Consider the following 144179-nt stretch of genomic DNA (forward strand, 5'->3'; position numbering starts at 1 on the left):
AAAATGTCAGAATATTTCTGGCAGACAGGCAGAAGTTCTATGGGTTACTTGGTTCCAATCATTTTATGCATATACTCTATTCACATCTTCACCTGGATGAATCTGTATTAAAATAACCGTCCTTATTTCCAGACATTAGCTAAGCCATTTTTAGTTACCTGGTGACAGCACTGAGGAATGATCACACCTGCCCTGGATGGTGAAGTTGGAAGATATGTCCTCAGGAAAGGCAAAGGAGCTAAATGAGGCATGAGGTCTCAGAGTAAGAAGCATCACTGGTGGGCGGAGTCTCAGGTGTGCCTGCTACCTGACTATGGGAGGGCTGTTGAGTGAAGTGGTCACAGCAGACTGTTTGCAGTCTGTATGTCCCTTGGGGCTCAATAGCCAAAGCTCCTCATTAACCACTTTTATTGTCATTCTGATCCCAGGGCAATGCAAATCTGTAAAGACCAAGACAATAGGAGACAGCCAAATTGGAAAAGAAAAGAAACACTACATCTATTCACAAGTGACATGACACTTGTTATAGACTGAACTGTGCCCCACAAAAATGTGTGTATCAGTTTGGCTGGGCCATGATTCCCAGTATTGTGTGATTGTCCACCATTTTGTCAACTTATGTGATTTTCTATGTGTTATAAATCCTGCCTTTATGACGTTAATCAGGGTGGAGGGGCAGCAGTTGTGTTGACAAAGCAGGGCTCAATCCACAGGATTGGATTGTATCTTGAGCCAGTTTCTTTTGGAATACAAAAAAGAGATGCAAGCAGAGAGACAGGGGGACCTTATACCACCAAAAAAGCAGTGCCGTCAGCAGAGTGCGTTCTTTGGATGCAGGGTTCCTGCAAGGAGAAGCTCCTAGACCATGGGAAGATTGATGAGAAGGACTTTTCTCCAAGCCAAGAGAGAGAGAAAGTGTTCCCCTGGGACTAACACCCTGAATTTGGACTTTTAGCCTACTTTACAGCACTGGGTTGGGTTACTGGGTTACTGTGAGGAAATAAATTTCTCTTTGTTAAAGCCATCCACTAGTACTGTTATAGCAGAACTAGATAACAAAGACATCCATATGTATATATATATATATATATATATATATATATATATATATAAAATATGTTGTTGTTGTTAGGTTCTGTCAAGTTGGTTCCAACTCATAGCAACCCTATGTACCATAGAACAAAACACGGCCTGATCTTTCGCCATGCTCACATTCGTTGTTATGCTCGAGCCCATTGTTGCAGCCACTGTGTCACTCCATCTCATTGAGGGTCTTCCTGTTTTTCACTGACCCTGTACTTTACCAAGCATGAAGACCTTCTCCAGGGACTGATCCCTCCTGACAACATGTCCAAAGTATGTAAGACGCAGCTTCGCCATCCTTGCTTCTAAGGAGCATTCTGGTTGTACTTCTTCCAAGACAGATTTTTTTGTTCTTTTGGCAGTCCCTGGCATATTCGATATTTTTCACCAACACCACAATTTAGAGACGTCAATTCTTCAGTCTTCCTTATCCACCGTCTAGCTTTCAGATGTGTATGATGCAATTGAAAGTACCATGGCATGGGTCAGGTGCACCTTAGTCTTCAAGGTGAAAGCTTTGCTTTTCAACACTTTAAAGAGGTCCTTTGCAGCAGATTTGACCAATGCAATGTATTTTTTGATATCTTGACTGTTGCTTCCGTAGGTATTGATTGTGGATCCAAGTAAAATGAGATCCTTGACAGATTCAGTCTTTTCTGTTTGTTGTGATGTTGCTTATTGGTCCAGTTGTGAGGATTTTTGTTTTATATTGAGATGTAATCCATACCGAAAGCTGTGGTCTGTTGATAATTCTGCTGAATTACCTTTCTTTGGAATGGGCACAAATATGATCTCTTCCAGTTGTTTGGCCAGGTAGCTGCCTGTCTTCCAAATTCCTTGGCACAGACAAGTGAGTGGTTCCAGTGTTGCATTCATTTCTTGAAACATCTCAATTGGTATTCTATCAATTTGTGGAACTTTGTTTTTCACCAATGCCTTTGGTTCAGCTTGGTGTTCTATTGACTATGCAAAGGCATTCAACTTTGTGGATCATAACAAGTTATGGATAACATTTAGAAGAATGGAAATTCCAGAACACTTGATTTTGCTCATGAGGAACCTATACATAGATCAAGAGACAGTCTTTTGAGCAGAACAAGGGGACACTTTGTGGTTTAAAGTCAGGAAAGGTGTGCTTCAGGGTTGCATCCTTTCACCATATTTATTCAATCTGTATGCTGAGCAAATAATTTGAGAAGACTGTATCAAGAAGATGGAGGCATCAGAATTGGAGGAAGACTCGTTAACAACCTGCATTATGCAGATGACACAACCTTTGCTTGCAGAAAGTGAAGAGGACTTGAAGTACTTACTGATCAAGTTCAAAGACCACAACCTTCAGTATGGATTACATCTCAATGCAAAGAAAGAAAAAATCCTCACAACTGGACCAATAAGGAACATAATGATAAACAGGGAAAAGACTGAGGTTATCAAGGATTTCATTTTACTTGGATCCACAATCAAGACCCATGGAAGCAGCTGTCAAGAAATCAAAAGACACATTGCATTGGGCAAATCAGCTGCAAAAGATCTCTTTAATGTTTTGAACAGCAAAGATTTCACCTTGTAGACTAAGTTGCGCCTGACCCGATCCATGGTGTTTTCAATCACCTCCTATGCATGTGAAAGCTGGACAATGAATAAAGAAGACCAAAGAAGAACTGACACCTTTAAATTGTGGTGTTGGAGAAGAGTATTGGATATACCATGAACTGCCAAAAGAACGAACAAATCTGTCTTGGAAGAAGTACAACCAGAATGCTCCTTAGAAGCAAGAATGGTGAGACTACATCTCACATACTTTGGACATGTTGTCCAGAGGGATCAGTCTCTGGAAAAGGACATCATGCTTGGTAAAGTAGAGGGTCAGCAAAAAAGGGGAAGACCCTCAATTAGATGGATTGACACAGTGGCTGCAACAATGGGCTTAAGCGTAACAATGATTGTAAGGATGGCACAGGACCAGGCAGTGTTTCGTTCTGTTGTACATAGAGCCACTATGAGTCAGAACTGACTCGATGTCACCTAACAACAGAACATCTGCATTAGAAAAGATATCTGTTATGTAATGTCACCATACATGATGTAAAAAAATACAGCATTTTTTGTCAATGAATTACTGCTATACCCAGCAACACGATTGAATTTCAAAAAGCATAATCAGGATACAAAATTCATACATTAAGATTTATCTATTAACAAGTTTAAAAAGAGACAAATTTGTAAATTCGATAGGGATAAACCTAGAGGTGACTAAAAATAATCATTAATTCCATTGCCAGTTTTATAAAGAAAATATGATCTAATACTGCCAATTTCACATGTTTATTAGCTTCCTAAAGCCCATAAAAAGGTACCACAAAGTAGGTGGCTTAAAATATGGAAAAAATTGTTGTGTCACAATTCTGGAGGTTGGAGGTCTGAAATTCATGGTGTCAGGAGGCTATTGTCTTTCTGAAGGCTCTAGGGAAAGATTCTTTCTTGTTTCTCACAGTTTCTGGTATCCATCCCCAGGCATTCTTTGGCTTGCAGCTGCACCATAACTCTTCCTCTGTGTTCAGATGACCATCCTTCCTCTGTCTCTGTCTCTTTTATAAGGATACCACTTATTGGATTTGAACCCACTCTATTCCATTATGACCTCGTGTTACCTTAACTGATAACAGCTTTGAAGAACCTATTTCTGAACAAGATCCCCTTCAAAGGTACTAGGGAATTAGGGCTTTTTGGAGGATATAATTCAGTCCATAATAAAAAGATTCAACAAATTGAAGAACATCAGAGAAAATGATAAATATGGAATTCAAGATAGTGTTTGCCACCAGGAGGGTAGAAGGCAAGAACACAGGGAGACCTTTCAAATGGTTTGTATGGTGATGTCATTGCTTTATTTTTTAAACTAGGTCACAGGCATATGAGTTTTCATTATATTACTATTCTTTAAGAACTATAGATACGTTTTACACACTGTTTTACATATTGTATTTTAATAAATAAAATTGGAAATATTTTAATGTCCAGATTCTTTCATATTCCAGGTTCTAAATACGTTCTCCCATATTCTTCTAATATTAAAGTCCCTAAGCCTGCCAACTCTCCTTTTCCACTGTCCTATTTTATACAAAATGTCTTCCTCAAAATAAAGTCCATCTCCGCAAAAAAACTTTTCCTCACAAATACACTTCAAAAAGTTTTATATGAGATCCCTAATAGTATGGCCAGCCCACTATGACTTCAATGATTTAATTAATTTTACTCAACTGTATTTCTTTGTATTGGCTCTACTGTATCAAACAATGACTCCACTAGAGATGACAAAGAAAAATTGCAAAATAAGGTAACTAAGGAGAAAACTAAAAGCTTCCATACACTCTTATCAATACATCAATGAGAAGGAATCAAAGCAAATAAGGTTTCAGAAACATTATTTCCCTTTTCCCTGCCTATTCAATAATTTATCATTTCATTATATTACTAAGACAAATAAAAGCTGCTGATAGATATTATGATAAATGTAAACCAGCAAAACTTCTGAGGTAAGGTGTAGAAATATGTGAGAGCAAGAAATAACAAGCCTTATAAATAATGGCAACATATGGAACACATGTGTCTTAGTTAAATTTTATTGAATGTTATATGCCAGGCATTGTATTAAATGCTTGTAATAGTTACAGGGGTTATCCTTCCAACAGGCTAAGGCTCTCATAGTAATTATTTGTTCCCCAAACAGAAATTTGATTAAGAAGGGATATATGATGCTATTCTCAGTGATGAGGTGGGAGGAGACATCTTCTGTATGGAAAGGTCTATTAACAATAGATCTACTATAAACAATAGGTTCAGGGACAAATGGTCAGTTTTGTGGCTCTGAGTATCACGTCTGGATATGATACCTGACTGTTGCAGCCATTTGTCACCATGAGGGGAACCATTGCTAGGTGAGACCATCTCAAGGGGAATGAATGAATCCCTACTGTAATGTTCCAGTACATTTCTTAACTCTGAAGTCTTTGTAATGAAAGATAATGCTCTTTATTGTGGGAGCATATTAAAGTCAGTGTTTATATTTTCTAATTACAACTGATGGCTTCCTCACTGATAAGGTTTAATTATATCACAATCATTAGAAACCACTGAGATAATCTAATTATGCCAATTTTATAGATTATGAAGGGGAACAGCGGTGGTTCAGTGGTAGAATTCTCGCCTTCCATGTGAAAGATCCATGCTTGATTTTTGGCCAGTGCACCTCAGGCATTGTTACTGGAGACTTGTGTGTTGCAGTGATGCTGAAAATTTTTCAGCAAAGCTTCCAACTAAGATAAACAAGGAAGAAAGACCTTGTAATCTGCTCATAAAAAATCGGCCAAAAAAGACACTATGGATAATAATGGTATGATCCTGTTGTGTCATGAGTTGATGGCTAACTTAGCAGCATATAAAATGAACAACAACAATAGACAATAAAATGGAGCATGATGGATGCCGACGTTATCTTAAACACATATAGTTTACCAGTGACGTGTACTGGTAAGAACTATATTGACACAAAAATTCAGCTCCCTTGACTGTCATTGGGATTAACTGGGTTTCCATTCTCATGGCTCTATTCATGGGATCAGGCTGAAGCTAGTCTCTAGCTATGCCTACATTCTTTACTTACCCTATCCACCTTTTCCTGCTTTTTAAATTCTAAGAATGTTCCCCCCAAATCAGTTAATAAAGAATCCTGGCTCAGGCTCTGATTCTATAGACCCTGACTAAAGAAACTGAGTTTAGAGAGTTGAAATTATTTGTCAAGCATCACACAGTACACAAGAAGCAAAGTCAGGCTTAAACACCAAATCAAATTGCAATTAGCCATTATGTTGTCTAGTCCTTTTAGAAAAACGCAGAGATGGAAGAGTCAAGTATCCCACCTCATGAGCATTCTTTTACTTTGACAAAATCTAAAAACCCAAGTCCAAATGAGGTAATATAATCAATGAAAAGCAGATATGCTCCTGAGCAGTTTCCTCAAGGATCCCTTCATGTCCTTGTTTCTCAGGCTATAGATGAAGGGGTTCATCATGGGAGTGACCATAGTGTACATCATTGAAACAACTGCAGTCCTTCTGGATGAGTGGATAAATGCAGCACTAATATATGCACCAAAAGCTGTCCCATAAAATAAGAAAACAACTGACAGGTGAGATCCACAGGTAGAAAAAGCTTTATGCTTTCCACCAGCTGATGGCATTTTCAAAATGGAGGACACAATTTGGGTGTAAGAGAAAATAATCCCAAACACAGGAATGCCACCCAACATGCTAGCTGCAAAATATATGAAGATGTTATTGATGAGGGTATCAGAGCACGCAACCTTGATGACCTGAATAACTTCCCAGAAGACCTAGGGGATTTCCGGGTCTATAAAGAAAGACAGGTGCAACCCCAACAGGCTGTGGATCAGGGCATCCTCAGTGCTAATGAACAGAGAGAGCAGAGTCAGCAGGACACAAAGGCGGGGGTTCATGATGACCGTGTACCTCAGTGGGTGACAAATGGCCACATAGCGGTCATAAGCCATTGCTGCAAGAAGAAAATTTTCCAAAGCAGCAAAAACCAGGACAAAGCAGACCTGGCTGAGGCAGCCTCCATAAGTGATGCTCTGATTCTGTGCTTTGAGGTTCACCAACATCTTTGGGATCGTGGTTGTGCCGAAACAGATGTCAGTGAAGGAGAGATTGGAAAGAAAGAAGTACATGGGAATGTGGAGGTGGGAGTCAGACCCAACAGCCAGGATGATAAGCAGGTTTCCAAAGACAGTGACCAGGTATATGGACAAAAACAGGATAAAGAGGAGGAACTGCAGCTCCAGATCCTCTGTTAGTCCCAAGAGAAGGAATTCGGAACCACTTGTTTGGTTTCTAGTTTCCATATTGTTGATGTATCTGATGGAAAAAAATGGTGTGACAAGACAATCAAATGTATGCGCCCTAGACCAAAAGCAGCAGCACCAGAAACAAATACCATCTGGGGAAAAGGTAAGACAGGAATGGTGGGAAATACAGAGGGGTATCTTCTGTATGTCCATTATTTATTCATTTAATTTTAAAAAAAGGCCAGAAGTTGATGTAGCTGGGTGTAAACATTTATTTAATAAGAAAAGGGTAAGGTGCTGTATTTTTTTTTTTTTTTAATTACACTATCTGTGCTGTTGGAGCCCTGGTTGTGCTGTGGTTAAGACCATGGCCGCTAACCCAAATGTCGGAAGTTTGAATCCACCAGCTTCTCCTTGGAAACCCTATGGAGCCATTCTACTCTGTCCTGTAGGGTCACTATGAGTCAGAACTAACTCAATGGCATATAACAACAACATCTGTGCTGTTATGATCATTTTAAATGTTTGGTAATTTTAAAGAGAAACAAGTAGACTACGGAGGCAGCCTGAAGAATTTGCCTCAGGCTCTACCTCTTCCTCCAGAGACTAGTACCAGGCCACAGAGATACTAAAAATTTGTGTTAAGAACCAGGAATGGAAACTTAAGGGGAAGCTGATAACCCTCATCCTTCACCATCACAAGAATGCAACTAAATGATAGAGAATTTTTAAAGTCATGCTGTATAAGAAGGGGCAGATTTCTGCTCAGGAGGAAAATGGTCCATGCCATTGTAAAGACAATTAAAAGACTGGTAGAATAAAAGTCTCCTGATATTGGTACAAAGATATAAGGAAACATGTAAGGGAGATGGAAGACGGTTAGGTATGAGTTATTGGCAGACTTGGTTCAAATCATTTCATGCATGTACTCTCTTCACAGCTTCCCCTGGACGAACCTGTAGTGAAACACCTGTCTTCATTTTTAAACATTAACTAAGGAACGACAGGTTACCTGGCTGGTATCACTGAGGAATGATGCTTGACATCTTCCCTAAATGTAGAAGATGTGTCCTCAGGAAAGGCGGAGGGACAAGTGAGGGACAAGGCTCCTCCATATGAGGATCAACTGTGGGCGGAGTCTCAGGGGCACTGCTTCCTGACTGGGGGAGGGCTGTTGAGTGAGGTGGTCATAGGCATACTATTTGCGTTCTCTGTCTCTCTGGGGGATAAATAGCCAAAAAAGCTCCTCGTTAATCACTCACTTTTAGTGTCATTCTGATCCCAGGGCAGCGCAAATCCTTAAAGACAAAGACTTCAAAAAGCGAAATTCATGATGGTTGATTTCGTGACCCCGTAAAGGCAGCTACATGCATTCGCCCCTCTTCACCTGTTCCTGTTCACCTCCATGTCACATACCTTGTACTTGTGAATGCATTAACCTTCTCTGTGTTTCAGCCTTCTTTTTCTAATTCCAACTGAAAGCATCTCTGTCTTTCCAAAGACATTAGAAAGCCCGACTCCTATTTTAGGTGTGAAGATATCGTTTACGTATATGGATATGATATTTAGAAATATAGCTAAAAAAAAAAGATACTGTAAATACAAATATTCAGTGCAGTTTCTTTCGAAAAGTCATTGAATGTCCCCTGAACCTTAATCTTCGTTCTGTATATTTTACATAGAGATATTCTAAGCTAGTCTCTGTGATCAATTCTGACTGTGATAACGATAGATAGACTTGTTACTTCTTTTTTAGGGTTCTGCAGCCAGAGTATCCAATTTCATGGCAGTAGTTTCTATGTAAAATTTTATTCACATTAGTGGAAAGAGGTTGATATTTTGGCTCCTGATTTTTAATGGAGTTATGAGAATTCACAGTATAGGCACTAGTATGCAGTTTATCCATAATCTCAGTAGATTTAGACAGATAACAGCCATTATTTAAGAGGTGAAGATGGTGCTCCAATTTAGTATTCACTCAAATACCTTTACCTTTAATGAACTCACTATTTTCATGGGTTCATCAGTTTATTTTAGCACATCTATTTCTATATAAATTTTTTAACCTATAATTTTCTACATATATTACTTAAAAACCCAGCTTGAGACAAGACGGCACTGTGATGTTACCCTTTGCCATCTTAACTCCATTCATTTCAAATGCATGAAATAAGAGATAAAATAGAACAAGATACAGCCGGCCACAAAAAAAATAAATAAATAAACTTTTCCTGGTCTCACAGAAACACCTGAAGTATAAAAAAATACAAGTTAAAGTTTTCTAGGTAGTATAAAAAAGAAAAACAAACAACAACAACAAGATACTCAAACATAAAGTGGTGCATATAACAGCTGCAAGTTTCAGAAAAGCCTCCATGGAGGAAATAACTCAAGTTACCAGCTGTCATGGTGGCTGAATTTGTGATACTCTTAGTACTACCAAGTTGGGGAGTCAGGAAATGGAATTCAGGATTGGAGGAGTGGTGATTGGTGAACCTGTAGGACAAGAAAGAGGGAGCACATAATTGCAAAAGAGAGAGGGGAAAATAACCTCGCCATTCAAATGAAATATGTAAGTTTTAATTTAAATAACCATGAAGAAAAACAACGCAAACAGAATCAACAACAACATCAAAAATAATCAAATCACAGAGGCCAGCAGACGTTGTAATGGAATAAGTGCTGGGAGAATAGAAAAGATGAGATCAAAGACATAGTGTTGGGCAGATTATACAAACTTCACCAAATGGAAAGGGAAGATGAAGAATGACCAGGTACAGAGATTTTTTTTTTTTTTTAATAATCCTAAAAGTATGGTAACAGCAACAACAACACAATGATGGTGCCTTGGATCATGGTGATTAACAGTGAAGGTGGGCAAATCTGATGGGATTCTGAATATATTTGCACTGGATAGACAACATAGTTTCCTGAAGGGGTGGACAGACGGTATAAGAAAAAGAGAGAAATCAAAGATAATGATCAGTGGAGAAAACTGCTCAGCACCTAAAAGAATGGAGTTGACAACCATTGTGACCATGGGCTAATAGTCTCATTATCAGGGCTGTATTTTGGAATATGTTTAGTTTGAGGTGCCTCTTAGGCAGCCACATAGAGATATCAAGTGGACAGATAACTACACAAGTCTTCAATCCAGAGGAGTGTTCCTTTCTGGAGATATAAATTTGGGAGTTCTTAGTGTGTGTTGTTGTGAGGTGGCATCAAGTTTCTCCCTTGCATAGTAGAACGATCCTGTGTATAGTAGAACGAAATACTGCCCAGTCCTGAGCCATCCTCACAATCAATTCCGTTTGAGCCCTTTGTTGCAGCAACTGAGTTAATCCATCTCAACGAGGGCATTCCTCTTTTTCGCTGACCCTCTGCTTTACCAAGCATGATGTCCTTCTCCAGGTAACGTTCCCTCCAGATAACATGTCCAAAGTACATGAGATGAACTCTAGCCATCCTCACTTCTAAGGAGTATTCTGGCTGTTCTGAGACAGATTTGTTTGTACTACCGGCAGTTCATAGCATATTCAGTATTCTTCACCAACACCATAATTCAAAGGCATCAATTCTTCTTTGGTCTTTGTTCATTGCCCAACTTTTTTCTTTTAATATAATTTTTATTGTGCTTTAAGTGAAAGTTTACAAATAAAGTCAGTCTCTCACACAAAAACCCACATACACCTTGCTAAACCCTCCCGATTACTCCCCCTAAAGTAACAGCCCGCTCTCTCTCTCCACTCTCTCTTTTAGTGTCCATTTCGTCAGCTTCTAACCCCCTCCACCCTCTCATCTCCCCTCCAGGCCGGAGACGCCAACATCGTCTTTAGTGTCCTGAATTCCTGTTTTTTAGCCTCCTAGTCAGTGAGAGAATAAATATCTGCTTGTTAAAGCCATCCACTTGTGGTATTTCTGCTATAGCAGCACCAGTTAGCTAAGACACCCAGGTCAGAGGTATATGAATTTGGATTAGATTACTATTCTTTAAGGACTACAGATACATTCCATACACTACTTTTCATATGATATTTTAATGAGTAAAAATGAAAAGATTTCACTTTCCAGATTCTTTCATATTATAGATTCTAAATACATTCCTTCATCTTCTAATGTTAAAGTCATGTTTCTCAAACTTCGGCACACATCAAAATCTCAAAAAAGTAATTATTTTGAATATTAATCCTTCAGATGTTTCCTATATATAAAAGTCAGTAGGTCTTGGGTGAGGTATGGAAACTAGCAGTATGAACAATGCCTCACGTGACTCATCTCTGCAAGTGTTTTATGGGCATAAATGGAGACAGTTTTACACTACGATACACCTGGTGTGCCTGGTGAGGAGCTGGCTCCAGTTTTGATGCTGAACACAATCCCACCACCACCATCAAAGAAGACCACAAGATATGCTTTGTTGTCATCCCAATGCCACAGAGATGTTTCTGACTGATGGCCCTGCTTCTTACCAAAAGAAAGAAGTTTCCTGAATAAACAGAATGCTTCAAAGGCCAGTGTAACAGTGGCAGGGGTTTGGGGACCATGGTTTCAGGAGACATCTAAGTCAATTGGCATAATAAAATCTATTAAGAAAACATTCTGCATCCCATGCATGGAGAGTGGCGTCTGGGGTCTTAAATGCTAGTAAGCGGCCATCTAAGATGCATCAACTGGTCTCAATCCACCTAGAGCAAAGGAGAATGAAGAACACCAAGAACACAAGGTAATTATGAGCCCAGGAGACAGAAAGGGCCACATAAACCAGAGACTACATCACCCTGAGACCAGAAGAACTAGATGGTGTCCAGCTACAACCAGTGACTGCCCTGACAGGGAACTCAACAGAGAATCCCTGATGGAGCAGGAGAGCAGTGGAATGCAGATCTCAAATTCTCATAAGACCAGAATTAATGGTCTGACTGAGACTAGAAGGACCCCGGTGGTCATGGACCCCAGACCTTCTTTTGGCTCAGGACAGGAACCATTCCCAAAGCTAACTCTTCAGACAGAGATTAGACTGGACAATGTGTTGGAGAGGGATGCTGGTGAGGAGTGAGCTTCTTGGATCAGGTGGACACTACGTTGGCATCTCCTGCCTGGAGGGGAGATGAGAGGGTAGATGGAGTTAGAAGTTGGGAAAGTGGACACAAAAAAGAGAGTGGAGGGAGGGAGCAGGCTGTCTCATTTGCAGGAGAGCAATTGGGAGTATGTAGCAAGGTGTATACAAGTTTGTGTGTGAGACTGACTTGATTTGTAAACTTTCACTTAAAGCACAATAAAAATTAAAAAAAATCAATGAATAAGAATCAAAGCAAATATGGCTCCAAAAAAGACTGCCAGCTCTACCCTGCCTACTCGGTAATCATTCCTTTGATTTTCAAACCTGTTAATGGATATTACAATACTGGTAAACTAATAAAACTGCTGAATAAAGTAGTGAAAATATGTGAGAGCAAGGAATAAATAAGCCTTATAAATTTGAAGTCCTGGTGGCACAGTTGTTAAGATCTTGGCTACTAACCAAAAGGCCGACAGTTCATATCCACCAGCTGCTCCTTGGAAACCCTTTGGGGCAATTCTACTCTGTTCTGTAGGGTCACTATGAGTCAGAATTGGCTCTGCAGCAACTGGTTTGTTTTTTTATTTTTTATTAATTGTGGCAACATATAGAAGACAATGGTCCCAGTTAAATTTTTTTTGAGTTATTATGTGCCAGGCATTGTATTAAGTGCTTGTAGTAGGTATAGGAATTAACTTCCCAACAGAAAATATACTCTACATGGTCAGTCTAAGGCTCTCAGAGCAATTATATTATTTTTCCCCAAACAGAACTTTAATATCACTAGTGTTCAACACGTCAAATCTATTCTAGAGATGGTGTCTAAAATCAGGTGGGATACACTCAAGGTTATATTTTGGCTCTTGTAGACTTGCTCTAATTTTCTTCAGTTTCAGCTTGAACTTACATATGAGCAATTGACGGTCTGTTCCACAGTCGGCCCCCTGGCTTTGTTCTGACCGATGATATTGAGTTTTTCCATTGTCTCTTTCCACAGATGTAGTCGATTTGATTCCTGTGTGTTCCATCTGGCGAGGTCCATGTGTATAGTAGCCGTTTATGTTGGTGAAAGAAGGTATCTGCAATGCAGAAGTCATTGATCTTGTAAAATTCTATCCTTCGATCTCTGGCATTTTTCTATCAGCAAGTCCATATTTACCAGCTACCAACCCTTTTTCTTTGTTTCCAACTTTCGCATTCCAATCACCAGTAATTGTCATCCTGATTGCATGTTTGATCAAATTCAGACTGCAGCAGCTGACAAAAATCTTCAACTTCTTCCTGTTTGGCCTTAGTGGTTGGACTGTAGATTTGAATAATAGTCATATTAATTGGTCTTCCTTGTAGGTGTATGGATATTACCCTATCACTGACAGCATTGCACTTCAGGGTAGATCTTGTAATTTTCTTTTTGACGATGAATGCAACACCATCCCTCTTCAAGTTGTCATTCCCAGCATAGTGGACTATATGATTGTCAAATTCAGAATGGCCAATACCAGTCCATTTCAGCTCACTAACGCCTAGGATATCGATGTTTATGCATTCCATTTCATTTTTGAAGATTTCAAATTTTCCTAGATTCATACTTCATACATTCCAGGCCCCAATTTTTAATGGATGTTTGCAGCTGTCTTCTCGTTTTGAGTCATACCACATCAGCAAATGAAGGTCCCACAAGCTTATCTCCATCCACATCATTACGGTCGACTCTACTTTGAGGAGGCAGCTCTTCCCTAGTCTCCTTTTGAGTGTCTTCCAGCCTGGGGGGCTCATCTTCCAGCAGTATATCAGACAATGTTCCGCTGCTATTCTTAAGGTTTTCACTGGCTAATTCTTTTCAGAAGCAGACTGCTTCCTAGTCTGTCTTAGTCTGGAAGCTCAGCTCAAACCTGTCTTCTATGGGTGATTCTGCTGGAACCTGAATACTAGTGGCATAGTTTCCAGCATCACAGCAGCATGCAAGGCCCTACAGTGTGACAAACTGACAGACCTTCAGCATATCCCACCTGAATTTAGAGAACACCTCAAGAATAGACTTGACACGTTGAACACTAGTAACCGGAGACCAGATGACTTGTAGCATGACATCAAGGACATCATACATGAAGAAAGCGAGAGGTCATTGAAAAGACAGGAAAGAAAGAAAAGACCAAGACAGATATCAGAGGAGGCTCTGAAACTTGCTCATGAACGTCGAGCAGCTAAAGCAAAAGGAAGAAATGATGAAGTAAAAGAACTGAGCAGAAGATTTCAACGGGCACCTCGAGAAGACAAAGTATTATAATGATGTGTGCAAAGAGCTAGAGATAGAAAACTAAACGGGAAGAACATCCTCGGCATTTCTCAAGCTGAAAGAACTGAAGAAAAAAATTCAAGCCTTGTGTTGCAATAGTGAAGGATTCTATGCGGAAAATATTAAATGACAGGGGAAGCATCAAAAGAAGATGGAAAGAATACACAGAGTCATTATACCAAAAAGAATTAGTCAACTTGCAACCATTTCAAGAGGTAGCATATGATCAGGAACCGATGGTACTGAAAGAAGTCGACCAAGCTGCTTTGAAGGCACTGGTGAAAAACAAGGCTCCAGGAATTGATGGAATATCAATTGATTTGTTTCAACAAAGAGATGCAGCACTGCAGGTGCTCACTAATCTATGCCAAGAAATATGGAAGATAGCTTCCTGGTCAACTGACTAGAAGAGATCCATATTTATGCATATAAAGGTGATCCAACTGAATGTGGAAATTATAGAACAATATCATTAATATCAAACGCAAGCAAAATTTTGCTGAAGATCATTCAAAAATAGCTGCAGAAGTATATCGACAAGGAACTGCCAGAAATTCAGGCCAGTTTCAGAAGAGCACATAGAAACAGGGATGTCATTGCTGTTGTCAGATGGATCTGGCTGAAAGCAGAGAATACCAGAAGGATGTTTACCTGTGTTTTATTGACTATGCGAAGACATTAGACTGTGTGGATCATAACAAATTATGCATAACATCACGAAGAATGGGAATTCCAGAAGACTTAATTGTGCTCATGAGGGATCTTTACATAGATCAAGAGGCAGTTGTTCGGACAGAACAAGGGGATATTGATTTGTTTAAAGTCAAGAAAGTTGTGGGTCAGGGTTGTATTCTTTCTCCATACCTCTTCAATCTGTATGCTGAGCAAATAATCTGAGAAGCTAGACTATATGAAGAAGAACAGGGCATCAGGATTGGAGGAAGACTCATTAACAACCTGCATTATGCAGATGACACAACCTTCCTTGCTGAAAGTGAAAAGGACTTGAAGCACTTACTAATGAAGATCAAAGACCAGAGCCTTCAGTATGGATTGCACCTAAACATAAAGAAAACAAAAATCCTCACACCTGGACCAACGAGCAACATTGTGATAAACAGACAAAAGACTGAAGTTGTCAAGGATTTCCTTTTACTTGGATCCACAATCAACAGCTATGGAAGCAGCAGTCAGGAAATCAAAAGACGCATTGCATTGGGCAAATCTGCTGCAAAGGGCCTTTTCAAAATGTTGAAAAGTAAAGATATCACCTTGAAGACTAAGGAGTGCCTGACCCAAGCCGTAGTATTTTCAATCGCATCATATGCATGTGAAAGCTGGACAATGAATAAGGAAAACTGAAGAAGAATTTACGCCTTTGAATTATGGTGTTGGTGAAGAATATTGAATATACCATGGACTGCCAAAGAATGAAGAAATCTGTCTTGGAAGAATTAGAGCCAGGATGCTCCTTAGCAGCAAGGATAGTGAAACTGCATCTTAAATACTTCGGAAATGTTGTCAGGAGGGATCGGTCCCTGGAGACGGATGTCATGCTTGGCAAAGTACAGGGTCAGCAGAAAAGAGGAAGACCTTCAATGAGGTGGATTGACCCAATGGCTGCAACAATGAGCTTAAGCGTTACAAAGATTGTAAGGATGGCTCAAGACCAGGCAGTGTTTCATTCTGTTGTTTTCTTAATAGATTTTATTCTGCCAATTGACTTAGATGTCTCCTGAAACCATGGTCCCCAAACTCTGCCCACACTGCACTGGCCTTCAAAGCATTCAGCTTATTCAGTAAACTTCTTTGCTTTTGGTTTGGTCCAGTTGTGCTGCCTTCGCCTGTATTGTGTGTTATCTTTCCCCTCACCTGAAGTAGTTCTTATCTACTAATTAGTGAATATCCCTCTCCCACCCTCCCGCCCTCCCCCATTTCGTACCCCTCAAAGAATATTTTCTTCTCTGTTTAAACTGTTTCTCGACTTCTTATAATATCGGCCTTATGCAATATTTTTCCTTTCGCAAATGACTAATTTCACTCAGCGTAATGCCTTCCAGATTCCTCCATGTTGTGTAATGTTTGACAGTTTCATCACTGTTCTTTATTGATGCCTAGTATTCCATTGTGTGAATGTACCATAATTTATTTATCCATTCAGCCGTTGACGGGCACCTTGGTTGCTTCCACCTTTTTCCTATTGTAAACAGTGCTGCAATGACCATGGGTGTGCATATATCTGTTCATGAAAAGGCTCTTATTTCTCTAGGATATATTCCAAGGAGTGGGATTGCTGGGTCGTATGGTAGTTCTATTTCTGGCTTTTTAAGGAAGCGCCAAATCGATTTCCAAAGGGCTTGTACAATTTTGCATTCCCACCAGCCGTGTATAAGTGTTCCAATCTCTCCACAGCCTCTTCAACGTTTATTGTTTTGTGTTTTTTGGATTAATGCCTGCCTTGTTGGAGTGAGGTGGAATCTCACTGTAGTTTTGATTTGCATTTCTCTAATGGCTAATGATCGTGAGCATTTCCCGTGTATCTGTTAGCTACCTGAATGTCTTCTTTAGTGAAGTGTCTATTCATATCTTTTGCCCATTTTTAAATTGGGTTATTTGTCTTTTTGCAGTTGAGTTTTTGCAGTATCATATACATTTTAGAGATCAGGCACTAACCAGAAATGTCATAGTTAAAAACTTTTTCCCAGTCTGTAGGTAATCTGCATTCTTTTGGTGAAGTCTTTTGATGAGCCTAAGTGTTTGATTTTTAAGAGCTCCCAGCTATCTAGTTTTACTTCTGCATTGTAAGTAATGTTTTGTATACTGTTCATGCCATGTATTAGGGCTCCTAACGTTGTCCCTATTTTTTCTTCCATGATTTTTATCATTTTAGATTTTATATTTAGGACATTGATCCATTTTGAGTTAGTTTTTGTGCATGGAGTGAGGTATGGGTCTTGTTCCATTTTTTTTGCAGATGGATATCCAGGTATGCCAGCACCATTTGTTAAAAAGACTGTCTTAGACAGGACCACATGAGCCAGAGACTTACATCATCCTGAGACCAGAAGAACTAGATGGTGCCCAGCCACAACCGATGACTGCCCTGACAGGGAGCACAACAGAGAACCCCTGAGGAAGCAGCAGATCAGTGGGATGCAGACCCCAAATTCTCATAAAAAGACCAGACTTAATGGTCTGACTGAAACTAGAAGAATCCCGGCGGTCACGGTCCCGAAACCTTCTGTTGGCCCAGGACAGGAACCATTCCCAAAGACAACTCATCAGACATGGAAGGGACTGGACAATGGGTTGGAGAGAGATGCTGATGAAGAGTGAGCTACTTGTATCAGGTGGACACATGAGACTGTGTTGGCATCTCCTGTCTGGAGGGGAAATAGGAGGGTAGAGAGGGTTAGAAACTGGCAAAACCGTCATGAAAGGAGAGACTGGAAGGAGGGAGAGGGCTGACTCAGGGGGAGAGTAAGTGGGAGTATGGAGTAAGGCGTATATAAGCTTATATGTGACAGACTGACTTGATTTGTAAACTTTCACTTAAAGCACAATAAAAATTATTAAAAAAAAAGACTGTCTTTTCTCCATTTAACTGTTTTGGGGCCTTTGTCAAATATCAACTGCTCATATGTGGATGGATTTATGTCTGGATTCCCAATTCTGTTCCATTGGTCTATGTATCTGTTGTTGCACCAGTACCAGGCTGTTTTGACTACTGTGGCGGTACAATAGGTTCTAAAATCAGGTAGAGTGAGGCCTCCACTTTGTTCTTCTTTTTCAGTAATACTTTACTTATCCGGGGCCTCTTTCCCTTTCATATGAAGTTGGTGATTTGTTTTTCCATCTCATTATAGAATGTCTTTGGAATTTGAATCGGAATTGCATTAAATACATAGATCACTTTTGGTAGAATAGATATTTTTATAATGTTAAGTCTTCCTATCCATGAGCAAGGTGTGTTTTTCAACTTATGCAGGTCTCTTGGTTTCTTGCAGAAGTGTATTGTAGTTTTCTTTGTATAAATCTTTTACAATCTGGTAAGGTTTATTCCTAAGTATTTTATCTTCTTCGGGGCTACAGCAAATGGTATTGATTAGGTTTTTTCCTCTTCGATGTTCTTTTTGTTGGTGTAGAGGAATCCAACTGATTTTTGTATGTTTATCTTGTATCCCAATAGTCTGCTGAACTCTTCTATTAGTTTCAATAGTTTTCTGGAGGATTCCTTAGGGTTTTCTGCGTCTAACATCATGTCATCTGCAAATAGAGATAATTTTACTTATTCCTGCCAATCTGGATGCCCTTTATTTCTTTGTCTAGCCTAATTGCTCTGGCTAGGACTTCCAGCACAATGTTGAATAAGAGCGGTGCTAAAGGGCATCCCTGTCTGGTTCCCGTTCTTAAGGGGAATGCATTCAGGCTCTCTACATTTCGGATGATGTTGGCTTTGTATAGATGCCCTTTATTATGTTGAGGAATTTTCCTTCTATTCCAATTTTGCTGAGAGTTTTTATCATGAATGGGTGTTGAACTTTGTCAAATGCCTTTTCTACATCGATTGATAAAATCATGTCATTCTTGTCTTTTGTTTTATATATGTGGTGGATTACATTAATTGTTTTTCTAATGTTGAACTATCCCTGCATACCTGGTGAGACTCCCGCTTGGTCATGGTGAATTATTTTTTTGATATGTTGTTGAATTCTATTGGCTAGAATTTTGTCGAGGATTTTTGCATCTACATTCATGAGGGATATAGGTCTATAATTTTCTTTTCTTGTGGTGTCTTTACCTGGTTTTGGTATCAGGGATACGCTGGCTTCACACAATGAGTTTGGTAGTATTCCGTCGTTTTCTATGCTCTGAAATACCTTTATTTAGTAGTAGTGGTGTTAACTCGTCTGAATGTCTGGTATAACTCTGCAGTGAAGTGGTCTAGGCCAGGGCTTTTTTTTGGTTGGGAGTTTTTTGGTTACCTTTTCAATCTCTTCTTTTGTTGTGGGTCTATTTAGTTGTTCTACTTCTGTTTGTGTTAGTTTAGGTAGGTAGTGTGTTTCTAGGAAATGATCCATTTATTCTAGGTTTTCAAATTTGTTAGGGTACAATTTCTCATACTAATCTGATATGATTCTTTTAATTTCAGTTGGATCTGTTGTAATATCGCCCATCTCACTTCTTATTTGGGTTATTTGCTTCATCTCTTGTTTTTCTTTTGTCAGTTTGGCCAATGGTTTATCAATTTTGTTGATTTTTTCAAAGAACCAGCTTTTGGTCTTGTTAATTCTTTCAATTGTTTTTCTGTTTTCTATTTCATTTAGCTCTGCCCTAATTTTTATTATTTGTTTTCTTCTGGTGCCTGAGGGTTTTTTTTTTGTTGCTCTCTTTCTATTTGTTCAAGTTGTAGGGATAATTCTTTGATTTTGGCCCTTTCTTCTTTTTGGATATGTGCATTTATTGATACAAATTGACCTCTGAGCACTGCTTTCGCTGTGTTCTGAAGGTTCTGAGAGGAAGTGTTTTTGTTCTCACTGGCATCTATGAATTTCTTTATTCCATCCTTCATGTCTTCTACCATCCAGTCTATTTTGAGCAGGGTATTGTTCAGTTTCAAAGTGTTTGATTTCTTTTCCCTGGTTTTTCTGTTATTGTTTCCACTTTTATGGCCTTATGGTCAGAGAAGATGCTTTGTAATATTTCAATGTTTTGGATTCTGCTAAGGGTTCTTTTATGACCTAGTATGTGATCTATTCTACATACTGTCGCATGTGCACTAGAAAAGAAAGTATACTTTGCAGCTGTTGGGTGGAGTGTTCTGTATATGTCTATGAGGTCATGTTGGTTGATTATGGCATTTAGATCTTCTGTGTCTTTATTCAGCTTCTTTCTGGATGTCCTGTCCTTCACTGACAGTGGTGTGTTCCTACTATTATTGTGGAGCTGTCTATCTCACTTTTCAATGCTGATAGAGTTTGTCTTATGTACCTTGCAGTCCTGTCACTGAGTGCATAAATATTTAATATGATTATATCTTGTTGCTATATAGTCCCTTTAATCATTATATAGTGTCCTTCCTTCTCCTTTATGACGGATTTAACTTTAAAGTCTCTTTTGTCAGAAATTAAATATTGCCACTCCTGCTCTTTTTTTCATTGTTGTTTGCTTGATGTATTTTTTTTTCTTTTCATCCTTTGAGTTTTAGTTTGTGTCTTTAAGCCTACGTGTGTCTCTTGGAGGCAGCACATAGACAGATCATGTATTTTAATCCATTCTGCCACTCTCTGTCTCTTTATTGGTGCATTTAGTCCATTTACATTCAGCGCAAGTATGGATAGGTGTGAATTTAGTGCTATCATTTTGATGTCTTTTTTTGCATGTCATTAACAGTTTCTTTTTCCCGCTTAATTTTATGAGCTAAGTAGACTAGCTTTATATATTGTCCTTTCTTCATTTTCATTGTTATTGACTTTGTTTCTGCTGAGTCTGTATTTTTTCTTCTATTTCATTTTCATGTGTAGGATAGTTTGTCTCCTTTGTGGTTACCTTATTATTTACCCCTATTTTCTAAATTTATAACTGACTTTTATTTCTTTGTATTGCTGTATCGTCTTCTCCATATGGAAGATCTTTTAATGTTGCCTTCTTTTACATAATAACATCGTTGTTACCCTGTTTTGAGTGTTATTTAATCTTGAATTATTTTTTTTATTTCCTTGTCTGGGTTGACTTCTGGTTGCTCTGCCCAGTGTTCTAGTCTTGAGTTGATACCTGATATTGTTGATATTCTAACCAAAGAACTCCCTTTGGTATTTCTTGTAGTTTTGGTTTGCCTTTTACAAATTCCCTAAACTTCTGTTTATCTGGAAATGTCCTAATTTTACCTTGCTATTTGAGAGACAGTTTTGCTGGATATATGATTCTTGACTGGCAATTCAATTCCTGCAATGTTTTCAATATGTCATCCCATTGCCTTCTTGCCTGCATGGTTTCAGCCGACTAGTCCGAGCTTATTCTTATTGGCTCTCCTTTGTAGGTGACTTTTCGTTTATCCCTAGCTGCTCTTAAAATTCTCTCTTTATCTTTGGTTTTGGCAAGTTTGATTATAATACGTCTTGGTGATTTTCTTTTAAGATCTACCTTATGTGGAGTTCGATGAGCGTCTCGGATAGATATCTTCTCGTCTTTCACGATATCAGGGAAGTTTTCTGGCAAGGAATCTTCAGCAATTCTCTCTGTATTTTCTGCTGTCCTTCCTGTTCTGGTACTCCAATCACTTGTAGGTTATTTCTCTTGATAGAGTCCCACATGATTCTTAAGGTTTCTTCATTTTTTTAAATTCTTTTATCTGATTTTTCTTCAGATATATCAGTGCCAAGTGCTTTATCTTCAAGTTCAGAAATTCTGCCTTCCACTTGCTCCAATCTGCTTCTCTGAATTTTCTGAATTTCTGATTGCTGTCTGTCTATGGATTTTTCCAACTTATTAAATTTTTCATTGTGTTGCTGAATAATCTTTTTAATTTCTTCAATTGCTTTATCTGTGTTTCTTGGCATCTTCTGTGTATTGCCTCATTTGCTTCCTGATGTCTTGAAGGGTTCTGTATATTAATCTTTTGTACTCTGCCTCTGGAAATTCCAGGAAGGCACTTTCATCTAAAAGATCCCTGGATGCTTTGTTTTGAGAGCTTGTTGAGGTGATCATGGTCTGTTTCTTTATGTGAGTTGATATTGACTGTTGTCTCCGAGCCATCTACAAGTTATTGTTTTAGTTTATTTTATGTTTGCTTACTGTGTTGTAGCTTCATGCTTTGTTTTGTTTTGATATGCCCAAATGGGTTGCTTGAGTGAGCTGGCTTGATTATTTTCACCTTTAGAGCTCGGATGTCCTGTCCCCAAATGGCTAGAGCTATTATCAGGTATATCAGTCTAGAAGTCCATTCATTTTTCTTGCATGAATTCAGCTCAGTTTTTCAGTTAGCTGATCATCAAGTGTGTGGTACAGGCTTTGTCCTATAGTCTTAGAAGGGCAGGGGTAATTGGTGTAGGTACCGGTATCTGGTTGCTGCAGAGGTCACACTCTGAAAAAGGCAGGGGACTGAGAATCATCCCCCACGTGTCTCTGAGGAAGGTGTGTCCCCTGATCCATACAGCGTACAGGTGGGTGGGTTCTGCAGGTGGACCACGGGCACCCAATGTTTTTGATTGTAAGGACTGGGAGGTACCAGTTATCCTTGGACCCCTGTCACAGGTGGCTGGGTGACCTGAGTGGAGCTACCAGTCCTTAGGCCCCTGATATGGGAAGGTGAAGACCGTGTTTAATAGGCAAAGCAGTCTCAAACATCAAACACCAACCTCTCCGCCACACAGCTGAAAGGGTTGCAGTCTGCCAACAAGGGCTTATTCTCCTGAAATAGGTGCACAAAAGCCATGCCGAGGGGAAAGGTACTCAAAGTCCACAGACTGTTTATGCCAGGACAGGATCCACTTCTGTCCTCAGCTCCCCCGGATAGTAGAGCTGGCAAATTGTCTTTTCCCCCAGTGCTAATTTAATCCTTCTCCATGGCTGGAGGATGGCTCTAGGCACTCAACAGGGCCCATCTCAGGCCCAGGGAAGTCAGCCACTGAAGCCGGCTTGTAAGGGGGCTGCAGGGGGTGGGGGAGTCTGGGAAAATATTCACAAGTTCTTAGCTTTTGCTGAGAGCGCCATTCTGCTCTGGTTCCAGAGGTGTGAGTTGGGTGTGTGGGTGGCTGCTTCTCCCTGGGGAAACTGCTGCCGCTCCGGGAAATGCTGCCCGAGGACTCCCAGTGATTCGGTAACTCCTCTCCACTTCTGAACCATCTCTTCCTTCCCCTGCCCCTCAGTTCATTTTCTAAGCTTGCCTTTGATGTTCAGGGCTCCTAGCTTGTCATAAATATACTCGTTTTGTTACTGGAATAAGGTTCTTGCCTGTTACTGGTCAAGAATGAGCAGGTAACGCACATAGTTTTCCACATGAGCATAGCTTTATTGAAGAGGCTTGGGAGCGGAGACAAGGAGGGCCTAGAGCAATACTTACCCTCATCTCACAGAACAAAACAAAGGCCCACATTTTTAAAAGTTCTTGGGTGGGAAAAGATTCATGTTTATTCATAGGCATAGGTGGGGATATGTTAACTAAGGTATGCGCAGCAGCTTTCTAAGATGGCTCCTGTCCTGGAGGCCTGTGGGATTCGTAGCAGGACTTATTATTGGGTGTCACGCCCGCACAGTCTCTTGCTCCCCGGATACAATTCCCTGGCTGGGCCTGCAGCCCCTCATTGCCCCGGTGGAAGGGGTTACACAGCGGTCAGGTGGATGTTCTGTGCATGTCCCTGGGCCTGGTTTTCTCCAGCTGCTTATGAAAGGCAACTTTAAAAGGTATTTTTAGACGCCCTGCCCCATTGTTCTGAGGAATGGCTTTGTTTCTGTGCCTTGGCCCATTTCTTGTTATTTTGTTTGCAGATTTTGGGGGCCCTCTGTTCCTTGTCTTACTAAGTCTCTAGGTTCCACACTCAACCCCCTATTACCTCTCTTATAGTCTCTTTCTCTTGGATTTGTTTCTCCTCTAACCACACCAATCTCTTTGCTATTTTTCAAACAGGCGCCCTCTGATCTCAGGGCCTTTGCTCCCTGTCTTAGTTTCACTTGTTTTTTCAGCTCTTTGTTGTAAAGAGGGCTCGATGGAAGTGTCTGTCTATTCTGCCATCTTGGCTCCACCTCCACAAAAATGCTTGTATGGAATATCTAGAATGGACAAATCCACAGAAACACACAGAAGATTGATGGTGGCCAAGGCCTAGGAGAAGGGAAGAATTGGGAGTAACCTCTTAACGGGCAATGTGTATTGTTCTGGAGTGATAATCAGGTTCTAGAAGTAGGTGGTGGTTACAGAACATTGTGGGTTCATTAACTGACACTGATTTTGATTTAACATCAAAATGGTTCATTGCATGTTATAATAACTCTACCTCAATGATAAAACCGTTCCATCAAGTCTGGTATTTGGACGAAAAATAAGCACAAACACAAAAATCTATCAATAGAAGGAAGAAATCATGTAGGTAAGAAACCGATCCACATATATGTGAGAATTCAGTACGTGATAAAGATACCATTTAAAACAGTGGGGCAAAAATCTTGTAATAACAAGTTTATGGATAATAGATGATACATTTGTGAAAGACATGTAAACTAATTACCTCTTGAATTCAGGAATATACTAAATATATTATAAACCTACAGTTAACATTTAAAATCTCTAAAGGGGTCAAGTGTGCCTGACCCAAGCCATGGTGTTTCCAGTTGCCTCATATGCCTATGAAAGATGGACAATGAATAAGGAAGATGGAAAAAAAAATTGATGCCTTTGTATTATGGAGTTGGCTAAGAATACTGAATATGCAATGGACTGCCAGAAGAACAAACAAATCTGTCTTGGAAAAAGCACAGCCAGATTACTTCTTAGAAACAAGGATGTCTAGACTTCATCTCACATACTGTGGACATGTTATCAGAAGGGACCAGACACTGGAGAAGTTCATCACTCTTGGTAAAGTAGAGGATCACCAAAAAAGAGAAAGACCCTCAGTGAGATGGATTGACACAGTGGTGGCAACAACGGGCTCAAGCATAACAATGGTCATGAAGATTGTGCAAGACCCGGCAGTGTTTCATTCTGTTGTCCCTAGGGTCTCCGTGAGTCAGAACCAACTCAACAGCACCTAAAAACAACAACAAAGGGTTCAGAAGAGAATAGAAAGCCTCAGTACAACTTAAATATTTTCCAAAAAAGATGATTGTTTATAGCGTCTCTCAGTTGACTAAAGGAAGTGTAGTAATTAATGCACAAACAACATTTTCTGGATAACCATTAATCTGAGATAACATTCACATTTGTGATCATGAAGGCTGGCTGAGAAATGTCGTACACAAGAATTCCAGAACTAAAGGAGGCAGAACTTGTTCCAAAGTAAAGAAGTAAAGCAGTTTCAATTATTTTCTAACATCTGGATGCAAAATCACCTGGTTTATTGTTCGGTAGCCTAAAAACCAGATAGGCACTAGTGAGAGAAATTCTTAGACCACATCTTTCCCCTGAAATCTATTTTGTCCCTTAGTTCTTTCAAAGCATTCTTATCAGGCTTTATTAGAATAATGTAGCACTTTGGGGCAAAGATGCAACCTACTAGCCCCAAACTAGAGGTCAAGATGGAGAAGATCTCCATGGCCACCATGGCCTTCCCCTTGGTGCTGTGGTAGACAGGAAGGAAGGTGACCCAAACACTGCAGAACATCAGCATGCTGAATGTCAGACACTTGGCTTCACTGAAGGTATCAGGCAGGTTCCTGGCGCTGTAAGCCAAGGAAAAAGTCCCCGTGGCCAAGGATCCCAGGTATCCCAGGACACAGTAGAAGGCAGTGACTGAGCCCTTAGTGCACTCAACGATGAGGTGTCTGGGCTCAGAGTGTGTGTCTATGTCAATGAAAGGGGGAGAGGTACCCAGCCAGATACCACAGATAATCACTTGGATCAGAGAGCAGATGGCAACCACAGAGTTAGAAGCCCCTGAAACCAGCAACCACCTCATGGTTCTTCCGGGTTTCATGGCCTTCAATGCCAGAATCACAGTAAGAGTTTTGGCCAAAACAGTAGAAACAGCCACAGTGAACACAACTCCAAATGTGATGTGTCGGAGAAGGCAGGTGGCTGTGTTGGGACAGCCAATGAAGAGTAAGGAGCAGAGGAAGCCAGGAGGAGGGAGAGGAGCAGCATGTAGCTAAGAGCGTGGTTGTTGGCCTTGACTATGGGAGTATCTCGGTGCTTCACAAAGACCCACAGAACCGCAGCTGTGACAACAGAGAAGCACAAGGCAATGCAGGCCAGAGTCACCCCCAGTGAATCTTCAAAGGACAGGAAAGTCACAACCTTTGGGAGGCAGTGATTTCTCTCACTGTTTGGGTACTCATGGGCTGGACACTAGACACATTGCTGTGCATCTGGAGAAAAAGCAAAGATTCGGCATTTCAGTTTTAAAAGCTCTTCATTTTACCAAGTTTACATTTGCCTTCTTTGTGCAGACTGACCTCCTCAGATTAATACTCAGACACACCAGATTAAGATTCTATATTCCTGACCCAGAAACCCTGGTGGTGCAATAGTTAAGTGCTACCGCTGCTAACCAAAATGTCGGCATTTCGAATCTGCCAGGCAGTCCTTGGAAACTCTATGGGACAGTTCTACTCTGTCCTATAGGGTCACTATGAGTCAGAATCGACTCGGTGGCAGTGGGTTTTTAGGTTTATTCCTGATCCAGGGAGAATGCTTTCAGCTGCAGGTAAGAAAAAACCCAGTCAAACTGAATCTTCAGCTAATGGTACAAAAAAGGTCTATTATATTGTTAAGCACTAAGATTGTCACAACCATTTCCTCTGCTGTCCCCAGTGTATTCTTGATGATTGGCCCTGTACTGCCATAGTTGACAGTATTTTCATGGAATAATCAAGTCTAAAAGTTTCCTTATTCTCACTCAGATTGAGAGAGAAAGAAGATTCATGTAGCTCTCTGAAGTGTGAGGATTATCTTTCCCAAAACAATTTAGCACTGTTCTTCTTGATGTTTCTAACCATAAAGGTTCCCTCCTCCCCCCTTTTTTTTCTAAATCAGTTACTGGCTGTGATGGTTAAGGCTGTGTGTCGACTTGACTGGGCCATGATTCTCAGTGGTTTGAGAGTCCTGTGATGCTGTGATGACTTCCATGATGAGACTTGATATTATGGGATCATCTCCATGATGGGATCTTCTGTGAGTAACCAATCAGTTGAAAGGGAGTTTCCTCGGGCGTGTGGCCTGCATTGAATATAAGTGGATATTCTGGCAAGACTTGTGGGCTTTTACTCATTCTGGATCCGGCAGGTGTTCATCTCCTGTTCATATGACCTTAGATTCTTGGGACTTGAGCTAGCAGCTTTCCTGTGGTCTTGCCTGCTGGTCTTGGGATTCATCAGTCTTCACAGCCTGTGAGTGTGAGCCATGCTCTCTGACCTGCTGATCTTGGGTTCGCCAGTCTCTGTGGCTATGTGCATCAGGAGAATCCTCTATCTTGAACCACAGACTTGGGATGTCCCAGCCTCTACAACCGTGTGAGCCATTTTCTTGATATAAATGCATATATTTATACACCTTATTGGTTTTTCTTCTCTAGCGAACCCAGTCTAAGACACAGGTTAAGGTGCTGGGAATTCACATTGACCAGTAGGGGCTATAACTAGTTCTGAACTTTGGTTTAACTTCGCACAAGATTCGTAAGCTATGGGGTAAAAAACCCTGTTTCAGTAAAGTCAATTCCTACACACAGCAAACCTATAGGACAGAGTAGAACTTCCCCATAGGGTTTCCAGGTAATGGCTGGTGAATTCAAACTTCCCGCCCTTTGCTTAGCAGACAAATGCCTAACAACTGTGCTAAAGGGTACAGAGATAGATACCAGAACATTCTTTGGGATTTGGTGGGAAGGTATGAAGGATGGATATTGCAGAAGCAAACGACAATGCCTTCTTATATTTCTTTTCTGTTTTAATAATAAGGGGTGTATCCTTTGACATATTGACCTTTTCATGAATATATAATATCCTTCTTTGTTGTAATGATTTTTTGCTCAAAGTCTACATTGTCTGGTATTAGCATAGCAGCTCCAGCCCTCTTTTGGCTAATATTTGCGTGGAATATCAATGTTCCATCCTGTCACTTTCACCGTATGTGTGTCTTTATAACTCACTGTATGTGAGTTTCTTATATGCAGTATTTGATCATTTATTTTTTTCTTTTCAATCCATTAGGCCAATCACTGCCTTTTAATTGGAGAGTTTAATCAATTTATATGGAAGGTAATTATTGATAAAAGAAGACTTCTGCTTTTTGTTTTCTACTTATCGTATGCCTTTTTTGTTCCAGAATTCCCGCATGATGGTCTTTTTTAATGATTCATATATTTTTTTCTTGTGTACTATTTTGATTCCCTCTTGTGTATTTTTCTGCATGTATTTTATAATTACATATATACAAAAACATGTATACATAATCATGATTAATTGATTTTTATCTTGCAACTATTTAGATTACCTCTTGTGTATTTTTTCAGTGTATATTTTAGTGGATTCCTTAGTAGTGACCTTAGAGCTTACGATTATCATCTTAACTTTATAACAATCTATTCTGAATTAACACCAATTTAGTTCCAATAGTGTACAAAAGATCTACTCCTTTCCCATAATGTCGTAGCAATATTAGGTATAAAAGTAAATATGGTGAACGCCTGAGTGAAAGAAAAAACAGAAGACAATCACGGCCTAGGACCCCACTGCAACTTCCCCTTCCTGTCCTTTTCATGGAAAGAATGGAGCGAGGGCTGGGGTTATTAGAGGGCAGTCATAAATATTCATACCTGTCTGATTTGAAGTCTCTGTCTCTAGGCAAATTGTACAAATAAAGCAACAGAATGGCCTTTCTTCTTCTGGAATTTTCCTGGATCCTGGACCACAGCTCTGGCTACACACAGATTGAGGAGTCTGCAGAGAAACAAGGATGCATTGGTTATTACTTTGCACATTATTAGCAGTTTGTCCACTAATAAGCAAGAAATTGGATCTTCTATTACACTTTCTGGCACTTTTCCAGCTCCATCCTGTTGATATTACCTAGATCTCTAAATATAAATTACCAATAATATTTTTCCTCTTTCTTTAACTGGTTACACATACAATCAAAATTTTACCGAAGTAGCTGGTGACTTTTATCTCATACATCACCTGAAACATCCCCTGAGTGTTTCTCTCCTTTTTTTTTTGCTACTTTATCTTAAAGTCCTTTCAGTGTAGGTCACTGTATCATAAGGATTCTGAGGCCTTGTATGTCCAAGGATAATTTTGCCATGCCCCCATACTTGACTGGATATAAGAGTTTAGGTATTACATGGAAGAATTTAACAATGTGATAAATAGACTTCCTACTAGAGGTACCTACATAAATAAATTGAAGTGTACTAGCAAAGAACAATGAGTGGATGTTATGGACCAGATATTGGGGTTAATCCAAATCTGAGTTCATGAGTTCAGGTATAGTACCCCTTTGTCGGGCATTTAATGAAACCTTAAAAGTGGAAGTATCACTTCTGTACACACATCCACAAAACTGCCCAAGATTGATAAACTGTAGTAAGTTGGATGAAATGACGGGCAGTGCTTTCAGAAGATAAACAAAACAATGATGACTTCTCGATAGACAAATTACCAATAGAAAAAAGAATGAGGACGAAATCTCTAAAGAGATCGCTGAAATCCAGACTCTATCTGTGTTTACAGTGCATCTAAACATAGGGATTGGAGCATGCATGATTAAGACTCTTCTGTGATATATGGAGGATAACCAAGTATAAAATTTAAAAAGTAGGTCCATTACCTCCCTTCAGTGTATGCATTCCAATACTTAACGGCTAATCGAACCCAAATTAAAAACAATCAAACAATTACACATATAAACTTACTCTTCCCAGAGGTGCAGCCGTATAATATGTGAAAGTAATATCATAAATTTAGCCCTGGGTTAACAGGGTGCCAACTCAATCGCCTCTCATGGCTCTGTTCAGATAAAGCTACAACGTATACGTCCAAATTTGAGATGATGTCATACCTCTTTGAATCCAACAAGCCATTCTATCATCTCTTTGTTGATGACTAACTCTTGATCGTGTGGATTATTGAAGATAAACTCTCCGACTTTAATCAGCAGGCTAAAATCACCAGTAAAATTCACAGGGTTTCCAATATCATACCGTGTCATAGAGTTTTTTTTCTCATCCAAGAATATATTGTCCCCATTGCTGTTTGTAAATTGGATATTCCTTATAAATGGATGAAGCTAGAGGTGAGGCATAATTTTAAAACAGGATTGCATTCAAATTGGAGATGGAGGGCTCATACCTACCAATTAATTCTTCTTTCCCCACCTCTCTACCCTCACGATTTTGTTATGGTAGTTGCTGATTTTTTTGTCTGTGCCCACCATCTCATGGTCTCAAGGGAGAATGCCACCAGGGCTCCAGAATAATGGAGGCCTAATCAAATCCAATCATGACACCATCTAGAGGTTGGCTTACATGTTTGCTTTGATCCAACCCTGACCAAAAAAGTCTGCTCGCGGCTTCATTAAAACTGGTGTAAATGAAGATTTTAACATCCCAACAAATCCATTTTCATCCTAGGTAATCCCAGAATCTTACATGTATTGTGTGGGTTTTCATATGTCAAATTGGGACTATAACCCCCGCTCCCATGATGTCGCAGGTTTGGTAAGAAAAAATAAATAAAGCACTTGTCAGAGTGTCACCAGGTATGGCTCAAAAAAAGAACATTTCCCAAAGACATTTTAGAATACCAAGGAAGGGGAATGTATGTATCCCAGGGAGAAATAAAGACTTGACCCATTTTTACCTACCTGTGAATTCGCATGAGTTGTGGTTGGGTCATATCTTACATATTAGGCCTTAAGAAACTTTTCTGATAACCATTTCTTATTGCATGGTCTTTAACTGAACCTCTCCCCACAACCCATGACCAGGGTTTTCCAAGTTGATACTCAAAAATTGCACTTATCAGTATATCCACTGGGAACAATCTTTCATTCATTTTGCCTGATCCTATTGACCATGAGTCACAAGCCTGGTCATGCTGCTGTGCCTCAATAGAATACCACCAATGCCATTAGGTGAACAATACAAATCCTGCCTCTGGAGGAGATGTACCTGCCAGGGGAGGAGTGTAGGTCCCTCTGCATTTCCTGTAGATCCCATTTCTGTGTTAATCAGAAGCATTTCATGGAGGGCTTGGGCCACAGTATATACAGCATTATAGACAGGATAGCTAGAATCAGACAAGTTCATCATGCCCATAGAGACTGGCACCGACTCTAAGGAAGCATTTGGTGGGCAGTTCTCGATTTCTCCACATTGTGTCCCGACAATCAAACAATTAAATATTTGAAGCCAGATTTTCCTGAGGTAAAAGTCTTCTGGATATCTGGATGGGTTCACTCCCTTGACAAAGTGTCTGAAGCCAGGGATTGCCTTCTCCCAATGTGACTATAAGAGGCTTCCATAGATGTCATGCAAAAGATTATGCCAGTTTTCTTCCATGATCCATACCTTTCCAGAGATTAAATAAGTTTCTGTGAAATAGCTTATAAATTTGATACTCTCAGCATCACCATACAGTATATACACATTTGCTAATGAATCCCTGATCCTGTCTCTCAACATCAACATACTGACTTCGTGTAGTCTCCTGATCTCAGAGACTTTTTCTACAAAGACCACACAGATACTTTCCTTTACTATCTCTGCTTCTAGGTCCTGGGGAACTGCTCCCCTTTCATATCTTCAGAGACAAAAAGCCCCAGCCAGGTCCAGCCAAAATGCATCAATAACTGGATCATTCCATGGACCAGAAAGCCGTCCTTGGAGGCCATCGGATACAGTGATGGGAACCGGTCTTTGTCACTCAGAATAGGATCAAAAGGACCATATGTGACCTGAATATGAAACAAAGAAAGGTCATGAATCTGAGTTGCATGGGATTTCAGTGGTCTTCATTAGAGAGGGAGTAAGAGAATTCTCTCTGTGGAAGGGGGAACTAATGGAATATCTGCTGAAGAAAAATAAGAAACTGCACTGGACACTCCACAGTTCTTTTTTCATTCTGTTCAAACAGAAGACCATATATTCCAGCCTCCCTGCTTTCAGGACATGATGTGTAACCCCTGGTGTGACTTTCAGGCTAAAGCATAAAAGATGATGTGGAAGATCTCCGTGTGCTCGTCATTTCCCGCAGGTCAACAGAAGAAGGCACTAATATCAGCTGGTGCACCTGCACGATGGTAGTGTTTCCACCAGCTTTAAGCCTGTGGCTTAGTAACTGAGGCCCATCTCCCTAGCGATCAATGTTGGATATGAACCCTGATAATAAATATTTCCTGTTACACCCTTGATATTTTGGATTTAACTTAATACCTCAGCATACTGTAGATTATCCTGAGGAGCACAATTATAAACTCTGAGTCTCGAAATATGATTTTTCCATCACAGAATTCTCATAACGTAAGGCTCTTATTTTGGAGCCCTGGTGGTACAGGGGTTAAGAACATGGTTGTTAACCAAAAGTGCTGCAGTTCAAATCTACCAGCCGCTCCTTGGAAACCCCGTGGAGCAGTTCTACTCCGTGCTGTAGGGTCGCTATGAGTTGGAAGTGACTCGACAGCAATGGGTTTTTTTTTTAAATCTTATTTTGGCCTTAATTCTTTCTGACTGCTGCTTGTCTTAGATCAGGTTCCCTGGAAAGGGACTTTGATATGGAGAGTGGCATGTGGAAAGTTTATGGGAGTGCCCTCAGGAGACACACCTCTGGGCACATGAGAAAAGCAGGATTGGACAGAGGGAGAAGCTGAACCATAAGACAGCTGCATCTGCATCTCAACTGATTGTTGGAGACTTTATTAATATACCATATTCAGACTACAGGGCCAGGCCTTACCCCCACATCAATTATTTATTGGCCTCTGTCTGTCCCCTGAGAAGGGTTTTATCCTGGTTGGGGAAGTTCCCTGCCTGGGGCATTTTCGACAAGGCACACAGCTATCTGTTGAAGGTGAGCAGATTATATTTCCAGAAGTTGGCGTGGATGTATTGGTCCTGAGCTGTAATCTGGGCTGAGCTTCAAAGGATACACAGCACTGCTCCTGCCCCTTCCTTCATCCTCCTTCATGGCACAAGTTATAAGCTCACAATCCTCAGAATTCATTGGAATTTGTGCACAACAGTCAAGGAATACATAAACCCTCCTTCCTCCTTTCCCTTGATCAGACAGGAGGGAATGCCATTGACACAACCTGATCTTATGTTTCCAGAGCTCACAATCCACTGACCTGTGGGCTTTTGTAGAGCTGCAGCAGTGTTCCAACCTCTGCAGAGGATGCTGATTTGCTTTCCATAATGCTAGCGACAGATTTGCTCTCTCTCTGGCAGTTGTGATTAGGGAGAATCTGCCTCCCTCCCGAGAGCCAAAACAGGGCACTCTCTGAGGTTCTGTGCTCCCTGGGAATGGCACTGTAGAGGTCAAAACCCAAGGACAGGTTGGGGAGCAGGTAGGGGTTCTTGCTCATCTCCTCAATGGCAAAGTGAAAGACCAGAACAAACTGGTACTTTTTTGGGAACAACCGAAAAAGAGTGGACATCATAAGGGAGAATGATCAAGTCATAATTATTCAGGAGTAACTTTAAGCCAAGCCAAGGAAAAATAATATTTTAGAACTCTGTTTTTCTCCTTTGTTTCTTTAGTTCCTTTATTGCACCACAAGGAGACATCTTCTAGAATTTTTTCTAATCTCACTCTCAATTAAGTTTTTATACCCTAGATATAATGCATATCCAGTATATATAAGTACATACAGCATGACCAGTAAGCACGGGCTTACAGTAGGCAAGGTACACATGCATTTAGCTGGGTTTACTTACTAAACTGTAGTGAACAATTTCACATGGATTTCAATGTCTTTTTTATCAGTTTGTCGTACTGTGGGGGATTGCGTGTTGCTGTGATGCTGGAAGCTATGCCATCGGTATTGAGATACCAGCAGGGTCACCCATGGAGGACAGGTTTCAGCTGAGCTTCCAGACTAAGACAGACTAGGAAGAAGGACCCAGCAGTCTGCTTCTGAAAAGCATTAGCCAGTGAAAACCTTATGAAAAGCAGTGGAGCATTGTCTGCTAAAGTGCTCGAAGATGAGCCCCCCGGGTTGGAAGGCACTCAAAGATGGCTGGGGAAGAGCTGCCTCCTCAAAGTAGAGTCGACCTTAATGACACGGATGGAGTCAAGCTTTCAGATGTTCATTTGCTGATGTGGCACGACTCAAAATGAGAAGAAACAGCTGCAAAAATCCATTAGTAATCAGAACCTGGAATGTACGAAGTAAGAATCTAGGAAAATTGGAAATTGGCAAAAATGAAATGGAATGCAAAAATATCAATATCCTAGGCATTAGTGAGCTGAAATGGACTGGTATTGGCCGGCCATTTTGAATTGGACAATCATATAGTCTACTGTGCTGGGAATGCCAATTTGAACAGGAATGGTGTTGCATTCATTGCCAAAAAGAACATTTCAAGATCTATCCTGAAGTACAACACAGTCAGTGATAGGATAATATCCACAGGCCTACAAGGAAGATCAGTTAATACGATTATTATTCACATTTATGCACCAACCACTAGGGCCAAAGATGAAGAAACAGAAGATTTTTATCAGCTGCTGCACTCTGAAATTGATCAAATATGCAATCAAGATGCATTGATAATTACTGGTGATTGGATTGCAAAAGTAGGAAACAAAGAAGAAGGATCGGTAGTAGGAAAATATGGCCTTGGTGAAAGACACAATGCCGGAGATCAAATGATAGAATTTTGCAAGACCAACGACTTCTTCATTGCAAACACCTTCTTTCACCAACATAAACGGTGACTACGCACAGGGACCTCACCAGATGGAACACACAGGAATCAGACTGACTACATCTTTGGAAAGAGATGATGGAAAGGTCAATATCATCAGTCAGGACAAGGCCAGGGGCCAACTGTAGAACAGACCATCAATAGCTCATGTGCAAGCTCAAGCTGAAACTGAAGAAAACCGGAGCAAGTCCACGAAAGTCAAAATATGACCTTGAGTATAACCCACCTGAATTTAGAGACCATCTCAAGAATAGATTCAACGCACTGAACACTAGTGACTGAAGACCAGATGAGTTGTGGAATGACATCAAGGACATTATTCTTGAAGAAACCAACAGGTCACTGAAAAGAAAGAAAACACCAAGATGGACGTCAGAGGAGACTCTGAAACTTATTCTTGAATTGATGAAGTAAAAGAAATGAACAGAAGATTTCAAAGGGGGTCTCAAGAAGACAAAGTGAAGTATAATGACACGTGCAAAGAGCTTGAGATGCAAAACCAAAAGGGAAGAACACACGCAGCATTTCTCTAGCTGAAAGAACTGAAGAAAAAATTCAACCCTTGAGTTGCAATAGTGAAGGGTTCTATAGGGAAAATATTAAACAATGCAGGAGGCATCAAAAGAAGATGGAAGGAATACACAGATTCATTATATCAAAAAAAAAATTAGTCGATGTTCAACCATTTCAAGAGGCAGCATATGATCATGAACCGATGGTACTGAAGGAAGAAGTCCAAGCTGCTCTGAAGGCACTGGCAAAAAACAAGGCTCCAGGAATTGATGGAATATCAATTGAGATGTTTCAACAAACAGATGCAGCGCTGGAGGTGGTCACTCGTCTATGCCAAGAAATATGGAAGACAGCTTCCTGGCCAACTGACTTGAAGAGATCCATATTTATGCCTATTCCCAAGAAAGGTGATCCAACCGAATGTGGAAGTTATAGAACAATATCGTTAATATCAAACGCAAGCAAAATTTTGCTGAAGATCATTCAAAAACGGCTACAGCAGTATATCGACAGGGAACTGCCAAAAATTCAGGCCGGTTTCAGAAGAGGATGTGGAACCAGGGATATCATTGCTGATGTCAGGTGGATTCTGGCTGAAAGCAGAGAATACCAGAAGGATGTTTACCTGTTATTTTATTTACTATGGAAAGGCATTAGGCTGTGTGGACCGTAACAAATTATGGATAACATTGTGAAGAATGGGAATTCCAGAACACTTGATTGTGCTCATGACGAACCTTTACATAGATCAAGAGGCAGTTGTTCGGACAGAACAAGGGGATACTGATTGGTTTAAAGTCAGGAAAGGTGTGCATCAGCGTTGTATCCTTTCACCATACCTATTCCATCTGTATGCTGAGCAAATAATCTGAGAAGCTGGACCATATGAAGAAGAATAGGGCTTCAGAATTAGAGGGAGACTCATTTTTTTTTCATTAACAACCTGCGTTATGCAGATGACACAACCTTGCTTGCTGAAAGTGAAGAGAACTTGAAGCACTTACTAATGAAGATCAAAGACCACAGCCTTCAGTATGGATTACACCTCAACATAAAGAAAACAAAAATCCTCACAACTGGACCAATGAGCAACATCATGATAAACGGAGAAAAGATCTAAGTTGTTAAGGATTTCATTTTACTTGGCTCCACAATCAAAAGCCATGGAAGCAGCAGTCAAGAAATCAAAAGACGCATTGCATTGGGTAAATCTGATGTAAAGGACCTCTTTAAAATGTTGAAGAGCAAAGATGTCACCTTGAAGACTAAGGTGCGCCTGACCCAAGCCATGGTATTTTCAATCACATCATATGCATGTGGAAGCTGGACAATGAATAAGGAAGACTGAAGAAGAATTGATGCCTTTGAATTGTGGCGGTGGTGAAGAATAGTGAATATACCATGGACTGTCAAAAGAATGAACAAATCTGTCTTAGAGTAAGTACAACCAGAATGCTCCTTAGAAGCAAGGATGGCAAGGCTGTGTCTTACATATTTTGGACATGTTGTCAGGAGGGATCAGTCCCTGGAGAAGGACATCATGCTTGGCAGAGTACACGGTCAGCAGAAAAGACGAAGACCCTCAACGAGGTGGACTGACACAGTGGCTGCAACTATCAGCTTAAGTATAACAACGATTTTATGGATGGCTCAGGACCAGGCAGCGTTTCAATTGTGCATAGGGTCGCTATGAGTCGGAACCGACTGGACAGCACCTAACAACAACAAAAACAAAGAAGTTTATGACCAAAGAACAGAGAAAATATTTAGGATCAGTAGTTACAATTATAAAAAATTAAATCGACAAATTATAATCAAGACCTAAATAAATTTCCTTAGCATCCCTAATAATTTTATTTCAAAAGACTTGTTTTGTTGTTGCTAGGTGGAATCAAGTCAGTGATGAGCCAAGCAACTAACTGAGATTTGCAGGGCTTCGGGGCAGAATTGAGGTAGGATTTACCTCAATGGTATAGCTTTCATCCAAGCAGATTATTTTACTGAGGTCCTATCAACGGAATATTATTGCTGATGTCGGGTGGATCCTGACTGGTAGAAGAGAATACAGGAAATATGTTTACCTGGGTTTTATTGCCTATGCTAATTCACTCAAGTGTGTGGATCATAACAAATTATGGATACCGTTGCAGAGAATAAGAATTCCAGAACACTTAATTCTGCTCATGAGGAAGCTGTACAAGAACCAAGAGGCAGTTGTTCAAAAAGAACGAGGGTATACTGCATGGTTTAAAGTCACGAAAGGTGTGCGTCAAGGTTGTATCCTTTAACCACACTTATTTAACCTGTATGCTGAGCAAATAATCTGAGAAGATGGACTACATGAAGAAGAATGGGGCATCAGGATTAGAGAAAGACTCACTAACAACCTGCATGATGCAGATGACACAACCTTGCTTGCTGAAAGCGAAGAGGACTTGAAGGACTTATTGATGGAGATCAAAGACCACAGCCTTCAGTACGGATTATGCCTCAAAATTAAAAAAAAAAAAATCCTCACAACTGGACCAATAAGCAGCATCACGATAAACGGAGAAAAGATTAAGGTTGTCAAGGATTTCATGTTACTTGGATCCACAACCAGCAGCCGTGGAAGCAGCAGTCAAGAAGTCAAAAGATGTATTGAAGAGCAAAGATGTCAGCTTGAGGACTAAAGTGCACCTGACCCCAGCCACGGTGCTTTCAGTCTTCTCATATGCACGAGAGAACTGGACGATGACTAAGGAAGCCTTTGAATTGCGGTTTTGGTGAAGAATATTGAATATACCATGGACTGCCAAAATAGTGAACAAATCTGTCTTGGAAGAAGAAGTACAACCAGAATGCTCCTTAGAATCAAGGATGCTGAGACTACAGTCTCACACACTTTGAACACGTTGTCAGAAGGGATCAGTTCCCAGAGAAGGACATGATGTTTGGTAGAAGCGGGTCAGGGAAAAAGAGGAAGACCCTCAAGGAGATGGACCGGACACAGTGGCTACAACAATGGGCCCAAGCACAGCAACAATGGTGAGCATGGCACAGCACCAGGCAGTGTTTCATTCTGTAGTAGATGCAGTAGCTGTGGGCCAGAACTGACTCGACTACACCTAACAACTTAAATGGGAGGTGCCTCAATGCATGGAAAAATGCAAGATGTTCTCTGCTAGGGACCTGAGTAAGTCGTGCACACTTACCTTCATAAACCCTTTTGGAAAGGCTTGGGTATATCACAAAACATAACTTAGGTTTACTGGAGCTGGAAGTCAAATGGTTGTTGTTGTTAGATGCTGTCCAGCGGATTCCAACTCATACCAGCCCTATGCACAACAGAATGAAACACTGCTTAGTCCTGTGCAACCTCATAATCATTGCTTTGCTTGAGCCCATTGTTGCAGCCACTGTGCCAATCCATCTCATTAACTATCTTCCTCTTTTTGACTGACCCTCTACTTTACCAAGCATGATGTCCTTCACGAGGGACTGATCCCTCCTGACAATGTGCCCAAAGTATGTGAAACGTAGTCTCGCCATCCTTGCTTCTAAGGAGCATTCTGGTTGTACTTCTTCCAAGATAGATTTGTTCCTTGTTTTGCAGCCCATGGAATAGCCGATATTCTTCTCCAACACCACAATTCAAGGTATCAATTCTTCTTTAGTCTTTCTTATGCATTGTCCGGAAAACCTGGTGGCATAGTGGTTAAGAGCTGTGGCTTTAAACAAAGGGTCAGCAGTTCGAATCTACGAGGTGCTCCCTGGAAACTCTATGGGGCAGTTCTACTCTGTCCTATAGGGTCGCTATGAGTCGGAATCGACTCGACGGCACCAGGGTTGTTTTTTTTTTGTTTTTGGTATGCATTGTCCAGCTTTCAAATGCATACGAGAAGATTGAAAAACCATGGCTTGGGTCAGGCACACTTTAGGCCTCGAGGTGACATCTTTGCTTCTCAACACTTTAAAGAGGTCTTTTGCAGCAGATTTGCCCATCGCAATCCATCTTTCAATTTCTTGAATGCTATTTCCACGGGTGTTGGTTGTGGATCCAAGTAAAATGAAATCCTTGACAACCTGAATCTTTTCCCTGTTTAACATGAAGCTGCTTTTTGGTCCAGTTGTGAGGATTTTTGTTGTCTTTTTGTTGAAGTGTAATCCATACTGAAGGCTGTGGTCCTTGATCTTTACCAGTAAGTACTTCAAGTCCTCTTCACTTTCAGCAAGCAAGGTTGTGTCATCTGCATAATGCAGATTGTTAATGAATCTTCCTCCATTCCTGATGCCCCATTCTTCTTCATATAGTCCAGCTTCTCAGAGTATTTACTCAGCATACAGATTGCATAGGTGTGGTAAAAGGATACAGTCCTGATGTTCACCTTTCCTGACTTTAAACTATTAATGAGCCTTCCTCCATTCTTGATATATAAGGAGCACCTCGTAGATTCGAACTGCTGACCCTTTGTTCTTCTTCATGTATTCCAGTTTCTCAGATTATTTGCTCACCATACAGGCTGAATATGTATGATAAAAGGATGCAACCCTGAAGCTCACCTTTCTTGACTTTAAACCATGCACTATCCCCTTGTTCTGTTTGAACACTTGCCTCTTGATCAATGTGCAGATTCATCATGACAACAGTTAAGTGTTCCATAATTCCCATCCTCTGCAACGTTATCCATAATTTGTTATAATCCACAGTCGAATACCTTTCCGTTGTCAATAAAAAACAGGTAAACATATTTCTGGTATTCTCTGCTTTCAGCAGGACCCATGTCCTCTTCTAAATCTGAATCGAATTTCTGGCAGTTCCCCGTTGACACACTGCTGCAGCTGCTTTTGAATAATCTTCCACAAAACTTTGTCTGCATGTGATATTAATGATATTGTTCCATAATTTCCACATTCAGTTGGATCACTTTTCTTGGGAATAGGCATAAATATGGATCTGTTCCAGTCAGTTGGCTGGGTACCTGTCTTCCAAATGTCTTGGCATAGGAGAGTGAGCACTTCCAGCGCTGCTTGTTTTTCGTCAATGCCTTCAGTGCAATTTGGATTTCTTCCTTCAGTGACATTGGTTCCTGATCAAATGTTACCTCCTGAAATGATTCAAAGTTGATCAATTCTTTTTCCTATACTGATTCTGTGTAATCCTTCTATCTTCTTTTGATGCTTCTTGTGTCATTTAATATTTTCCCATAGAATCCTTCAGTATTGCAATAAAAAAAAAATAGGAGGCTTGAATTCTTTCTTCAGTTCTTTCAGCCCTAGAAATCCTGAGCACGTTCTTCCCTTTTGGTTTTCTATCTCCAGCTCTTTGCACATGTCATCATAATACTTTACTTTGTCTTCCTGATCCGCGCTTTGAAATCTTTCATTCAGCTCTTTTACTTCATCATTTCTTCCTTTTGCTTTAGCTACTTGGCGTTCAAGACCAAGTTTCAGAGTCTCTTCTGTCATCCATTTAGATTTTTTCTTTCTCTCCTGTCTTTTTAATGGCCTCTTGCTTTTCATGTATGATGTCCTTGATGTCATTCCACAACTTGTCTGGTCTTCAGTTATTAGTGTTCAACGCATCAAATCTATTCACGATGGCTCTAAATTCAGGTGTGATATACTGAAGATCGTACTTTGGCTGTCGTGGACTTGTTCTAATTTCCTTCAGTTTCAGCTTGAACTTGCGTATGTGTAACTGATGATCTGATCCGAAGTCAGCCCCTTGCCTTTTTCTGATTGATGATATTGAGCTTTTCCATTGTCTTCCCACAGATACAGTCTATTTGATTCCTGTGTATTCTATCTGGTGAGGTCCAAGTGTATAGTTGCCATTTACGCTGGTGAAAAAAGGTATCTGCAATGAAGTCGCTGGTCTTGTTAAATTCAATTATGTGATGTCCAGCATTGTTTCTATCAACAAGACCATATTTTCCAGCTACCTATCCTTCTTCTTTGTTTCCAGCTTTCGCATTCCAATCACCAGTAATTATCAGTGCATCCTGATTGCATGTTCATTAAATTTCAGACTGCAAAAGCTGGTAAAAATCTTCAATTTCTTCATCTTTCGCCTTAGTGGTTGGTGCGTAAATTTGAATAATAGTCATATTAACTGGTCTTCCTTGTAGGTGTGTGAATATTATCCTATCACTGACAGGATTGTCCTACAGGACAGATCCTGAAATGTTCTTTTTGACGATGAATGTAATGCCATTTCTCTTCAAGTCATTGTTCCCTGCATAGTAGACTGTATGATTGTCTGATTCTAAATGACCAGTACCAGGCCACTTCAGCTCACTAATGCCTAGGATACCAATGTTTAGGCATTCCATTTCATTTCTGATGATTTCCAATTTTCCTAAATTCATACTTCGTACTTCTAGGTTCCAAATATTAATGGACATTTGCAGCTGTTTCTTCTCATTTTGCGTCATGCCACATCAGCAAATGAAGGTCCTAAAAGCTTGCCTCCAGCCACATCATTAAGGTCAACTCTAGGGTGAGGAGGCAGCTCTTCCCCAGTCGTATTTTGAGTGCCTTCCAACCTGAGGGGCTCATCTTCTGGCAGTATATCATACAGTTTTCCAGTGCTATTCATAAGGTTTTCACTGGCTAATTCTTTTCAGAAATAGACTGCCGGGTTCTTCTTCCTATTCTGTCTTATTCCGGAATCTCCACTGAAACGTGTCCACCATGGGTGGCCTTGCTGGTATTTCAATACCGGTGGCAGAGCTTCCAGCATCACAGCAACACAAAAGCCCCCACAGTGCAACAAGCTGTCTCAAATGGTAATCATGCCTTTTTATAAAGCCTTGGACCAGTTTTAATTACACCAGTACAATTTGTTTTCGAACATTTAGTAGGATTACTCTCTTTTGTCATTTTCACCTGAGGCATTTTATTTTTTTATTGTGTTTTAAATGAAGCCTCACAGAACAAATTAGTTCTCATTACACATTTAATATACACATTGTTTTGTGACCTTGGTTGGCAACCCCATGACGTATCACCACTTTCTCTTCTTGACCTTGGATTCCCCATTTCCATTCATCCAGATTTCCTTTCCTCTCCTTCTTTCTTGCCCTTGTTCCTGGGCTGGTGCACTCATTTAGTCTCATATACGTGGTTCAGCTACACTTCTTTTCTTTTTCTTATGAGCCTGTCTAATCTCTGGCTGAAGGGTGAACCTCAAGAGTGACTTCAGGACTGAGTTAAAAGGTTCTCTGGGAGCCATACTCTGGGGGTTTCTCCAGTCTCCATCAGACCAATAAGTCTGCTCTTTTTTTGTGAGTTAGAATTTCTTTCAACATTTTTCCCCAGCTCTGTGCAGGACTCTCTATTGTGATCTCTATCAGAGCAGTCAGTGGCAGTAGCTGAGCACCATTTAGTTGTGCTGGGCTCAGTCTGTCACCTGAGGCATTTTTAAGGAGTTTTCTCAAGTGTCTTCTGTGCTCATTAATATGTCAACTTTTAGGGCGCCAGCTTTGATAAATGATATTGTCCTTGAAAAAGAAGCAGATCATTCAGGTTTTCAAGTTTATTTCCAAGGGCTTTAGCAAAATGCTCCCTGCAAGTTTTCTTTAAATTTACAGTTATTTCTCTACCTGCTTTTATTTCTCCTGTATAATTTCTCATTATATATTTCAGGCTTCTTCTCCCCCCGTTAATTTGGTAGCCAAACATATAAGCTCTTAGAGTTTTTAATAGCTCTAAGATTTTTTTATTTCCTAAAAAATTAATGTTTTCTTTTCTCTTTAGTCCTAATTGTCTTTTCTTTTGCTCTTTTTTCTAGTTTCTACAAGTATAAGTTTGATTTAGTTTTTTTACTAATTCCTTTAAGTGGTACATTATTTTTTGCCAAATTATTTCCTTAAATCAGTGCTTTAGGTGTTTTTAAATGCTACCAATATATATTTTTTTTTTTTACCAATATTGCAATTTTCTGTGCAGTTTTTCGAACTAATTATTTTACAAAGATTCAGGAGGTATTTTTAAAAGATTCCTAAATTTTGGTGATCTATCCTCTTTAAAATTTACATTATTATGTTTTACCGAGGTAATTTGCTTGAATTATTTCTACTTTTGATTTTTGAGGCTTTCTTCTGTTGTCTAAACATATGGCCAGATTTTGTTGCTGTGCCATGTACTCTTGAAACAAGAATTCATACATATTATATAGAGGATATATGACATACATGTCAAAAAGATCAACCCCACACTAATTATGCTATTTAGAGCACTCATATTATTAATTTTTTAAATGATGGTAAGTATACATATAGAAACGCTGGCGACAAAGTGGCTAAGAGCTACAGCTGTTAACCTAAAGGTCGGCAGTTTGAATTCCCCAGGCGCTCCTTGAAACCATATGGGGCAGTTCTACTCTGTCCTGTAGGGTTGCTATGATTTGGAATCAACTCGACGGTAGAGGGTTTAGTTTTTTGGTTAAGTATATGCATATATAAGTCCTGGTGGCGCAGTGCATAAAACCTATGGCTACTAACCAAAAGGTCAACAGTTTGAATCCATCAGCCACTCCTTGGAGGCCCTATAAAGCGGTTCTACTCTGTCCTATAGGGTTGCTATGAGTCGGAATCTACGCGACAGCAATGGGTTTTATTTGGTTTTGGAAGTATATATGAAGCAAAATATTTTACATTTTAACCTTTTTTACATGTACATTATGTTCATCATGATGTTGTGTAGCCATCAGCACTACCTAGTTTCAGTTTTTCCATCACCCTTAACAGAAGCTCAGTGCCCCCTAAGCAATGACTCCGTATTTCCTCCTCCTTCCACCTCTAGTAGTGACTAATAAACTCTGGTCTGTATATACATACCTTTCCTAGATATTTCATATACGTGAGATCATACATTACTTCTCCTTTTGTGAATGACTTATTTCACTCAGAATAATGCTTTCAAGGTTTACCCATGTGGTAGCATGTATCAAGACTTCATTTCTCCTATTTGAACTGTCCTACTATAGAAGAGGTCGATTAAATTTTTTATTTAAAATTTTTGCTTATTTCTTCTCAATTTTTTATAAGACAGTGATTTTTTTTTTGCTATTTAGACATTTATAAGATTTCATGACAGCTTTAAAGTTAACTTGTTTAATTCATTTTTTGCTGAATTTAATCTGTTAGATGTTAATTTCCTAACACAGCACAAGGCTCATGGAAAACCTGACAATCTCATAGACATTAAAGAAGTTAAATTTGTAAGTTAATTGTCTACATAAAACGCAAAGCCCCAGTTAAATATTTTGTTCTGAGTGGCATTCAATAAGCTTTAGGATACATGCAGAGTAATTTATAAAATTTATACCAGAAAATAAAGTGGAGGACCCAAATAGCCTTCACACCAATTTGGACAAGAGCAGTAAGAAAATGAATGCTTTTTGTCCCACAAGCTTACAAATCTAGATGCAGTCATTCCGTGTAATATGTGAGCTAATGGATTCCAATTTGGTATTAAAAAGAAAAAAAAAAAAACTTATGATAAATAATATTTATTTCAAAATTCAGTCTTGGAAGAAAGATAGAAAGTCTATAATTGTTTTTTGTGTGAAATCTGGCACATATTTAAAGTAGAGCTAAAACCAGTTCCACAAAATCTCTTATTTCCCAGTCATTTGGCTAAACTAACATTACCCTGATACCAAACCAGATAAAACATTACAAGAAAAGAAAATTACAAATAAAAATCTCCAGTAAACATGCATTCCCAAATTCTCATTGAATTTTTCAAGAGACTGAATCCCATGATGTTTGAAAAGGATAGTACATTATAGGCCAATGGCATTTTCCACCAAGCATTCACAAGTCATATAGCATTTGAAAGTCAATTATCAAAACTCTCCCTTTAAGCAATGTCAAAAATGAAAAATCACTTGATCATCTCAATAGATGCACCAAAAGCCTTTTAGGAAATCTCATATGGATTACATAGGAAAACTCTCAGTGAAGTGAGAATAGAAGGAACTTCCTCAACTTGATAAAAGCCAAACCAAACTCGTTGCCTTCCAGTCAATTCCAACTCACAGCGAACCTGTAGAACACAGCAGAACTGCCCCATAGAATTTCCAAGGAGCATGTGGTGGATTTGAACTGCTGACCTTTGGGTTAGCAGCCATAGCACTTAAGAACTATGCCACCAGAGTTTCCTGGTAGTCTGTACCAGGATAAACAAAATCTACTTGATAAAAACTTCATAAAGGACATCTACAAAAAAAAAAAAAAAAACTACCACTTACATAATACTTAATGTAGAAAGATCAAATGCTTTCCTCCTAACTTAAAAAAAAAAGACAAGGATGTCCGTTCTCACCTCCTGAATGCCACATCTGCTGTTGGCTCCAGAAAGTGCAATAAAAGTGCAATAAGGAAGGAAAAATAAATGAAAGGGATGCAAAATACAGCTGTTTATCTACAGATGACATAATCACCTTTGTAGAAAATCTGATGGAATCTGAAAAACACTGCCAAATTAGTGAGTTTACCAAGGTTGTAGGACATAAGCGCAACATAGAAAAATCATACACACTAGTGAAGAGCAATTATAAAATAAAATTTTAAAACACCATTTACAATATCATAAGCATAGAATATATTTAGGGATGAAACTGGCAAAAGACGTGCAAGACATGTACATGAGAGAGTACAAAGTTTTGCTGAAAGAAATTAAAAGAGATCTAAATAAGTGGGGAAATACACTGTGCTCCTGTTTGGGAAGGCTCAAAATTATTAAGATGTCAATATTCCCCCAAACAATTTCTGAACTGCGTGAAATCCCAGTTAGAATCCCAGCAGACCTGTGTTTGTAAATCAACAAGTTCATTCTAAAGTTCATACAGAAATAGAAAGGAGCAAAAATCAAGGAGATGCTGAAAAGAACATTAAATTAGGAGGAATACTGCTACCCAATTTCAAGTCTAATCATAAAAATAGAATAATCAAGATCATGTGATATTCTCATAAACACATACAGACCAATGGAATACATTAGAAATTCCAGAATAGACCCACACAACTTATTTCTGATGAATCAAGGGAGAAAAAATTGTCTTTTCAGTATGGTGCTGCAACAGTTGAATATTTATATGTGACAAGAATACCTTTGATCCACACCTTGCAGTACACGTAAATATTAACTCAAAATTTATAATAAAGCAGAAACCACAACCTAAGCTATAAAACTACATGAAGAAAGCATGTGACTCTGGACTTCTTGGTACCGCAGGAAAGCACAATGCACAAAAGAAAACAAGGTAGTATGTTGGAGTTCATAAAAATTAAAGACTTCAGTCCAAACCCTTCAGTAAATAACCGTGGTTCAGGCTGATGGAAATAGTGTGAATGGGGACTGTGCTATGACAGATATAAATTTCTCCCTTCTGTCTTGAAGAGGGTAGGAAGAAAATGGGAAAAGGAAGGAAGGAGAAGGACAAAGAAGGGATGGAACATTCAGAATTCATTAATTTGTATTTCTGCAGTTCTTGTGCTTATGGTAGAGAACTCTCAGGGGGATGAAAGAGAAACACACAATCACATACACCTACACACACACTCTCATGTACACACTCACACATACAACAATGAACTTACTGAGGACATCTCCATTCGTTTTTTGGCCCGAGCCAAAAAGAGAGTCGATGTATTTCTGGTCCTCCTGCCAAAGGCAGAGGGGGAAAAACCCGCCCAGCACCAGGTCCCTATCACTATAGACACTGGCCTTAGGGAAACTAAAACACTCAGCATAATCCAGACTGCATACAGTGGGTAAATGCAGCAGAAATAGGATCAGATACACCAGAGAGAACAACATGGCAGGGTCTGTCCTGCTTAAAGACACAGCCCTGTTTCTAAAGGGAGCCCAGGAGATCAAGGAGCTGGGGGTGATAGTAGACTCATTCCTCGGCTGGGAAGATCTCTTCCTGTGTAGGCACAGGATAAGCCCACTATAGTCCCTCCCTCATCCTGTGGAAATACAGGGAGACATGCGCCAGGCTGAGGCCCAGAAGAAGGGCATAGCTAGAAGAAGCTATGAACAGAAAGGGGAGATTTCTACGGGCTTCATGGTGCTGAGACTTCACCCTCCTGACACAATGATCACACCAGCTTCAACTCCCCTTCTTTTCCCTGCTTCACTCAGTCCCCTTCAGGAGCTCTGGGGATAACCCTGCCCTGAGGCTCTGCACCTGTACCCCACACACACACCTGGTGAAAAACAATGTGAAAAACATGTTTTGTGACTCTCCTTTTCCTTTAACCTCTAGGATTCCATCAGGTTCTATGGTCAACAAGGCTTCGGGGACCACCTCATCCTGAGACAGATGGTTCTGCAAATCTCTGCATGTCCCTGCAAGGAGCTGGGGTGATTGTGACAGAACACATCTCTGAGGGATTTGTCAGGGTTAGAAGGAGTCAGTGTTTTAATCAGCAACTGGCCTTGTAGCGTAATTGCATCTGATGCTTTGGCATAAACCATTGATGGTGATGACCTGGGCATCCACAGAAAGCACTCACCACCATGTCAGAGCAACACTCACAGGTCCACATACCCTCCTGGCAGAAAGGGGTGTCATGATTACAGTGCAGTAGCATATGTCTCAGGGAAGAACAGAGGCAGCCCCTTGCACCAAATTGACCTACCTCTTCCTCAGGCTGGTGACAAGTGCTGTGCCCACTGACCTGGGCTCCCTGATAATTCTGGCACCATGTCCTCATTTTTTTTTACTTGGTTTAACATGTCCCACCTAAGAGGAACCCTACTCTTGACCCACATCTCTCTCCTCTTTTCATGCCACTTTCCCTCCCCTCGGTTTCTTTATGTGAATACTCTTTCTTTGGCACTCCAAGTCTGGAAGCCTGATGCAGAGGAGGAAGAACAGCCTATATTTCAAGGAAAGTGTCTCCAGAAGATGCTTATAACAGACAATGCAGCTCATTAAATTCTTCTCATGGTACATCCAGATTTACAATGGGGCACATCGATTTCTAGTTGAAATGTGTCATTGTTTCAAAGCCATGGCTGATTTTTGCCCATTTTTATTCTATAGGTTCCTGTAAGAGCACAACTGTTTATTGTTCAACACTGTATGTCCTCAGAGGGTGTCAGAAGTGGCTGAGCTGGGATCAAAGCTCATTTTTAGATGATTTCAGGTGGTTTTGCAAGCACCAGTGTATACAGACACATGTCATCATTTAATTTGCTTTGAGTAACATTTTTTCTTCTGTAAGCCTATAAATACTCCTACCTTCCTTCAAAACTCAGATCAAATGACTCCTTATTTTTGTAGACTTCCCTGGCTTCATCTATCATTCACTGAATTATTCCTCTTCCCTCCTTCCCAAAATACCTCTTGGATTCCTAACCCCTGTATCTTTTGGATGTAAGCCTGTTTGTAAATAAAGTTTTCTTTGTATGTTAATGAGACCATTTGGATGTAGGGTATGTCCAAAATTCAATCACTTCTGAGTTCTAAGGGGCCACATAGAGAAGGAAGCATTAATGGGAGAAAAATAGCTACCACGTGAAGATCATCAAGGAACTCAGGAATTCAGGGGCAGATGCTGAAAGAGACAAGGATCTTCCCCTAGAACCAACAGAGAGAGAGCCTTCCTCTAGAGCTCACACCCTAAGTTCAGACTTCTAGCATCCTAAACTGTGAGAAAATAAGTTTCTGTTCTTTGAGAACATTCACTTGTGGCATTTCCATTAAAGCAGCACTAGGAAACTACACCACCATTCCAGGCAAAATCATGCGCTCTATCATCTCGTTATTCAAAACATCAGATATTACATCACTGATCATACTGTACTGAATTGATTTGATTATCTGCTTATTTTCCCCATGAAACTAAGTTCTTTCATGATCAGACCAAGTTATCTTTATAAATATGGTCTCACATCACAGGTTGTCTTCGGCAAATGCCAGTGGATGCTGTTTCTTACCACCATAGTGCCTGTTTCTACAGAAGAGGATCTTACTTCATTCATTATTAGTCTCTTCCACTCAACTCTGGTTTCCGAAAAAAGCTAGAACCAGTTCTGTGTCCAGATCACCACTATAACCATGGTGTCCAACACACACACACACACACACACACACACACAACCCTACCACATTTAAGTAGATTTCAACTCCTAGTGACCCTGTAGGACAGAGTAGAAATGCCCCACAGGGTTTCCAAAACCATAAATCTTTATGGAAGCAGGCTGCCACATCTTTCCCCTATGGAGCGGCTGCTGGCTTTGAACCACCTACCTTTCCTGTGGAAGCTGACTGCTTAATCACTGCCCTATGAGGGCTCTTAGTGTCCAAAACAGTGATCAACAAACATTGTTGAATGAATGAATGATGGACTGGGACTCGTTCATGAAAGCCTTGATGTGATGGCAAATCTAAGATGGGAGTAGTCGATGGATTACGAGCCATTACTGAGAGAAAACAGGTTGTACAGGAAGGAATTATGGTTCAGGAGAAACAAGCAGAGAGAGAGAGACAGTTGGTGGGCAACAGAAAAAACCTGACCAAGTTTCTGGATTAATCAGGTCAAAGAGATCAAAAGATATCCTCCTCTAAGTCTCATCTTTATCTACTTGTCCTAAGCATGCCAGCCTGGCCATGTCTCAACAAGGCTTACTTTCAGTGGGACATTTCCCATTAAGGGCATTACTGAGTCCACCAAAGTTGACCCGCATGTCCTTAAATGGTAGCTTCTCTAATTACTTGAAGCGGTGATGGACACTGCTTTGGTAGCAATGCTGTGAACTACACAATAACTCAAAACATTCTAGGTTTGTCTGAGTGATGTGGCATTGCAGAGGTGAAAATAATTTATTCCTGAGTGAAGTGTATTCCTCCTCCTGGTCTTTAGGTCATCCTCCTTGTTCACCTCCTTCACTTCACCAATATTTTTTAGAGACTGAAAATGAGCTAAGCAGAATGCCTTACCCCTGCCCTTCAACTGGGGAAAGGCTACCCACAGGCCACTCTATTCCAACTCATGCAACTAAGCCTCCAATGAATGCTGTGTAATGACCACCATTTTCTCCCTACAGAGTTTGACTCCAGTGTGCTACCAACCAAGTGCTGCTCTATAGTTTAGGCTACTTGAGTACTCATCAAGACCCCCTTTTTTTTAACCTATGCAGATCCTCTAGATTGTGTCATATACCAAATTCTTGTCTAGACATTTGAGAACAATCATATCTTTGTGCTTCCTGCCATGGCTTGCTGCTTTCAGCCCCATCACCTCTTACGTTTCTTCTGGGAAAAGTCTCCTTAGTGACTCTGTGGCCTGTTTGGGATCCCACCTCCACCTGAACCCCACAATGCCTGGTTTGGGGAGTATAGTGATATTTTGCTGGGGCTATTTTCATTTTTGTTTTTTAATTGTGGTTTTGGCAAAGAACATTGACTATATCACAGACTGCCTGAAAAACAAACAAATCCATCTTAGAAGAAATACAACCAGAATGTTCCTTAGAAGGGAGGAGGGTGAGACTTAGGCTCAATTACTTTAGGCATGCCATTAGGAAAGACCAATTGCTAGAAAAGAACATCATAGTTGGTAAAGTAGAGGGTCAGTAAAAACAAGGATAAGCCTCCCTGAGATGGATTGACATATTACTCTCAACAACGGTCGCAAACATATCAAAGATCATGTATATAGTACAGCACTAGGGAAGATTTTGTTCTGCTATTTTTTATAGATTAAGTTGCGATGACCTGGAGCCAATGAAATAGCAGCTAACAACAACAACAATAACATCTTCACGTTCCTAGCTCGAGGAGATCAATTAATACAACTATTATTCAAATCTGAAAGGTACAAAGTATAATTTCTTGAAGAATTATCTGTAAAATTGCCCAGGATTGATGAACTGTGGAAAGATTAGATGAAATCATTGTTATTGCTTTCAGAAGCTAAACAAAACAATGATTTCTTGCAAGACAAATTGCCAAAAAAAAAAAAAAGAGAAGAGAAAAGAGGGAAAGGGAATGATATCTATAAAGAGATGGCTGAAATCTGTAACCTCGAGTGTTTACATTGTATCTAAACATAATAAGGACTTAGACCATTAATAATTAAGATTTTTTATGGTCTATGGGGGAAACCTTGATGGTGCAGTGGTTAAGAGCTACACCTGCTAACCAAAAGGTCGGCAATTCAAATCCACCAGGTGCTCCTTGAAAACTCTATGGGTTAGTTCTACTCTGTCCTGTAGGGCTGCTATGAATGGGAATCGATGGCAATGGGTTTGTTTGTTTTGGTTTTTTTTTTTTTTTTTTGGGTTTATGGAGGATAATCAAATATAAACTTAAAAAGTCAATCCATTAACTCATTCAGTGTACTCACTCTAATGTTTCATGAATGATTAAACCCAAATTAAAACACGCACAGACACACACACATAACTATAGCATATATGAACCCGATTCTTCCTATGGGCAATTGTCTTAGTCATCTAACTAAAACCAAAACCCACTGCTGTTGAGTTGATTCTGGCTCATAATGACCCTTTAGGATACAGTAGAGCTGCCCCACAGAGTTTCCAAGGAGCCCCTAGTGGATTTGAACTGCCAACCTTTTGGTTAGCAGCCATAGCTTTTCCTCACTAGGCCACCAGGGTTTCCCTTAGTCATCTACTGCTGCTCTGACAGAAATACCACAAGTGGGTGGTTTTAACAAAGAGAACGATATTTTCTCACAGTTTAGTAGGCTACAAGTACAAATCTAGGGCATCAGCTCCAGGGAAAGGCTTTTTGTCTCTGTCTGCTCTGGAGGAAGGCCCTTGCCATCAATCATTCTATGGTCAAGAAGCTTCTCCACACAGAGCCCCAGATCTAAAGTATGCGTTCTGTTCCTGGCACTGCTTTCTTGGTGGTATGAGGTCCCCCTGTCTATCTGCTACATTCTCTCTTTTATATTTCAAAAGAGATTGGCTTAAGACATGATCTAGAGATGGGGCCAAGATGGCAGAGTAGTTAGACACTTCCTGTGGTCCTTCTTACACCAAAGACCCAACAAAAACAAGTGAATTGATTATATACGACAATCTAGAAGCCCTGCCTCCACGTGTCTGTCAGTTTGTCGTACTGTGGGAATTGATGGAATATCAGTTGAGATGTTTCAACAAACAGATGCAGCGCTGGATGTGCTCACTTGTCTATGCCAAGAAATACGGAAGACAGCTTCCTGGCCAACTGACTGGAAAGATCCATATTTATGCCTATTCCCAAGAAAGGTGATCCAACCGAATGTGGAAGTTATAGAACAATACCGTTAATATCACATACAAGCAAAATTTTGCTGAAGATCATTCAAAAATGGCTACAGCAGTATGTCGACAGGGAACTGCCAGAAATTCAGGCCGGTTTCAGAAGAGGATGTGGAACCAGGGATATCATTGCTGATGTCAGATGGATCCTGGCTGAAAGCAGAGAATACCAGAAGGATATTTACCTGTGTTTTACTGACTACGCGAAGACATTCGACTTCATAACAAACTATGGATAACACTGCGAAGAATGGGGATCCCAGAACACTTAATTGTGCTCATAAGGAACCTTTACATGGATCAAGAGGCAGTTGTTCGGACAGAATGAGGAGATACTGACCGCTTTAAAGTCAGGAAAGGTGTGCGTCAGGGTTGTATTCTTTCACCATACCTATTTAATCTGTATGCTGAACAAATAATCCAAGAAGCTGGACTATATGAAGAAGAACAGGACATCAGGATTGGAGGAAGACTCATTAACAACCTGTGTTATGCAGATGACACAACCTTGCTTGCTGAAAGTGAAGAGAACTTGAAGCACTTACTAATGAAGAGCAGAGACCACAGCCTTCAGTATGGATTACACCTCAACATAAAGAAAACAAAAATCCTCACAACTGGACCAATGAGCAACACCATGATAAACGGAGAAAAGATTGAAGTTGTCAACGATTTCATTTTACTTAGATCCACAATCAACAGCCATGGAAGCAGCAGTCAAGAAATCAAAAGACGTGTTGCATTGGGTAAATCTGATGCAAAGGACCTCTTCAAAGTGTTGAAGAGCAAAGATGTCACCCTGAAGACTAAGGTGCGCCTGACCCAAGCCATGGTATTTTCAATCACATCATATGCATGTGAAAGCTGGACAATGAATAAGGAAGACTGAATAAGAATTAACACCTTTGAATTTTGGTGTTGGTGAAGGATAGTGAATATACCATGGACCGCCAAAAGTACAAACAAATCAGTCTTGGAAGAAGTACAGCCAGAATGTTCCTTAGAGGCAAGGATGGCGAGACTGCGTCTTACATACTTTGGACATGTTGTCAGGAGGTATCAGTCCCTGGAGAAGGGCATCATGCTTGGCAGAGTACAGGGTCAGAGGAAAGAGGAAGACCCTCAACAAGGTGGATTGACACAGTGGCTGCAACAAGCTCCAGCATAACAACGATTGTAAGGATGGCGCAGGACCGGGCAGTGTTTCGTTCTGTTGTGCACAGGGTTGCTATGAGTCGGAACCAACTCAACGGCACCTGACAACAACAACAGAAGCCCTGAACATCAAAGGTAAACTTGAGGAACTGGACTGAGTGGCAGGCGGTGGGAGAGACATCTCAGAAGCAATGAGGAGTTGCCAGACCTGACCTGGTCAGAACTGGCACCCTGCAGGCTGGATCACCTGGCATGTGCAGTGAGGCAAGCAGTGGTCCATGGGACACATTTTCCACATCGGGAGAGACTGAGCAGTGGAGAGTTTACTCAAGCCTTCAGAGCCAGTGAAAAGCGATACCCAATAGGCAAAAGATAAGTATATGAGTCCAACGTACCACATGGCTCAAAAAACACCCCCTTTGGGAACAACCTCTCTCCCATTTACCTGTACCCTCCATGCTCTGCTGGTGATTGCCAACTCCCCTGGGCCAGAAGTAGGACCCATCGTTTGCCCTGAGCCATTCTCCCATCTGTGGAAAGGAAACAAATTAACATGAAAAAAATAATCTGCCAGCTCCCCTAAGCCCAGAACTCAAGGAAAGCATGGTCCCTTTGCCTAGGCACAGGCATAAGGGGTACACGGACTTTGAATTCCTTTCACTCCTGCAGTCTTGTATGAGCTATTTTAACAGCGTAGGCCCTCATTACCACAGTACAACAGGATATATACCTGAAGCCTATTTTCAGCTGTATCAGCTATAAAGTGGGATGGCAGATCTGTGACATTAAGAATGGTCCTCCACTTGAGACTATGTTGGCATCTCCTGCCTGGAGGGGAGAAGAGAGGGTGGAGGGGGTTAGAAGCTGGTGAAAAGGACACGAAAAGAGAGAGTGGAAGGAGAGAGCAGGCTGTCTTAGTAGGGGGAGAGTAACTGGGAGTGTGTAGCAAGGTGTATATGGGTTTTTGTGTGAGAGACTGACTTGATTTGTAAATTTTCACTTAAAGCACCATAAAAATTATTTAAAAAAAAAAAAAGAATGGTCCTCACCTACCCACATCAGGGGCCTGAGGACTAGTGGCTCTACACACACCACCTAGCCTCCTGTGACAACGGTCCAGGAATAAGTTGTGCCTTCCAGTCCTTATGCCAACAGCATTGGGTACCCATAGTGCAGCTACAAAACCCGCCCACCTACGTGCTCTAGGGAAGAGGGACACGCTTTCCTCCCACACACTCAGAGGCAGTTGTCAGCCCCCTATCTTGCTTAGTGCATGACCCCACACTGCAGCCAGGTGCCTGTGCCTACTCCAATAAAATCTGCCCATCTAGGTCTGTACGTGAGAGCATGAATCACACACTTCGCGACTGACTACCTGGACACCTGAGCTGAATCCATACAGGAAAGGTAAATGAACTCCTGGGCTCTTATACCTAATAATAGTTCTAACCACCTGGTGACACGATGTGACCTTCAAAGGTGCCAATAATCAAATTAGCTCACATGACCAGCCTATTTTGGTAGATCAAAAACAAAGCAAAAAGCTAGGACACAGTAAGCAACCATAAAATAATAGAATAACTTATTAATAGCTTGGAGACAACAGTCAATATCAAATCAATATCAAATATTAAGTTTTAATACCATAGATATACCATATATCCAGTATATATAAATATATACAGTATAACTAGTAAGCACAGCATGCACAGACTTACGGTAACCAAGGTACTCATGGGCTTAACTGTGTTTGTTTACCAATCTGTAGTGAACAATTTCACATGCAATTCACCATACAGGTAACAACAACAAAGAAGATATTTAAGATCCATAACTACCATTATGAAAAATTAAATTGACACCTTATTATCAAGACCTAAATAATTATCTTCAGCATTTATAAAAATTTTATTTCAAAAGCCTTGTTTTGTTCTTGTTAGGTGGTATCAAATCAATAATGATTCAAGCAACCAACTGAGGTCTGCAGAACTTTGGAACTGAATCAAGGTGGGATTTACCTCAATGGTATAACTTTCATCTAGACAGATTGTCTCTGAGATCCTATAAACGGGATATTATTGCTGATGTCAGATGGGTCCTCCCTGAAAGCAGAGAATACCAGAAAGACTTCTACCTGTGTTTTATAGACTGCACAAAGGCATTCAACTGTGTGGACCATAACAAATTATGGCTAATATTTGGAAGAATGGGAATTCCAGAACACTTAACTGCTTATGAAGAGCCTGTATTAGATCAAGAGGCAGTCATTCAAACAGGACAAGGGGATACTTCATGGTTTAAAGTCAGGAAAGGTGTGTGACAGGGTTGTATCCTTTCACCATACCTATTCAATCTGTATGCTGAGCAAATAATACCAGAAGCTGGACTACAGGAAGAAGAATAGAGCATTAGGATTGGAGGAAGTCTCATTAACAACCTGCATAATCCAGATGACACAACCTTGCTTGCTGAAAGTGAACAGGACTTGAAACCCCTACTGATGAAGATCAAAGACCACAGCCTTCAATATGGATTACACCTCAACGGAAAGAAAACAAAATCCTCACAGCTGGACCAATAAACAACATTATGATAAATGGAGAAAAGGTTGAGGTTGTCAAGGATTTCATTTTACTTGGATCCACAATCAACACCCACGGAAGCAGCAGTCAAGAAATTAAGACTCATTGCATTGGGAAAATGGGCTGCAAAAGACCTCTTTAAAGTGTTAAAAGCAAAGATACCACTTTAGGGACTTAGGCGTGCCTGACCCAAGCCATGGTGTTTTCAGTTTCCTCATATGCATGCAACAGGTGGACGATGAATAAGGACGACTGAGGAAGAACTGATACCTTTGAATTGTGGCCTTGGCAAAGAATACTAAATATATATACCATGGACTGCCAAAAGAAGGAACAAATCTGTCTCAGAAGAACTACAGCCAGAATGCTCCTTAAAAGCAAGGATGGCGAGAGTACATCTCACCTACTTTGGCCATATTATCATGAGGTACCAGTCCCTAGTGAAGGACAGCATGCTTGGTAAAGTAGAGGGTAAGCAAAAAAAAAAAAAAAGAGGAAGCCCAAGAAAGAAGTGGATTGACAGAGTGGCTGCAACAATGGGCCCAAGCATAGCAAGGACTGGGCAGTGTTTCATTCTGTTTTGCATATGGTCGTTTTGGGTGGGAACATACTCGATGGCACCTAAGAACAACGACATAAGTGGGAGGTGCATCAATGCATCGAAAAATGTAAGATGTTCTCTCCTAGGGACCCAAGTAAGCAGTGCACACTCATCTTTAGAAACCATTTTGGAAAGGTGTGTGTGTATCACAAAACATGATCTAGTTTTTATGGGAGCTGGAAGTCAAATAGTAAGCACGTCCTTTTTTTTTTTTTTTTTCCTAAACCCTTGTTGTTGTTTTTGTTAGGTGCCCTCAACTTGGTTCCAATTCCTAGTGACCTTATACACAACAGAACAAAAAACTGCCCAGTCCTGCAGCACTCTTACAAATGCTGTTATGCTTGAGCTCATTGTTGCAGCCACTGTGTCAATCCACCTTATTGAGGGTCTTCCTCTTTTCCGCTGACCCTGTACTTTACCAAGCATGATGTCCTTCTCCAGGGACTGATACCTCCTGACAACATGTTCAAAGTATGTAAGATGCAGTCTTGAAATCCTTGCTTCTAGGGAGCATTCTGGTTGTACTTCTTCCAAGACAGATTTGTTCATTCTTTTGGCATTCCATGGTATATTCACTATTCTTCGCCAACACCACAATTCAAAGGTGTTAATTCTTATTCAGTCTTCCTTATTCATTGTACAGCTTTTACAAGCATATGATGTGATTGAAAATACCATGGCTTGGGTCAGGCACACCTTAGTTTTCAAGGTGACATCTTTGTTCTTCAAAACTTTCAAGAGGTCCTTTACATCAGATTTACCCAATGCAATGCGTCTTTTGATTTCTTGACTGCTGCTTCCATGGTTGTTGATTGTGAAGCCAAGTAAAATGAAATCCTTGACAACTTCAAGCTTTTCTCCGCTTATCATGGTGTTGCTCATTGGTCCAGTTGTGAGGATTTTTGTTTTCTTTATGTTGAGGTGTAATCCATACTGAAGGCTATGGTCTCTGATTTTCATTAGTAAGTGCTTCAAGTCCTTTTCACTTCTGGCAAGCAAGGTTGTGTCATCTGCATAACACAGGTTGTTAATGAGTCTTCCTCCAATCCTGATGTCCTGTTCTTCTTCATATAGTCTAGCTTCTCAGACTATGTGCTCAGCATACAGACTGAATAGGTATGGTGAAAGAATACAACCCTGACACACACCTTTCCTGCCTTTAAACCAATCAGTAACCCCTTGTTCTGTCTGAACAACTGCCTCTTGATCTATGTAAAGTTTCTTCATGAGCACAATCAAGTGTTCTGGAATTCCCATTCTTCTCAATGTTGGCCACAATTGGTTATGATCCACACAGTCTAATGCCTTTGCATAGTCAATAAAACAGGTAAACATCCTTCTGGTATTCTCTGCTTTCAGCCACGATCCATCTGACATCAGCAGTGACATCCCTAGTTCCACGTCCTCTTCTGAAACCGCCCTGAATTTCTGGCAGTTCCCTGTCGATATACTGCTGCAGCCGTTTTTGAATGAGCTTCAGCAAAATTTTGCTCGCGTGTGATATTAATGATATTGTTGTATAATTTCCACATTCAGTTGGATCACCTTTCTCGGGAATAGGCATAAATATGGATCTCTTCCAGTCAGTTGGCCAGGAAGCTGTCTTCCATATTTCTTGGCATAGACGAGTGAGCGCTGCCAGCACTCCATCCATTTGTTGAAACATCTCAATTGATGTTGCACCAATTCCTGGAGCCTCGTTTTTCACCAATGCCTTCAGAGCAGCTTGGACTTCTTCCTTCAGTACCATCGGTTCCTGATCATAGGCTACCTCTCGAAATGGTTGAACATCGACTAATTCTTTTTGGTATAATGACTCTCTGTATTTCTTCCATCATCTTTTGATGCTTCCTGAATCATTTAGTATTTTCCCCATGGAATCCTTCACTATTGCAACTCGAGTCTTCAATTTTTTCTTGAGTTCTTTCGGCTTGAGAAATGCCGAGCGTGTTTTTCCCTTTTGGTTTTCCATCTCCAGCTCTTTGCACATGTCATTATAATACTTTACTTTGTCTTCTTGAGACAACCTTCGAAATCTTCTGTTCAGTTCTTTTACTTCATCAATTCTTCCTTTTGATTTAGCTCCTTGACATCTGAGAGTAAGTTTCAGAGCCGCCTCTGAGTTCCATCTTGGTCTTTTCTTTCTTTCCTGTCTTTCCAATGACCTCTTGCTTTTTTCATGGATGATGTCCCTGATATCATTCCACAACTTGTCTGGTCTTCAGTCACCAGTGTTCAAGGCATCAAATCTATCCTTCAGATGGTCTCTAAATTCAGGTGAGATATACTCAAGGGCATATTTTGGCTCTCAGGGATTTGCTCAGATTTTCTTCAGTTTCAGCTTGAACTTGCAGATGAGCAGTTGATGGTCTGTTCCACAGTCGGCCCCTGGCCTTGTTCTGACTGATGATATTGAGCTCTTCCGACATCTCTTTCCATAGATGTAGTCAATTTGATTTCTGTGTGTTCCATCTGGTGAGGTCCATGTGTATAGTTGCTGTTTATATTGGTGAAAGAAGGTATGTGCAATGAAGAAGTCATTGGTCTTGAAAATTCTATCATTCGATCTCTGGCACTGTTTCTATCACCAAGGCCATATTATCCAACTACTGATCCTTCTTCTTTGTTTCCAACTTTTGCATTCCAATCACCAGTAATTATCAAAGCATCTTGATTACATGTTCGATCAATTTCAGACTGCAGCAGCTGATAAAAATCTTCTATAAAGTGCTAAAAAGCAAAGATGCCAGTTTAAGGACTAAGGTGCACCTTACCGAGTCATGCTGTTTTTAGTCACCTCATATGCATGTGAGAGCTGGAAAACACATAAGACTGAAGAACTGATGCCTTTGAATTATGGGATTAGCAAATAATATTGAATGTACCATGATTTTCAGTGGAACGAACAATTCTGTCTTGGAAGAAGTGCAGCCAGAATGCTCATTAGAAGAGATAATACCAAGACTTTGCATTGGTACTTTTGACATGTTATCAGGAGGGATCAGTCCCTGGTGAAGGCAGTCATGCTTGGAAAACTAGAGGGTTTTCAAAAAAGAGGAAGTTGCTCAATAAAATGGATTAACACAGTGGATGCAACAATGGGATCCAGCATAGCAATGACTGTGAGGATTATACAGCACTGGGCAGTGTTTTCTTCTGTTGTACATCAGATTGCCATGAGTCAGAGCCGACTCAATGACACCTAACAACAACAACAACAGAGATTAGGATTTTTGACATGTCAAACTTGATATATCTATTAAACTTTCATGTGGAGAATCTATGAATTTGGAGTGATCTTGTTTGGAGACATGCATTATGGAAACTCCAGGCTAGACTAAAAAAAAAAGAAAAATTTTTTTTTTTTTAGGCTAGACATATAATTTTAAATCCTTGAGACAATATAACATCACCTAAGATTTAAGCTAATTTAAATTTATTCATTCAACAAAAATTTCTTTCACTTTTCTTCTGTTTCAGAGATTTTTTTAGGCAGAGGAGATATTAAGATTTAAGAAGACAAGGCAGCAGCCTCCATGGTATTTTCTATTTAGGTCTTTTGGAAAAGTACAATTTCTTGTTTGATTTACCATCAAGAACCGATATCTTTGAACTGAGGTGTTGGTGAAGTACATTGAATATACCATGGATTGCTAAAAGAATGAACAAAGCTGTCTTGGAAGAAGTACAACCAGAATGCTCCTTAGAAGCAAGGATGGTGAGACAACGTGTCACATACTTTGGACATGTTATCAGGTGGGATCAGTCCCAGGAGAAGGACATCATGCTCAGTAAAGTAGAAGGTCAGCAAAAAAGAGGAAGACCTCAGTGACATAGATTGACACAGTGGCTACAACAACGGGCTCAAGCATAACAATGATTGTGAGGATAGTGCAGGATCTGGCATTGATTTCTTCAGTTGTACATAGGGTCGCTGTGAGTCAGAACCAACCTGATGGCACCTAACAACAACAAAAACATACAGAAAAAAAAGTACAAACTCTAATCTCATATAGTAATTGTGAGAATGCAGTATTGTATGGAATTTCATGTTATTGTTGTTGTTGTTAGGTGGCATCGAGACTATTCTCACTCACAGTGACTTTATGTACAACAGAACAAAACACTGCCCGGTTAGTACTATAGAATTTCATCTTGCTAGTTTTGGAAACCCTGGTCGCATAGTGGTTAAGACCTATGGCTGGTAAGCAAAAGGTCAGCAGCTTGAATCCACCAAGTGTTCCTTGGAAATCCTATGGGGCAGTTCTACTCTGAATTGGAATCAACTAGACAGCAATGGGTAGTATAGAATTTCATGTTACTACTATAGAAATTTGGTGGTGTCCCGAGATGCCTGACAAAGTAAGTTTAGAATACAAGAGATGAGAATTCTTTAATTCAAAGATTTGGAAACATTTTCTAGTCAAGGCCCAGGTGGTAAATATGTCATGCTCTGCAGGACAGGTGTTCTCTGTGACAATGACACAGCTCTGCTTTTCCAGCAGGAAAGCAGCCGTGGATAACACATACACCAATGTGCATGGCTGAGTTCCAATAAAACTTTATTTACCAAAACAGGTAAAGGGCCAGGTTAGGTGCTCCAACTATAATGTGCATTTTGAAGGTAGTACTGATGAAAGAGTGTCTTTAAAAAATGGTCAGAATCAACAAATGGTAATATGGGAGTTAGAGCTGATGGCCAGGATGATGAGCAGGTTCCCAGTGAAGGTAACCGGGCATGAGGACAGAAACAGCCCAAAGAGAATGAGCTGAATCTCTAACTTGGCTAAAAATCTGAAAAGAATAAATTCTAAACACATGTTTGATTTGCTGATTCCATGTGGATGAAACACCTGCCAGGATAGAAGCAAGGAACCATTCAATTTTCAGCAAACCAACAACACAGAAATGTTGTCTTTCATTGGAAGTGGAGGAATTAATAAAGTACTACCTTTGTCTACTTCAATTCAGTTGGGGAGTGAGTTCTACACAGTAACATTGTATCATTTGCTGCCTCTTCTATCTGCAAACCTAAACACAGACTCAAAATGTACCCTCTCAAGGACAAGCAGGATCAGTATCACCTGGGAACTTCTTAAGAATGCTGTAGCCCAGACCCACCCAGACTTGCAGAATCAGAAACTGCATTTTTAACAAGCTTTTGGGATCTTCATTTGCTGATGCGGCAGGACTCAAAATGAGAAGAAACAGCTGAAAATACCCATTAATAATCTGAAAGTGGAATGCGTGAAGTATGAATCTAGGAAAATTGCAAGTTGTCAAAAAGGAAATGGAACTCATAAATATCAATATCCTGGAATATACTGAGCTAAAATGGATTGGTATTGGGCATTTTGAATCAGATAATAATATGGTCCACGATGCTGAAAATGACAAATTGAAGAGGAATGGTGTAGCGTTCATCATCAAAAAGAATATCTCAGCAACTATCTTGAAGTACAATGCTGCCAGTGATAGGATATTTTCCATATGCCTACAAGAAAGGCTAGCTAATACACAACTATTATGCAGATTTACACACCAACCACAAAGGCCAAAGATGAAGAAATTGAAGATTTTTTCCAACTTCTGAGTTTGAAACTGATTGAACATGCAATCAAAATGCATTGATAGTTACTGGCAATTGGAATGCAGAAGTTGGAAACAAAGAAGGATTGGTAGTTGGAAAATATGGCTTGGTGATAAAAATGATTCCAGAGTTCAAACAATAGGATTTTGCAAGGCCAAGGAATTATTCATTGCAAATACCTTTCCTCAACCACATAAATGGTGGCTAAACACGTGGACCTCACTGGATGGAACACACAGGAATCAAATTGACTACATCTGTGGGAAGAACTCAAAACCCAGTGCAACAGAAAAACTCAGTATCCTCAGTCAGAACAAGGTCAGGGACCTACTCTGCAACAATCAATTGCTCAGATACAAGCTCAAGTTGAAGTTGAAGAAAATTTCAACAAGTCCATAAGAGCTAAAGTACAACCTTGGTATCTCGCCTAAATTTAGAGATCAACTCAAGAATAGATTTGATGCATTGAACACTAATGACCAGAGACTAGATGAATTCTGGAATGACTTCAAAGACATCATACATGAAGAAAGCAAGAGATCATTAAAAAGACAGGAAAGAAAAGACCAAAGTGGATGTCAGAAGAGACTCTAAAAGTTGCTCTTGAATGTAGTGTAGCTAAAGCGAAAGACAGAAATGATTAAGTAAAAGAGTTGAAGAGAATATTTCAGACAGCAGCTTGAGAAGACACAGTAAAATATTATAATGAAATGTGCAAAGACCTGCATTTAGAAAATCAAAACAGAAGAACATGCTTGCCATTTCTCAAGCTGAAAGAACTGAAGAAAAAAGTCAAGCCTCAAGTTGCAATATTGAAGGATTTGAAGGAGAAAATATTGAGCAATGCAGGAAGCATCAAAAGAAGATGGAGGGAATACACAGTCACTGTACCAAAAAGAATTGGTCGGCCTTCAACCATTCAGGAGGTAGCATGTGATCAAGAACCCATGGCACTGAAAGAAGAGGTTCGAACCACACTGAAGGCATTGACCAAAAAGAAGGCTTCAGAGATTTATGCAATACCAATTGGGATATTTCAACAAATGGATGTAGCACTGGAAGTGCTCGCTCATCTATGCGAAGAAATTTGGAAGGCAGCAACCTGACCAACCTATGGGAAGAGGTCCACATTTGCACCCATTCCAAAGAAAGGAGGCCGGATAAAATGCAGAAATTATCCATCAATATCATAAATATGACACACAGGTAAAACTTTCCTGTAGATTATTCAAAAGCGGTTACAACAGTACATTAACAATAGGCTCAAATATAGCAATGATTGTGAGGATGGCGAAGGATCAGTGTTTCCTTCGGTTGTACACAGGGTCGGTATGAGCTGAAATCGACTAAAGGCATCTAACAACAACAACAATCTTTCGGTAGGTATCACACTGCACTTCGCTGCTACACAAAATTTTGGCTGTTTGCTGTGCAGCAGAAAAATATAGCAGTCTAGTCCTCTAAAGGTTACGGCTTTGGAAACCCTATGGGGAAGTTCTACTCTGACCTATACTGTCAAGTATGAGTCAGAATCCACTCGATGACAACGGGTTTGGTTGTTTGTTTTATATCAAGTTTTAGACAAACTTTAAGTAATTCTACTGAAGTTAATTATGAGAAAATATTTCAAGAAATTCAACTGAAAAATATACCTATTGCTGTCAAATTGAATTGGACTCATAGTGACCCTGCTGTAGAGTGTAGAACCCTCCTATAGGGTTTTCAAGGTTGTAAATCTTTATAGAAGCAGATTTCTGCATCTTTCTCCCATGGAATGGCTGGTTGGTTCAAATTGCCAACCTTTTGATTAACAGTCAAGCACTTTAACCACTGCACCACCAGGACTTCCTATCTTGTTTTAGGGTATTTTGTTTAAGATCTGAATTTTTGTACAGGCACATAAACACAAACTTTAAAAAGTAACTAAAAACTAGTTAGAAAAAGTACAATGAAATATATCAAAATAAACTTCCAAAATCAGGAGATAGTAAATAATAAAGATAAAAGGATAACTAATGAAATTAAAACAAGAAAGCTATAGATTTGATAACTCCAAGAGGCATTCTTTGGCAAAAGCAAACTTCAGACGAGTGTAATCTAAAAACTAATATGAGAAATCAGAATGCAGGGAATTAGTTTTGAGATAGTGGCTGTGATTATGCACGTGGAGAACATGTAATCATGTCTGTCTCGATGGGAAAAATTCTGAAAACCTCAAGATAGTTCTTTTCTTTTAGGGAAATATAACTAACCACAGTTGACTTAAAGAAAAGTAGAGTACATCCATAGTCTAGGAAATAACTGACTAATCAACAAAGACTTACCTCCAAACAAGGTCCTTGCTGGGAGTCTCTGTGGCACACGACATAGAAATTCCCACTAAAATTGTAAAGAATATAAGGATGCATGATATGGCCACTATCCAGTACAGTAGTCTGGAGTTTCATACTATGCAATAACACAAGAAAAATAAATTAGAGTCTTAATGTTGGAAAGGCAAAATGATCTCTTGCAGATGATGATTTATACCTGAAAGATGGTGGATATCAACTGAAAAGTTATTTAAAGTAATGACTTATTTTTTAGTTGTGTGTTTGGATAGCAATTAAATGAACTAAAATCATTAGATTTCATATGTGCTGCACTGATCAGGTAGGAAAGGACATTCGAATCAGAATACTAAAAAAATAGAAACAGGGTCTGGCATATTAGGGATACTCAGTATCTGACAACTCTATTCTACTCATTGAGAGCTATGTTCCTGGTATGAAAGACATTGCATCTTTTCATGCATTATGTCATTTCATCTTCCCCACAAACCTATGAAATAGGAAGTTTTATTATACTTCACGTAGAGATAGTATTTGCTTACAGTGAATATTTGTTGAATGAAGAAATGTACTCATAAATGAAGTCATGAACACATGAGATCGCACTTATGAAAAATGAGGGAATAAAATAAAGAGGAGAAGCTAGCTCTTGCTAACAACATTAAAAAAAAAAAAACACTGTGGTTCCAGCTGATCAGGACACAAAGCCCTTCACTGAAATTGTGGATGAGAAAAACACAGAATAGGAGTTAAGAAAACATGAAATGCATGAATGGAACAACCCCACCCTAAAAGAATGGGCTTTCCTCTCTCTTTGCATTCTTCTTGTCTTCTGAGAGGTAAACCAAAGCCCTCTGCCATGAGCCGATTCTCACTCATGGCGACCCTATGTGTTTCTTATAGAGTAGAATTCCTCCATAGAGTTTTCTATTATGAAAGCAGATCACCAGGCCTTTCTTCCATGGTGTGCTAGGAGGGTTCAAACCATCAAACTTTAGGTTAGTTGTTATCGTTGTTACGTGCCATCAAGTTGGATTCAACTCATAGTGACCCTATGCGTAAGAGAACGAAACAGTGCCCGACCCTGTGCTATCCTCAAAATAGTTACTATGCTTGAGCTCATTGTTGCAGCCACCGTGTCACTCCATCTCGTTGAGGGTCTTCCTCTTTTTTGATGACCTTCTGCTCTACCAAGCATGATGTCCTTCTACAGACACTGATCCCACCTGATGACAAGTCCAAAGTATATGAGATGTAGTCTCGGCATCCTTGCTTCTAAAGAGCATTCTGGTTGTAATTCTTCCAAGACAGATTTGTTCATTCTTTCAGCAGTCCATGGTGTATTCAATATTCTTCACCAAAACCACAATTCGAAGGCCTCAATTCTTCTGTCTTCCTTATTCCTTGTCCAGCTTTCCCATGCACATGAGGCAATTGAAAACAACATGGCTTGGGTCAGGCGCACGTTAGCCCTCAAGGTGACATCTTCATTTTTCAACACTTTAAAGACGTGTTTTGCAGCAGATTTTCCAATGCAATGTGTCTCTTGATTTCTTCACTGCTGCTTCCATGGGTGTTGATTATGCACCCAAATAAAGTGAAATCCTTGACAAACTCAGTCTTTTCTCCATTTGGTATGATGTTGCTCATTGCTGCAGTTTTGAGGATTTTTGTTTTTTTTATGTTGACGTGTAATCCTACTGAAGGCTGTGGTCTTTGATCTTCATTAATAAGTGCTTCAAGTCCTCTTCACTTTTAGCAAGCAAGGTTGTGTCATCCGTATAATGCAGGTTGTTCATGAGTCCTCCTCCAATCCTGATGCCCCATTCCTCTTTATCGAGTCCAGTTTTTCAGATTATATGCTCAGCACATACATTGTATAGGTATAGTGAAGGGATACAACCCTGACGCATACCTTTCCTGACTTTAAACCATTCAGTATCCCCTTATTCTGTTCAAACAACTGCCTCCCTTTCCATGTATAGATTCCTCATGAGCAAAATTAAGTGTTCCGGAATTCCTACTCTCTGCAAAGTCATCCATAATTTATTATGATCCACACAGTCGAATGCCTTAGCATAGTCAATAAAACACAAGTAAACATCTCTCTGGTATTCTATGGTTTCAGCCAGGATCCATTGGATGTAGTCGAGTGCAAACCTTTTGTACCGCCCAAGGAACTTTTTGGGAGTTACTGCTCAACAAATACCTCCCTCCATACTTTTGGTCCAGCATTTCACAAATTTTCTTTCAGTCTTGCCCCCTAATGAGCCTTTAGAGGCATTTTCCCTCTTAATCACCAACCTACAAACTCTTGCAATTTTAATTCCACAAATATAGTGTATGCCTGTTTAGGTACTGTGGCCCTTTAGAAGGCCACAAACCATTGTAATGTCTCATATGTTTTCACACTCCCAAGAACCTATTTCTATCACCTAGGTGGTGGTATCACCCCCCTTGAGAATACATGGTCTAGGCACAGCAGTTATTTGTCTCTTTAAGCTTTTCTGGATTGCATCCTACAAGGTTACTTTCCTCCCTGGCTGCTTTTGGTGAGAACAGAAGGGTATGAGGTGGACCAGGCATGGTTATCTGGACCAGAGTGATGTCTATGGGAGGCACAAGTGAGTTCACTCCCAACCTGGGAGTGGCGAGCTGCAGACAAAGGGAACAGGCTAGTATCCGCTGTTTCTAGGGCTTCAGCACTCGAAATACTATTCCTGCTCATCAAATAGTATTTTTCTAGTGTTCCTAACGTCTCAGACGGATTTAGCTTACAGGGAGCAAAAGAACCTAAACAGATAGGAATTTTGCTTGTCATTTAGTTCCCATGGTATAAATCTGGGCCAACATTTGAATCCACAACCACAGGGAGTCTTTACCTTAGAAAGAACATTTCTTTAAGTTTGGACCTCTACTCTGCAGAATGCCCCTGAGAAACGCTGCCTGAACCTCTTAGCTGGAGTTTCTCCACACTCAAAGGGAAGGAGGCATGCATTGGTTCAAGACTCATTGAAATCCTGTTGCCTTCACTCAGAGACATGGAGGTTCCACCCGAGCATATCCAGGCTCCCCTGGGACATCCCATGAGCATCCCTACGACATCTCTTCTAGCCACTGAGGGTAGATCCAAGAAACAGGGGAATCACTGCAGGTGGAGAGACAAACAGAAAGCTAACTGATGGGTTTCACTGCAGATCTCTTGGGGCATCTCCCACTTCCACATGTGGCCACCCATCAATGATCTGTTGTCATTATAAAAGTGGGGGATAGAGATTATTTTTTTCTTATCCAATTCATATAAGACTAGAACATAAAATATTCAAAACTCCCCAGGAAATACAAAGTACTGGCCATTGCAATCATTTGGTTTGGAGATCAAAGGATTCATAACAACTGGTTAATTAAAGCCATGAAACTCAGAGTAATAACAGAGTGACTGCAGTGCATCTCTCAGTCTGCACTCCTAGGGAGTCAGGATATTCTTGCCCGTCATCTGGATATTGCTGTTTAGCCCCGTCAAGGTTACTGCTTCAGAACACGTGAATACCTGGGCCAGGATATAATGTCCCTGTCTCCTCCCTTTTTCCCTAGAGTGACACTTACTGTGTGTGATGCCTTTAGCCTCCACTAGAATCATTTCAAGAATATTCAAATTCATGATTGGATTACTTGTAGGGAATTGGCTGAAGACATTGCTCATTATATTATATTATACAGTGTAATGTTTTTATGAGAATCAGGGACACTTTTTTTTTTTAGGAGGCAGGGTCATGCTTCCATTACAGAATTAGTATGTTTTAATGTTATGGATACTGTGAATCTTATAACTGATGGTTGTAGCATAGATTCCCTACCCAACATACATATTCTCTTTTTTACTAACAGAAACCCAATTTTATAGGGAGTTGGTTAGATATGCCTTGGGTGGTACAAACTGTTGAGACCTAGGCTACTAAACAAAAAGTTGGCGGTTTGAATCCACTCGGATTCTCTTCAGAAGAAAGGCTGTCCATCTACATCTGAAAGGTCACAACCATTGAAAACCCTACAGAGCAAAGATAATTGAACAGGTGACAACTGGTTACATATGCCTTGCTGAAGTACCACACTTCCGCTTGTAATTATGGGTAGTCAGTGGTATAGAAGGGAAGGTTTGGGATGGGAATATTGGAATGCTCTTTAGAAACATTTCCCCTTTTCCGTCTTCTTCTTACCCCCAGTTTGTACATGACAACTGGAATCTAGAAGCCATCATATCTACAAAAACCACCCACTGTGAATGGCAGAGCAGAAATATAGACTAGCGCTTGCACTCATGTTAACCTGGAGCTATTATGTTGGACCCTTCTTTTATGGAAGAGAAAATAAACTCCTATTGTGTTTAAAGCACTTTTAATTGAGTTTTTCCATTTATATAGCCAAATCTTATGCTAACACTACAAACACAGTCTTTTGTCTTCACTGGAATATACACAGCCAAATCAGGCGCCTAATGTTGGCACCTGTGTGAGACATTATGATATGAATTTTGTTTACTTTGTCATTTCTCCCTTCATTTTATATTTCCTTTCTTTTCTTTTGACCCAATGTTTCTCTTCTTCTATACATTTAGAACATTTTCCTTTGTCTTATGTAATTGTGCAGACTTTCTAAAAATTCTTGTTGGAACGTATCATGTGAATGATAAATAAATGGTGTTTTTCAAATGACACTAGACAATAGATTCTAGACATTGACACATTGTATCTGTCATACCACGAGCTTCCTCTGAGGTCCTTGTACTCACTGTTGTGCTGATGAAGAAGCAGGTTCCTAGTATGTAAAGAATATTTATAATGTCCATCAGCTACTATGTGGAAAGGGCTGAATTAGAACTCACCCTTGTCTGATTCCAAGTCAGGGCCTTCCTCACCGAGCAGCGCTGCCTCCCGTAGTCAGTGCTTGACAAATAAGAGGAGGTGCTAAGGTTGAACCAGAGCAGAATCCTGAGAGCTGAACAGCCTGAGGGGAGAGTAAATATTTCTGCTCAAAGAGCAGATTGTTCTCTGAGATGGAAGCAAGAAGGAAAGGGAACCAGAGAGAATGGGCTGTGAGAAGCCCCTTCAGAGTAGGGACCTGGACGGTATAGAATCTGAATCAATACCATTTCACTATGTCATCACCCTGACTGTTCCCCAGAAGACATGGTTCATAAAAGCTTTCCTTCCCCTGAAATCCATTCCCACAGAACCCATGCCCACAGAACTCCCTGGAGTTCTCTGGCTTCTGCATGGCATCACCCCACAGACCGGGCTACACTGGCCCTTTCTCCTTTGAACAACGGGTACAGGCTAGGCAGGGAGGTGGTTTCCAGTGCTGGGTCTCAGGAGTGGATGGACCTTTCAGCGGAGGACTACAAATGAGGGGGATCTTAGCCTGTGGCCGGTGTGTTGCAGTTGAGCAGCAGAGGGAGAATTTAAAGCTTTGGGGGCTCAGAGGCAGATTTCTCAGAAGTTCTCAAAAAATACATTGTTTAATTGTTACTCCATTCTCCAGGACTCCACTCCTTGGAGGCCATGGGACCATAAAGAAAGAAAACTTTACTGCCAGTTCGGTCCCATGGCTTCAGCTTTGGCACCAGATGCAGATTCCCTCACTGCCAATGGACCCAGCTGTCCTGAAAGAGAATTTCCCTACCCAAGAATATGACATCTCATGTACGGCACATCATAAGGACCACTGATGAAAACCTAAAAACAGATTTTTCCTTAGAACCTCCAGAAAGGAAGGCAGACGTCTTGATTTTTAGCTCAGTGGGACTCATTTTGGACATCTGTCTTTCAGAACTTAAAGATAATAAATTTATGTTGGTTTAGGTCACTAGTTTATGGTAATTTTTTATAACAGCAATAGGAAACTAATAGGCATGGCAACCCCTAGACTGAGGTTTTTAGCTGGGTATATTGCAATCCCAAACTAAACCAGTGTTCTGCTACTAAAAAAAAAAAAGTTGAGAATAGATATTGGAAAGGCAACTTAGCCATGTCTTCCACAAGAATAATTGGGCAAGATAATCCTATAGGGTCGCTATGAGTTGGAATCGACTCGAGGGCACTGGGTTTTTTTTTTACAAACAAGAATGAAGAGAAAAGGTTTGGTCTCCTCTTTATTACATGCACCATGAAGCTTTGCTTAGCCAGTGTGAAACTGGCTCAATCTAAGTAGATATATCCATGCAGCAGAATGATCACAAGCAAATCCAGTACAGTCAGATGCTATTATATTCATTCTGTCCTACAGAGGGTCAGTATGAGTCTGAATGGACTCGTGGGCACCTAACAACAACAATAATAATTATATTGTAAAAGCAGCATCAAAATCAGTGAGAAAAGAAAAGATTTGGATATAAATGAGACTTACTAAGTTAATTGCTGGAAGCAAAAAAAAAAAAAATTCTGTCTTAAAGTGATAAAGTTGGAAGAAATATTTCAAATAGCATAAGATTTCTAGAAGAAACTATAGATTAATGCCCAAAGTGGAAGAACATTCCATATGAAGAGCAGAACTTCTTAAAATATTTTTTCTTACCTTTAGCCTTCTCGAAATCCTCATGTACCAAAGCTGCTACCAGAAGCTTCCATCTTATCTCGACTTCCAACTCCAAATAGTCTCTTCCAAACCCAGATTCATTCTCTCTCTCTTCTCTGACTCTTTTATACTCTCTCTTAATTATTCTTCCCATTTTCCATATAATATAGGCTTCCCTGCTGATTGCTCAGCATCTCCACCATCTGTACAAAAAAGCACAGAAGTATAGGATTTGGCTGGGAAGAAATGCAGCCACTGTGAGAATGATTGCACGAGGGAAAGGGAGTGTGGATATAGATTCCTTTTTTTCTTTTTCTGTTACATAACTTATTGAAACTCCAGCTTCATGGCAAAGTTTGATATCACTTCTATGGATTATTGATTTCTGAATTCTCATTTCGTTCAGTACGTTCCCTCCATTTCCACACACAATGCTACTACAATTAAAAATAAGTCTGCACTCTAGAGTTACTGTAGCAATAAAATACATGTGACAATGGAATTATACAAAACTTCAAACATCATTTTACCAGTACTTACAACCCTTAATACTAAAAAGCAATACCATCAAAAAAATTTTAACATGCAAAAAAAATGATAAATAGACTTGCAGGGGGCTTACAAATGTAAATATTCTACTCAGAGGTTGACTTCTACTTTGTCTCACAGTGAACGTCAGATTAATTGACCTGAGAATTAATGAGACATAAGAAACAAAGAGAGGAAGATTCTCAATGAGATGGACTGATACAGTGTCTGCAAACGTGGGCTCAAGCATGCAAGGATTCTGAGGGTGATGCAGGACAGGGCAGTGTTTCATTATTGTGCGAATCTGCGTTGTAGCCTTTCATCATACTCAATCAATCTATATAACCCGAGAAGCTGAACTATATGAAGAAAAATATGGTATCAGCATCGGAGGAAGACTCCTGAACAACCTGCATTACACAGATGACACAGCCTTGCTTGCCGAAAGTGAAGAGGACTTGAAGCACTTACTGATGAAGATCAAAGACCACAGCCTTCGGTATGGATTGCACTTCAACATGAAAAAAAAGGAACTCCTCACAACTGGACCAATATGCAATATCATCACAAATGGAGAAAATATTGAAGTTGTCAAGGATTTCATTTTATTTGGATCCTCAATAAACACCCATGGAAGCAGCAGTTAGGAAATCAAAGAACATATTGCATTGGGGAAATCTGCTGCAAAAGTATTCTTGAAACTGTTAAAAAGCAAAGATGTCACTTTGAAAACTGAAGTGCGTCTGACCTAAGCCATGGTATTTTCAATAGACGCACCTGCCTGTGAAAGCTGGACAAGGAATAAAGAAGATCAAAGAAGAATTGATGCCTTTGAATTACGGTGTTGGTGAAGAGCGCTGACTATATACCATGGCCTTCCAGAAGAATGAACAAGTCTGTCTTGGAAGAAATACAATCAGAAAGCTCCTAGGATGCCGGGATGGCAAAATTTCATCTCACATACTTTGGAGGGATCAGATTCTGGAAAAGGACATCATGCTTGGTAGAGTTGTTGTTGTTGTTGTTAGGTGCCACTGAGTCATAAGGACTCTATGTACAACAGCATGAGATACTGCCCTGTCCCTCGCCATTCTCATAATCATTGTTATGCTCAAGCCCATTGTTGCAGCCAATGTGTCAATCCATCTTGTTGAGAATCTTCCTCTTTTTCACTGACCCTCTACCTTAGTCTTCAAGGTGACATCTTTGCTTTTTAACACTTTAAAGAGGTCTCCTGCAGCAGGCTTGCCCAGGGCAATGCATCATTTGTTTTCCAGACTACTGTTTCCATTGGTGTTAATTGTGGATCAAAGTAAAATGAAACTTTTGATTACTTGAACCTGGTAAAATAGAGGGTCAGTGAAAAAGAGGAAGACACTCGATGAGGCGGATTGACACTGTGGCAGCAACAACGGTCTCAAACATAACATTTGTGAGGACAAGGCGGGACCAGGCAGTGTTTCATACAGTTGTGCATAGCGTTGCTATAAGTAGGACCTGACTGGATGGCGCCTAACAACAACATTTTCCTGAGGTAGCGAGATCTGTACTGGGAACTTTTTCTCAAATCTCTATTAAAGCACTTGCCACACTGAATTGGCTACCTGTCTCTACCACTAGCCACAAGCCTTCCGAGGGCATGACTGAATCTTGGGAATATTTGTATCTCCATGCCTGGTACGTAATACATACTTCATCACATTTGGTTGAAGGAAAGAATTAAGGAATTTATTAGTAAATGAACAATGCTATCACCTAATAAGTACCATCCTATCCCTATTTTGTACCCTGCGGTTCACTTTCCTCACTAATTTATCTTTGTAAAACACGATTTTTCAAACTTTTGGCCATTCCTTTGTAGATAGAAAAAAATAATGAGGATACACAAGCATGAAGTACAATCAAGTGAAGTAAAGCAGAAGCAGGTGGAGTGGAGTGGAGTAGAAAATAATGTTGCACACATGATAAGGCAAAGTCTTGTTTATCTTAAGTTTCAGTTGTGTGTGTATGTGTGCATCAGTACTGTATACTGGGTTTCGGCATAGGATGTATTTTTACTGTGGCTTCTGACCAAAATGATATGAAAGGCACCGTACTAAACCTTAGCTTTGTGCACTTCATGCCCTGTTAGGCAAGTCAGAATTAGATGCGATTCTGTTACTAGTTCTTGCAATTTTTTCTCACTCCCTTCAGTAATGTTCGATGTCTCTTCCTACAAGATTAATGCCTTAGCTTCACATTCAAGACCTTACATAATCTGCCCCCAACCTATTGCATATTGCTTTCTTCCCACAACCAGCGCCATTACAAAACATCAAGCCTATACAAATGCTCTGCTCCTTGCCTTTCCCACCCTGCTAAATGTACAAGACATAGTCTTTGCTCTGTAACTTTTGCTTACCCTCTCTCACTTTTACTCCACCACCCCTGCCACTCCTAATGGGCTCTGTCTTCGATGATTTAGCTACAGGTGTGTTCCTGACGGTCTTCAGCTAGAAGGTATTGACACTTGGCTCATGGTAAGTACATATAATGTTTGCTGTAAAAATAGCACTGAGATTCTTGTACTACCACATAATTCCTTTTTACCTTTTATCTGAATTTTGTGATGAGTGTTGTTTACAATGCACAAAGTGAGAAGTTGGTTCAAACACAGTCTTAAGTCACATGTGATTGATTCACAGGAAGGCTATGAGACCAACGGCAACATAAAAATTATTTTAATTGTCTGTGGTTTTGTCTCACATTCATATTAATGACATCTATCTCAAAATGCTAGCCCCAGTGCTCAACGACCAATGCCAATAAGCCACAGAAAAGACAAACAATTAAATGCTTTTTTTCAAAAACCAGTTCACAGACTTTTGGAGAAAGCAGCAGTATATAAATACGTGTCAAAATAAATAATGCTATATATTTACGGCACATCATATTTGTCAAAGCCAATTATTTTCTGGTAATGACCACCCTAGCATTCATGACAAAGTGGGTTACTTAGTGTGATTATTAAGACTGTGTGTCAACTTGGCTGGGCCATGATTCTCAGTGGATTATCAGTTATGATGTAATTTGGCAGTGGTATAATGATGAAATCATCTTCATGATGAGACCTGCTATAATGTGATCACCTCCATGATGGGATCTGCTATGAGTAGCCAATCCGCTGAAAGGAAATTTCCTTGGGGTTGTGCCTGCATCCAATATAGGTGGGCTTTCTAGTAAGGCTCACTAGTTTGCTTGCTCTGGATATTGCAGCTGGCTTCTGTTCATCTGAGCTCCAGTTCTTTCTTGGGACTTGAGCTAGCAGCTTGCCTGCTGTCTTCGTTATTCAGTACTGCTCTAACAAAAATATCACAAGTGCATGGCTTTAAGGAAATTTATTCTCTCACAGTTTAGTAGGCTACAAGTCCAAATTTAGGGCGTCAGCTCCAGGGAAAGGCTTTCTCTGTCAGTCAGCTCTGGAGGGAGGTCCTTGTCATTAATCTTCCCTTGGTCTAGGAGTTTCTCTGTACAGGAACCTCAGGTCCAAAGGATAGGCTCTGCTCTCGGCACTGCTTTCTTGGTAGTGTGAGGTCCCCCTGTCTCTCTGCTGGCTTTTCTTTTTTATGTCTCAAAATAGATTGGCTTAAGACACAATCTCATCTTCTAGATTGAGTTTACATAAAGGCTGTTAATTCCATCTCATCAGCATCAGAGAGATAGGATTGACAACACATAGGGATATCACATCAGATGACCAAATGGTGGAAAATCGTACAATACTGGGAATCATGACCTAGCCAAGTTGACAGATATTTTGGAGGGATACAATTCAATCCATGACACTTGCTGACCTTGAGTTCATCAGTCTCTGTGGTCTGGATCTTGGATTTGCCAACTCTGTGAGTCAGAAGAAGCCTTCAGCCTTACTTGGGAGTTTCCAGCCTCTACAACGCGTGAGCCATTTCCTTCATATAAACCTCTCTCTCTCTCTAGCTATATGTATTTAGACACTCCACTGGTTTTGCTTCTCTAGAGAACCCAGCCTAAGACACTTAGCATTTATGTTCATTGCTAAAAGAATACTTATAAAACCAGAAGACAAATGTTTTATACAGATTAAGTAAGTGTAGTGAAAGGATACAACCCTGACGCACACCTTAACTAATTTTAAACCATGCAATACCCTCTCTCATGTGAGTTTCTTGTAAAGAGCATCCAGCTGGATCAAGATGTTTTTAAAGATTCAGTACTATGTGTTTTTGTTATAGAGTTTATTCAAATTATATCTAAAATAATTTACTGATAAGAAAGGACTTATCAGTCATCTTACTATCTATTTTCTACGTCTTAAATCTTTTTTGTTCCTCAGTTCCTCCAGTACTGCTTTCAGTTCTGTTTCATCATTTTTTCCCCAGTGTACCAATTTGATTCCCATCTCATTTCTTATTCTGTATATATCTTAGTTTTCCCTTAGTCATTAACCTAGGAATTTCAATTAACATATTAACTTTATAGAAATCAAGTTTGAATTAATACTGACTTAATTTCAATAGCGTAAAAAAAACTCTACTCCTTTTCAGTGCCATGCTGCCCCCCATTATGTTGTTATAGTCACAAACTAGGTCTTTTTACATTGTGTGCCTATGAACTTACCTTTACAATTATTGACTTATGCATTTGTTCTTTATATTATATATGGAAAAAAAATCTAAGAAAAAAGAGTACTTAAAAATCAAATATGCAATAATACCTTTAATATTTACCTATGTAGCTACTTTAACATTTTTCTTTATTTCTTCAGATGGCTTCTAGTTACTGTCTAATGTCTTTTCAGTTTATCTTGGGAGACCCCCTTTAGCATTTCTTGTAGGTTAGTTGTACTGGTGATTAACTCCTTCAGTTTCCATTAATCTGAAAATTTCTTAACTTCTTCATTTTTAAAGAAATAGTTTTTCTTATCTCACTTCTTTTTTTTTTACTTTCAATACTTTATGGACTCTATCCCACTGACTTTTGGCCTCCACAGTTTCTAATGAGAAAGTGACTGTGATCTGATTGAGAAGCCCATCTATGTGATGACACCCTCCTCTCTTGTTGTTTTCAAAATTCCGTTTGTCTTTTTCTTTCAACAGATTTGTCTGTAACATGTCTCTACGTGGATCTCTTTGAGTTTATCCTGCTTACAGTTCATTGAGCTTCTTGGATGTAGATTTATGTCTTTCATTAAATCATTTTTCAGCTTTCACATGCAATTCTTCTTCAAAGAAGAACTGATGCCTTTGAATTGTGGTGTTGGCGAAGAATATTGAATATACCATGGACTGCCACAAGAAGGAAAAAATCTGTCTTGGACAAAGTACAGCCAGAATGCTCCTTGGAAGCAAGGATGATGAGACTGCGTCTTACATACTTTGGACATGTTGTCAAGAGGGATCAGTCTCTGGGGAAGGACGTCATGCTTGGCAAAGTACAGGGTCAGCGGAAAAGAGGAAGACCCTCAACGAGGTGGATTGACACACTGGCTGCAACAATGGGCTCAAGCACAACAACGATTGTAAGGATGGCACAGGACCAGGCAGCGCATAGGGTCGCTATGAGTCGGAACAGACTTGACGGCACCTAACAACAACAACATCCAATCTGGAAACTTTTCAACCATTATTCCTTCAAATATTCTTCTGGCCCCTTTCTCTCCTTTCCCTCTGGTACTCCCATTATGTGTATATTGGTACACTTGATGTTATCCCACAGGTCTTTTAGGCTGGTGTTTTTTTTTTTTTTGGTTTTGTTCTTTGGTTTTTTCCCCCCCATTCTTTTCATCTTCTGCTTCTCTGACTGGATAATCTCTATTGACCTTTCTTTAAGTTTGTTGATTCTTTCTTCTGCCCTCTCAAATATACTACTGAACCCCTGGAATGACTTTTGACTGCCTTCAAACTTGGGGGGCTCATCTTCCAGCACTGTATCAGACAAGGTTTCACTGCTATTCATAAGGTTTTCACTGGGGAGTTCTTTTCAGAAGTAGACCGCCTGGTCCTTCTTCCTAGTCTGTCTTAGCCTGGAAGATCAGCTGAAACCTATCCACCATGGGTGACACTGCTCACATCCAAATACCAGTGGCATAGCTTCCAGAATCACAGCAACACACAAGCCCCCACAATACAACAAAATGACAGACACGTGGGGCTGCAAATATCCATTAATAACCAGAATGTGAAATGTACCACGTATGAATCCAGGAAAACTGGAAATGGTAAAAAATGAAAAGGAAAGGGCGAAGATGGCTAACTAGTCAGAAGTTCCACTGAACTCTCTTGCAACAAAGACCTGAAAAAACAGGTGAATCCATTACATATGTCACAATCTACAAACCCTGAGCATCAAACACGGAACTAAGGAATTGACCTGAGTGACAGTGGAGCTAGAGGCCATGCAGAAGCAGCGACAAGTTGCTGAGCCCGCTCAGCACCTCAGCTCCGATTCCTTGGTGCTATTCTTTGGTCCAAAGGCAGTGGGGCTGATGGGAGCTTCCTGAGACATGGCAAAATCACCGAACGAAGGCAAACAAAAGAGGCGCATTCCTGACCCTGTGGTGTGCCTTCAGCGGACCTACATGTGGAGTTTAGGAAGTGGCTACTTCAGTGGAAAAAAAGGCAAAGTGCTAGCACCCCGAGCCCCTGGTGTGACGGCCACAGATCTGGTGGTGGGGTTTGGGACAAAGCTGTTTCACAGAAAGAAGGCAAACACAGGACGCAGCCCTAACCCCCAGGGTAATCTCGGCAGAGACCCAGCCAATGCACACAGGCTCCACACGCCTCTGGAATCTGAGATAAAATAGAGCTCTAACACTAGATATGTGATTTTGTTTAATTTACCACATGGATCTAATAGCTCCTTCTTCTGAAAGTTCTCTATCCTATCTATCTGTTCCCTCATCCCCCTGCCCCAGTCAGCTTCATTAACATTTGAATTCCCTGGGCCTGAGACAGAACTTGCAGCACACTCTCTCTGACCCATTCTTCTGGCCTGGGAGAAGGAGCAAATTAACAAACAGGGGAAAAATACTTACCTGACTCCCCTAAACTGGAAGCCCAGAGCAGAAGTGGCTCCAGTCCAGGCATAAGCGATCTATAGACTTTGGCTTTCACCCCTGCATGGAACCAGTGGCTATTATAATGCAAAGGCCAATCTGTTGGAGGTCTCACTGTAATTGTTTCAGCAACACAGTGGAGAGGCAGGTTTTGGAGGCCTGATACCACTCTACCTATTAAACAGAGCCCTAACCTACCCACGGCAGGAACCTGAGGGCTAAGGTTCTACCCACGCCACCTAGCCACCCGTGAAAGAGCTCTGAGGATAGTGGTGCCTACGAGTCTTTACAGGTATAAGCACTGGGTGCCTAAGGTACACCTGCAGAGCCCATGCACCACAGCACTCTAGAGAACAGAGAGGCTCCTTGTTAAATGACACTTAGGGGAAGGCTGTCACCACCCTGCCCACCTCAGAGTGTGACCCCCTGCCGCTACCAGAAGCCAGTGCATACAACCATCACCACTACTCCTCTAAGATAGTAGGTGAGAGCCTATACCACACAGTAGGTGACCGACTATCAGGACACCTGAACTGATTCTATCCAAGAATAGCGAATGGATTCATAGGCTCTTATACCTGGTAACAGCTCTAACCATCTGGTAACAGGACATTAGTGCTTTAAAGGCTCCAATAATCAAGTTGGCACACTCTAGTAGCCTACCTGGGTATATTAAAACAAAACAAAAAAAAGATAGGACACAGTGAGCAAACATAATATCAATTATTACAGTAACTTATAGATGGCTTGTGACAGCAGTTGATATCAGATCACATAAAGAAGCAGACCATGATTACTTCTACAGCTCCCAAAACACACAATAAAGGTCTCTCCTAGAAGAAGATGTATTTCTGGAATTGCAAGATATAGAATACAAAAGACTAATAAACTGAACACTTCAAGACATCAGGAATGACACCTGGAATGAAATCAGGCAATGTACACAAAAAGCAAAGAAACACACAGATAAAGCAGTTGAAGAAATTGAAAAGATTATTCAAGAACATAATGAAAAATCTAATAAGCTGCAAGAATCCACAGAGAGACAGCATTCAGAAATCCAAAAGATTAACAATAAAATTACAGAATTAGACAACTCAATAGGAAGTCAGACCAGCAGAATTGAGGAACTGGAAGGCAGAATTGTGGGGATGGATGATAAGTCACTGGGCACCAAGATATTTGAAGAAAAATCAGATAAAAGAATTTAAAAAAATGAAGAAACCCTAAGAATCATGTGGGACTCTATCAAGAAGAATAACTTGCTAGTGATTGGAATACCAGAACAGGGATGGATAACTGAATATACAGATAGAATAGCTGAAGATTTGTTGGTAGAAAATGTCGCTGACATCATCAAAGGAGAAAGGATATCTATTCAAGATATTCATCAAACTCCATACAATGTAGACCTCAAAAGAAAGTCACCAAGACATATTATCATCAAACTTGCCAAACCAAAGATAAAGAGAAAATTTTAAGAGCAGCCAGGGATAGGCAAAAAGTCACCTACAAAGGAGAATCAATAAGTTCAGACTACTTGGCAGAAACCATGAAGGCAAGAAGGCAATGGGATGACATATATTGAGCATTGAAGGAGATAAACTGCCAGTTAAGAATCACATATCCAGCAAAACTGACTCTGAAATAGGAAGGCAAAATTAAGTCATTTACAGATAAACACAAGCTTAGGGAATTTGCAAAAACCAAACCAAAACTACAAGAAATACTAAAGGGAATTCTCTGCTTAGAAAATCAATCATATCAGAAATCAACACAACACTAGGACACAGAACAAAGAATTCCAATATCAACTCAGATAGGGAAATCACAAAAATAAGATTAAAAAAAGCTCAAAACAAGGAATCGCTGATGTCATTACATGAAAGATGACAATAATCAATAAAGGGAGACTAAATAAAGTAGGCACAGATCTCCTAAATGGAAAGGAAATCAAGGCAATACATGGAGATATGAGTTAGGTTTATACTTAGAAAAACAGGGGTAAATATTAAGGTAACCACAAAGAAGACTAACAATCCCATATTTCAAAATAAAAACCAAGATAAACATAAAGACTCAGCAAAAACAAAATCAACTATACTGAAAAACAGAACACACAATTTACAAAGAAAAACTTCTCAGCACAAAAAAGAAAGTGGATATATGAAACTGTTAACACACAAAAAAAGGCATCAAAATGACAACACTAAACTCACACCTATCTATAATTACACTGAATGTAAATGGACTAAATGCACCAATAAAGAGACAAAGAGTTGCAAATTTGATTCAAAAAACCATAAGGCAGCTATGTGCTGCCTACAAGAGACACACCTTAGACTTAGAGACACAAGCTCAAGCTCAAAGGATGGAAAAAAATATATCAAGTGAAAAATGAGAAGGAGTGGCAATACTAATTTCTGACAAAATAGACTTTAAAGTTAAATTCACCACAAAGGATAAAGAAAGACACTATATAATGAGTAAAGGGACAATATACCAGGAAGATATAAACATATTAAATATTTATGCACCCAATGACAGGGCTGCAAGATACATAAAAAAAGCCCTAACAGTATTGAAAAGTGAGATAGACAGCTCCACAATTGTAGTACGAGACTTCAACACACCATTTTCGGTGATGGACAGGACATCCAGAAGCTCAATAAAGACAATAAACGCCACAAACAACCAACTCAACCTCATAGACATATACAGAACACTCTACCCACGAGCAACCAAGTATACTTTTTTTCCTAGTGCACATGGAACATTTTCTAGAAGAGACCACATATTAGGTCATAAAGCAAGCCTTTGCAGAATCCAAAACATCAAAATAGTACAAAACATCTTCTCTAACCATAAGACCAAAAAAGTAGAAATCAATAACAGAAAAACCAGGATAAAAAATATCAAATACTTGGAAACTGAACAATACCAGGCTCAAAAAAGACTGGGTTATAGGAGACATTAAGGAGGCAATAAAGAAATTCATAGAATCCAATCACAGTGAAAATACTTCCTATCAGAACCGTTGGGACACAGGGCAACCAGTACTCAGAGGTCAATTTATATCAAGAAATGCATGTATCCAAACAGAAGAAACGGCCAAAATCAAAGAATTATTCCTACAACTTGAACAAATAGAAAGAAGCAAACCCTCGGGCACCAGAAGAAAGCAAATAATAAAAATTAGAGCAAAATTAAATGAATTAGAGAACAGAAAAACAATTGAAAGAGCTAACAAGACCAAAAGCTGGTTCTCTGAAAAAAATTTAAAAAATTGATAAATCATTGGCCAGACTGACAAAAGAAAAACAGGAAAGGAAACAAATAACCCAAGTAAGAAATGAGATGGGCGATATCATAACAGACCCAAGTGAAATTAAAGGAATCATATCAGATTACTATGAAAAATTGTACTCTAACAAATTTGAAAACCTAGAGGAAATCTGGAAATTCCTAGAAACACACTACCTACCTAAACTACCACAAACAGAACTAGAACAACTAAATAGACCCATAACAAAAGAAGATACTGAAAAGGAAATCAAAATCCCAACAAAAAAAAAAACCCTGACCCTGACGGCTTCACTACAGAGTTCTACCAGATTTTCAGAGAAGGGGTAACACCACTACTACTGAAGGTATTTCAGAGCATAGAAAAAGAAAGAATACTCCCAAACTCAGTCTATGAAGCCAACATATTCCTGACACCAAAACCAGGTAAAGACACCACAAAAAAAGAAAATTACAGACTTATATCCCTCATGAACTTAGATGCAAAAATCCTCAACAAAATTCTCGCCAACAGAATTCAACAACACATATCAAAAAAATAATTCACCATGACCAAGTGGGATTCATACCAGTTACGCAGGGATGGTTCAACATTAGAAAAACAATTAATATAATTCATCATATAAATAAAACAAAATAAATGAACTACATGATTTTATCAATTGATGCAGAAAAGGCGTTTGACAAAGTTCAACACCCATTCATGATAAAATCACTCAGCAAAATAGGAATAGAAGGAAAATTCCTCAAAACAATAAAGGGCACTTATACAAAGCCAATAGCCAACATCATCCTCAACAGAGAGATTCTGAAACCATTCCCGTTGAGAAAGGGAACCAGACAAGGATGCCCCTTATCACCACTCCTATTCAACATTGTGCTGGAGGTCCTAGCCAGAGCAGTTAGGCTAGATAAAAAAATAAAGTGCATCCAGGTTGGTAAAGAAGAAGTAAAAGTACCTCTATTTGCAGATGACATGACCTTATATACAGAAAAAGCTAAAGAATCCTCAAAAAAACTACTGAAACTAATAGAAGAGTTCAGCAGAGGATCAAGATACAAGATAAAGATACAAAAATCAGTTGGAATCCTCTACACCAAAAAAAAAAAAAAAGAACACTGAAGATGAAATCACCAAATCAATACCATTTACATCAGCCCCCATGAAGATAAAATAACTTAGGAATAAATCTTACCAGAATGTAAAAACCTATACAAAGAAAACTACAAGACACTACTACAAGAAACCAAAAGACACCTACATAAGTGGAAAAACATACCTTGCTCACAGATAGGAAGACTTAACATTGTGAAAATGTCTACTCTACCAAAAGTCATCTATAGATACAATGCAATTCCGATCCAAATTCCAATGATATTTTTTAATGAGATGGAGAAACAAAAGACCAACTTCATAAGGAAGGGAAAAAGATCCCGGATAAGTAAGGCATTACTGAAAAACAAGAACAAAGTGGGAGACCTCACTCTACCTGATTTTAGAACATATTATACTGCCACAGTAGTCAAAACAGCCTGGTACTGGTACAAAAAAACATACATAGACAAGCAGAACAGAACTGAGAATCTAGGCATAAATCCATCCACATATGAGCACCTGATATTTGACGAAGGCCCAAAGTCAGTTCAATGGGAAAAGACAATCTTTTTAACACACGGTGCTGGCATAACTGGATAGCCATCTGCAAAGCAATGAAACAAGGCCCATGCCTCACACCATGCACAAAAACAAGCTCAAAATGGACCAAAGAACTAAATATAAAATCTAAAACGATAAAGATCATGGAAGAAAAAACAGGGACAACATTAGGAGCCCTAATACATAGCATAAACAGTATACTAAACATTACTAACAATGCAGGAGAAAAACTAGATTGGTGGAAGCTCTTAAAAAACAAAAACCTATGCTCATCCAAAGACTTCACCAAAGAGTAAAAAGATTACCTACAGACTGGGAAAAAGTTTTTAGCTACGGCATTTCCGATCAGCACCTCATCTGTAAAATCTACATGATACTACAAAAATTCAACTACAAAAAGACAAATAATCCAATTAAAAATGGGCCAAGGATATGAACAGGCACTTCACTAAAGAAGGCATACAGGTAGCTAACAGACACATGAGGAAATACTCACGATCATTAGCCATTAGAGAAATGCAAATCAAAACTACAACGCGATTCCATCTCACTCCAGCAAGGCAGGCTTTAATCCAAAAAACACATAGGAATAAATATTGGAGAGGTTGTGGAATGAATGGAACACCTATACACTGCTGGTGGGAATGTAAAATGGTACAACCACTTTGGAAATTGATTTCATGCTTCCTTAAAAAACTAGAAATCGAACTACCATACGATCCAGCAATCCCACTCCTTGGAATACATCCTTGAGAAATAAGAGCCTTTACACGACATATATATGCACACCCATGTTCACTGCAGCTCTGTTTACAACAGCAAAAAGTTGGACGCAACCAAGGTGGCCATCAAAGGGTAAATGGATAAATAAATTATGGTATATTTGCACAATGGAACACAACACATCAATAAAGAACAATGATGAATCCATGAAACTTTTTATAACATGGAAAAATCTGAAAGACATTATGCTGAGTGAAATTAGTTAGATGCAAAAGTACAAATATTGTGTAAGACCACTAGTATAAGAGCTGGAGAAATAGTTTAAACAGAGGAGAAAATATTCTTTGATGGTTATAAGAGGGTGGATGGAGGGCGGGAGGGAAAGGGGTTTTCACTAATTAGATAGTAGATAAGTTTTTTTTTTTTGGTGAAGGGGAAGACAACACACAATACAGGAAAGGTCAACACAACTGGACTAATCCAAAAGCAAATTAGTTTCCTGATTAAACTGAATGCTCCAAAGGCCAGCGTAGCACGGGCAGGGGTTTGGACACAATGGTTTCAGGAGACATCGAAGTCAATTGCCATAATAAACCTATTAAGAAAGCATTCTGCATCCCACTTTGGAGAGTGGCCTCTGGGGTCTTAAACGCTGGCAAGTAGCCATCTAAGATGCATCAACTGGTCTCAATCCACCTGGAGCAAGGAAGAATGAAGAACACCAAAGACACAAGGTAACTATGAGCCTAAGAGACAGAAAAGACCACACAAACCAGAGACTACGCCAGCCTGAGAGCAGAAAAACTAGATGGTGCCTGCCCACAACCGATGACTCCTCTGACAGGGAACACAACAAAGAAGCCCTGAGAGATCAGGAGAGCAGTGGGATGCAGACCCCTAGTTCTCATAAAAAGACCAGACTTAATTGTCAGAATGGGACTAGAAGGACCCCAGAGGCTACAGTCCCCAGACCTTCTATTAGCCCAAAACAGGAACCATTCTCAAAGCCAACTCTTCAGACAGGGATTAGACTGGAATATGGGATGGAAAATGATACTGGTGAAGAAGCTTCTTGGATCAAGAGGACACATGAGACTATGTTGGCATCTCCTGTATGCAGGGGAGATGGGAGGGCAGAGGGGGTCAGAAGCTGGCTGAATGGACACGAAAAGAGAGAATGGAGGGAAGGAGTGTGTTGTTTTATTAGTAGGAGAGCAATTAGGAGTATATAGCAAGGTATGTATAAATTTTTGTATGAGACACTGACTTGATTTCTAAACTTTCACTTAAAGCACAAAAAAAAATTAAAAAAAAATCAGATGACATATTGCATCGGGCAAACCTACTGCAAAAGACCTCTTTAAAGTGCTAAAAGGCAAAGCTATCACTTTAACAACTAAGGTGCACCTTACCAAGCCATGCTGTTTTCAAGCACCTCACATGCACGAGAGAGCTGGACAATGCCTACGGAAGACCAAAGAATCGATAACTTTGAATTACGGTATCAGCAAAGAATATTGAATATGCCATGATTACTGGTGGAACAAACAAATCTGTCTTGGAACAAGTACAGCCAGAATGCTCATTACAAGAAATAATGTCCAGGTTTGGTCTCACTTTCTTTTGACGTGCTATCATGAGGGATCAGTCCCTGGAGAAAGAGATCAACCTTGGTCAACAAGAGGGTCATCGAAAAAGCGGAAGACCCCCAACAAGATGGATTGACGCAGTGGCTGCAACAATGGGCTCCGGCATAACAATGATTGTGAGGATGGTGCAGGACCAGGCAGTGTTTCACTCTGTTCTACACAGGATCGCTATGAGTCACAATTGACTCAATGAGATCTAACAATAAAAACAAGGATTAGGATTTTGAACATGTCAAACTTGATGTATCTATTAAACTTCCATGTGGAGAATCTAACAATCTGGAGTGATCCTGTCTAGAGATATGCATTTTGGAGTCCTCAGGGAGGGTGGAGGCTACAATTGTCGAGAGACCATGTGACAAGATAAGAATGGCCATGTGAGAACTTGGGTGGGCAGGTAGCTAGGAGGGATTAATGAATGCTGAGGCAACAAGCTGTGTAGATCACAAACGGGCCTATGACAATGCATCTGTAGACACATCAGCCCTATATACCACTGAAAACCTCTATATCGTTGCACAAATAATTGACATGTGAGAAGGAGTATAAAGAGAATCCCAGATGCCGTGAGGAAGAACAGTAATGGCCCCGAAGTATACTTTCTGAAGAAGTTACATTTGATCAGAGACCTGAAAGATTGGTAAAATCTAGTTAGCAGTCGGGGCTGGAGAGGGACAATTTAGGATGAATGGAACAGTAGAGATGACAGGGTATTTGCAGTTTCCTTATGATTGCAGTCCAGAGAGTGAAACAGGGAAAGTAATAACTGAAGTTTTAGGCGCCAGATAATGGAAGACTGAATAGGCTGCATTCAGAATTTGGAACTTCTCCTAAAACTAATGAGAATTCATGAAAGGATTGTAAACACGGGAGTCATTTGATTTATTTTTGCAAGGATATTCTGGTTAGAGTGTGAAGAAGTGAACACACAGAGAGGTCAAGATGGATGTGGCAAGATGCAGGCCAATGTCAGACTTCCTGCAGGAGGAGAAGAGAACGTGAATATTCATTCACTGTTTCTTTTTCTGTCTTATGGCTCAAACCCCAGTTCATGACAGCGTTTGCGATCTCATGCTTTGGACTACTCATTTCGAAATTCTCAGTTCTCTTAATTCTTCCCCCAAATACTACACATAAAGCTAGTACGATAAAAAATATTTTGAGTCTCAGAATTGCCGTGGTAATAAAATATATATGCCAATGGAATTATAAAAAATTTCCAACATTAACATTTTAACTTGTGTTTAGAAAACTTAGCAGTAAGATTTAATAGCACTGCAAATTTTTAACAACCAAAGATGATAAATACAGCAACAGGAGACCTGTAGCTGTGTAAATAGTCTACTCAAAGAAGCTTGGCTTTAGAATTCTGCCATAGATATCTACCACTGCTACTACAAAAATACCACAAGAAGATGTCTTTAACAAAAAGAAATTTATTCTCTCACAGTTGAAAAGGCTAGAAGGCTAAATTCAGGGACTAGCTCCAAGGGAAGGGTCTACGGGAAAGTCCTTGTCATCAATCTTACCCTGGGTCCAGGAGCTTCTCAGTGGAGGGACCCTGGGTCCAAAGTAGGCGCTCCTCTTCTGTTTCTTCTTCCTTGGTGGTAAAGAGATCCCTTCAGACTAAATTATGACATAAGGCTGGACAGTTGATACACCCCCGAGGTAGAAGAGTAAAGATGTACTGCTGACCTTGCCAGCTTAAGGCAAATGGCTTCTGGAGGTCCTTTGAAACAGGTATGGAGAAAAAGGCATTACACACATCAACAGGTCCATACGAGGTACCAGGAGATATATTTAATTTGCTAAAACAATGAAACCACATCTGGAACAGCAGCTGCAATAGCAGTCACCACCTGGTTAAGTTTTCAATAATCCACTGTCATTCTCCAAGATCCACCCGTTTTTTCACGGGCCACATACGCAAGTTGAATACAGATGTGGTGGGAATCAACACCCCTGGATCCTTCAAGTCCATGATGGTGGCAATAATCTCTCCAATCCCTCCAGGAATGCAGCATTGCTTTTGGTTTCCTATTTTCCTAGGTAGGGGCAGTTCTAATGCCTTCTGCTTAGCCTTTCCTACCATAATATCCTTTGCTCCACATGTCAGGGAGCCAACGTGTGGGTTCTGCCACTTGCTGAGTATGACTACTCCAATTACACATTCTGGATCTGGGGAAATCACTACAGTACGGGTTTGGGGACCCACTAGACCCACTGTGAGACGGGCATGAGCTAACACTCCATTGATAAATTGACCTCTATATGCCCTCACTCTAACTAGTCCTTGTGCCTCCACACCTGCAGAATCTAATTGCAGGTCAGACTCCACATCCTCGCCCAAATCCAAACCCGACACAGTCTTGGGTTCCTTTCCCACACGCTGCTTTGGCAGGGGTGGCTTGGCTTTGGACTCCAATTTGGACTGGCTGAAATCTGAGCTTGGCTCATCTCTTACTCTCACCTTAATCTCACAGAGTAAAAGTCTTTACCCATAGCTATCAATTCCAACTCATAGTGACATTACAGGACAGAAAACTGCCCCACAGGGTTTCTGAGGCTTTCATCTTTATGAAAGGAAACTGCCACGTCTTTATTCCATGGAGGGGCTGGTGGGTTCAAACCACCGACCTTTTCCGTAGCAGCTCAGTGCTTCACTACTGCATCACCAGGGATCCTTAGAGTCTTTCCAAACACCTAAATGATAGTGTTGGCAAAGAATATTGAATAATATACCACGGACTGCCGAAATAAACCAATAGGTCTTACAAGAAGTATGGCCAGAATGCTCCTTGGAGGGCGGATGGGAAAACTTCACCTCACTTACTTTAGACATGTTACCAAGAGAGACCAATCCTCCTGGACATTACGTTTGGTAAAGGACAAGGTCAGCAAAACAGAGGAAGAGCCTCAACAAGATGGACTGACACAGTGGCATCAACAATGGCCTCAAACATAGGCTACACTGAAGACATTGGTGAAAAACAAGGCTCTAGGAATTAAACACTAGTTGAGATGTTTCAACAAATGGATGCAGCAATGGAGGTACTCATGCATCTATGGCAAGAAATTTGGATGTAAGCTAACTGCCCAACCAACTGGAAGAGATATACGCGCCCATCCCAAAGAATGGTGATCCAACAGAATGTGGAAATTATCAAACAGTGTCATTAACATCACATGACAGTAATATTTTGCTAAAGGATTGGGCCACGTACACTGACCAAAGCTGAGGGGGCAGGGCTGCCACGCTCAACAGGCAGAAGAATGGGCCCTGCTAAGGCCGAATGGATAGAGTCGCCACTCAGATGGACTAGGAGAATGGGGCTGCCCGAAGCTGATGGAACAGAGTTGCTGTTCCAGTGGGCCTGGGAGGAAGAACTGAAGTTCAAGTCCTAAGGGCCTTCAGCCAGAATCCAGAGATTGTAGCCAGCACTTAGCATCTGGAGGGCAGGGCCATTGCCCCGATGGTCTCTCAGAACAGAGGGCTATTTTCAACCCTTGAGAGGTAATGTAAATTGCTGGTGATGACCCCTATCCCCTCATTCCCTCCAATTTCTACCATTTCTAATGGAAAGGTCTACCTTGTGCCTGTTCGATTCTTGTACTTTGGAAGCAAAAAACTTCTAGATTTCACAGATGAAGAGAAATTCTGCCCCAGGAAAGAATCTGGACGTGGAGTTAAGACTTTTGGGATGATATAATGGGGTGAAAGTGTTTTACATGTGGCAAGGACACGAATTTTGGGGGTCTACAGCTGGAACCCCCCGTGTCTCTCAGTTTGTCGTACTGTGGGTGCTTGTGTGTTGCTGTGATGCTGGAAGCTATGCCACCGGGATTCAGATACCAGCAGGGTTGCCCATGGAGGACAGGTTTCAGCTGAGCTTCCAGACTAAGACAGACTAGGAACAAGGACCCCAGAGTCTACTTCTGAAAAACATGAGCCAGTGAAAACCTTAGGAATAGCACTGGAACACTGTCTGATATACTGCCTGAAAATGAGCCCCTCAGGTTGGAAGGCACTCAAAAGATGACTGGGGAAGAGCTGCCTCCTCAAAGTACAGTCGACCTTAACGATGTGGATGGAGTAAAGCTTTCGGGACCTTCATTTGCTGATGTGGCACAACTCAAAATGAGAAGAAACACCTGCAAACATCCATGAATAATCGGAACCTGGAATGTATGACCTATGAATCTAGGACAATTGGAAATCATCAAAAATGAAATGGAACGCATAAACATCGACATCCTAGGCATTAGTGAGCTGAAATAGACTAGCAGTGGCCATTTTGAATCGGACAATCATATACTCTACTATGCTGGGAATGACAACTCGAAGAGGAATGGTGTTGCATTCATCATCAAAAAGAACGTTTCAAGACCTATCCTGAAGTACAACACTGTCACTGATAGGATAACGTTCATACGTCCACAAGCAAGATCAGTTAATATGACTATTATTCAAATGTACGCACCAACCACTAGGGCCAAAGATGAAGAAAGAGAAGATTTTTATCAGCTGCTACAGTATGAAATTGATCGAAAATGCAGTCAAGATGCATTGAGAATTACTGGCAATTGGAATGCGAAAGTTGGAAACAAAGAAGAAGGATCAGCAGTTGGAAAATACGGCCTTGGTGATAGAAACAATGCCAGAGATCGAATGATAGAATTTTGCAAGACCAATGACTTCTTCATTGCAAATACCTTCTTTCACCAACATAAACGGCAACTATACACACGGACCTCACCAGATGGAAAACACAGAAATCAAATTCACTACATCTGTGAAAAGACACGATGGAAAAGCTCTATCTCATCAGTCGGAACAAGGCCAGGGGCCAAGTGTGGAATAGACCATCAATTGCTCATATGCAAGTTTATGCTAAAACTGAAGAAACTCAGAGCAAGTCCACGAGAGCCAAAATATGACCTTGACTATATCCTACCTGAATTTAGAGACCATCTCAAAAATAGATTTGACGCATTGAACACTGCTAACTGCAGACCAGACGAGTTGTGGAATGACATCAAGGACATCATCCATGAAGAAAGCAAGAGGTCATTGAAAAGACAGGAAAGAAAGAAAAGACCAAGATGGATGTCAGAGGAGACTCTGAAACTTGCTCTTGAACTTCGAGCAGCTAAAGCAAAAGGAAGAATTGATGAAGGAAAAGAACTGAACAGAAGATTTCAAAGCGCCTCTCCAGAAGACAAAGTATTATAATGACACGTGCAAAGAGCTGCAGATGGAAAACCAAAAGGGAAGAACACACTCGGCGTTTCTCAAGGTGAAAGAACTGAAGAAAAATTTCAAACCTCGAGTTGCAATAGTGAAGGATTCCATGGGGAAAATATTAAACGATGCAGGAAGCATCGAAAGAAGATGGAAGGAATACACAGAGTCATTATACCAAAAAGAATTAGTTGATATTCAACCATTTCAAGAGGTGGCATATGATCAGGAACCGACGGTACTGAAGGAAGAAGTCCAAGCTGCTCTGAAGGCATTGGCGAAAAACGAGGCTCCAGGAATTGATGGAATATCAATTGAGATGTTTCAACAAACAGATGCAGCGCTGGACGTGCTCACTCGTTTATGCCAAGAAATAGGGAAGACAGCTTCCTGGCCAACTGACTGGAAAAACAAAAAAAAGAGAGATCCGTATTTATGCCTATTCCCAAAAAAGGTGATCCAACTGAATGTGGAAATTATAGAACAGTATTGATATCACAAGGAAGCTAAATTTTGCCGAAGATCATTCAAAAACGGCTGCAGCCGTATATCGACAGGGAACTGCCAGAAATTCAGGCCGGTTTCAGAAGAGGACATGGAACCAGGAATATCACTGCTGATGTCAGATGGATCCTGGCTGAAAGCAGAGAACACCAGAAGGATGTTTACCTGTGTTTTATAGACTATGCAAAGGCATTCGACTGTGTGGATCATAACAAACTATGGATAACACTGCAAAGAATGGGAATTCCAGAACGCTTAATTGTGCTCTTGAGGAACCTTTACATAGATCAAGAAGCAGTTGTTAAGATGGAACAAGGGGATACTGATTGGTTTAAAGTCAAGAAAGGTGTGCGTCAGGGTTCTATTCTTTCACCATACCTATTCAATCTCTATGTTGAGCAAATAATACAAGAAGCTGGACTATATGAACAAAAACAGGGCACCAGGATTGGAGAAAGGCTCATTAACAACCTGCGTGATGCAGATGACACAACCTTGCTTGCTGAAAGTGAAGAGGACTTGAAGCACTTACTGATGAAGATCAAAGACCACAGCCTTCAGTATGGATTACACCTCAACATAAAGAAAACAAAAATCCTCACAACTGGACCAATGAGCAACATCGTGATAAACGGAGAAAAGATTGAAGTTGTCAAGGATTTCATTTTACTTGGATCCACAATTAACAGCCATTCAAGCAGCAGTCAAGAAATCAAAAGACACATTGCATTGGGCAAATCTGCTGCTAAGGACCCCTTCGAAGTGCTGAAGATGAAGATGTCACCCTGAAGACTAAGGTGCACCTGGCTCAGACCATGGTATTTTCAATGACATTATACGGGTGTGAAAGCTGGACAATGAATAAGGAAGACCAAAGAAGAATTGACGCCTTTGAATTCTGGTGTTGGTGAAGAATATTGAATATACCAGGGACTGCCAAAAGAATGAACAAATCTGTCCTGGAAGAAGTGCGGACAGAATGCTCCTTTGAGGCAAGGATGGCGAGAATGCGTCTTACGTAATTTGGACACATTGTCAGGGAGGATCAGTCCCTGGAGAGGGATATCATGCTTGGCAGAGTACAGGGTCACCGGAAAAGAGGAAGACCCTCAAGGAGCTGGACTGACACAGTGGCTGCAACAATGAGCTCCAGCATAACAACGATTCTAAGGATGGCGCAGGGCCGGGAAGTGTTTCGTTCTATTGTGCGTAGGGTCGCTATGCGTCACAACCGACTCGACGGCACCTAACAACAACAACAACAAGGTGGAATGTCATGGATTGAATAGAAAGGGATGAAACGCGTTTACGAAAGTCACAGCCCAGATCCGATGGAAGGGGAGGTTCCCTGGGTTGTGACCTCTATCACCTTTTATCTTCCAAGAGATAAAAGGAGAGAAATGAAATTAGAGAGATATAGGGACCTCATGACACCACGAAAGAACTGCCAGGAGCAGAGCACGTTCTTTGCACCCAGGGTCACTGTGCTGAGAAGCTCCTAGGCCAGGAGAAAATAATTGATGACAAGGACCTTCTCCCAGAAACAACAAAGATAGAAAGCATTGCCTGGGAGTTGGCACCCTGAATTCAGACTTCTAGCCTCGTAGACTGGGAGAGAATAAATTTCTTTGTTAAAGCCATCCACTTGTGGTATTGCACTTATAGCAGCACTAGATAACTAAGACACTTAGTGAAGTAGAGGGTTAGGGAGAAAGAGGAAGACCTTGACAAGACAGACTGACACAGTGGCTGCAACAATGGGCTCAAACACAGCAACAATTTTGATGATGGGGCAGAACCAGGAAGTGTTTTGTTGTGTTGTACCTAGGGTCACTATGAGTCAGAATCAACTCGACAGCATCTAATAACAACAACAGCCACTATGCAAGGCAGGAACGCAAGCGGAAATCTATATACAAATTTTCACTGCAGCACTTTTCACAAGAAGCAAAAGATGAACACAGCCAATATGTCCATCAGCAGGTGAATGGATACACAAACTTTGGTACGTACACACAACTCCACAGGGTTTTCAATGCTCTGACCTTTCAGAAGGAGATCACCGGGAATGTCTTCTGAGAAGTCTCTGGGTGGGTTTGAACCCCCAAACTAGTAGATGAGCAATTAACTGTTGGTGCAAGCCAGGGACTTCCAATGGAATATTACACACACTCCCAAAAATGAAGTCTTGATGCATACGACAACATGGATGAAGCCTGAAAACACCAAGCTGAGAAAAGTCAGTCAGTCAGAAAAGGAGAGATGCATTCTGATCTCACTTATAGGGCAGAAGCAAATATACACAAAACAAAGCTTATTAGTGGTTACCAGGGGTGACAGGGAGGGGGAAGGAAGAGTTTTTGATTAGGATCATTGAGTTTATGTGAAAGGTAGTGGAATGATTTCGAACATAAACCGTGAAATGCTTGCACAGCTTGAATATAAGCAATGTAACAAAGGCACATGTAGAAATTGTTGAAATGGCGTGTTTTATTATGTATATTTGCAACACAATAAAAAAAATAACATGAAGATCAATAAAAAGGAAAGAATAGCTCTGTGGAATTCTCGCTTTACACACACACACACACACACACACACACACATTTTTCTTCTAAAAAAAATGAGTAAAGAATCCCTGAGAGCAAAAAGCACAGTCAATTACCCCCCGTTTTTATTGGTCCATTTCTTGTGGTGACCTCATAAGGAGCCAATTCTTTGGAACTCCAAGCCCCTATATAAGTCCCTGGAAACCTAGGTTTGTGGTCTTTCTGGCTCAGGAAGCTCCTTCAGTGACCTGAGACATCGTGACCAAACTTGGCTTATTTTCTCTTTAAATTGTGGTTTTTCTATTTCCTCGCCAGCTATTCTTATTTTCTCTTTGTTTTTCCTCATTTGCATTCATTCGTTTTTCATTTTATTCTTCCTTTACATCCTCAATTTTTCTTTTTTTCTATGTACTTGTTAATTTTTTTATCATCTTACTATTATTGTTTTATTTTGTATTTTTTCTTATCCTCATGTTATTTATTCCTTTTTTGAATCTTTCTCATTGATTTCTTGTTTTGTTTATATATACAATTTATCTTATTTTTATCAGTTTTTAAAATTTTACTTCCTCTTTTCTCATTTTACCTTTTTGATTATATTTTAACTTTTTCTCATTTTTTCCATATTTCATTAAGTTTTTAGTCACCACTTTTTAGGGTTTTGGGTTTTTAAGTTTTTAATCCTACCACCAGGGCACCTCTTATCCCAAAGCCCGCTACGCCTTCGCACCATAGCCAACATGCTGCAGAGCCACTTAGCCTTCTCTGCTGTGGAGGAAACTCATGTGGGACGCTACCACCTCCTCAGAACCATCGGCAAGGGGGCATCTGCCAAGGTCAAGCTGGCCCAGCACATCATCACCGGCCAAGAGGTAGCCATTAAAATAATTGACAAGATCCAGCACACGTCCTCCGACCTCCACAGACTATACAGAGAGATAGAAATTATGAAGGATCTCCATCATCCAAATATTGTAAAGCTGTTTGAAGTCATAGAGAATGAGCACGCCCTCTATATAGTGATGGAGTATGCAAGTGGAAGGGACCTCTTTTACCACCTAGTGAATCATGGCTTCATGAGCGAAAAAGAGGCCCAAACGAAATTCCAACAAATAGTGTCAGCGGTGAAGTACTGCCACGACAAGAGTATTGTTCATAGGGATCTGAAAACAGAAAACCTACTATTGGACAAGCGAATGAACATCAAACTTGCAGACTTTGGTTTAGGAACTGAATTCACCCCAGGGAGCAAGCTGGATACCTTCTGTGGCACTCCCCCTTATTCTGCCCCAGAACTCCTTCAGGGAGAAAAGTATGACGGACCCCCAGTGGATGTGTGGAGCCTGGGAGTCATCCTATACTTCATGGTAACTGGATCTCTGCCTTTTCGTGGGAAGACCTTGACGAAGCTGCGAGAGCAGGTGCTGCGGGGACAATATCACGTTCCCTTCCACATGTCTAGCCAGTGTCAACACCTGCTCAGTAAAATTTTCATTCGTGACCCAAGAAAGAGAGCCACGTTAGAGGACATCCTAGCACATCCATGGATGAAGGTGAGCCATGAAGAAAAACAAAAGCTCTATGTGCAGCCACTCCCAGACTACGATAACCACTGGCACACTGAGGTGACGGTGAACACAGGTTACGTGCAGGAAGACATTCATGACTCACTGTTGAACCACAATTACAATGATGCGAACGCCACCTATCTGATCCTGCGTCACGACACATATGAGATTGACAGCCACACCAGCACCCTGGAACCCCAGGCTGAAGCCCATTGCACCGATAGCCACACTCCTTCCTCATCCCATGAAGTGCCTCCTACCGTCTGTCCTAAACCCAAACAGCGTAGTTACACCGAGCCCACCATTCCCACCTTTGGTTACTACATCCGCGATGCTTTGAACACTCTCTCTGAGGGAGGGATGGGGACCTCCATGGTGTCTACTTCTCCATCATTCTCCCTGGCCCTGGCCCACCTGCGGCAGCAATCTACCACAGCCTGGGCACAGCCCAACCAGGACTCTGACCTGTATGCCAAGGGGAGAAACAGTGAGGTGCCACAGCCCATCACACCACCCCAGTGTGTTTCTGTGCCTTCCTCCTCAGCCTACACCATCAACGAGAGTGCCGGGGCCCCGGAGAAAACCAGTTTTACCCAGGGAATGTCAAATCTAAGCTCCGCAAATGAGGAGCACGTGCTTGAGTTACCTGACCAGCCGAGTTTGCCCCAGACTGTGAGTCTAGCCTCTTCCTCTGAGGAGCAGGTGCATGAGTTACCTGACCAGCCGAGTTTGCCCCAGACTGTGAGTCCAGCCTCTTCCTCTGTCAGCAGCCAGGGCTGGAAGCGGGCCACTGGGAGGTTCTTTAAGCTCATGAGAAGATGCCTTTGTTTTACATATGACAAAAAGGACCACAAAGCATCGGACAGCAAAGCTGCACAAATGATCAAACCTCAACAGGCCAAACCACGCTCTCTCAAATTTACCTGGAGGATGAAGATCACCAGTTCCTTGGAGCCCGACGAGATGCTGCAGGAGATCTGTCAAGTGTTGGATGCCAATGGCTGTGACTGGGATCTCACACACAAATACACACTGCTGTGTATGAATGGCACACCAGGACAACAGGACTTCACTCAGTGGAGGATGGAGGTGTGCACCCTGCCTCGGAGGACTCTCAATGGGGTAAAAGTGAAGAGAATTTCAGGGACCTCTGAGGCCTTCAATAACATTGTCTCAAAAATCACCAGTGACCTTGCACTTTAAAATGGGGGCAGCAGCTGCCTGAGAGAAAACAGGAGTTCCAAGGTTTAAGCTCCTCTGTAATTTTGAAGGCAATGTTCGGAAAACCCACCTAAAAAAGGTGCCCGAAATTCACTTCACTTGAACCCTGTTGAGCAATCATCAAGGCAGTGTGCATACCTTCATCCTCCACTGCACAAAGTCCTCTTGGCCTGCACGTCACGTGTGCACAGCAACACATATGCCCGGGAGACATCCCACTCGCAGCTGTTGGCATCGCACACTTGGCAGATCTTCCACATCATCTCGTTGGGCTCCATGGAGCTGGTTCCTCCACGTAAACTTCAGCGACAACAGCTTGGCCTCTCCAGGTTTAAGCACTTCCACCTCGTCTTTGCTCTCAGATTCCTACAGATCCGCTGCAGCAAACATGAAGCAAAGAATTCATGAAAACAAAACAAACACTCCCAAATTCATCCGTTCAGACAGACAAAGGAAAGCTTGTAATAGGGAAAGCCACTTGATTCACTAACACGGCCATCGAGATCTCTCTGGAGTCCCTTGGGATGCACTGAACAGCAAAGCAGAAAGTTGTCGGTTTAACTCCACACACAGATGACTTGAAAGAAAGGCCTCCAGTCTATTTCTGAAACATCTTGAAGCTGAAGAAAATCAGACCAAGTCCACAAGAGCCAAAGTATGACCTTGAGCTTGTCCCACCTGAATTTAGAGACCATCTCAAGAATACATTCACTGACTGAACACTAATGACCGAAGACCAGGCGAGTTGTGGAATGACATCATATGTTCTTCCTTGTGAAAAAATCTGGAGTTTAGCCATCAAATTAGATCCTGGGCCATGCGAAACTCAACATGGAAGACTTTCAAGTGGGCCTAAGTATTTCAAGAATAGGCATCAATTCTATTATACATTGGATCCTTTTCTGAACCTGTTTATTGTTTTCAGAGGGAGACCACCTGCCCTATCGTCTCCACCCTAGGAGAAATTTTTCTAGCACACCCATTTATAGAACTTTAGTAGCCTTGGAGGTGGCATGCCAATAAATTTTGCCCAAATTGACCTTGCTTCTCAGCTTTTCATGGTTGGCTCTGTCTCCTGTACAGTGACATGTCTATATTTTTTAACACTGGGTATCAGTTTCCAACAAATATTTCCGTATTAATGGTTTTGGTGGGCCTAGCACACACTGGAAGCAGGTAGTTGTCAATTTGGTTAGACTCTCCCACGTGAAGAGTGCTTAGATAGCTCCATGGGATTAAATCCATTTTCCATAAGAAATTGCTTTGCTATAACCCCCCAGCAGCCATGCCTGATTACTGGGGGCACAGCCACAATTACAATTCCTATAGGACATACAAAATACTGAGTGTTATTTAAAAAAAAAAAAAAAAAAAGAAACTTCTGTTTTGACAGTGTGAGAAGGTTACATTAGGGAAGAACTTCCAAGCTAGTTGTAGTTCCTGATTTTTTGAGACATGCTTTGGTCCACCTAATTTATACCATATACTTTATCTTCCTTGCATGTACTGATTAGTGACCACTGCCCCTGATCACTTAGTTAGTGGGATTCATTTCTGCCTCAGGAAAAGGGCTTGTACTGGTGGGGGAGAGAGAGCATTATAATTAGTAGGAAAATAGGTCAATACTTCTCAGGGCCCATGGTTGACAGGATTTACATTGTGAAAAATATGTAGTGCAGCTTAAGAAAGAGCAAGAGCTTGCCAAAGTGATGCGGGGGCGTTCCAAATACTGAGTTCCAATCACTTAAGCCTGTCCAGAGTCATTTCTCAATTTATTGTCCTGCTAAATGGATGGACCCCCATTACCAAATTCTTCATCATTCCCAATATCTCCTCCTTTGCCTTCTTACTACTTGTAGTGAGTTAGAAATATGTGGGGCTGAGCTGGCAAACCAAGACATGTAATCCTGCAAATAACACTGAATAAATCTCAGTGGCCCCCTGCCATCCCTGGCTGCTGACAGAGGGAGAGGCTGGGCTCACAATCTGAGGCAAACTCGGCTGGTCAGGAATCTCTTGCAGCTTCTCAGCATGCAAAGAGCTTAGTTTTCACACTCCCTGGAGGAAACCAGTTCCTTCTGAGCTCCACCACTGCTGCTCATGGTGTGGGATGAGGAGGAAGCCTCACAGACACACTGGGAAGATGTTCTAAACTGCAGCACGTCACTGTTGCTCACCCTGGAGCACACTCCAGAGTCCTGGTTGGGCTGCACCGAGTCTGTCCTGGATTCGTGGTATATGTAGGACTGGGGTGGAGAGACTGAGGTACAGGTAGATGCCACGGAGGCCCCTGATCCTGAATCAGATAGACTATCCAAAGCATTGTGGATGTTGCCCTGGCCAAGGTGGTCTTCCCTTAATTTGTGGAATGGTCAATTCCGTGTTTGTTTGTGAAAACATTGCTGTTCACAGAGGGCACAGGACTGGCCTTCTTTCTCTCCAGGGTGGGTTGTTCTTATGCTTCTGCTCTTCTGCCCTGACCCCTGGTCCTCCTCAGGCCGCATATTTTTTGGCATAATTGCAAGAGGAATTTTAGGTACGCCTCATGGACTAAATTATGTCCCCCCCAAAAAGTGTGCATCACTTTAGCTGGGTTATGATTCCCTGTATCTTGTGACTGTCCTCCATTCTGAGATTGTAATTTTATGTTAAAGAGGATTAGGATGGGATGGTAACGCCATCCTTACCCAGGTCACACCCCTCATCCAATGTAAAAGCAGTTACCCTGGGGTGTGGTCTGTACCACCCCTTATGTCTCAAGAGATAAAAAGGAAAGGGAACCAAGCAGAGAGTTGGGGACCTCATACCCCTAATAAAGCAGCAACAGGAGCGAAGCTCATGCTTTGGACCTAGTGTCCCTGCACCTGAGATGCTCCTCTATCAGGGGAAAATTGATGAGAAGACCGACAGAGAAAGAAAGCCTTCCCCTGGAGCTGACACCCTGAATTTGGACTTTCAGCCTACTATATTGTGAAGAAATTAATTTCTGTTTGTTAAAGCCATCCACTTGTGGTATTTCTATTACAGCAGCGCTAGAAGACTAAGAGAGCTGGAATGGCAGGCTCGCTCTACCTCCTCTGCTTGGGTTAGCACAAGAGGGTACACTGTACACCATGGGATGAAGATCCACTGCAGGCTGCTATGGCCCTCTGTCTCAGGTGTTTTACGACCAGGAGCAAACAGATGACTATCACAACACTGTACTTTGGCATCATCAATAAGCACTGAATCTCTCACCATGTGTAACACATCACCTCAATCCACTGAGGGTCACTGTAATCTGGGTGTGGCTCCACATACAGCTTTTGTTCTTCATGACCCACCATCATTCACGGATGTGTCAGAATTGCCTCTGAAATACCTCTCTCACTAGGGTCATGAATGAAAATTTTGCTCAGCAGGTATTCATACTGCATAGTCATATGGAAGGGAAAGTCCCTTCACTACCTCCTGCCATAGTATCATGAAGGTATTTCCAACAAAAGGCAGGGATTCACCTACCAACAAATACAAAATGACTCCCAGGCTCAACACATCCACTAGGGGGGGTCTGTCATACTTTTCTCCCTGAAGAGTTCTATGGCAGAATAAAGGAAGGGAAACTGCCACAGGAGGTATACAGCTTGTTGCCCAGGCTGAATTCATTTCCAAGGTCAAGACCTGAAAGTTTGCTGCTCATTTTCTTATCTAATAGTAGGTTTTCTCTTTTCAGGCCCCTCTGAACCATACACTTGTTATGACAATCCTGCACTGCAGACACTATCTGGCAGAATTTGGTGGCTTGAGCCCCTTTGTCCCTCATCCTGCCATGAGCCCTTGCATGATGAAACACCTCCCCTCCACTTACTTATTCCATCACTATGTGGAGTGTGTTCTCATTCTTGATGACTTCAAACAATTTCACAGTAAACACTCCCACAGCTCCATGAAGGCATTTCCACCAAAAGGCAGGGATTCACTCACCAACAAATACAAGATGACTCCCAGGCTCCACACATCCACTGGGAAGTCCGTCGTACTCTTCTCCCTGGAAGAGTTCTAGGGCAGAATAAAGAAAAGGTATGAATGAAAGCCTTCATAATTTTAACCTCTCAGGATAGTCTGTGGATGCTGCAGGAGGTTGCGGGGGCTCCCTAATGATCTTACCTTATTCCCAGTGAGGAGAGCTTTAGCCAACTTCACCTTGGTGAAGGTACCTTTGCAGAGGTTTTCGAGCATTTGGTAGTCTTACACATGGGTCTCCTCCTCAGAAGAAATGGCCGAGAGGCCTCTGCATCATCTCGGACTTGGGTCAAGTCTTACTTAGCTTAGGGCCAATGGGTCCCAACACAGGATTCAAAGTGGTAAAAACTGATGACTAAATAAAAACTAGGCCCCTGGGTGGCACAAATTGTTAAGCCCTGGATGACAAGCCAAAAGGTTAGTAGTTCAAACCCACCCAGTGGCATCTCCAAAGTAAGGCCTCGTAACTGACTCTGAAAGGTCACAACCTTCAAAACCCTGTGAAACAGTTCTACTTTGCACGTTTGGTGTTGCTGCGAACTGTTATCTACTCAACAGCAACTAGTAACATGCAAATAAAAACTTAATAAAAGGAGAAAAAGATGAGAAAAAGCATATAAAAACTAGAAAAAAAATACAAAATAAGAAAATGAAAAAGTGACAAAAATCAGTTTTATTTTGGGGGTTAGTCTGTGGAGGTTGGAAGAGCTCTGCTGGATCTTGTCAGTGATCCTGGCTCTGAAAGTGGCCACGTTTGGATTCTGGCCTACTGAGTTCCAGTCTCTCATTCAGAGCCCTACCAAAGGGCAATGTTAAAATCAATCAAGTGGGTAAGTTCAGCAAGACGCTGAGATAGGTTATATGAAGCTCTCACCCCACCAAAGGGGGAAAAGAAACGTAGAAGGTGTTGCTACCCTGTGAGTATCCTGAAAAGAGTCAACAGTTGACATCAACACAGCAAATGCTGAATCAAGGAAAAGATGGCTTCAAAAAGGTAAGGCAACTTTGTGGTCTCTTTTCTTGCCCTTGCCCCATCTCTTCCCCAACTCAGTGGTCATCTTATAGTAGCAGCACTTGCTTCTGATCCCAGGGTGGGACCCTGTTCCTGGCTCCAGTTAGAGTACAGAAAATCATTGTGTGTGTCTCTTCTAATCTTTCTGGGGGATGCCTGAAGGACTAATGCAAGGACCTTGTCTCTTTCACCTAACTTACGACCCAGGCTGCTAAGGTGGCAGGCATTTATAAGAAAAGATTGCAAGAGGAACTAACAGCCCATAGAGGGCTCAGGCTAAACAGTATGCCCAAAACATACGATAGATAGCCTAAGGCCTAAAAGCCAAAAATGGGAAGTACTTCTTTGGAAAATCAGGATATTCAAAAGCAACTGTGTGTTTGGGGAAATTTAGCAGGCTACAAATACCTAGAGCAAAATTTCTGTTCAGAAACTACCTGAGAAAGACCTACACTTTTTCTCACTCTATAAGTGTTTCAGGAGCGCCCCAGCACACAGCCAATCTGCACAGACTGGGAGAAGTATTTGTGGGTTTTGTTTTGATTTTTTGTTTCTTTCTTTTTTCTATGTATTTTTAGCTCCTCTCATTTCAAAATCACTCTAAAAACACTAGATGGGAATTTCCATTTTCCATTCCACTATAAAAGGAACTTGGATGTCCCTTGCATGCTCACAATAAGAAAAACCTGAAAAGAAACAACTCTTCTTAGCTCTGTCACAGATCTGAACTCACAGAGCAATCTGCTATCCCAGAAGCTGGAGATACACATGCACTACTACAAAGAATCCCTGCTTACTGGGAACAGAGAATGCCACCACCGTTACTTCCACCTCCTGACCTAGAATCATATGTTATTAGGTGCCGATGAGTTGATTCCAACTCATAGCAGCACAATGTGACAGAGTAGAACACCCCCATAGGATTCTCTAGGCTGGAAACGTTATGGAAGCGAACAGCCAAGTATTTTCTTCTATGGAGTTGCTGGCTGGTTTTAATCAACACCCTGTTGGTTAGCAGCCATGTGCTTAACTATTATGCCACTAGGGCTCCTTACTTCATTGCTAATTGACTAATCCCTGGAAACTGAGAGAGAGAAATTTCACAGGGCCTAGCCTTATGGTACCTTCACACTTCGGGGAATTTCTCATAAAGGAGACTCACTAGGTTTTCACTGTCAAACTGTAAGAAAAAGTCTCTCATAATTCCAGTTGGAAAAAAAAAAAGTAACCAACTGCAAACACTACTGTGTTCTTGACAACCGTCTACCCTTAACGGAAATGGTTCTACCACCCTTTCAACCAACCTAACCAACTTCCAATTTTTAGAGCCTAATAGACTTGAGGAAGGGGAAATACCAAACACCATCTAACATGCCACAGAGGGGGAAAACTGCCTACCTTCAGTCCTCATCGAACATACATAAAAAAAAAAGAAAACCCAGTGCCGTCGAGTTGATTCCGACACATAGTACCCTATAGGACAGAGCAGAACTGCCCAATAGAGATTTCAAGGAGTGCTTGGCGGATTCGAATAGCCAACCCATTAGTTAGCACCCGTAGCACTTAACCACTACGCCACCAGGAAGTCCTCATCAAGCATAGCCTTGACAAAAACGTGGAAACACACACAGACTGAACAGACTGGGTAAACAACAGGACAAGGCTCAGATATGGCACCTCTGTTAGAAATATTAGACCAGGAAATTAAAATAGCTATGATAATATGATAAGGGCTCTGGGTAAAAAGTGGACAACATGCAACAATAAAAGGGTAATGAAAATGAACAGACTGAAACTCAAAGAAATACTCAAAAAAATATCAGAAATGAAAAACACAGTAACACAAATGAAAAACGGCACCGATTGGCTTATCAGTAGGTTGCACATGTTTAAGCAAAGAATCAGTAAGGTTGAACATTTGTCAGTGGAAACTTGTCAAATTGAAAAGAAAAAAGAGTGAAAGAGAATAAGAAATGGGGGACAATCCCAAAAAGTCTAACAGATGCATAGAGGGAATACCAGAAGCAGAAGAGAAAAAGGAACACAGGAAATATTTAAAGTTTTAATGGCACAGTATTATCTAAAACTGTTGCCAGACACCAAATCACAGATCGAGGAGCCCATAGAACACTAAGCAGGATAAATACCAAAACATCTAAATCTGGGAATAGGATATTGAAAGTGCAGATAATTACACAAAGAGGAAAAACTTACATAAACAAGAGGAAACAAAAACACTATACCTATAAAGGAACGAGGATTAGAATTCACCAGACCTCCCCAGAAACCACGCAAGCAAGAAGAGTGTGCAGTGATAAACGTAAAGTGTGAAAAGGAAACTCTAGCTGAACACAAGCTAAACAACAGATGTTTCAGTGACCACCTATAAACAGGAATACATTCATTCCAAAAAGTCACTAAACAAATACAGTAAAATAACCTTCAAGAATTTAATTTAAAAACATTAAAAGGGAAAGGTGCATAATCTGATTTCCAGGTTACCACTTTATAATATTAAAATGTCCACTTAAAAAAAAATATTACAACGCATACAAGAAAAAGAAAATTTGTTCCATTGAAAGGAACAAAATAAACTGACAGAAAACGTTCCAGTCCACACATCAGACTTACTAGACAAAGACTTCAAAACGACTGTCTTAAATATGCCTAAAGAGCCAAAACCAAACATGGAGAAATATCTAAAGGAAATCAGGAAAACTATGAAAGAAAATGAGGCTATTAATAAAGAAATAAAGCCATTAATAAAGAGATAATATAAAAAGAAACCAACAAAAATTCAGCAGCTCAATAGTGCAACCACTGAAATAAAAATTTACTAGAGAATGCAAACATTTCAGAAAGAAGAAGAAACTATCAATAAATTTGAAAAAAGGGATATTGAAATTACTGAGTCTCAAGAGCAAAAAAAAAAATAAAAACAAGTAAACAAAGCCTATGAGATCTGCTAGACACAATCCACACAACCAGCATTGCTACCCCCAAAGGAGAAGAGGGGGAGAAAGTGACAAAAATCATACCTGAAGAAAGGATAACTGAAAAGTTTCAAAACTTCATGATAGATGTGTATCTACAAAACAAAGAAACAAATTTCAAGGGAAATACACTCAAAAAAACAAAACAATCGTATTAAAACGGAAATCTAGAACATCACTCTTTTTCCAATAGCATCTAAAAAAGAAAATACTGACGAATAAATTGAACTTAACAGTCAAAAGCTTATACACTGAAAACTACAAAATACTGCTGAAAGAAATTCAAGAAGACCTAAATAAACGGAAAGGAATACCGGTTTCATGCAATGGAGGACTTAATATTGTCAAAACGGCAATTCTACCAAATCTATCTGCAGAGTCCGTGTAATCCCGATGAAAATTCTAAAACCCATTTTTACACCAATGGAAAAGCCAAACCTCAAGTTCACCTTGATTTGCTAGAGGCCCTGAATCCAAAATAATCTTCAAACACACGGATCAAAGTCACATGACTCACACTTCTCAACTTCAAAACAATTGCAAAGCTGCAGTAATCCAAACTGTGTCCTATCGGCATGTGAATAGACATACAGACCAACAGAGTGGAATTCAAACTCTACGAATAAACCCAAGCATATCTGGTCAATTCATTTTCAACAAGGACGCCAAATCCATTCAATGAGAAAAGAGTCTCTTCAACAAATGGCACAAAGAAAACTGGATTTCCACATGCAAGAAAAGGAAGCTCAACTTCTACCTCACATCATACAAATAACTCAAAATGATCAGTCAACTAACTAAAGATAACAACTAAAGTCATAAGATTCTTAAATAGAAGAAATTAGAGGGATTTGGCAATGGGTATTTACATATGACAGAAAAAGCATAAACAACAAGATAAAAATTGGATTACGTGCAAGTTACAAATTTTGTCCATCACTGTTTAGGAAGCATTGAGTTTGTGTTTATAGGACAGAAAATTTGGCAAGGGATATTAGTGACAGTTGCACAACATGATTGATATAACTGGTGTTACTGAACTGTGTACGTGAAGATGCTGAATTGCAAATGGTTTGTATAATTTCACAACAATAAAAAAGGTAAAAATAATCTTTAAGAAGTAAACACGTTCTAAGGCAAAAACAGACATTATCAAGAAATTAAAAAGAAACCTTAGGGGGTGGAGCTAAGAGGGCAGACTAGGAAGATGCTTCTATCCAGCCCTCTTTACAACAAAGACCTGAAAAACAAGTGAAACCAGTATATTTGCCACAAGCTCCGAGCCCTGAGCATACAAGGCAACCTTAGACAGGAACTGAGGGGCAGGGGAAGGAAGAGACCATTCAGAAGCGGACAGGAGTTACCGGACCTGAATCGCGGGGAGCCCTCAGGCACCATTCCTGGAGCAGAGCGGCTAGGCAGTGGCAGCTCCGCTTCCAGAGCTAGTCCTGGGGCACACTCACCTCCTCCTGAGAAGCTGCCTAAGTGTGTCCCGGGGGGAGGGGCCACGGAGGCCGAAGGGGATGGGGTGGGGCGGGGCACAGTGGGCGGGGCCGAAGGGTGGGCAAGGAGAAGAGCAGTGACTCCTGGGGCCAGGGTCACAGCACCTTAGGTGCCTCTGGGAGGAGGCAAGGGAATTGAAATGGGAGGATCTGGGAACAAGAGCTCTCTGCCCATTTTTAAATTGGGTTGTTTGTCCCTTTTGTTGGAGACTGTCATGAGCTGTATAGATATTATACGTATTTTGGATATTGTACCCTTATTTCCCAGATAGTTTCCAAAATTTTCTTCCATTCTGTAGGTTTTCACTTTCTTGATCATGCTCTTTGACGCACAAACGGTTTTCATTTTGTTGAATTCCAACTGACCTATATTTTCTTTTGTTGCTCACATTTTGGTGTCATATCTAAGAATCTCCCTAAGAATCAGCCATTGAAAACCCTCCGGAACACAGTTGTACTCTGACACACTTAGGGTTGCCATGGTCTGAATACCCTGGATGGCAACTGGTTTTTCTCTAGGCTCTTTCTAGTGCCTGTGTTTTCCATCTCCCTCTACAGGTGACTTTCTGTAGCTTACCACAATTCCAGGTGGTCTTAGCAAAAAAAAAAAAAAAAAATTTTTTTTTTTTGTAGGAGCACATTAATCTTATAGCCAAAAAAAGCTGAGAATTCTCTGCCTTGTTTTCAGTACCTGGGTCAACAGATAGGTCATGGGTTCAGCCCATCATTGTGCACATATTAATGTGAGACTAGCCTCTGGATATTGCTAATAGATGTCAGTGGTTAAGGAACTAGGGTCACATGTGTGGTTTCAGGAAAAGGTCAGCCAAGAGAGGGCAGTTATGGACTCTGTACTAAAATTAGGTTAGCACAGCAAGCTAAACAGAGTTAGACTGATCATCTTGTGCAGTGCTCTGGCTAACGTCATAGGCAAATTTGGGCTGATTAAAAATATATATATATATATTCTTCCTTGTGAAAAAATCTGTAGTTTAGCCATCAAATTAGATCCTGGACCATGTGAAACTCAACACGGAATACTTTCAAGCGGGCCTAAGTATTTCAAGAATAGGCATCAATTCTATTATACATTGGATCCTTTTCTGTACCTGTTTAATGTTTTCAGTGGGAGACCACCTGCCCTATCGTCTCCACCCTAGGAGAAATTTTTCTAGCACACTCATTTATATAACTTTAGTAGCCTTGGAGGTAGCATGCCAATAAATTTTGCCCAAGTTGACTCTGCTTCTCAGATTTTCATGGTTGACTCTGTCTCCTGTACGTTGGGATATCTATATTTTTTAAGAATTCCCCAGGAGAGTAACATCCGGCATCAATTTCCAACAAATATTTCTGTATTAATGGATTTTGTAGGCTTAGCACACACTGGATGCAGGCAGTTGTCAATTTGGTTACAATCTCGCATATGAAGAGTGCTTAGATAGCTCCATGGGATTAAATCCATTTTCCATATGAAATTTCTTTGCTATAAGCCCACGGCCAGATTTACAATTGCTATACAACATACAAATATTGACTATTATCAAAAATAAAAAAAACCTTGTGTTTTGACAGTATGAGAAGATTAGATTAGGGAAGAACTTCCAAGCTAGTTGTAGTTCCTGATTTTTTCAGACATGCTTTGGGCCACCTAATTTATACCATGTACATTGTCTTCCTTGCATACACTGATTAGTGAACACTGCCCTTGATCACTTAGTGGGATTCATTTTTGCCTCAGTAAAAGGGCTTGTACTGGTGGGGGAGAGAGAGCATTATAATTAGTAGGAAAATAGGCCAATACTTCTAAGGGCAGACATTGCTGACAGGATTTATATTGTGAAAAATATATAGTGCAGCTTAAGAAAGAGCAAGAGCTTGCCAAAGTGATGCGGGGGCGTTTCATATATTGAGTTCCAATCACTTAAGGCTGTCCAAAGTCATTTTCCCAATTTATTCTCCAGCTGAATCAATGGACCCCCATTATCAATTTCTACATCATTCCCAATACCTCTTCCTTTTCCTTCTAGCCACTTACAGTGAGTTAGAAAATGTGAGGCTGAGCTGGCAAAACAAGACATGTATTTCTGCAAATAAAACTGAATAAATCTCAGTGGAACCCTGCCATCCCTGGCTGCTGACACAGGGAGAGGCTGGGCTCACAATCTGAGGCAAACTCGGCTGGTCAACAATCTCTTGCAGCTTGTCCACATGCAAGGAGCTTAGTTTTGACACTCCCTGGAGGAAACCAGTTCCCTCTGGGCTCCACCGCTGCTGCTGATGGTGTGGGATGAAGAGGAAGCCTCACAGACACACTGGGAAGATGTTCTAAACTGTACCACGTCACTTTTGCTCACCCTGGAGCACACTCCAGAGTCCCGGTTGGGCTGCACCGAGTCTGTCCTGGATTCGTGTTGCAGGTAGGACTGGGCTAGGGAGACTGAGGTACAAGCAGATGCCATGGAGGCCCCTGAAACTGAGTCAGATAGACTATCCAAAGCATTGTGGATGTTGCCCTGGCCAAGGCTGGTCTTCACTAAAGGTGTCGAATTCCCACTTTCCTGTTTGTTGGTGGAGACATTGCTGTCCACACAGGGCACAGGACTGGCCTTCTTTCTCTCCAGGATGGGTAGAGAGCTGACAGGTGTGTTGTTGTGCTACTCCTCTTCTGCCCTGACTCCTGGTCCTCCTCAGGCCACTTATTTTTTGGCATAATTGCAGGAGGAATCTTAGGTAGGCCTCATGGAATAAATTATATCCTCCCCCCAAAATGTGTGTATCGCATTAGCTGGGTCATGATTCCCCGTATCCTGTGCTCCTCCTCTATTCTGGGATTGTAATCTTATGTTAAACAAGATTAGGATAGGATGGTAACGCCACCCTTACCCAGGTCACGTCCCAGATCCAATGTAAAAGAAGTTACCCTGGGGTGTGGTCTGTACCACCTCTTATGTCTCAAGAGATAAAAAGGAAAGGGAAGCAAGCAGAGATTTGGGGACCTCACGCCACCAATAAAGCAGCAACAGGAGCGAAGCGCATCCTTTGGACCCAGTGTCCCTGCACCTGAGATGCTCCTCTATCAGGGGAAAATTGATGAGATGACTGACAGAGAAAGAAAGCCTTCTCCTGGAGCTGACACCCTGAATTTGGACTTTTAGTCTACTATACCATGAAAAAAAAAATTTCTCTTTGTTAAAGCCATCCACTTCTGGAAATTATATTATAGCAGCACTAGATGGCTAAGACAGTCGGAATGGTAGGCTCGCTGTACCTCCTCTGCTTGGGTTAACACAAGAGGGTACACTGTACACCATGGGATGAAGATCCACTGCAGGCTGCTATGGCCCTCTGTCTCAGGTGTCTTATGACCCAGGAGCAGATAGGTGACTATCACAACACTGTACTTTGGCAACATCAATAAGCACTGAATCTCTTGCCATGTGTAGCAAATAACCTCAATCCACTGGGCGTCACTGAAATCTGGGAGTGGCTCCACATACAGCTTTTGTTCTTCATGACCCACCATCATCCACGGATGTGTCAGAATTGCCTCTAAAGTACCTCTCTCACTGGGGTCATGAATGAAAATTTTGCTCAGCAGGTGTTCATACTACAGAGATATATGTGGGGGAAAGTCCCTTCACTACATCCTGCCATAGCATCATGAAGGTATTTCCAACAAGAGGCAAAGATCCACCTACCCACAAATACAAGATGACTCCCAGGCTCAACACAGCCACTGGGGGGTCTGTCATACTTTTCTCCCTGAAGAGTTCTAGGGCAGAATAAAGGAAGGGAGACTGCCAGAGGATGTTTACAGCTTGTTGCCCACGCTGAATTCATTTCCAAGATCAAGACCTGAAAGTTTGCTGTTCATTTTCTTATCCAATACCAGGTTTCCTGTTTTCAGGTCCCTCTGAACCATACACTTGTTATGACAGTCCTACACCACGGACACTATCTGGCAGAATTTGGTGGCTTGAGCCCCTTTTTCCCTCATCCTGCCATGAGCCCTCGCATGATGAGAAACCTCCCTTCCACTTACTTATTCCATCAGTATATGGAGTGTGTTCTCATTCATGATGACTTCAAACAATTTCACAGAAAACACTCCCACAGCTCCGTGAAGGTATTTCCAACAAAAGGCAGCGATCCACTCACCAACAAATACAACATGACTCCCAGGCTCCACATATCCACTTGGACGTCCGTCGTACTCTTCTCCCTGGAACAGTTCTAGGGCAGAATAAAGAAAAGGTATCATTGAAAGACTTCATAATTTTTACCTCTCAGGATAGTCTGTGGATGCTGCAGGAGGTTGCGGGGGCTCCCTAATGATCTTACCTTATTCCCAGTGAGGATAGGTTTGGCCAACTTCACCTTGGTGAAGGTACCTTTGCAGAGGTTTTCGAGCATTTGGTAGTCTCACACATGGGCCTCCTCCTCCTAAGAAATGGCCGAGAGGCCTCTGCATCATCTTGGACGTGGGTCATGTCTTACTTAGCTTAGGGCCAATGGGTCCCAACACAGGATTCAAAGTGGTAAAAACTGATGACTAAATAAAAACTAGGCCCCTGGGTGGCACAAATTGTTAAGCCATGAAAGACTAGCCAAAAGGTTAGTAGTTCAAACGCACCTAGTGGCATCTCCAAAGTAAGTCCTCGTAACTGCTTCTGAAAGGTTACAACCTTGAAAACCCTGTGAAGCAGTTCTACTGTGCACTTTTGGAGTTGCTGTGAGTTGTTATCTACTCAACGGCAACTAGAAACACGCAAATAAAAACTTAATTAAAGGAGAAAAAGCATATATAAACTAGAAAAAATAAATAGGGACAAAAGAAAACGATAAAGTAACAAAAATCATTTTTATTTTGGGGGCTACTGTGAGGAGGTTGGATGAGCTCTGCTGCGTTTTCTCAGTGATCCTGGCTGTGAAGATGGGAATGTTTGGATTCTGCTCTGCTGAGTTCCAGTCTCCCATTCAGAGCCGTATCAAAGGGCAAGGTTAAAATGTATCAAGTGGGAAAGTTCAGCAAGAGGGTGAGATAGGCTATATGACGCTCTTATCCCACCAAAGGGGGGAAGAAAAACCTAGAAGCTGTTGTTACCCTGTGAATATCTTGAAAACAGTCAGCAGTTGACATCAACACAGCAAATGCTGAATCAGGGAAAAGGTAACTTCACAAAGGTAAGGCAACTTTGTGGTCTCTTTTCTTGCCCTTTGCCCCATCTCCTCCCCAACTCAGTGGTCATCTTACAGCAGCAGCACTCGCTTCTGATCCCAGGGTGGGACCCTGTTCCTGGCTCCAGTTAGAGTACAGAAAATCATTGTGTGTGTCTCTTCTAATCTTTCTGGGGGATGCCTGAAGGACTAATGAAAGGAGATTGTCTCTTTTACCTAACTTATGACCCAGGCTGGTACGGTGGCAGGCATTTGTAAGAAAGATTGCAAGAGGAACTAACAGTCCATAGAGGGCTGAGGCTAAACATTATGCTCAAAACATACAAAAGATTGCCTAAGGGTTGGGAGCCAAAATAGGGAAGTACTTCTTTGGAAAATCAGGACATTCAAAAGCAACTGTGTGTTTGGGGACATTTAGCAAGCTATACATACCTAGAACAAAATTTATGTTCACAAACTACCTGAGAAAGACCTATACTTTTTTCTCACTCGTCCAGTGTTTCAGGAGTGCCCCAGCACACAGCCAATCTGCACAGGCTGGGAGAGGTATCTGTGGGTTTTGCTTTGATTTATGTTGTTTCTTTGTTTTTTCATTAGCTCCTCTCATTTCAAAATCACTGTGAAAACACTAGACGGGAATTTGCATTTTCCATTCCAGTATAGAAGGAAATCGGATGTCCCTTGCACGCTCACAATAAAAAAAAAACCTGAAGAGAAACAACTCTTCTTAGCTCTATCAGAGATCTGAACTCAAAGAGCAACGTGCTATCCCAGAAGCTGGAGATACACATGCACTACTACAAAGAATCACTGCTTACTGGGAACAGAGAATTCCACCACCATTCCTTCCACCTCCTGACCTAGAATCATATGTTATTAGGTGCCGATGAGTTGATTCCAGCTCATAGCAGTGCAATGTGACAAAGTACAACACCCCCATAGGATTCTCTAGGCTGGAAACATTAAGGAAGCAAACAGCCAAGTATTTTCTTCTACGGAGTCGCTGGCTGGGTTTTAATCCCCAACCTGTTGGTTAGCAGCCAAGCGCTTAACTATTATGCCACTAGGGTTCCTTGCTTCAATGCTAATTGACTAATCCCTGGAGACTGAGATAGAAATTTCACAGGGCCTAGCCTTAAGGTACCTTCACACTTCGGTGAATTTCTCATAAAGGAGACCTACCAGGTTTTCACTGTCAAACTGTAAGTAAAAGTCTCTGATAATTCCAGTTGGAAAAAAAAAAGTAACCTACTAGAAGCACTACTCTGTTCTTGACAACGGTCTACCCTCAAGGGAAACGGTTCTACTAACCTTTTTTTTTTTTGGTCTCAATTTTCTTTCTTTTTTTTTTTTTTTTTAATTAATTTTTATTAAGCTTCAAGTGAACATTTACCATTCCAATCAGTCTGTCACATGTAGGTTTACATACATCTTACTCCCTTCTCCCACTTGCTCTCCCCCTATTGAGTCAGCCCTTTCAGTCTCTCCTTTCGTGCCAATTTTGCCATCTTCCCTCTCTCTCTATCTTCCCATCCCCCCTCCAGTCAAGAGTTGCCTACACACTCTCCAGTGTCCACCTGATTTAATTAGCTCACCCTTCATCAGCATCTCTCTCCCCCCCACTGACCAGTCCTTTTCATGCCTGATGAGTTGTCTTCGGGGATGGTTCCTGTCCTGTGCCATCAGAAGTTCTGGGGAGCATTGTCTCTGGGATTCCTCTAGTCGCAGTTATACCATTAAATTAGCTATGGTCTTTTTACGAGAATTTGGGGTCTGTATCCCATTGGTCTCCTGCTCCCTCAGGAGTTGTCTGTTGTGCTCCCTGACAGGGCAGACATCGATTGTGGCCGGGTACCAACTAGTTCTTCTGGTCTCAGGATAATGTAGGTCTCTGGTTCATGTGGCCCTTTCTGTCTCTTGAGTTCTTAGTTGTCGTGTGACCTTGGTGTTTTTCCTTTGCCTTTGCTCCAGGTGGGTTGAGACCAATCGATGTATCTTAGATGGCCGCTTGTTGGCATTTAGGACCCCAGGCGCCACAATTCAAAGTGGGATGCAGAATGTTTTCATAATAGAATTATTTTGCCCATTGACTTAGAAGTCCCCTCAAACCAAGTTCCCCAGACCCCAGCCCCTGCTCCGCTGACCTTTGAAGCTTTCATTTTATCCCAGAAACCTCTTTGCTTTTAGTCCAGTCCAATTAGGCTGACCTTCCTTGTATTGAGTGTTGTCTTTCCCTTCACCCAAAGCAGTTCTTATCTACTGATTGATCAATAAAAAGCCCTCTCCCTCCCTCCCTCCCTCCCCCCCTTTGTAACCACAAAAGTATGTGTTCTCCGTTTTTTCTATTTCTCAAGATCTTATAATAGTGGTCTTATATAATATTTGTCCTTTTGCCTCTGACTCATTTCGCTCAGCATAATGCCTTCCAGATTCCTCCATGTTATGTAATGTTTCAGAGATTCGTCACTGTTCTTTATCGATGCGTAGTATTCCATTGTGTGAATATACCACAATTTATTTACCCATTCATCTGTTGACGGACATCTTGGTTGCTTCCAGCTTTTTGCTATTGTAAACAGAGCTGCAATAAACATGGGTGTGCATGTATCTGTTTGTGTGAAGGCTCTTGTATCTCTAGGGTATATTCCTAGGAGTGGGATTTCTGGGTTGTATGGTAGTTCTATTTCTAACTGTTTAAGATAACGCCAGATGGATTTCCAAAGTGGTTGTACCATTTTAAAATCCCACCAGCAGTGTATGAGAGTTCCAATCTCTCCGCAGCCTCTCCAACATTTATTATTTTGTGTTTTTTGGATTAATGCCAGTCTAGTTGGTGTGAGATGGAATCTCATCGCAGTTTTAATTTGCATTTCTCTAATGGCTAATGATCGAGAGCATTTTCTCATGTATCTGTTGGCTGCCTGAATATCTTCTTTAGTGAAATGTGTGTTCATATCCTTTGCCCACTTCTTGATTGGGTTGTTTGTCTTTTTGTGGTTGAGTTTTCACAGAATCATATAGATTTTAGAGATCAGGCGCTGCTCGGAGATGTCATAGCTGAATATTCTTTCCCAATCTGTAGGTGGTCTTTTTACTCTTTTGGTGAAGTCTTTAGATGAGCATAGGTGTTTGATTTTTAGGAGCTCCCAGTTATTGGGTTTCTCTTCATCATTTTTGGTAATGTTTTGTATTCTGTTTATGCCCTGTATTAGGGCTCCTAGGGTTGTCCCTATTTTTTCTTCCATGATCTTTATCGTTTTAGTCTTTATGTTTAGGTCTTTGATCCACCTGGAGTTAGTTTTTGTGCATGGTGTGAGGTATGGGTCCTGTTTCATTCTTTTGCAAATGGATATCCAGTTATGCCAGCACCATTTGTTAAAAAGACTATCATTTCCCCAATTGACTGACACCGGTCCTTTGTCAAATATCAGCTGCTCATACGTGGATGGATTTATATCTGGGTTCTCAATTCTGTTCCATTGGTCTATGTGCCTGTTGTTGTACCAGTACCAGGCTGTTTTGACTACTGTAGCTGTATAATAGGTTCTGAAATCAGGTAGAGTGAGGCCTCCCACTTTCTTCTTCTTTGTCAGTAATGCTTTGCTTATCTGGGGGTTCTTTCCCTTCCATATGAAATTAGTGATTTGTTTCTCTATCCCCTTAAAATATGACATTGGTATTTGGATTGGAAGTGCGTTATATGTATAGATGGCTTTTGGTAGAATAGACATTTTTACTATGTTAAGTCTTCCTATCCATGAGCAGGGTATGTTCTTCCAATTAAGTATGTCATTTTGAATTTCTTGTAGCAGAGTTTTATAGTTTTCTTTGTATAGGTCTTTTACATCCTTGGTAAGATTTATTCCTAAGTATTTTATCTTCTTGGGTGCTACTGTGAATGGTATTGATTTGGTTATTTCCTCTTCGGTGTTCTTTTTGTTGATGTAGAGGAATCCAAGTGATTTTTGTATGTTTATTTTATAACCTGAGACTCTTCCAAACTCTTCTATTAGTTTCAGTACTTTTCTGGAGGATTCCTTAGGGTTTTCCATGTATACGATCATGTCATCTGCAAATAGTGATAGCTTTACTTCCTCCTTGCCAATCTGGATACCCTTTATTTCTTTGTCTAGCCTAATTGCCCTGGCTAGGACTTCAAGTACGATGGTGAATAAGAGTGGTGATAAAGGGCATCCTTGTCTGGTTCCCGTTCTCAGGGGAAATGCTTTCAGGTTCTCTCCATTTAGAGTGATATTGGCTGTTGGCTTTGCATAGATGCCCTTTATTATGTTGAGGAATTTTCCTTCATTCCTATTTTGGTAAGAGTTTTTATCATAAATGGGTGTTGAACTTTGTCAAATGCCTTTTCTGCATCTATTGATAAGATCATGTGGTTTTTATCTTTTGTTTTATTTATGTGATGGATTACATTAATGGTTTTTCTGATATTAAACCAGCCTTGCATACCTGGTATAAATCCCACTTGATCAGGGTGAATTATTTTTTTGATGTGTTGTTGGATTCTATTGGCTAGAATTTTGTTGAGGATTTTTGCATCAATGTTCATGAGGGATATAGGTCTAAAATTTTCTTTTTTTGTAATGTCTTTACCTGGTTTTGGTATCAGGGAGATGGTAGCTTCATAGAATGAGTTGGGTAGTATTCCGTCTTTTTCTATGCTTTGAAATACCTTCAGTAGTAATGGTGTTAAGTCTTCTCTGAAGGTTTGGTAGAACTCTGCAGTGAAGCCGTCTGGGCCAGGACTTTTTTTTGTTGGGAGTTTTTTGATTACCGTTTCAATCTCTTTTTTTGTTATGGGTCTATTTAGTTGTTCTACTTCTGAATGTGTTAGTTTAGGTAGGTAGTATTTTTCCAAGAATTTACCCATTTCTTCTAGGTTTTCAAATTTGTTAGAGTACAATTTTACGTAGTAATCTGAAATGATTCTTTTAATTTCATTTGGCTCTGTTGTGATGTGGTCCTTCTCATTTCTTATTCGGGTTATTTGTTTCCTTTCCTGTTTTTCTTTAGTCAGTCTAGCCAACGGTTTATCAATTTTGTTAATTTTTTCAAAGAACCAGCTTTTGGCTTTGTTAATTCTTTCAATTGTTTTTCTGTTCCTAATTCATTTAGTTCAGCTCTAATTTTTATTATTCGTTTTCTTCTGGTGCCTGATGGATTCTTTTGTTGCTTACTTTCTATTTGTTCAAGTTGTAGGGACAGTTCTTTGATTTTGGCTCTTTCTTCTTTTTGTATGTGTGCATTTATCGATATAAATTGGCCTCTGACCACTGCTTTTGCTGTGTCCCAGAGGTTTTGATAGGAAGTATTTTCATTCTCGTTGCTTCCTATGAATTTCCTTATTCCCTCCTTGATGTCCTCTATAACCCAGTCTTTTCTCAGGAGGGTATTGTTCATTTTCCAAGTATTTGATTTCTTTTCCCTAGTTTTTCTGTTATTGATTTCTAGCTTCATTGCCTTGTGGTCTGAGAAGATGCTTTGTAATATTTCGATGTTTTGGAATTTGCAGAGGTTTGTTTTATGACCTAATATGTGGTCTATTCTAGAGAATGTTCCATGTGCGCTAGAAAAAAAAGTATACTTTGCTGCAGTTGGGTGGAGAGTTCTGTATAAGTCAATGAGGTCAAGTTGGTTGATTGTTGTAGGTAGGTCTTCCGTGTCTCTATTGAGCTTCTTACTGGATGTCCTGTCCTTCTCCAAAAGTGGTGTGTTGAAGTCTACTACTATAATTGTGGAGGTGTCTATCTCACATTTCAATTCTGTTAAAATTTGATTAATGTATCTTGCAGCCCTGTCACTGGGTGCATAAATATTTAATATGGTTATGTCTTCCTGATCAATTGTCCCTTTTATCATTATATAGTGCCCTTCTTTATCCTTTGTGGTGGATTTAAGTCTAAAGTCTATTTTGTCAGAAATTAATATTGCTACTCCTTTTTTGCTTATTGTTTGCTTGATATATTTTTTTCCACCCTTTGAGTTTTAGTTTGTTTGTGTCTCTAAGTCTAAGGTGTGTCTCTTGTAGGCAGCATATAGATGGATCGTGTTTCTTTATCCAGTCCGTGACCCTCTGTCTCTTTATTGGTGCATTTAGTCCATTTACATTCAGCGTAATTATAGATAAATAAGTTTTTAGTGCTGTCATTTTGATGCCTTTTCATGTGTGTTGTTGGCCATTTCATTTTTCCACCTGCTTTTTTGTGCTGAGACGTTTTTCTTAGTAGCTTGTGAGGTCCTCATTTTCATAATGTTTAACTTTATGTTTGTTGAGTCGTTACGTTTTTCTTGGCTTTTTTCTTGAGTTATGAAATTGATATTCCTTTTTGTGGTTATCTTATTATTTACCCCTGTTTCTCTAAGTAAAAACCTAACTTGTATCGTTCTATATCGCCTTGTATCACTCTCCATCTGGCAGTTCAATGCCTCCTATATTTAGTCCCTCGTTTTGATTATTGTGATCGTTTATCTATTGATTTCCATGATTTCCTGTTATGTGAATTATTTTGTTTATTTATTTATTTTTTAGAATTAATCTTTGTTTGTTTTTGTGCTTTCCCTATTTGAGTTGCGTTCATATCAGGACGGTCTGTTTTGTGACCTTGTATCATGCTGGTACCTGATATTATTGGTCATCAGGCCAAACAATCTCCTTTAGCATTTCTTGCAGTCTTGGTTTAATTTTTGCAAATTCTCTAAACTTGTGTTTATCTGTAAATATCTTAATTTCTCCTTCATATTTCAGAGAGAGTTTTGCTGGATATATGATCCTTGGTTGGCAGTTTTTCTCCTTCAGTGCTCTGTATACATCGTCCCATTCCCTTCTTGCCTGCATGGTTTCTGCTGAGTAGTCTGAACTTATTCTTATTGATTCTCCCTTGAAGGAAACCTTTCTTTTCTTCCTGGCTGCTTTTAAAATTTTCTGTTTGTCTTTGGTTTTGGCAAGTTTGATGATAATATGTCTTGGTGTTTTTCTTTTTGGATCAATCTTAAATGGGGTTCGATGAGCATCTTGGATAGATATCCTTTCGTCTTTCATGATGTCAGGGAAGTTTTGTGTCAGGAGTTCTTCAACTATTTTCTCTGTGTTTTCTGTCCCGCCTCCCTGTTCTGGGACTCCAATCACTCACAAGTTATCCTTCTTGATAGAGTCCCACATGATTCTTAGGGTTTCTTCATTTTTTTAATTCTTTTCTCTGATTTTTTTTCAGCTATGTTGGTGTTGATTCCCTGGTCCTCCAGAAGTCCCAGTCTACATTCTAATTGCTCGAGTCTGCTCCTCTGACTTTCTATTGCGTTGTCTAATTCTGTAATTTTATTGTTAATCTTTTGGATTTCTGAATGCTGTCTCTCTATGGATTCTTGCAACTTATTAATTTTTCCACTATGTTCTTGAATAATCTTTTTGAGTTCTTCAGCAGTTTTATCAGTGTGTTCCTTGGCTTTTTCTGCAGTTATCCTAATTTCATTTGTGATATCTTTAAGCATTCTGTAAATTAGTTTTTTATATTCTGTATCTGATAATTCCAGGATTGTATCTTCATTTGGGAAAGATTTTGATTCTTTTGTTTGGGGGGTTGGAGAAGCTGTCATGGTCTGTTTCTTTATGTGGTTTGATATGGACTGCTGTCTCCGAGCCATCTCTGGGGAACTAGATTTTCCAGGTAATCAGCTAAAAAAAAAATGCAGTCAGATCCCTCTCTGAATTTGCCCTCTGGCTCAGGGTATTCGGATGTTAATGGATCCACCTGGGGAGGGTGGGGGAGGGATCAGAGAGCTAGGAGTGTAGCACCACAGAATATAGAGCTGATCCCCGCGTTCACGCTCCGCCCCCGTCCGCCAAAATCCCGGCAGGACGGCTCCCCGGCTGGGATGCTACTCTCCCCGCTCCGAGACCTGTCACTTCCTCCCGGGGACTTCTCCCTCCGGTGCGCCGCACCGCTCGCGCGAACTGGGTGGGCGTCTCCCGCACGAACGGGTGGGCCCGCCCCCGGGGTCTATTCAGGGGAATATAATTGGACCTCGCGCTCACGCCCCGCCCGCGCACGCCCAAATCCCAGCGGGACGGCTCCCCGGCTGGGACGCTGCTTTTCCCGCTCCGAGACCAGTCACTTCCTCCCGGGGACTTCTCCCTCCGGTGCGCCGCACCGCTCACGCGAACTGGGTGGCATCACCCGCACGTCCAGGTGGGCCCGCCCCCTGGGTCAATTCAGGGGAATATAACTGATCCCCACACTCACACCCCGCCCGCTTCCCGCCAAACTCCCGGCGGGACGGCTCCCCGGCTGGGACGCTGCTCTCCCCGCTCCAAGATCCGTCACTGCCTCCGGGGTGCTTCTCCCAACGACTGCGCCGCTACGCCACCCGGGCCAACCAGCTAGACTTCCTCCCGGGATGGGTTCGGGGGCGTAGGGCTGTGCCCCTTGTTTGTGCCGTCTGCCCCCCTGGGCTCTGCCCCAGATCGGGCTCCGAAGGTCACCTGCCTGGTATGCTGGCTCCTATTTCTGAAAACGGTCGCTGTCTGCCCGTATTTGTTCGTTTTCCGTCTCTAAGTCTGTGTTTGTTGTTCAGAGTTCGTAGATTGTTATGTATGTGATCGATTCACTTGTTTTTCCGAGTCTTTGTTGCAAGAGGGATCCGCGGTAGCGTCCACCTAGTCCGCCAACTTGGCCCCGCCTCTCTACTACCCTTTTAACCAACCTAATCAACTTCCAGTTTTCACAGACTAATAGACTTGAGGAAGGGGAAATACCAAACACCATCTAACCTGCCACATAGAGGGAAAATTGCCTCACTTCAGTCCTCATCAAACATACCCAAAAAAAAAAAAAAAAAAAACCCAGTGCTGTCAAGTCGATTCGACACACAGTACCCTATAGGACAGAGCAGAACTGCCCCATAGAGTTTCCAAGGCGTGCCTGGCAGATTCGAACTGCCGACCCATTAGTTAGCACCCGTAACACTTAACCACTACGACACCACGGTTTCCTCATCAACCACAGGCTTGACAAAAACGTAGAAACACACACAGACTGAAAAGACTGGGTAAACAACAGGAGAAGGCTCAGATATGGCACTCATGTTCGAATTATTAGACCAGGAAATTAAAATAGCTATGATAATATGATAAGGGCTCTGGGTAAAAAGTGGACAACATGCAACAGTAAAACGGTAATGATAGTCAACAGACTGAAACTCTAGGAAATATTCTAAAAAATATGAGAAATGAAAAACAGTAACAGAAAGGAAAAATGGCACTGACTCGCTTATTAGTAGGTTGCACATGTTCAAGGAAAGAATCAGTAAGGTTGAAGATTTGTCAGTGGAAACTTGTCAAATTGAAAAGAAAAAAGAGTGAAAGAGAATAGGAACCTGGGACAATTGCAAAAGGCCTAACATATGCATAGAGGGAATACCAGAAGGAGAAGAGAGAAAGGAACAGAGGAAATATTTGAAGTTTTCATGGCAGAGTATTATCCAAAACTGTTGCCAGACACCAAATCGCAGACCGAGGAACACAAACAACACCAAGCAGGATAAATACCAAAACATCTAAACGTAGGAATATCACATTGAAAGTGCAGATAATTACACAAAGAGGAAAAACTTACATCAACAAGAGGAAACAAAAACACTATACTTGTAAAGGAACAAGGATTAGAATTCATCAGACCTTCCCAGAAACCATGGAAGCAAGAAGAGTGTGCAGTGATAAACGTAAAGTGTGAAAAGAAAACTCTAGCTGAACACAAGCTAAACAACAGATATTTCAGTGACCACATGTAAACAAGAATACGTTCTTTCCAAAAAGTCACTAAACAAATAATATAACCTTCAAGAATTTAATATAAAAAAAAAATTAAAAGGAAGGGTGCATAATCTGATTTCCAGGTTACCACTTTATAATATTAAAATGTCCACTTTAAAAAAAAATAATCACAACACATACAAGAAAAAGAAAATTTGATCCATTCAAAGGAACAAAATAAACTGACAGGAAATGTTCCAGTCCACACGTCAGACTTACTAGAAGAAGACTTCAAAATGACTGTCTTAAACATGCCTAAAGAGACAAAGGAAAACATGGAGAAATAACTAAAGGAAATCAGGAAATTTATGAAAGAAAATGAGACTACAAATAAATAGATAGAAAGCATAAAAAGAAACCAACAAAAATTCAGCAGCTCAGTAGTGCAACTACTGAAATAAAAATTTACAAGAGAATGCAAACATTTCAGTGGGAAGAAGAAACTATCAACAAATTTGGAAAAAGGGAAACCGAAATTACTGATTCTCAAGAGCACCAAAAAAAATGACAGAAAGTAAACAAAGCCTATGAGATCAGCTAGACACAATCAAGATGACCAGCTCTGGTACTCCTGAAGGAGAAGAGGGGGAGAAAGTGACAAAAATCATACTTGAAAAAATGATAACTGAAAAGTTTAAAAGTTTGATGATAGATGTGAATCTACAAAACAAAAAAAAAATTTTTTTCAAGGAAAATACACTTAAAAAAAGCAGAACACTCCTATTAAAGGGAAATCTAGAACATCACTCTTTTTCCAAAAAAAGAAAATATTTAGGAATAAATTGAACTTAGGAGGCAAAAGCTTATACACTGAAAACTACAAAATACTGCTGAAAGAAATTCAAGAAGACCTAAATAAATGGAAAGGAATACCGTTTTCATGCAATGGAGGACTTAATATTGTCAAAATGGCAATTTTACCAAATCAATCTACAGATTCTGTGTAATTCCAATGAAAATTCTAAAAGCCATTTTTAACAGAAATGAAAAAACCAAACCTCAAGTTCATCTTGAATTGCTAGGTGCCCTGAATGGCTAAAATAATCTTCAAACACACGGATCAAAGTCACATAACTCACACTTCTCAACTTCAAAACAATTGCAAAGCTGCAGTAATCCAAACTGTGTGCTACTGCCCTGTGAATAGACATACAGACCAACAGAATGGAATTCAAACTCTACAAATAAACCCAATCATATCTGGTCAATTCATTTTCAACACGGATGCCAAATCCATTCAATGGGAAAAGAAGAGTCCTTTCAACAAATGGCACAAAGAAAACTGGAATTCCACATGCAAGAGAATGAAGCTCAACTTCTACCTCACACCATACAAATAACTGAAAATGATCAGTCAACTAACTAAAGATAACAACTAAAGTCATAACATTCTTAAATATGGGAAATTATAGAGATTTGACAAACGATATTTACATATGACACAAAAGGCATAAACAACAAGATAAAAAACTGGATTACATGGAAATTACAAATTTTGTCCATCACTGTTTAGGAAGCATTGAGTTTCTGTTTAAAGGACAGAAAATTCAGCAATGGATATTGGTGACAGTTGCTCAACATTATTGATTTAAGTGGTGTCACTGAACTGTGTTCTTGAAGATGCTGAATTGGCAAATGGTTTCTTTGTACAGTTTTTCAACAATAAAAAAGGTAAAAATAGTCTTTAAGAACTAAACACGTTCTAAGGGAAAAACAGACATTATCAAGAAATTAAAAACAAACACTAGGGGGTGGAGCCAAGATGGCAGAATATAGAGCTGCTTCTGTCCAGCCCTCTTTACAACAAAGACCTGAAAAAACAAGCGAAACCAGTATATTTGTGAGAAGGTCGGAGCCCTGAGCATCAAAGGCAACCTTAGACAATGAACTGTGGTGCAGGGGAAGGAAGAGACAGTTAAGAAGCGTAGAGGAATTACCGGACGTGAATCGCGGGGAGCCCTCAGGCACCATTCCCAGAGCGACTGCGGTGGTGGCAGTGGCGGTGGACAGCTGGACCTAGCTTTCAGCTGCAGTTTCCGCAGAGAGAAGCAGCAGGCCACACAGCCTGCTCACACCTCTTGAACCTGAGGAGAAGGGCGCTCTCGGCAAAAGCTAAGTACTTGAGTATCTTTTACCGCCTCCCCCACCCCCAACCCAGCTTCAGCGGCCAAATCCCTGGGCCTGAGATAGACCCTAGCGAGCACCTGGACTCGTCCTCCTGGCCTTATGGAAGGAAAAAATTTGTAACTGCGGGGAATAGATAATTTGCTACCTCCATTAACTGGGGGAGGTCAGGACAGAAGTAGCTCCTGTCCAGGAATAAACCGTCCGTGGACCCTGAGCACCTTTCCCTTCTGCATGGACCTGTATGGGCCTATTTCGGAAGAATGGGCCCTTGTTGGCAAACTACAACAATTTTACCGGTGTGGTGGACCGGTGGGTATTTGACGTTTGACATTGCTTTGCCTATTAAACAAGGTCCTCACCTACCTAAAACAGGCTCCTAAGGACTGGTGGCTCCATTTGGGTTGCCCAGCCATGTGCAAAAGTGGTCCAGGGAAAACTGCTACCTACTAGTCCTTACAACAAAAATTTTGGGTGCCCATGGACCCTTTGCAGAGCTCACCCACCACCAAGATCTAGGGAACAGAGAAGCATTATCCTCAGAGATACTGGGGGATCAGTTCTCAGCCCCCTGCCTTGTTCAGAGCTTGACCCCTTGCTGCGATCAGATACCGGTATATACGGCAATCACCCCTGCCCCTCTAAGACTGTAGGGCAGAGCCTGTACCACACACTTCGTATCAGTTAACTGGAAAACTGAGCTCAATTTATACAAGAAAACTGAATGGACTCCTAGACTGATATACCTGATAACACCTCTACTCAGCTAAGGACAGGACACCAGAGTTGCAAAGGCAAAAATAATCAAGCTAGCTCATTCAAGCAATCCATAGGGGTATACCAAAACAAAAAAAGGCAAGCACCTATAACACAGTAAGCAAGCATAAACTAATACAATAACTGATAGATGGCTTGGACACAACAGTCAATATCAAATCACATAAAGAAACAGGCCATGATCACCTCAACATGCTCTCAAAACAAAGAATCCAGGGATCTTTTAGATGAAAGTGCATTCCTGGAATTACCAGATGCAGAATACAAAAGGTTAATATACAGAACGCTTCAAGACATCAGGAAGGAAATGATGCAATATGCAGAACAAGCCAAGGAACACATAGAAAAAGGAACTGAAGAAATCAGAAAGATTATTCAGGAACATAAAGAAAAGTTTAATAAGCTGGAAAAATCCATAGACAGACAGCAATCAGAAATTCAAAAGATTAACAATAAAATTACAGAATTAGATAACTCAATTGAAAGTCAGAGGAGCAGAAGTGAGCAAGTAGAAGCAAGAATTTCTGAACTCGAAGATAAATCACTTGGCACTAATATATTTGAAGAAAAATCAGATAAAAGAATTTTTAAAAATGAAGAAACCTTAAGAATCATGGGGGACTCTATCAAGAGGAATGGCCTACGACTGGTTGGAGTGCCAGAACAAGGAGGGATAACAGAAAATACAGAGAAAATTGTTGAGGATTTGTTGCCAGAAAACTTCCCTGATACTGTGAAAGATGAGAAGATATTTATCCAAGATGCTCATCGAACTCCACATAAAAAAAAAGGTAGATCTTAAAAGAAAGTCACCAAGACATATTATAATCCAGCTTGCCAAAACCAAAGATAAAGAGACAAGTATAAGAGCAGCGAGGGATAAAAGAAAAGTCACCTACAGGGGAGAGCCAATAAGAATAAGCTCGGACCTCACAGCACAAACCATGCAGACAAGAAGGCAATGGGATTACATATTTAAAGAATTCCAGGAAAAAAAATTACCTACAAAGAATCATATATCCATCAAAACTGTCTCTTAAATATGAAAGTGAAATTAAGACATTTCCAGATAAACACAACTTGAGGGAATTCATAAAAACCAAAAGTACACTGAACAGCAAACCAGAAAGTTGCCGGTTTAACTCCACAGAGATGACTTGAAAGAAAGGTCTGCCGTCTAGTTCTGAAACATCTTGAAGCTGAAAAAATCAGAATAAGTCCACAAGAGCCAAAGCATGACCTTGAGATTGTCCCACCTGAATTTACAGACCATATCAAGAATAGATTCACTGATTGAACACTAATGACCGAAGACCAGATGCATTGTGGAATGACATCAAGGACATCGTACATGAAGAAAGGAAGAACGCATTAAAAAGACAGGAAAAAAAGGCAAAAATGGATGACTCTGAAGCTTGCTCTTGAAAGCTGAGTAGCTAAGGTGAAAGGAAGAAATGATGAAGTAAAAGAACTGAACAGAAGATTTGAAGAGTGTCCTGAGAAGACAAAGTAAAGTATTACAATAAAATGTCCAAAGACCTGGAGACGGAAAACCAAACAGTAGAATGCGCTCGGCATTTCTCAAGCTCAAAGAACTGACGAAAAATTCAAGCATCGAGTGGCAATATTGAAGGATTTTATGGGAATATGCTAAATGATGCCGGAAGCATCAAAAGAAGATGGAAGGAATACAGAGTCACTGTACCAAAAAGAACAGAACGACGTTCAACCATTTCAGGTGGAAGCATATCCTCAGGAAACAATGGCCCTGAAGGAAGAGGTCTAAGCTGCACTGAAAGCACTGGCAAAACACGAGGCACCAAGAACTGACGGACTACCAATTGAGATGTTTCAATAAATGGATGCAGTGCTGGAAGCCCTCACTCGCCTATACCAAGAAATCTGGAAAACAGCTAGCTGGCCAGCCAACTCGAAGAGACCCTTACTTGTAGCCATTCCAAAGAAAGGTGATCCAACAAAATGCAGAGATTATCAAAAAAAGATCATTAATACCACACACCAGTAAAATTCTGCTGAAGATCACTGCAGTGCAATTAATTTTATGTGAGCTCTTGCAAACCATGGTCTTGTAGCTCCACCCAGGTGACTGAGCAGGACTGTGTGATAGGGTAGTTGTGGCCTATTGAGGGGACTGGTCAGTTTTTCCTTAAAAGAGAGCCATTTCCAGACCAGAGAGGATCCTACCACCACCAAGGAAGAACAGCCATGAGCAGACAGCATTTACTTTGTATCCAGGATTCCCATGCTGAGAAACTCCGGGAGACGGGAGACAGAGAGAGAGCAAGCTCTAACCCTGAAGATGGTGAGAAGTGATGGCAGGAGAGAGCTGGAAGCAGGAGACAGCACAGTGGCCTCCCCGGCCCATAAAGAGAGAAAGCTGATTATCTTTGGGCAGAGACTGAGGGTCAGGGAGAGGCATGCCTGTGAGCACAGCTGCGAAAAGGCTACCCAGATGGAAGAACTGTATCCAGAGTGTTCTTGAGCCGGAACTATAACTGTTACTTCCCTGCTAACCTCAAAATTGGGAGCATGGTCTCTGAGTTCTGTGTGCCCATTACATGAACTATCGAACCCAGCGGACAGTGCTATGGGACGTACGGTTGGTGTCAGAATTAGTAAAGAGGGCAGACAGAGGAGGCATGTCTGACTCCTGCCTCATAGGAATCAGCTGATCTTGATTCTCCTTCCCCTTGTTAAGTTGTGGAGGTCAGAAACAGCTCCCACGCCACTTTCACAATCGTTCAAAAAAGTGGCTGCAGCAGTACATCGATGGGGAACTGCCAGAAATTCAAGTCAGATTCAGAAGAGGATGTGGAACAAAGGATACCATTGCGGATGTTACATGGATCCTGGCTGAAAGCAGAGAATGACAGAAACATGTTTACCTGTGTTTTATTGACAATGCAAAGGCATTCAACTGTGTGGATCATAACAAATCATGGATAACACCATGAAGAATGGGAATTCCAGAATACTTAATTGTGCTCCTGAGGAACCTGTAAATAGACCTAGAGGCAGTCATTCAAACACAACAAGGAGATACTGCTGGTTTAAAGCCAAGAAAGGTGTGTGTCAGGATTGTATCATTTCACTATACTTATTTAATCTGTATGCTGAGAAAATAATCCAAGAAGCTGGACAATATGATGAAGAACACAGCATCAGGATTAGAGGAAGGCTCATTGTCATGGATTAAATTATGTCCCCCCAAAAATGTGTATATCAACTTGGTTAGGTCATGATTCCCAGTATGCTATGATTGTCCTCCATTTTGTGATTGTAATTTTATGTCGAGAGGATTAGGGTGGGATTGTAACACCACCCTCACTCAGGTCACCTCCCTGATCCAAGGTAAAGGGAGTCTCCCTGGGATGTAGCCTGCACCACATTTTCTCTCTGAAGAGATGAAAGGAAAGGGAAGTTAGCAGAAAGTTCGGGACCTCATACCACCAAGAAAGCAGCACCAGGAGCAGAGTGCGTCCTTTGGACATGGGGTCCCTGCACCTGAGAAGCTCCCCCGACCAGGGAACATTGAGGACAAAGACCTTCCTCCAGAGCCCACAAGAGAAAAAGCCTTCCGCTGGAGCTGAAGCCCTGAATTTGGACTTGTAACCTACTAGGCTGGGAGAAAATAAATTTCTCTTTGTTAAAGCCATCCACTTGTGATATTTCTGTTAAAGTAGCACTAGATGACTAAGACACTCGTTAACAACCTGTGATATGCAAATGATACACCCTTGCTTGCTGAGAGTGAAGAAGACTTGAAGCACTTACAGATGAAGATCAGAGATTACAGCCTTCAGTATGGATCACACCTCAACATAAAGACAACAAAATCCCTTCCAACTGGACTAATTAGAAAATTATGATAAATGGAGAAAATATTGAAGTTATGAAGAATTTCATTTTACTTGGATCCACAATCAACGCCCACAGAAGCAGCAGTCAAGAAACCAAAGGACGCACTGCCTTGAGTGAATCTGCGGCAAAAGACCTCTTTAAAGTGTTAAAAGCACAGATGTCACCTTAAGTACTAAGGTGTGCCTGACCCAAGACATGGTGTTTCCAGTCACCAGATATTCATGTGAAAACTGGACAATAAATAGGGAAGACCGAAGGAGAACTGATGACTTTGAATTTTGGGCTTGGCCACGATTATTGAATTTTGAATATTCTTGGACTAGCAGAAGAATGAAAAAATCTGTCTTGGTAGCAGTACAGCCAGAATGCTCATTACAAGAAAGGTGGCAAGACTTCATCTCACCACATACTTTGGTAATGTAATCAGACGAGACCACTCTCTGAAGTAGGACATCATCCTTGGTATGGTAGAGGGTCACGGAAAAAGAGGAACCACCTCAGTGAGATGGATTGACACAGTGGCTGCAAATATGGGCTCTGGTATAAAATTTTTGTATAACAATTATGGGAATGGCAAAGGACTGGGTGCAGGACTGTTCCGCTGCTCATACCGTCACTATGATTCAGAACCCACTCCATGGCACCTAACAAAAACAACAAATTTTGATGTCGAGCATGGCTCTTTAAAAGTGACTTTTAAGGAAGACCTATCTGGTCATGTGTGCAGGGAGCTCAAATATGTCTTCAAAAATACCTTCCACTGTACTGTCTTTCCTGCTCAAAAAGACCATTTGGGAGTGTCCATGCAGAGTGGCCGCTTGTTCTCATATTGCAATGGGCGTATTGAGTTACATGTTTTCATTTCCCGGTTTACACTAGGGAAAGTATTCAGTCTTTCATCATTAAGTAGAAAGGCAGACATAGGGTATGTGGATATGCAAATTCAAATCCAACCAAACCTGTTGCTGTCGATTCCGACGCATAGGGACTCGATAGGACAGAGTAGACCTGAACCGTAGGGTTTCCAAAGATCAGTTGTTGGATTCGAACTGCCAAAAGCAGTGGAGCTCTTAACCGCTTCTGCACCAGGGGCCCATATGCAAACCAACCTTGAGAAAAATAAAATTCTTTCAAAATTTGGTATACTGCTGCAGTAATGAAGGAAGTGTTGTATTGATTTAAGGATAATCAAGTAGATCAAGGAATGAAACCGAGTCCAGAATTTGGCCCACATTAACTTTGCTGTTCTTACGTGCCTTAGAGTCGATTCTGCTCAAAATGACCTTCCACATACAACACAAGGAAGCACTGCCAAGTCCCCTGTGACAACCTCACAATTTTTGCTATGTTTGAGCCCAGTGTTAAAGCCCCTGTGTCAATAATTCTCGTGGAGGGTCCTTACTTTTCTCAGAGACTCTCTACCTCACCAAGCATGATGTACTTCTCCAAGGACTGGTCCCTCTTGATACCATGTCCTAACTACATGAGACAAGTTGACACCACTCCGCCCAACAGAACCACACCCAGGCCAGCCTCTGCGGTCCTGACTTGGCTGCCAGGGAAAAAAACTGTGGGAGGAGAAAGGGACTTGAGAGGTTGTAGTCACCTGCTTCCCAAGCCTAAGGATTCCCGCTGACCGCTCAGCAAAGCCCAGGGTCTGGGGCTGTGAGGAGCCCGCCTGTCCCGAAGGCCTCCAGCTCCTGTGAACTAGGGGTAGGGCGGCCAAAACCTCTAAGGTCACTGGGAGGGTCAGGAGTGAAAGGCAGGGTCCTGAGCTGGGGAGGTGGAGATGAAACGCGACAGGGAGTCCAGGCGGCACATGCCTGCCAGGCATGGACGGTCCGACTTAGGGCCAGTGGGAAGGGCTAGAGCCACGACTGGAACCATGGCCGCTGAGCACCCGCTGCCAGTACTTCATGCACTTCCGCTTCTGGAGCAAGTCTCGGGGCACACTCACCTCCTCCTGAGAAGCCGCCTAAGTGTGTCCTGGGAAGAGGGGCCACGGAGGCTGAAGGGGATGGGGTGGGGCGGGGCACAGTGGACGGGGCCGAAGGGTGGGCGAGAAGAAGAACAGTGACTCCTGGGGCCAGGGTCACAGCACCTTAGGTGCCTCTGGGAGGAGGCAAGGGAATTGAAATGGGAGGATCTGGGAACAAGAGCTCTCTGCCCATTTTTAAATTCGGTTGTTTGTCCTTTTTGTTGGTGACTGTCATGAGCTGTTTAGATATTATACATATTTTGGATATTGAACCCTTATTTCCCAGATAGTTTCCAAAATTTTCTTCCATTCTGTAGGTTTTCACTTTCTTGATCATGCTCTTTGATGCACACATGGTTTTCATTTTGTTGAATTCCAACTGACCTCTATTTTGTTGCTCACATTTTGGTGTCACATCTAAGAATCTCCCTGAGAATCAGCCATTGAAAACCCGCCGGAACACAGTTATACTCCGACACCCTTAGGGTCCGCACGGTCTGAATGCCCTGGATGGCAACTGGTTTTTCTCTAGGCTCTTTCTACTGCCTGTGTTTTCTGTCTCCCTCTACAGGTGACTTTCTATAGCTTACCACAATTCCAGGTGGTGGTAGTAGGAGCACATAGTCTTACAGCCAAAAAAGCTGGGAATTCTCTGCCCTGTTTTCAGTACCTGGGTCAACAGATAGGTCATGGGTTCAGCCCATCATTGTGCACATATTAATGTGAGACTAGCCTCTGGATATTGCTAATAGATGTCAGTGGTTAAGGAACTAGGGTCACATGTGAGGTTTCAGGAAAAGGCCAGCCAGGAGAGGGCAGTTATGGACTTTCTACTAAAATTAGGTTACCACAGCAAGCTAAACAGAGTTAGACTGCTTATCTTGTGCAGTGCTCTGGCTAACGTCATAGACAAATGCTGGCTAACGTCATAGACAAATTTGGGCTGATTAGCAACCATATATTCTTCCTTGTGAAAAAATCTGTAGTTCAGCCATCAAATTAGATCCTGGACCATGTGAAACTCAACATGGAATACTTTCAAGTGGGCCTAAGTATTTCAAGAATAGGCATCAATTCTATTATACATTTGATTCTTTTCTGTACCTGTTTATTGTTTTCCGTGGGAGAGCACCTGCCCTATCATCTCCACCCTAGAAGAAATTTTTCTAGCACACCCATTTATATAACGTTAGTAGCCTTGGAGGTAGCATGCCAATAAATTTTGCCCAAGTTGACTCTGCTTTTCAGATTTTCATGTTTGGCTCTGTCTCCTGTACAGTGGGATATCCATATTTTTTAAGAATTCCCCAGGAGAGTAACATCAGGCATGAATTTCCAACAAATATTTCTATATTAATGGATTTCATAGGCCTAGCACACACTGGATGCAGGCAGTTGTCAATTTGGTTACAATCTCCCATATGAAGAGTGCTTAGATAGCTCCATGGGATTAAGTCCATTTTCCATAAGAAATTTCTTTGCTATAACCCCCCAGCAGCCATGACTGATTACTGTGGGTGCGGCCAGAATTACAGTTGCTATAGAACATACAAATATTGACTGTTATATAAAAAAAAAAAACTTCTGTTTTGACAGTATGACAAGATTAAACTAGGGAAGAACTTCCAAGCTAGTTGCAGTTCTTGATTTTTTGAGAGATGCTCTGCTCTACCTAATTTATACCACATACATTGTCTTCCTTGCATACACTGATTAGTGAACACTGCCCTTGATCACTTGGTTAGTGGGATTCATTTCTGCCTCAGGAAAACGGCTTGTACTGGTGGGGGAGAGAGAGCATTATAATTAGTAGGAAAATAGGCCAATACTTCTAAGGGCAGACATTGTTGACAGGATTTACATTGTGAAAAATATATAGTGCAGCTTAAGAAAGAGCAAGAGCTTGCCAAAGTGATGCGGGGGCATTTCAAATATTGAGTTCCAATCACTTAAGGCTGTCCAGAGTCATTCTCCGAATTTATTCTCCAGCTGAATCGATGGACCCCCATTATCAATTTCTACATCATTCCCAATACCTCCTCCTTTTCCTACTAGCCACTTGTACTGATATACAAAATGTGACGCTGAGCTGGCAAAACAAGACATGTATTTCTGCAAATAAAACTGAATAAATCTCAGTGGCCCCCTGCCATTCCTGGCTGCTGACAGAGGGAGAGGCTGGGGTCCCAATCTGAGGCAAACTCGGCTGGTCAGCAATCTCTTGCAGCTTCTCCACATTCAAGAAGCTTAGTTTTGACACTCCCTGGAGGAAACCGGTTCCCTCTGGGCTCCACCACTGCTGCTGATGGTGTGGGATGAGGAAGAAGCCTCACAGACACACTGGAGAAATGTTCTAAACTGCAGCACGTCACTGTTGCTCACCCTGGAGCACAGTTCAGAGTCCTGGTTGGGCTGCACCGAGTCTATCCTGGATTCGTGTTGCAGGTAGGACTGGGCTAGGGAGACTGAGGTACAAGCAGATGCCATGAAGGCCCCTGATCCTGAATCAGAGAGACTATCCAAAGCATTGTGGATGTTGCCCTGGCCAAGTCTAGTCTTCACTAAAGGTGTGGAATTGCCACTTCCCTGTTTGCTGGTGAAGACGTTGCTATTCACACAGGGGACAGGAGTAGTCTTCTTTCTCTCCAGGATGGGTAGAGAGCTGACAGGTGTGCTGTTGTGCTGCTCCTCTTCTGCCCTGACTCCTGGTCCTCCTCAGGCCACTATTTTTTGGCATAATTGCAGGAGGAATCTTAGGTAAGCCTCATGGGCTAAATTATGTCCCCCACAAAATGCATGTTATCACCTTAGCTGGGTCATGATTCCCTCTATTCTGTGATTGTCCTCCATTCCGGGATTGTAATTTTATGTTAAAGAGGATTAGGATGGGATGGTACCACCACTCTTACCCAGGTCACATCCCTGATCCAATGTAAAAGCAGTTACCCTGGGGTGTGGTCTGTACCACCTCTAATGTCTCAAGAGATAAAAAGGGAAGGGAAGCAAGCAGAGAGTTGGGGACCTGATACCACCAATAAGGCAGCACCAGGAGCGAAATGCATCCTTTGGACCCGGTGTCCCTGCACCTGAGATGCTCCTCTATCAGGGGAAAATTGATGAGAAGACCGACAGAGAAAGAAAGTCTTCCCCTGGAGCTGACACCCTGAATTTGGACGTTTCTCCTACTGTACTGTGAAAAAATGAATTTCTCTTTGTTAAAGCCATCCACTTGTGGTATTTCTATTACAGCAGTGCTAGATGACTAAGACAGTCGGAATGGCAGGCTCGCTCTACCTCCTCTGCTTGGATTAGCACAAGAGGGTACAATGTACACCATGGGATGAACATCCACTGCAGGCTGCTATGGCCCTCTGTCTCCGGTGTTTTATGACCCAGGAACAGATAGGTGACTATCACAACACTGTACTTTGGCATCATCAATAAGCACTGAATCTCTTGCCATGTGTAACACATCACCTCAACCCACTGGGGGTACTATAATCTGGGAGTGCTCCACATACAGCTTTTGTTCTTCATGACCCACCATCATCCACGGATGTGTCAGAATTGCCTCTGAAGTACCTCTCTCAATAGGGTCATGAATGAAAATTTTGCTCAGCAGGTGTTCATACTGCAGAGACATATGCAAGGGAAAGACCCTTCACTACCTCCTGCCATAGCATCATGAAGGCATTTCCAACAAGAGGCAGGGATCCACCTACCAACAAATACAAGATGACTCCCAGGCTCAACACGTCCACTGGGGGGTCTGTCATACTTTTCTCCCTGAAGAGTTCTAGGGCAGAATAAAGGAAGGGAGACTGCCGCAGGAGGTATACAGCTTGTTGCCCAGGCTGAATTCATTTCCAAGGTCAAGACCTGAAAGTTTGCTGTGCCTTTTCTTACCCAATAGTAGGTTGTCTGTTTTCAGGCCCCTCTGAACCATACCCTTTTTATGACAATCCTGCACCGCTGACACTATCTGGCAGAATTTGGTGGCTTGAGCCCCTTTTTCCCTCATCCTGCCATTAGCCCTTACATGATGAAACACCTCCCCTACGCTCACTTAATCCATCACTGTGTGGAGTGTGTTCTCATTCTTGATGACTTCAAACAATTTCACAATAAACACTCCCACAGCTCCATGAAGGCATTTCCACCAAAAGGCAGGGATCCACTCACCAACAAATACAAGATGACTCCCAGGCTCCACATATCCACTGGGAAGTCCATCGTACTCTTCTCCCTTGAAGAGTTCTAAGGCAGAATAAAGAAAAGGTATAATTGAAAGCCTTCCTAATATTTACCTCTCAGCATAGTCTGTGGATGCTGCAAGAGGTTGCTGGGTCTCCCTCAATGATCATACCTTATTCCCAGTGAGGAGAGCTTTGGCCAACTTCACCTTGCTGAAGGTACCTTTGCAGAGGTTTTTGAGCATCTGGTAGTCTCACACATGGATGTCCACCTCATAAGAAATGGCTGAGAGGGCCCTGCATCATCTTGGACTTGGGGCAAGTCTTACTTAAAAATTTTTTTTTTTTTTTTTAATCTTACTTAGCTTAGGGCAATCGGGTCCCAACATAGGATTCAAAGTGGTAAAAAAGAATGACTAAATAAAAACTGGGCCCCTGGGTGGCACAAATTGTTAAGCCCTGTATTAGTAGATAAAAGGTTGGTAGTTCAAACCCACCCAGTGGCATCTCCAAAGTAAGGCCCTGTAACCACTTCTGAAAGGTCACAACCTTGAAAACCCGTTTGGGGTTGCTGCAAGTTGTTATCTACTCAACAGGAAGTAGTAAAATGCAAATAAAAACATACTTAAAGAAGAAAAAGTTGAGAAAAAACATATATAAACAAGAAAAAATTAATACAAAAAAAAGAAAATGAAAAAGTGATAAAAATCACTTTTATTTTGGCGGTTAGTCTGTGGCCGTTGGATGAGCTCTGCTGGGCCTTGTCAGTGATCCTGCCTGTGAAGGTGGCCATGTTTGGATTCTGGTCTACTGAGTTCCAGTCTCTCATTCAGAGCCCTATCAAAGGGCAAAGATAAAATGAATCAAGTGGGAAAGTTCAGCAAGATGGTGAGATAGTTATATGAAGCTCTTATCCCACCAAAGGGGGGAAAAAACCTAGAAGGTATTGCTAGCCTGTGAGTATCCTGAAAAGAGTCAACAGTTGACATCAACACAGCAAATGCTGAATCAAGGAAAAGATGGCTTCAAAAAGGTAAGGAATCGTTGTGGTCTCTTTTCTTGCCTTTGCCCCATCTCCTCCCCAACTCAGTGGTCATCTTACAGCAGCAGCACTTGCTTCTGATCCCAGGGTGGGACTCTGTTCCTGGCTCCAGTTAGAGTACAGAAAATCATTGTGTGTGTCGGTTCTAATCTTTGTGGGGGATGCCTGAAGGACAAATGCAAGGAGCTCGTCTCTTTTACCTAACTTATGACAAAGGCTGGTAGGATGGCAGGCATTTATAAGGAAAGATTGCAAGAGGAACTAACAGCCCATAGAGAGCTGAGGCTAAAAATTATGCCCAAAACATACGATAGATTGCCTACGGCCTGGCAGCCAAAACTGGGAAGTATTTCTTTGGAAAATCAGGACATTCAAAAGCAACTGTGTGTTTGGGGAAATTTAGCAGGCTACACATACCTAGAGCAAAATTTATATTCAGAAACTACCTGAGAAAGATCTACACTTCTTTCTCACTCTTTCAGTATTTCAGGAGTGCCCCAGCACACAGCCAATCTGCACAGACTGGGAGAGGTATCTGTGGGGTTTGTTTTGATTTATTTTCTTTGTTTGCTTTTTCTATGTATTTTCAGCTGCTCTCATTTCAAATTCGCTGTAAAAACACTAGATGGGAATTTGCATTTTCCATTCCACTATAAAACGAGCTCAGATGTCCCCTGCACGCTCACAATAAGAAAAACCTGAAAAGCAGCAACTCTTATTAGCTCTCTCAGAGATCTGAACTTACACAACAAACTGCTATCCCAGAAGCTGGAGATACAGATGGACTACTACAAAGAATCACTGCTTACTGGGAACGGAGAATGTCACCACAATTCCTTCCACCTCCTGACCTAGAATCATATGTTATTACCTGAAGATGTGTTGATTCCAACTGATAGCAGTGCAATGTGATAGAGAAGAACATCCCCATAGGATTTTCTAGCCTGTATATTTTACGGAGGCAAATAGGCAACTGTTTTCTTCTACGGAGTCGCCGGCTGGATTTAAATCACCAACCTGTGGGTTAGCAGCCAAGCGCTTAACTATTATGCCACTAGGGCTCCTTACTTCAATGCTAATTGACTAATCCCTGGAGACCGAGAGAGAGAAATTTCACAGGGCCTAGCCTTATGGTACCTTCACACTTCAGTGAATTTCTCATAAAGGAGACCCACTAGGTTTTCACTGTCAAGCTGTAAGTAAAAGTCTCTCTTAATTCCAGGTGTTAAAAAAAAAAAGTAAACAACTGGAAACAGTACTGTGTTCTTGACAATGGTCTACCCTCAAGGGAAACGGTTCTACTACCCTTTTAACCAACTTAATCAACTTCCAGGTTTTAGAGCCTAATAGACTTGAGGAAGGGAAATAACAAACACCATCTAACCTGCCACATAGGGGGAAAACTGCCTAACCTCACTCCTCATCGAACATACCAAAAAAAAAAAAAAAAAACCCAGTGCTGTCCAGTCGATTCTGACACATTGTACCCTATAAGACATAGTAGAACTGCCCCGTAGAGTTTCCAAGGAGCGCCTGGCAGATTCGAACTGCTGACCCATTAGTTAGCACCCGTAGCACTTAACCACTATACCACCAGGGATTCCTCATCAAGCATAGGCTTGACAAAAATGTGGAAACACACACAGATGGAAGAGACTGGGTAAACAACAGGAGAAGGGTTAGATATGGCACCCATGTTAGAATTATTAGACCAGGAAATTAAAATCACAACATCATAAGGGCTGTGTATAAAAAGTGGACAACATGCAAGAATAGAATGGTAAACAAAGTGAACAGACTGAAACTCTAAGAAATATTCAAAAAATATGAGAAATGAAAAACAGTAACAGAAATGAAAAAATGGCACTGATTGACTTATTAGTAGGTTGCACATGTTCAAGGAAAGAATCAGTAAGGTTGAAGATTTATCAGTGGAAACTTGTCAAATTGAAAAGAAAAAAGAGTGAAAGAGAATAAGAAACCTGGGACAATTGCAAAAGGTCTAATATATGCATAGAGGGAATACCAGAAGGAGAAGAGAGAAAGGAACAGAGGAAATATTTGAAGTTTTCATGGCAGAGTATTATCCAAAATTGTTGCCAGACACCAAATCACAGATCGAGGTACCCAGAGAACGCCAAGCAGGATAAATACCAAAACACCTCAACCTAGGAATAGCATATTTAAAGTGCAGATAATTACACAAAGAGGAAAAACTTACATCAACAAGAGGAAACAAAAACACTACACCTGTAAAGGAACAAGGATTAGAATTCATCAGACCTTCCCAGAAACCATGCAAGCAAGAAGAGTGTGCAGTGATAAACGTAAAGTGTGAAAAGAAAACTCTAGCTGAATACAAGCTAAACAACAGATATTTCAGTGACTACATATAAACAAGAATACATTCTTTCCAAAAAGTCACTAAACAAATACAATAATATAACCTTCAAGAATTTAATTAAAAAAAAAATTAAAAGGGAAAGGTGCATAATCTGATTTCCAGGTTACCACTTTATAATTTTAAAATGTCCACTTTCAAAAAAAAAATCACAACACATACAACAAAAAGAAAATGTGTTCCATTCAAAGAAACAAAAAAAACTGGCAGAAAAGGTTCCAGTCCACACATCACACTTACTAGACAAAGACTTCAAAATGACTGTCTTAAACATGCCTAAAGAGACAAAGGAAAACATGGAGAAATAACTAAAGGAAATCAGGAAAACTATGAAAGAAAATGAGACTATTAATAAAGAGATAGAAAGTATAAAAAGAAACAAAAAAAAATTCAGCAGCTCAATAGTGCAACCACTGAAATAAAAATTTACAAAAGAATGCAAACATTTCAGCAGGAAGAAGAAACTCTCAACAAATTTGAAAAAAGGCAAATCGAAATTACTGAGTTTCAAGAGGAAAAAAAAATGAAAACAAGTAAACAAAGCCTATGAGATCAGCTAGACACAATCAAGATGACCAGCACTGCTACCCCCAAAGGAGAGGAGGGGGAGAAAGTGACAAAAATCATACTTGAAGAAATGATAACTAAAAAGTTCCAATATTTGATGATAGATGTGAATCTACAAAACCAAAAAAAAAAAATTTTTAAAGAAAATGCACTCAAAAAAAAACAAAACACTCATATTAAAAGCGAAATCTAGAACATCACTCTTTTTCAAATAGCATCTGGAAAAGAAAATACTTAGGAATAAATTGAACTTAGGAGGCAAAAGCTTATACACTGAAAACTACAAAATACTGCTGAAAGAAATTCAAGAAGACCTAAATAAATGGAAAGGAATACCGTTTTCATGCAGTGCAAGACTTAATATTGTCAAAATGGCAATTCTACCAAATTCATCTACAGATTCAGTGTAATCCTGACGAAAATTCTAAAAGCCATTTTTGTACATTAACGGAAAAGCCAAACCTCAAGTTCACCTTGAATTGCTAGGGGCCCTGAATAGCTAAAATAATCTTCAAACACACGGATCAAAGTCAGATGACTCACACTTCTCAACTTCAAAACAATTGCAAAGCTTCAGTAATCCAAACTGTGTGCTTTGGCACATGAATGGACATACAGACCAACAGAATGGAACTGAAACTCTACAAATAAACCCAATCATATCTGGTCAATTCATTTTCAACAAGGATGCCAAATCCATTCAATGGGAAAAGAAGAGTCTCTTCAACAAATGGTACAAAGAAAACTGGATTTCCACATGCAAGAGAATGAAGCTCAACTTTTACCTCACACCAAACAAATAACTCAAAATGATCAGCGAACTAACTAAAGATAATAAATAGAAGAAATTATGGGGATTTGGCAATGGGTATTTACATATGACACAAAAAGCATAAACGACAAGATAACAAATTGGATTACGTAGAAATTACAAATCTTGTCCATCACTGTTTAGGAAGCATTGAGTTTCTGTTTATAGGACAGAAAATTTGGCAATGGATATTGGTGACAGTTGCACAACATGATTGATGTAATTGGTGTCACTGAACTGTGTACGTGAAGATGCTGAACTGGCAAATGCTTTCTTTATATAGTTTTACAACAATAAAAAAGGTAAAAATAATCTTTAAGAAGTAAACACGTTCTAAGGGAAAAAAAGACATTATCAAGAAATTAAAAAGAAACACTGGGGGTGGAGTGAAGATGGCAGAATAGACAGACGCTTCTGTTGAGCCCTCTTTACAACAAAGACCCGAAAAAACAAGTGAAACGAATATATGTGTGACAAGCTGGGAGCCCTGAGCATCAAAGGCAAGCTTAGACAATGAACTCAGGGGTAGGGGAAGGAAGAGACCATTCAGAAGCGCAGAGGAGTTACCGGACGTGAATCACGGGGAGCCCTCAGGCAACATTCCCAGAGCGGCTACGGCAGTGGCAGCGGCGGTGGACGGCTGGACCCAGCATTCAGATGCAGTTCCTTCAGAGAGAAGCAGCGGGCCACACAGCCTGCTCACACCTCCGGAACCTACGGAGAAGGGCACTCTCGGCAAAAGGTAACTACTTGAGTATATTTTACCACCCCACCCCCACCCCCAACCCAGCTTCAGCAGCCGAATTCCGGGGCCTGAGATAGACCCTGGTGAGCACCTGGCGTCGTCCTCCTGGCCTTATGGAAGGAAAAAATTTGTATCTGGGGGGAAAAGATAATTTGCTACCTCCATTAACTGGGGAAGTTCAGGACAGAAGCGGCTCCTGTCCAGGTATAAACCATCCGTGGACCCTGAGCACCTTTCCCTTCTGCATGGACCTGTTTGGGCTTATTTCAGGAGAAAAGGCCCTTGTAGGCAAACTCCAACCATTTTAGCGGTGCGGTGGACAGCTGGGTATTTGACCTTTGATATTGCTTTGCCTATGAAACAAAATCCTCACCTACCCAGAACAGGGTCCTGATGACTGCTGGCTCCACTTGGGTTGCCCAGCCACGCGGGACACTCGTCCAGGGAAAACTGCTACCTACCAGTCCTTACACCAAAAACTTCGGGTGCCCGTGGTCCCTCTGCAGAGCCCATCCACCACCGCGCTCTAGGGAACAGAGACGCATTTTCCTCAGGGACACTTGGGGGTCAGTTTTCAGCCCCCTGCCTTGTTCAGAGCATGACCCTCTGCTACAATCAGATACCGGTATATACGCCAATCACCCCTGCCCCTCTCAGACTGTAGGACAGAGCCTGTACCACACACTTGATATCAGCTACCTGGAAACCTGAGCTGAATTCATACAAGAAAACTGAATGGACTACTAGACTGATATACCTGATAACACCTCTACCCAGCTAAGGACAGGACACCAGAGCTGCAAAGGAGAAAATAATCCAGCTACTCACTCAGGCAACCCATAGGGGTATACCAAAACAAAACAAAACAAAGCAAGCAGCTACGACACAGTAAGCAACCATAAACTAATACAATAACTTATACATAGCTCGGAGACAACAGTCAATATCAAGTCACATAAAGAAACAGGCCATGATCACCTCAACAGGCTCTCAAAACAAAGAATCCAGGGATCTTTTAGATGAAAGTGCATCCCTGGAATTACCAGATGCAGCACACAAAAGAACCTTTCAAGGCATCAGGAAGGAAATGAGGCAATATGCAGAACAAGCCAAGGAACATACAAAAAAAGCAACAGAAGAAATCAGAAAGATTATTCAGGAATATAATGAAAAGTTTAATAAGCTGGAAAAATCCGTAGACAGACAGCAATCAGAAATTCAGAAGATTAACAATAAAATTACAGAATTAGATAACTCAATCGAAAGTCACAGGAGCACAAGTGAGCAAGTAGAAGCTAGAATTTCTGAACTTGAAGATAAATCACTTGGCACTAATATATTTGAAGAAAAATCAGATAAAAGAATTTTTAAAAATGAAGAAACCTTAAGAATCATGGGGGACTCTATCAAGAGAAATGACCTACGACTGATTGGAGTACCAGAACAGGGAGGGAGAACAGAAAATGCAGAGAAAATTCTTGAGGATTTGTTGCCAGAAAACTTCCCCGATAGTGTGAAAGATGAGAAGATATCTATCCGAGATTCTCATGAAACTCCACATAAGGTAGATCTTAAAAGAAAGTCGCCTAGCTTGCCAAAAACAAAGATAAAGAGACAATTATAAGAGCAGCAAGGGATAAAAGAAAAGTCACCTACAAGGGAGAGCCAATAGGAAAATTCTCAGACTACTCGGCAGAAACCATGCAGGCAAGAAGGCAATGGAATGACATATTTAAAAAACTGAAGGAAAAAAATTGCCTGCCGAAAATCATATACCCATCAAAACTGCCTCTTAAATGAAGGTGAAATTAAGACATTTCCAGATAAACACAACTTGAGGGAATTCATAAAAACCAAACCAAAACTATAATAAATACTAAAGGGAGTTCTTTGGTTAGAAAATCAATAACATCAGGTATCGACCCAAGACTAGAACACGGGGCAGAGCGACCAGAAGTCAACCCAGACAGGGAAATCCAAAAAAAAAAAAAAGCAAGATTCAAAAAAAAAAAAGCCCAACACAGGGTAACGGCGATGTTATTATATAAAAGAAGACAACATTAAAATAATAAAGAGGGAGTTAAGAAATGTAACCATACACCTTCCATATGGAGAAGAAGATACGGCGATACAAAGAAATAAAAGTTAGGTTTAAATTGAGAAAAACAGGGGTAAATAATGAGGTAACAATAAAGGAGACAAACCATCCCACTCATCAAAATAAAATACAAGGGAAAAATACAGGCTCAGCAGAAACAAAATCAGCAACAACAAATATGAGGAAAGGACAATATACAAAGAAAATCTACTCAGCACATGAAATCAAGTGGGAAAAAAAAGCTGTCAAAACACAAAAAAAGACATCAAAATGATAGCACTGAAGTCATACCTATCCATAATTACCCTGAAACTAAATGGACTAAATGCACCAATAAAGAGACAGAGAGTGGCAGAATGGATTAAAAAACAAGATCCGTCTATCTGCTGCCTACAAGAGACACACCTTAGACTTAGAGACACAAACAAACCAAAACTCAAAGGATGGAAAAAAATAGATCAAGCAAACAACAATCAAAAAAGAGCAGGAGTGGCAAAATTAATTTCTGACAAAATAGACTTTAAAGTTAAATCCATCAGAAAGAAGGAAGGACGCTATATAACGATTAAAGGGACAATACACCAAGAAGATAGAACCATAATAAATATTTATGCACCCAATGACAGGCCTTCAAGATACATAAAACAAACTCTATCAGCATTGAAAAGTGAGATAGCTCCACAATAATACTAGAAGACTTCAAGACACCACTTTCGGTGAAGGACAGGACATCCAGAAAGAAGCTCAGTAAAGACATGGAAGATCTAAATGCCACAACCAACCAACTTGACCTGGTAGACATATGCAGAACACTCCACACCACGCCAACCAACTATACTTTCTTTTCTAGTGCACATGGAATATTCTGTACAATAGACCACATATTAGGTCATAAAGCAAGCCTTAGCAAAATCCAAATCACTGAAATATTACAAAGCATCTTCTCTGACCATAAGGCCATAAAAGTGGAAATCAAGACCAGGAAAAGCAGGGAAAAGAAATCAAACACTTGGAAACTGAACAATACCCTGCTCAGAAAAGACTGGATTTTAGAAGACATTCAGGGTGGAATAAAGAAATTCTGACAATCCAATGAGAATGAAAACACTTCCTATCAGAACCTTTGGGACACAGCAAAAGTGGTGCTCGGAGGCCAATTTATATCAATAAACGCACACATCCAAAAAGAAGAAAGAGCCAAAATCAAAGAACTATCCCTACAACTTGAACAAAGAGAAAGACAGCAACAAAAGAAACCCACAGGCAACAGAAGAAAACAAAAAATAAAAATTAGAGCTGAACTAAATGAAATAGAAAACAGAAAACCAATTGAAAGAATTAACAAGACCAAAGGCTGGTTCCTTGAAAAAAATCAACAAAAGTGATAAACCATTGGCCAAACTGACAAAAGAAAAACAGGAGAGGAAGCAAAATAACCCGATTAAGAAATGAGATGGGCAATATTACAACAGACACAACAGAAATTAAAAAAAATCATATCAGATTACTATGAAAAACTAAAACAAATTTGAAA

At 40.9% G+C, this 144179-nt stretch overlaps 1 protein-coding gene and 1 pseudogene across 1 annotated transcript; one reads left to right on the plus strand and one right to left on the minus strand.

The window, feature by feature from the left end:
- Nucleotides 1-25388: 25388 nt before the first annotated feature.
- Nucleotides 25389-71745, minus strand: LOC126071002 (vomeronasal type-2 receptor 116-like; annotated as a pseudogene).
- A 23717-nt stretch (nucleotides 71746-95462) lies between these two features.
- On the plus strand, nucleotides 95463-97493 carry LOC126071003 (serine/threonine-protein kinase MARK2-like). Its single transcript, XM_049875313.1, has one exon. The coding sequence runs from the start codon at nucleotides 95463-95465 to the stop codon at nucleotides 97491-97493; it is 2031 nt and encodes a 676-aa protein (XP_049731270.1).
- The last annotated feature ends 46686 nt before the right edge of the window (nucleotides 97494-144179 follow it).

Source organism: Elephas maximus, chromosome 3 (genome assembly GCF_024166365.1).
Source record: "Elephas maximus indicus isolate mEleMax1 chromosome 3, mEleMax1 primary haplotype, whole genome shotgun sequence".
Classification (NCBI taxonomy): Eukaryota; Metazoa; Chordata; class Mammalia; order Proboscidea; family Elephantidae; genus Elephas; species Elephas maximus.

What these genes read in the sequence shown, in the direction of transcription:
- LOC126071003 (XM_049875313.1), top strand. Translation starts at nt 95,463, where the DNA reads ATGCTGCAGAGCCACTTAGCCTTCTCTGCTGTGGAGGAAACTCATGTG.